The sequence below is a fragment of the Acomys russatus genome, chromosome 10, assembly GCF_903995435.1.
Source record: "Acomys russatus chromosome 10, mAcoRus1.1, whole genome shotgun sequence".
Classification (NCBI taxonomy): Eukaryota; Metazoa; Chordata; class Mammalia; order Rodentia; family Muridae; genus Acomys; species Acomys russatus.
The window spans coordinates 74,076,244-74,188,706 of NC_067146.1; the positions used below are offsets into that span (position 1 = coordinate 74,076,244).

The window sequence follows — 112,463 nt, forward strand, 5'->3', positions numbered from 1 at the left end:
ATGTCCCATGGATTAATTTTCTCTGACAATATACCACCTGACAAAATAAACGTAAGGCTGGATTATTGTGGCTCACACTTCACCATGGTGGGGGAGGCGTGGCAGCAGGAGCATGGGGCAGCTGGTCACATGGCAACCATAGTCAGGAAGCAGAGAGGGATGAGCACTGGTGCTCAGCTTGCTTTTTGCTTTATTCAGTTTGGGATCCCAGCCCATTAGAACAGGGCTATCCGTATTTAGGTGGGGGCCGTCCACCTCAATTAACCTGGTATAGACATGCCCAGAGATTTGTTTCCTAGGTGATTCTATGTCATGCTGACAGTGCTGTGTCACACCCTGCAAGGCAGTGCAATGACAGCAGGAAGCGTTAGCCCACTGCCCTTACCAGAGCCCCTGGGGCCCACATCTGTGAGTCTGGGTGCTGAGCCACACTTAGCCCCAGCTGTGCCATCTTTTCAGGATGCGGCCAGTGCCCAAAGAGGTCTTGCTGGGACCACAGGAAGAAGGAGATGCTGAAGGAAATTTACTGGTTTGCCCTGCTAATGAGATGCTGGCCGCACTGCCTTCTCACAGATCTTGACATCCATGTCAGAGAAGAGTCTAGATAATCAGGGGCAACTGACACCCCCTGATGATCTGTGGGTCAAAAAGCTCAAGGCCAAACTTGACTCTGGGTTCCTTGAGTCACTGGGACAGCTGGCCAGCCTGGGCCACTGTAATAAGAACTTCAAGAACTGCACAGACCTGACCACCAGAGCCCATCCCGGGAGAGAGGATCTTCTGTGTCTCCATGTGTCAGAGGCCTTCCACCTAATCCAAGGGGACCTCTGAAAGCACAGGAGGACCCTGCATGTAGCATGTACATACCAGAAACACAGGCAGTATCTCCTCTCCACCCAGCCCCATGGAGCCTAAACATGGACCAGGACCACAAGAAACATAAGCAAATTGCTGCTGGGAGATCTTTGTGCCCAGATGTGGCCAGTATTCCACCTATGGTAGATGCCCATTCCCTGCGGAGCCACGGGGCACAACGCACTTCTGTCTTTGTGTGTGTGTGTGTGTGTGTGTCGTTTGAGATAGGGTCTCTGCCGGCCTCAGCCTTCCGTGTCTCTAACAGGGGGCAGCTGAGCTCCGGGCAGAAGCACATCCCCACAGGGGCCCTGGCAGCTGTCTTTTCTATGGAAAAAGCTAAAAGATGAGTCCCTTTCAGGCATCCATTCTGAGGTGCAGAGGTGAATGTCCCTTTGGGTGCTGAGGGTGGCAAGAGTTAAGGACGGAGGCAGCATTCAAAGAGCCAAGTGAGAGGCTCAGCCTTGATACTGGCATGGGAAAGCCTTCTTGGCTCTTAAGATTTTGTTTACCCATGGGAAGACCCACACTGTGGAGGCTCTGTCTCAGAGTCCCTGGCAACAGAGGCTATGACACCTGGAAGGTGTGACGCATCACGTGGCTGCGTCTCATACTTGGGAGAAGGCAGAGGTACAAAAGGCCCCCAGGTCTCAGCTTACCACCCTCACCAGAGGTTACCTTGCTATCTGCCAGGTGCTACCTTCCCTGGGAGCTTGCTAAGAAAATGCAAGGCCCACCCCTGTGGAGACTGCCTGTGGCAAACTGTTCCTAGAGTACACCCACCTGCCCCCTTGAAGGCCAAGGAAGACTCCCCAGCACCACTGTGGGCTGCCTCTCCTAACTGTAGCTGCACAGCTCTGGCCCAGAAACAGTCACACGTGCTGCTGCTTCCAGTGGCTCTTTAGTACCGCTGAAACCTACCACATGTGTGCAGATGCGACACGGCTGAGTTTCCCGGCCAGAGGTTTGGTGGTATCCCAGCATCTGTGCCACTCTGCTCCATCCTGCCAGGAGAGCTGGTGGGGGACACCTGACCACTGAGCAGAGCTACAGAGGACACCCTGAAATGGTCCTTGGGAATTCTGTTGGGTGGTCACACGGCTTTGGCCCCACTGGCAGAAATGAGAGACTTGAAAGTCTGGCTTTGAGATGAAGTCCTTTGATAGCTATAGTGTGCTGAACAGTAGTGAGCATGGAACACACTTGATTCTAACCCTTAGGGTGAGCTTCACTCTCATCTCCATCTTCTCACACTCACGGGTAAAAACTTCTTGGCTCACTCAGGACTCAAAGGAGGAAACATAAAGACAGCAATAAAGTCAAACCTGCTTTATTCAAATAGCAAAAGTTAAGACTGGAATATGGTGGGGTTTTTTTCCTTCTTAAAATATTTATTTATTTATTTATTTATTTATTTATTCAGATTACATCTCAACTGTTATCCCGTCCCTTCTATCTACCCATTCCTTCCTCCCTCCCTTGGAATATGGTTTTTAACCTAATTTGTACATCCTTCAGACCAGGAGCCCGGGGCATCCTGGACCAGTCATCTTTGTTCCTGGCTACACGGATGCCAGTCTGAGGGAAATGGTGACCTCCATACTGTTCTGACCACACTTAGCACACCACACTTGCCCTTTGTAGTGGGTACAAGGTCTGGAGGTGGCTACACTCTGCTGTGGCCAGCTGGCCAGGGGCTGAGGTTTCTTACTCCCCCAAGTCTCTATGGCTACTGAAATCAAAGTGCTGAATACAATACTGGCTACTTGGAACAGCAGCCCAGCAGGCACCAGTTATCAGGGAAGGGGAGGGATAATTGTAGGAAACATACAAGGAGAACAGGTAGGAGTCAGAGGCGCATGGATCTCTATGAGTTCAAGGCCAGCCTTGCCTACACATTAAGTTGCAGGGCTGGTGAGGCTACATAGAGACAGGCAGGTGGAGTGAGGTGGAGGCGGGATGTGGGAGGTGTCAAGCATGTAAAAATGCTGGGAAGGAGAGAGGCCAAGGCTGAGGCCACAGTGGCAGTGCCTCCTACACCTCCCAAAGCTTTGTTTTCCTGAGGCAAAACCAGATGTGCCCAGTGAAATGCAGCCACCCCTAGGAGCACAGCAGGAGCCTGAGCACAAAGGTTGCCAGGTGACAGCAGTGCTCACCACGTGCCCACCTTGAGGGCCTAAACAAGAATGCTGCTTCCTTGTCTTGAGCTGGTAAAGGGGCGCTGGGGAGTACTTGCTCCAGTCAGAAACAAAAACAAAAACTCCTTGAGTAGGCAAACACCCAGGCTAAATAGCTTGCTCTGTGCATCACAACCACGCAGTGTTTCTGGGCAGACTTAGCCTAGAATACAGCCTGCTCCACATCAGGAGGTGTCATGGCGCTGGTGTGGGGAGGACAGGGTACTGCCCCACCTGGTAGCCACTTGAGCTCCCCAAACCTCATTCCAGAAACCATGCCTCCCTCACTCACAGGACTGGCATCTTGCTGAGGGGGTTTTGAAAGCTGCTGTGGGAGGCACTTGCTAGAGCCATGTGGATGGAGACTTATACCTCATCCCTGACCTGGCAAATCCGTGCACTCTAAGAAGACTGCCTGGGCCACCTCCTAGATCTGGAGCGAAACGCCTGTCTGCCCTTTTCCTGCAAGCCCCTAGGCTAGATGGGGGATTTTCTTGAGTGGGGGAAACAGTACAATCCACACCACGGCTAAATGCTGAGGCGAGAGCTGCGAGTCTGTGTAACACTGAGGCACCAGGATGCAGAATCTCCCGGTTTTCAGCACCTGCTGGAAGGACAGAAGCTGTGTGATTAGGGCACAGAGGAGGCGCCTGCAGCAGATGGGCAGCAACCAAGGTTCCTACCCTTTAAAACGAGCGGGAGACAGAGGCAAGGAGCCCTTCATAGGGCAATTCTCCAACCCAAAGCCAAAGAAGGCAGAACCTGGATAGGTCCTCCCAACCAAAGAGGCAACCACTGAGCCTGCAAGGCCAGGCTGCCCTGGAAGGGAGAGAGCTTCAAGTCACAAGGAAAGGGAAAGTGGGGAAGGCACAAGGACCTAGCTTTACTGGAGGGCCTTCTACAAGGACGGAAGTATCTGTGAAGCCAGAGGACACCCATGAAGGTCCTGGGGATGCTTCTGAGAAACTATAGCTGCTGTGGTCCAGGACCAGGAGCATTGAACAAGCCATGGTGCTTCTACGCAGTCTTCAGGGGGTTCTGCAGGACGGGCACACCTGTCCCGTGGCCATCGCATGAGGACAGCACCTCCACCTGCACCAGGACTCTAGTGGCAAAGCTGATAGGGTAGCTTTACCACTAAGGACAAGTGAAGGGTAGGAGCGGCTAAGTGCTCTAGACAAGCCCGTCTCTCCAGGCCTTCGAGGATCCCACTGAGTACCGCTATAGCTACAGGGAGCCAACAGCACTCGAATTCCCTGTGGCAAGCAATAAGGAGTGAAACTGAGGCTCAGAAAAGAAGGAGCCAGGCATGGTGGTGCACGCCTTTAATCCCAGTACTTGGGAGGCAGAGGCAGGTAGATCGCTGTGAGTTCAAGGGCAGCCTGGTCTACAAAGCGAGTCCAGGACAGCCAAGGCTACACATAGAAACCCTGTCTCAGAGAAAGAAAAAAAAAGAGAGGGAGGAAAGGAATTAACCATAGGCACACTGTGCAGAAGGCCTCAATGCCAGGCCTCCCTATTCCCACCTCTCATGCATGCCTCAAGAAACTGTTTCTGGTACCACAGCAGTTCAGGGGTGGGGAGGGAATACCAGGCTCCCTTCAGAGGAAGCTTGTCTCGCTTTCAAGTAGCTGTGATGAGACTACCTTTCTCAGATGCTCTGTGCAAAGGATGTTGGTCTGTTTCATGCTAAAGGCACTGACTTGAGTCTACTGCATGAGCCTTGGCAGTGGTCCCGAATGGCCAATTCTAGAAGCTTCTACAGCAGGCCAAAAGGCCTTCCTCTTGGGCCACCTCCCATTGTGCCAGGGATGCAGAGAGCTGGGGTGCTCCTTTTACCTGACACCCCCCACTCTCCCACTTCTGCAAAGTCCTCCGCCCCAAGAATGTGTGGGGTAAACAAACTCTCATGGCAGGATTCTTAGGGCGAAACGGACTTGAGCTAAGTGCCTTTCTGGCATGCTTTTGCTCTGGGAGGCACTGAAGCTCCCTCCTTGAGGGCCTTCCTCCTTGGGGATGTCTGCTCAACCCTTTGTCACCATCCACATTCTCAGCCCATAAGGTATCCCACCAGGGCAGCACAGGCTCTTCAGAGAGCCTCTCTCCATAATCAAGGGGCTCCCAAAGCCTTGTCCAGGCCACTTGTCTTCGGAATTACGGGACCTTTGAGATGGTGTGGGAACCTTCACCACGTGATCCTTCTAAGCCTCGCACCTCCCCAGACGGTGTGATGGATGTCTTCTGGGTCATAGAATCCTCCTTACAAAGTGCTGCCATCCCCTCCTTCCTGAGCCCTGTGTCTGTGGAGGAGAAAATGGTTAAGAACATTGAGTGGAGATGATGTGTCTTCCCTCACCCCATGTCTAGGTGTGGTAAAGGCAACATTCAGAACTGGCCAGGCTGGCCAGCCCTGGATCCTGCACTACTCATCTGCCTGTTCTGCTTGGTTGCCCCCTCCCAATCGCACCCCCCAGGATTGGGATGGGGGGGCCTTTGTCCTAGGTGGCATCTGGACAGTCTGGAGATCCCTTTGGTTGCCACGTACTGGTATTCCAGAAGGGAATTTATGAATTAGAGGCCAGGGACCTGCAAACATCCATTGCACAGGAGCCCACTGCAGAGAGTTATGGGGCTTTGAATGTCCATAGGCTGGGGTGGTGGCAACGTCACACACAGCCTGCTAGTGTTCCCATTTGCTTCCTTGCAGTGCGACTCTCATCAGCCCCATGGAAAGGACCGCTTGCCCCAAGCATTGCTGGCAGCTTTTCCTCCCTTACGCCTGTGCAGGGCTCAGACTCAGAGGTCCCCCTTGGCTATCACAGAGAAGTAGACACACCTACATCCTGTCCATTGTGGTGCCGGGGCCATCAAGGCCATAAGAGTGGGAGCAGTAGGAAGGTGACTGGCTGGAAAAGTGGCAAGGGACAAACCCTCTCTGTCCCTGCTGAGCAGTGTGGAGAACCCCCAGGAATGGCGGGCTTTGGTCTCCGTGGGGACTAGAGGAGAGGAGAGTTTCCCATTGGGCTGTCAGTGCTTTGCCACCACACCCCTCCGGCTGGCAGCTAACAGAAGGCTCCTCGTCTGTTTTCAGGCTCCCCATCTGTTTTCAGGCTCCCCTGCTCCAGGGACTCCCAGATGAGACACCTCTCCTCACCACTTTCTTCATAGCCACCCTGACCCTGACTGCTCTCTTCTCTCCAGAAACCCCCGCGCCTGGCTCAAAGTCAACCCACTCCAGCTTAGAACCCGATACCATCCCTGCCGGTCGTCTCCAGCCCTTGGATTTAATTTCCAGCAGCGGGCTTCATCTTCGCACCATGTGCCCTACTGCTCGGACTGCTGTGTGCTCACTCACTCCTAGATGAGAGTCACGGGACACTGACTGGCTGGCAGGGGTGCTAGACGGAGAACGGGGGTTGGGGGTGAGGGAATATGACAACTCCAGGGTTGCAGGTTCTACATGTGTGCCTGCTGTCCTGACCCTGCGCCAGGTCTAGCTGAGTCACATATTCTTCAGGGACAGATCTTCTGTCTCCAGTTCTTCCCCACAAGTGGCTCTGCAGGGAAGAACAGGGGACACACATCTGCTTCCCCTCTCCTCCAGTCCCCATGGAGACCAAAGCTCGCCACTCCTGAGAGTTCTCCACACTGCTCAGCAGGGACAGAGAGGGTTTGTCCCTTTCCCCTTTTCCAGCTGGTCACCTTCCTGCTGCTACTGTTTTTTTTTCCCCCTCTGAGCCTGTGGTCCTTGGCAGTGGCCCTGAATATCGGGATGACTGAGGCTCTGAGGGGAGAGTGATGGCCCCGGCAATACAATGAACAGAAGTAGGTGTGTCTCTGTCGAGCCCTCGGCAGTACTCCACAGGTCCCTCCTTCGACTTGCTCAGACTGGCTCAACTGCGGGACCGGGGACATAAGGGGTCCCTCTTGTTTCCCACACTAAGGATTTCCTGTACTTACTGGTGTGGGAGCTGGCAGAGGCATAGGTGTGGCTGAAGCGCCGTCCTGAAGAGGTCAGGTACCAGTGCAGGATGGCCGGCTGGGGGTTGTAGTCTGTCACCGCCACGCCGTTCACTGCTGTCATCATGAGTGTGTTCAGCACCTCACTGGACAGCTTGGTCCTCTCCTCGGTCCTTATCCTGTTCATGGCCTTAAATCCCCGTTTGCAGCAGGAGGCAGAGATGGGCACACTGACCACCACAGCTACCAGCTGGCTCAGCAGTGGGAACCGGCAACGCTGAGTCAGGGCGCTCTTACACAGCATGGAGAACGGAAGGTTCCGGGAGGCTGCTTTCAAGCTCAGCCACTCTTTTAGCAGCACTTCCTCGCTGTACCCCACAGGGAGGGAAAGCTCAAAATACCTGGCAAGGCTGAGAATGGCATCGTTCCCAAAGCAGGCCAGCTCGGTCTCGCTAGGCCAGGCTGTGGTGTCTAACACCTCCATGGCCTTGAGCTGCCCGGGGCGGTCTGTGTCAAACCTCTGCTGGAGGAACTCGACCCCGGTCAGGATCGTCCTCTCCCGGTCTGCCTGGAACTGCTGCTCTGCCATCTCCACTCTGTCCAGGAAGATGCCATGGAACCGCCCGTCCTGGAAGCCAGCGCTGAACTCTTCTTCTTTAGGCCCTGCCTGCTGCCGGAGACTCTCCAGTGCCACATAGGCATGCCGCAGGGTAGAATTCAGCTCTGTGACCAGCGCGAGCTCCTTCCGGCATACCTCAGACAGGGGCTTGTAGATGCTCAGGAAATCCAAAAGGAAGTGGCAGAACTTGACGAGATGGAAGGCCCTCATCAGTTTCAACATGCCTTTGGCCCTCTGCCCACTCTGGCCCCCGGCCTCCACCACACCCTGGAGGTGCCTAGCCAGGGCAGGCCAGCTCACAACGAACGCGTTCAGAGTGCGCCTTTTGCTGGCCACCCACCTGACAGCACTCAAGTCCTTTAGGCGAAGGATTTCCTGCTCCAGCGGGGCCTCAACAGCCTGCAGCTCGCTGAGCCTCTTGTTGGAGGACTGGTAAAACTTGAAGACGGTCCGGATGTGCCGGTCACACTTTCTCACCAGACCGATGCTCCCACAGGCGTCCACCACAGCCACGTGCAGCCGGTGGGCCACGCTGTGCACAGGCAGCAGCCGGGGGACGATCTCTTGGAACTTTTCCACGAGGCCTCCCTTGCAGCTCAGCATGGCAGACCCGTCAGTCCCCAGACCCACCACCCAGCCGGGCTTCCGGAAAGGGATATCCAGTTCATCCAGGGCGGCGATGACGGTCTCGAAGTACCCATCCACTGTCTCGCGGGAGAGCGGGGCCAGGGTGATGTATGACTCCTTCACCGCCATCTGCTTCAGGTAGCGCATGTAGATCCCCACGCAGGCCTGGTTGGAGGAGTCTGTGCAGCTGTCCAATAGCAGGCTCACACACGGGGAGTTCCGGACGTCTCTTAGGATCTCCCTCTTCAGAGTCTTGGAGATACACTTGATGAACTGGGTGCACGCGGTGCGATTCCGGTACTTGCCTAACAGTGTGGTGCCAGTGTTCTGGACGAGTCGCAAGACCTTCTTGAAGTCATTCAGAGGCCTGGAGTGGTAGGCGATGGAGTAGGCGGCGTTGAAGAAGTGCTCCATGCTGGCCATGAGGTCACTGGAAATCTCTGGGCTGAGGGTAGGCAGAGGGCTGTCGCCCCTGACCTCCACGGTGTTGACACACAGCTTGTGCGCCTTACTGACCTCATGGTATTTTAAAGTTTCCACTTTGAAGGGCCCAGAGTAACCTTGGACCAGGCGGGAGGCCTTGTCGTGGAGAGTTGGTCTTTCTTTGCAAACAGAGCAGAACAGCTTGGTCTCTTTGGAGTCCATGATCAGCCAGGAGAACTGCCCAAACCATGACCTCTGAATGGAACGGGGCCTGTACGTCCTCTTGATGTTCTCAGGTCCGTCCACTTCTCTCTCACGTGTGCTGGGAGGGCGGTGCGAGCTCCGTGTCTCCACAGAGGCTGGGTATGAGATGGACTCTGTGGCTGAGGCCTGGGTTTCGATGTTGGCTTCTCTTACTGCCACTGTCTTCTTTTTCCCTTTGAAGAAATTAAATTACACTTGGCTTTTCGGTTCCAAGCTCTGTGGTACCGGCTAAGACATCTGCATCAAGTAAGTGTGTCCCTTGTGCAAAGCAGAGAAGCTGAACACGCTCCCTCCTTGTGGAGATCGCGGCTGGCCTCTACGGGCCCTCCCCAGCGAGTGTGAAGGCCAGCCTGGCTCCCTGAAGAAGAGGCAGACCAACAACAGGCAACTTCAGCCTTCTCGTGAGGCTTCACAGACGAGTGAGGTTCAACCCAAGCACCTTCATTTTCTCGTGAGCCTCAGAAAGGATGTTAAGACTCACAGAGTGGGGGCTGGAGAGATGGCTCAGTGGTTAAGAGCACTGCCTGCTCTTCCAAAGGACCCGGGTTCAATTCCCAGCGCCCACATGGCAGCTCACAACTGTCTGTAACTCCAAGATCTGACACTTTCACACCAATGCACATAGATTAAACCTAAATAAAATATTAAAAATTAAAAAAAAAAAAAAGACTCACAGAGTGGCTCCTGGCCAGTGAGTTAGGCCTGGGGTGTGAAAACATGTAGTTCTCATGGTCCACAGAGCCGTCACTGCTCTCCAGGACAGAAGGGGAGGAGAGGAGCTCTCAGAGAGGCGGGGGGTGCCCCACTGCTTTTCTCCAGTGTCTCCTGGGTGTCTCCCTGCATCAACTCTGCCACGACCCCATCAGCAAATGCTTCTGCTCGGCAGAGGACCTTATTGCTTCTCTCCTGTTCCGGTGGCCTGGGACAGGTATAGCTAGTTCCTTACTCATCTTTGTCTGCCTGTGGCCTCGTAACACAAGAGGTCCAGCGTAAGTGTGGCTGCACTCAGGTTGTGTGGCTTCTCCTAGCTACATGTGTCCAGAACTTGATGGAGCTAGACTCACCTAGGGAGGGACTTTTCCCAGACGTTAGCCCATTGGGGTCCCTGATCCAAGGTGCAGCTCTCCGTTCCAGTTTTGCGATCAGGTCTGGCTTGGCAGCTGGAGGCTCTGTTGCAGAAATGAAGAGTCAGACTAACAGTGGGCTGGCAGAGCACGTGGCCCGCCCACAAGCTAGATCTGACCCTGCAGTGTACAGGCATGACTGGGTTCTGCCTTGGTAAAGGACTACTCCTGCAGCCAGGCATGGGAACCAAGAGCCAGTGAGATGCTTCTAGAAAGAGTCGGGGTTGGGGGTGTTGAAACAGAGAATACAAGAAAAGGAGGAAGATGCAGGGTTGCAATGCAAAGGCCTACGCAAGAGGCCAAAGTTGCCAAAGGCCCACCCCATATACCCTCAGCCGGCTTTCCTTCAGGGGCTGGCTGATAGATTTGACTGAAAAGCCTCTGTCGATGTCTACCATTTGCAATGGGGCCTGAGACACGACCATGAGCGTTGTACACTACTCCTTTCTTCAGTTTACAAACTGCTTTCTTCTTTAACGTAAAGTCCATTACTATCTCCTTGCATGCTTTTGCACGCCTGTGCGGGTGTGCAAACAAGGGTCAGCAAGGTAGATCAGCAGGTAAAGGCGCTTGCCACCACACTTGGTGACCTGAGTTCAAACTCCCCAGCAACCATAGGGTGGCAGAAGAGAAAATACTCCCACAAGTTGTTCTCTGACCTGTACATATATGCCATGGCATGCATGTGCCTTCACCCACCCACATACACACACACACACACACACACACACACATAAACACACATATATATACATATACACAAACACACATATACACATACAAACACACACACATACACACATACACAATGTTTAAAACACATAGAAGTAACTAGTGGCCCTGGCAAGGCGGATCTCTGTGAGTTCAAGGCCAGCCTGGTTTACAAAGTGGGTCCAGGACAGCCAAAGTTACACAGAGACAAAAATGAAATAAATAAACAAACAAACAAATAAGAAGTAACTAGTGGTTTTGCATGCTTCTGGGAGGAACTGAAGGGGTGTTTGTGTTTATCCTTTGGATCACTTGAGTATTCATATGCACAATATGGATATTTGTGTGTATCTACATGTTTACTTTTAATAAAAACTAAGTAGGTAAACAATTACAACGTGGCAGGCTAAGTGGGTGTCCTTGAAATGGCTTTAAAAAAAAGGTGAAGGAAAAAGAAAAGGCACAGGCTGTGCTAGACACAGCAGGAGACAGAAGATTCATAGGACGGCACCACAAGGGGAGGCCAGGGGGCCTGCAGCCCAGAACCCCAGGCTAACTCAGAATCACAGCCCTGGTGGGCAAGACTGGGCTGGGGTGTCAGGGGTCATCAGTGGGCAAGGCTGGGCTGGGGTGTCAGGGGTCATCAATGGGCAAGACTGGGCTGGGGTGTCAGGGGGTCATCAGTGGGCAAGACTGGGCTGGGGTGTCAGGGGGTCATCAGTGGGCAAGGCTAGGCTGGGGTGTCAGGAGGTCATCAGTGGGCAAGGCTAGGCTGGGGTGTCAGGAGGTCATCAGTGGGCCAGGAATAAACCACAGAGACATGACCAATGCTCGCTCACAGACCTAGAAGGTCCCTGTGGCTGGCTGTCCCAGGAACCCAGGAAACAGCCCCATCTCAGGGGAAGGAGAAGAGAGATTGAGTACACTGGAAAAGCTTCCAAGAGAAGCTCCAGACCCCAGGATCTGAAAAGCGAAGGAGAGTGGTGTTGAAAGCAAAGTTTTTTTCATTCATAGGCTCAGGGGTGAGCAGTTAGACATCGAGCACCCTGGCTGGGCTTGGACTTTCTATACCAGTGACTGAAAGGTATGGTAGGGTGTGTGTGTGTGTGTGTGTGTGTGTACACGCGTGCACCTACGCGCGTGCACAGAGCTGAAACTGTCCTCCCTTTCCCTCCAAACACTAATGTATACTGACTTTTTAGTCTCTTCTATGACACACTCAAGTTACAGCTGGTTCTTTTTTTCTTAAAGATTTATTTATTTTATTTATTGCATATGAGTGCTTTATCTACAGAAGAGGACATCAGATCACATTATAGATGGTTGTAAGCCACCATGTGGTTGCTGGGAATTGAACTCAGGACCTCTTGAAGAGCAGGCGGTGCTCTTAACCACTGAGCCATCTCTCCAGCTCCTACAGCTGGTTCTTACAGTGTCACCTGCCCTTCAATTATTCCAGTCTTGTAGAGTGTTTCCTGTTGGCTTTTAAGGCTTTGCTTTTCTTTTTATTTGATTTACTATTATTAGCTATTATTATTATTATTACTATTTATTTTGAAATAGGGTCTATATAGCCAGGGCTGTCCTGCAATTCACTATGTAGAAGACTAAGCTGGCCTCAAACTCACAGAGATCAGCCTGCCTCTGCCTCTTAGAGTGATCAGATTAAAGGTGTGTGCTGCCACACCCAGCGAGGTTTTATTTTTAAATAGGAATAAATTTAGAAAACAATAGTTTAAGAAAAACCTCCCATATGAAAACAGAAAGTACTAGAAAAATCTAGAAGTACTAAAAAAGTACTAGAAGGTCTAGAGACACCACAGGGAGCAAATGGAAGCGTAAACTGTGATAGGGCTCAACACTTAGGATCGCTCCCTGCTCCTCTAAAGGACCACATTCGGTTTCCAGAACCCACGCTGGCAGCTTACAACTGCCCCTAAGCCCAGCTCCCAGAGATGTGACCCTCTTCTGAGCTCTGTGAGTACCGCTGCACACATGGCACACATGCACAAACATACACATAAATCAAAGTTGTATGTGTAAGAGTGCTTTGTCTACATGCTTATGTGTACACCTGGTGTCCTCAGAGGCCTTAGGACTGCAGTTACAGAAATGTGAGCCATCACATGGGTGCGGGGAATCAAACCCAGCCCTCTGGAAGAGCAGCCAGTGTTCTTAATCCTGAGCCCTCTCTTCAGCCCCTCAATTTTTTCTTTTTTCTTTTTTTAAGTTATTTGTTTATTAATTATACAGTGCTCTGCCTGTACACCAGAAGAGGGCACAAGATCTCATTGTAGATGGTTATGAGCCACCATGTGGTTGCTGGGAATTGAACTCAGGACCTTTGGAAGAGCAGGTGGTACTCTTAACCTCTGAGCCATCTCTCCAGCCCACCAGTTTTTTTTTTTTTTTCCTTAAAGAAAGGACTTCAAGAAAAAGAATTAACACTGACGGTAAGAAAGCCATGATGGTGCTATAGGCAAGAAGAAAGCAGGCTCAGAAAAATTGCAAAAACAAACAGAAAAATCCAAAACAAAACAAAGCCCTGAATTGTTGGCAAATAAAATGAAGATATATGCCTGAAAGTTATTTAAAAAAAAAAAAAAAAAGCAGAAAGTGAGAAAAATAAACCAAACAGAGTCCAAGTCTAGGAAGCATGTGATTAACAAAAGAGTGTTGAGGGGGAAAAAAGAGAAGTAATCACTGAGGAAACTGCAGGACATTGTCCCCAGCTACAAAGGTGGCAGGGGAGCCGCAGACACATAGTAACAAGACCCACTGCAGGCATAGCATGAAATGCTTCAGTACACTGGACTACATTGTCAAAAGGAAGTTTTACTTTTCCTTATGTGCATGGCTGGGTTGGAATGTGAGTGCATGAGTGACCAGAGGTATCAGGTGCCGAGGCTGGAGCTACAGGCGGTTGTGAGCGCCAGATGTGAGGCCTCTGCAAGAGCAGCTGCGTCTCCAAAGTGCTGAGCCGTCTTTCCAGCCTCTGCTGGGACAGATTTTAAAAGCTCTCAGAGGAGAAAGAACACATCGCGGCCAAAGGCTTAGGAACGAGCCGAGTACTCTGCTTCTCAGCAGCACCACCAGACCAACGCTTTCAAGCCCAGCGTAGGACATGGTTTCCGTCTGGAATTCTGCACCCACCAAAGCATCACTCAATCATGTGGGTACCATGACGGCGCCTGCAAATCTGCAGTGTCCAGAGGCAGGCAGATCTCTGTGAGTTCGAGGCCAGCCTGGTCCACAAAGAGTCCAGGACAGCCAGGGCTGTGACACAGAGAAACCCTATCTCGAAAAAGAAAAAGAAAAGAACAGGGGAGCTTTTGCATCTACCATTTGTTAGGAAGCTACTAGAAGATGTGTCCACTAAAATGTCCACAGAAGGGACAGACCCAGGAAGCGGGAAGGTGACAAAGTGACGAAGGAGACTAAGCCACAGCTATGTGACAGGCCAAGTAACTAGTTTGGTAACTGGTTTAGATGGAGCAAGAAGGCCCAAGAGGAAAGTGCTCAGATGACGAATGAAGCCAACAGGCCTCAGGATGTTTGACCACAGGGAAAGACATCAGAGGAGTTTCTTAGCGCCACTGGAGAGTTTGGGACGAATTAAGAGAGTACAAAAAAACTACCCAAATTAAAAAAAAAAAAAAAGAAAGAAAGAAAAAATTCCACTGCCAGGATGAAATGATTCTACAGAGAAGGACACAGCACAATGTAGCTCTCAGCAGTAAATCACACACAAGCACATTTAGGCAAATGACTTACGTTGATATAACCATAAAAGCGTGCTCTACCTGTTCTGAGAGGATGTGAGGGAGAGGAGTGGGCGTAAGAGGCCATGTCTTCATCCTCCACAGTAGGAATCACTAGGGAACATCTAAAATTAAACCAGGAAGAGCAGTGAACACATGCAACACGGTGCTATTTGGACTGAAGTCACCAAATATGAGGCCCAGGGCCAGGAAGACGGCTCAGCAGATGCTTGCCCCCAAGCATGATAACCTGGGCTCGGTTCCTGAGACCTATACAAGTGGGATGAGAGAACCAAACTCCCACAAGCTGTCCTCTGACTGGCAGGCACACACCCGCATACATGCACACATAGAGAATAAATTCTAAATAAATAAAATAGAATTCTAAAGGGGTTGAAATGGAGTTGTGTTGCTTCTACCAAGGCAGCAAGGCCCCCACTAGACAACATAGGCTGACAGATAAAAACCCAGTGCTAGATTTGGGTTTCTTCTTTTGGAGTTAGCCAGTGAGGTACCATAGAGCCCCCAGCTATTACAGAACATTGCCAACAATCTGATTGCCCTCCAGAACGTGACAGTGAGACCCTACTGCTGAACACATCACATACTTGGGTCATCGAACATGGAGAAAACAAGCTGGTGCTGCTGACCCAGAAGCTGTATCCCTACTGGTTAGCACTCAGCACTGGAAGGTGCTATGTGTGGGTAATCACCAGTTGTACCCATTGTGAACCATGCAATGTACAGTAGCGACTAGCTTGGCAAGACATGCCCACTGGTGCAACAGCAAGATAAATAAATGTCGTGGGAGTAACCAACCACTTTCTGACTAGGTTTAACAGTAGTTCCATAAGACAGACTCTACACCTGACACCATTACTGAGGCCAGGAACCTGTAGCTAGATGCATTACAGGCCCTAGGGGAGAACAGAGTATTTAACAAACTGCTAATGACTTCTCAAAATGCCCATAGATTAGCGCATCTCTCAACACTCGTCAGAGCCTCTTTCCTCAGTAGATGGCGATACGGGAGACCCACAGCTGGTCAAGTGCAGAGACTACAGACTGTGGAGTGCTTAGCCCTAAATGGAACACACCTATAGCCCACACCCCCTCCCAGGGCTCAGGGATCAGTGCAGAAGAAGGGGAGGGAAGATCTGAAGAGCCACTGTTCTCCGGACACAACAGGGCAGCTGCACATATGAACTAAAGAATGCTTGTGACGGCACGCTCACAACCCGAGCAAGCTCAAGGCAGACAAAAAGCCAAGCACTGGGAGGTGAGGTGGACGCAATTGATGGCCACTGGAAAAAGAGGAGGTGTAGCCCCAGTAGGCTGACCGCACTCAAGCAAAAGACCATACATCTAAGAGCATAAATTAGACTCAGTGAGGTTTTCTTTTGTTTGATTTTTTTTTCTTTAACAACACAAAGTTGCTTGGGTAAGAAAGAGGGTGTCAATCTGGAAGAAGTTAGGGAGAAAGGTGAATATAATCAAAATGTAGTGTACAAAGTTATCAATTAACTAATTTTTAAAAACAAGGCACCGGTCACCTGCCATTCTGAAGCAGGGTCATGGCACAAACGCAGAAAGCCAACGGCGAAGGAGCCAAAGAGCTGACACCAAAAAGCTCAGGAAGCTAGGTGTTTGCTAAGAGATATTTAGGGGGGGGGTTAGTGGGGGGTGAGGGGGTGGGGGGCGAGGGGGGCGGTCAAATGACCATGAGCCCCTCCCCCTGCTACAGGGAAGATGAGAGCTGTCATACCACCCTTCTCCCTGTGGCTGCGGGGCTGGTCAGAGTAACAGCTGAGGGTGCTGCTTGGCTAATGGCCACCAAGAAAAACCAACTCCTCAGTTCCACACAAAGGACTCTGCCACCAGGGGAATGAGCCTGCGGCCCTTCCTCCTCCGGTCCTCTGAGGTGGAGCCTCCAGAGCCAGTTGAGCTCACATGGCCTTCTGGCCTGAAGAACCTCAGGACAATAAAGACTTCTGATCCTTTCTGGCTACTCTCACTGCCAAGGTGGCAGGGTCCACCCCAAATTCAGATCTAAAAGAAGTATTGTGGCCCTGGCTTGTTCTTTGCCCTCTAGCTCCAGGCTGCCCTACCCTGGAGGCACAGTCCTGTGAGCAGCTCTGGAGAGGCTGCCCTCTGGCTTCCCCGTGGTGACCCTAACATCCCTACTTACCTACTGGGCATAGCTTTCCCTTCCTACTTTTTTGGTTTCCACTTAGTAATACAACTTCTTCCTAGTGACAAGACAGACCTTTAATCCAGGTCTTAGAGGAGGCAGAGGCAGGCAGATCTGAGTTCGAGGCCAGAGTGAGTGCCAGGCCAGCCAGAGCTACACAGAAAAACTCTGTCTTGAAAAAACAAAAACAACAAAAACTTGTTCAGGGGTAGGCACTGCTCACCTGAAGTAAATGGCCTAACAGCTTATCACACATTACTTTCTTTACTAGTGAAAGTCCTAGGTTCGGCTAAGGGGCTGGGGACGCTGGGGAGTGCTTGTCCAGTATGCACAAAGTATTGGGTTCAATCACCTCCCCCCCCCCCCCCCCGCACGACACAAACCCGGTGTGGCGGGGCAAGCCTAGTCTTAGCACCTAGGAGGTAAGGCAGGAGGAGTGAAGTTCAATGTCATCTTCAGCTATACAGTGAAATTGGGGCCAGCCTGAAATACAGGAGACCCTGTCTCAAACAACCAAACCAACCAAACCAGACCAAAAGAAAACAAAAAGTCTAGGTCAGGTAAGAGAAAAGAGAGAGAAGGGAATGGGATGGATAGTTGTAACAGAAAGAGCCAGGCTGGGCTTTTTCTTTTTTCTTTTTTTTTTTTTTTTTTTTTTTTTTTTTTTTTTTTGAGACAGAGATTCTCTGTGTATCCCTGGCTGTTCTGGAACTCACTCTGTAGACCAGGCTAGCCTCAAATTCACAGAGATCCACCTACCTCTCATTCCCTGAGCACTGGGATTACAGGCATACACACACCACCGCACCTTCTTTCACAGCCTCGGGTTGGCCTTTCAAACCTTTTGTTTTGTTTCGTTTGTTTGTTTGTTTGTTGTTTTTTGAGACAGGGTTTCTTTGTGTAGCCTTGACTATCCTGGACTTGCTTTGTAGACCAAGCTGGCCTCGAACTCACAGCGATCTGCCTTGCCTCTGCCTCCTGAGTGCTGGGATTAGAGGTGTGCGCCACCACTGCCCGGCAGCCTCCTGAGTCCTAGGATTACAAGCATACACCACCATGCCCAATGACAAATTTTAGTTTCTTAACAGTTAAATGCAAATTAGGCTGGGCGGTGGTGGCACACATCGTTAATCCCAGCACTCGGGCGGCAGAGGCAGGCGGATCGCTGTGAGTTCGAGGCCAGCCTGGTCTACAAAATGAGTGCAGGACAGCCAAGGCTAACACAGAGAAACCCTGTCTGGAGAAAAAAAAAAGGGCGGGAGGGACTCTATCTCAAATGTAAATTAGATCTCTAGATGTTCTGTTGGCAGGAAGAGATGTCATCAAACATGATCAAAGTGAGAATGCAGAACATGGAAACACAGGGGCAGCTGGGTATTCTGCAGAGTGACAAACAAGACGGCTCTAAATGAGTGAATCCAAAATGAAAGACTAACAGGAAGTGCTGAAAGCAAAGCAGGCTGTAGGCAGAACTCAGCTAGAGTAACTGCCTAGCGTGCACCAGGCCCTGGGGTCCATCCCAAAGGCCATGAAGAACCAAACAGAACCGAGCCCTTTTCTCTATGGGAAGACAACTACCCTCTGTAGGCTCAGCACTGTTGGATCAGCCAGGTACTCGTGACAGGTGTGTACATGGGACTGTAACCAGATATATATATAAAAAACCTATGGCCTATACAAAAGGGTAGAATAGAAGGTGGGACATTAGGTAGGCAGAAAGGATTCTGGGATGGAGCCAGGCATGGAGATTTACCCGGGAAGATGTGAGGCGGACATACGCATGGCACCTGAGCAGAGGTAACCAGCCAGGTGGCAGAATGTAGATTAGTAGAAATGTATTATTTTAAGTTATGAGCTAGTCAGAGAAGAGCCTAGCTATATGGCCTAGGTATTTGCAAACACAGTTTGAGTCTCACAAGTCTTTATTCTGGGCTTAGGGCCAGGAGAAAAAAAAAAAATCACAACAGAAATTAGTATTAAACTTAATTGCACTAAAATGAGATGTCTGTTAGAAAACAGGTCAAGGGCTGGGGAGGTAGCTCAGTGGTTGTCCTGGCTAGTTTTATGTCAACTTGACACAAGCTGGAGTCATCAGAGGAGGGAGCCTCAGTTGAGAAGATGCCTCCATAAACTCGAGCTATAGGTAAGCCTGTAGGGCATTTTCTTAATTCGTGTTTGATGGGGGAGGGCCCAGAACATTGTGGGTGTTGCCATCTCTAGGCTGGTGGTCTTGGGTTTTATAAAAAATCAGGCTGAGCAAGCCATGGGGAGCAAGCCAGTAAGTAGCACCCCTCTATACCCTGTGCATCAGCTCCTGCCTCCAGGTTCCTGCCCTGTTTGAGTTCCTGTCCTGACTTCCCTTGATGATGGACTGTGTGTGGTAATATACTCAGATCCTTCCTCTCCCAGTTGCTTTGGTCATGGGGTTTCATCACAGCATGAGAGACCCTAAGACAACCACTGTCTTAGTTAGGGTTAGTATTGCTGTGATGAGAAACCATGATCAGCTCAACTCTTCTAAAGGAGAACATTCCACTGGGGCTGGCTTACAGTTCAGATATTTAGTCCAATAATTGTCACAGCAGGAAGCATGGCAGCACGCAGGCACTTAGGTGCTATAGAGGTAGCTGAAAGTTCTACAACCGGAACAAGAGGCAGCAAGAAGAGTGACACTGGCCCTCACTTGAGCACTTGCAACCTCAAAGCCCACCCTCAGTGACACACTTCCTCCAACAAGGCCATACACCTCCTAAGAGTACCACTCCCTGTGAGCCTAGGGGCGTGCCCATTTTCAGTCAAACCACCACGGTGGGAAAGCAACTGCTTGGATGAGTGGAGCCTCCAGTCTCATCCTTAGCATTACAAACCAAAATAAAAGCCAGATTCAAGATAACAAACTCTGAGATAACATTCTCCCCCATTTTAACTCTATAATTATCTTTCCCATTATAAACTCTGAGAAGAAGCAGTTGGGAAGGGGATAAACTAAAGAACAAACGGAAGTATGTGGCCCAAATGCACTGCAGAGGGACGTCCATTCACTCCTCACTAAGGTGACAGAATCAACAATGATCTATCTACAGGGAAGGTGTGACCCAGCCAGACCAACTATTAGCTACCTACAAAGGCTGTGGGGGTACAAAACGAAAAGACTGGAATCTTACACTCCTTGAACTTTTAAATGACCTTATCTTATGCATGGCATCATCATTTTAGTACCAACGTGATGAACACAAATGTGCCAACTCAAAGAAAGGGAGTCCAACTAGTTACCAACATACAAATTAAGGATTTTTATCTGAGCCCAATGTACACTCAGTAGACAAAACAGTAGGCCTCACTTTGGACATTTACCATATAAATTACTACAATCTGGGGGCTGTTCTCATACGGAAAATATTACTGCCTACTTGCAGAATTGGTTTAAATATGACATCAAACACACAGAAGGCTTTCAACATAGGGCCAGTCCTTGGCAGACATTCAGGCCACAGTAAAAACAACTGCTGTTACTTCCAGACATAAGAATTGAGGGGGAAAAAAACTTAATTAAAAAAAAAAAAACTAGGGCACACTCCCATGTATGAAGATCATACTACTTTGAGATAAGATATAAGGAACAGGTTTAAAAAATTAAAAGAACGCCCAGCATAGTGGCACACGCCTTTAATCCCAGCACTTCAGAGGCAGAAGCAGGCGTATCGCTGTGAGTTTGAGGCCAGCCTGGTCTACAAAGCGAGTCCAGGACAGCCAAGGCCACACAAAGAAACCCTGTCTCAAAAAACCAAATAAATAAATAAATAAATAAATAAATAAAAGATAGCTGGGCTCAGTGGCTTATGCATGTAATCCCAACCCTCTGGGAGGCCGAGGTGGGCAAAACTCTGTGAGTTCAAGGCCAGCCTGGTCTACAAAGTCCAGGACAGCCAGAGCTATACAGAGAAACCCTGTCTCAAACAAACAAAAACAAACAAACAAACAAAAAGATTATGCAAAACTCTAGAAGCAAATTGCTTTGCTACTGACGGCTACTTTAAAAAAAGGAAAAGCCAGAGCTGGAGAGATGGCTCAGGGGTTAAGAGCAGTGGCTGCTCTTCCAAAGGTCCTGACTTCAATTCCCAACAACCACATGGTGGCTCACGACCATCTACAATGAGATATGGTGCCCCCTCTGGTGTGCAGGTGTACACGCAGGCAAAACACTATGTATGTAAGAAATAAATAAATCTTAAGAAAGAAAGGCCAGCTGCTTAAAGTGAGTATGTAATTATTGTATTTCCTTGTCTGATACAAGGTCTTACTCTGTAACCCTGGCTGGCCTCAAACTTACAGTGAGTCTCCTGCCTCAGCCTCCTGCCCAGCTTACATACAATTCTTATAAATGAATTTCTCCTGGACCTTGCTTCCTGTGGTACAGCTGATGTTCTGAAAGCACAGCACATTCACAGGCACCCAGACCTCTGTCACCATAAGATGACGATTACTTAAGTAGCTTCCGAAATGTCTGGGGAGCCATTGAAGCACTGCGGGAGAACTGGATGGGTGTTCTGCAGTGGCAGAGCGGTTACCTAGCACACACAGGCCGTGGACCCAAACTCCAGTACCACACATTATGAATAATGATAAATGCAAGTATATAGAAGAAGACTGTCAGAAAGCGGAGCTAGAGAGATGACTTGGTGGTAAAGAGCACAGTCTGATCTTCAAGAGACCCCAGGTTCAATTTCCAGCACTCACATGGCAGCTCACAACCATCTGTAACTCCAGTTCCAGGGGATGTGACGCCCTCTTGTGGTCTCCACCAGCACTGCACACACATGGTGCACAGACACGCATGCAGACAAAACACTCATACACACTAAAAAGAAAGAAAGAAAGAAGAAATAAGGTCGGGGGGGACAGGGCAATATTAGAAAGTTATCCAGATTACAGCTGTAGTACAAACAAAGGGACAAGCCAATCAACGGAGCCATAGGTTATGGATTTTTCATTCTAAAGAAGTTATTCCACAAGCAGAAGTTACCAGAGGTGCTCGCTGTTGCTATTCCTGTGTGTACACAGTGGCCTGCTCTGCCAACTCCTGCTACGTGCACACTAGTAAAAACAGGAAATACCAGCTCTAGAACACAACAGCTATCTCCCGTCTGACAGTGGATGGCAAGCTGGGGTGTCTGTCACAAAGATGGAAAGTGAAGAATGAGACACAGATGCAGGGGAGGTCAGGACGGCTCTAGTACCCGCATAACTCTCCAAGGCCCGGGCTGTTCATACCCGGGGCGCTGTGCTAGCATCTGGAAAACAGCCGGAGGCTGTTCAGATGACGTGGGAGCCCGGAGAGGCCCACGTGTCTTCAGGCTCTGCTTGGGCTATTCCCATCCTTGGCCCTGTCTAGGTGCCCTTCCTCCATTTCAAGGGACCTGGATCTGTATCCCTCGTAACACGTCTCTGAAGACTTCCTGACTCCTCTCTCCCACACCCAGACTGCCCTATGCTACTCTTCCAGAACCCGCAGGTGGAACTCAGACGTTTCACCCAAAGGCCTGCTGATGCCCTGAGCACCCTGCATGACGCGGGCATTCGATGAATGGGAGTGGGGGATGGGTGGACGGATGGACAGGAAAATGAAGGAAGAGGTGAGACAGTGCACTGACCCCATGGAAGGCAGTGTTCTGAGGGACACAAGACAAGCTCACTCCCTGCCCATAAGGAAAGGCCGCAGCTGCTCCGAGATCCCCGGGCCCATGGCAGTGGGGTTTAAACGCCCACGGGAGGCCTTACCCAGGGAAGCCAGCAGTGTGTAGTTCATCTGCATCACATCTCTGTATAGCTCCCTCTGCTGCGTGCCCAGCAGGCCCCACTCCTCTCGAGTGAAATACACCGCCACATCCTCAAACGTTGCAGGCAGCTCCCCGGACTCCTTGGAAGCCTTCGGCTGCTCCTCCTCAGGAGGCTCCTGCAACACAGAGCAGTGCTGCTCAGCCCACGGCTAGAGTGCAACACAACGCTTTGGGAGACACCCTTCTCCTGGGAAGCCCACCAAGAGGCACAAGAATGAACTCCCCGTCGAACGGTATCAAATCCACAAGCCCCAGAGAGTAGGTAAACCAGACTGGCTCAGTCAGAAACTCCCAGGAGAACGGCACCTCTGACTGCACGCTGTCAGCGGAGACCCATGGTCACCCTGTCCCCACTGTGGCTGTGGAGGGGACTCCCCCACGGGACGTGAAGTAAGTAACAGTTAAAAAGAACTAGAGATGCTTATAACTAGGGCGGGCTTTACCCACACCGCACTCCTGGAGTCCTAGAGTCCCGAGGTTCCGGAGCTCAGACCAGTTACTACCTCCTAACACCAAAAAATAACAAGAAGATCAGGGAGAGAAGCTCTGCTGTTTCCCTGGACTCTGGAAAAACTGACCACCGTTGAAGGCTCCCTACAATGTTATCCTTGAGGAACATCTGAGTCGCACTCCTCTCCCAACATGGTGAATTTAGCAACTCTAGCCCTGTAACCTAAGAAACCTTAGACACAGCTCATCGCCTATGAAAACTCTGCGAGGTTAAAGAGTTACAGCACAGCTCTGTGGCTGTTCTGAACTCTGGATCCTTCTATAAGTTAGGATGCTCTGTGCCATGAATTAGGCTTTGCTGTCTCTGAAAACATAAGATAATCCAGTAGTTATCCCAGTTAAACGATGGAATGCCTGTAAAGCATTTACAGCAGTACCTGGTGATTTAAAACACTGTGAGCTGGGGCTGGAGAGATGGCTCAATGGTTAAGAGCACTTGCTGCTGCTCTTCCAGAGGACCCTGGTTCGGTTCCCAGCACCCATGTGGCAGCTCCCAACGTTTACAGGGCATCTGGTACCCACTTGTGGCTTCCACAGGTACTACACACCTGTGATGCACAAACACACAGGCAGACATTTGTACACATAAGATAAAAATAAGTATCAGACACTACAGAAGCACGCATGCACCAGTGACCCTATGACGTCAGTGCTGAGAACTGCTCTGCTTTTTTTCCATCGTCATCTTGCAATTTATGTCACTTTCAGTATGGAACCCTCTGTAAGGCACAACAAGCAGTAAACACGTTACCTGGCTGCAGAGTTCAGCGGGATCCTCACACAACGCGTTGTTATTTGAAGGACGGAGGGTGTCACTGTTAATTTCTTTTTGCCTCAGATCTGACATGGTACAGTCTAGGAACGACGCAGGGATGGCTCCCCTCCCTGAAGGGTCCTCTAGCTTAGCTCTTGGGATGGACAGGAGCTCAGCTATGCCATCAATGCCTCCCAGAGGGCCTGGAGGGAAGGGCGTGGGATAGTATGCACTGAGGAGCTGTTCAGGGTTGGCTGGGATATCTGCCGAACTCTCCCTGCGACTCTGAAGGTGGGCTGCCCGGATGGGGTCCCTGGCAGCCAGGGCATTGGCACAGAGTATGTGGGCCTTGCTCCTGGCGTGGTGTTTGAGAGTTTCCACCTTGAACGGTCCTGTGTAGCCTTCTATTAACCGTGACCGTTTGTCTCTGACAGCTGGGTATTCCCGGCAGACAGCACAACACAGAGCCGTCTGTTCCTCATTCATGATCAGCCACGGAAACTGTGTAAACCATGATTTCTGAATAGAATGGGGTTTTGGAAGCTTCACACTTCTTTCTGTCCAGTCTCCCTCGATGGTGCTGCTCTCTGTACTGATGTGGGCAAAGCAGGCTTTTTGCGGTGGCAGGTACCATCCTTTCTCTCTGGCAGAACTCTGCATATCTACTTCTTCCATGTAGTTCGTGTGGGTTTTTTCTTTTGAGGAAGGAGATAAATGAAAAATTTAAATCCTATGGTCTGAGAGCCATCAAGTAGGAGGACACACACTCAGTCCAAAGGGACAGGCACTCCTCTCTACTTGCTCTAAAGAATGTCGTAATTGAATTTTCGACTTTCACTCAGACTCCTCATACACACCATGCTTAAAGCAGACAGAAATCAAGCAGGTGTGCTTTAAGCAAGTGTTTCCTTTCAAAAAACGTAATGGGGAGATACACTGGGTCAAATGGCTGCACTTTGATCAAAGCCACCTCACACAGTGGCCCTGACCTCGGATCAGAGCTTACCTAGGATAAAACAGGAAACACAGGGTTTAGCGAGCTCAAAGAACCAGAGTGCAACTCTCACTCTGTAGAACTTCCTTCTGGGTGGGCCTGTCAGAGAAGCCCCTGCATTCCACTCTAGCACCTCAAGGTAAGACAGCCACCTATCCCTAGCCACAGCTGCAGTCTCAGGACAGACAGCATTTGGTAAACTGCAGTGCACCTCTGAGTACAATAGCCCCCCTTGTCTTCAGGGACTGGTGGGGCCCAGACTCTCTATACACTGTTTTTCCCATCTATACATAAAAGTGGTAACATTTCATTTATAAATTAGACATAACAAGCAAACAATAAATTAGACATAGCAGGCCAGGCATAGTGGCGTACACCTTTAATCCCAGCACTTGGGAGGCAGAGGCAGGCAGATCACTGTGAGTTCGAGGCCAGCCTGGTCTACAAAGTTAGTCCAAGACAGCCAAGGCTACACAGAGAAACCCTGTCTCAAAAACAAACAAACAAACAAAAAGTTATGGAAATACGGTCTCTCTCTCTTCTTCAAAATACCTTAGTGCATTACACAACTGTGCCTGACAGTTGGTTATGTGAAACTAAGGAGAGACAGCATGGATAAAGGGGTACACACGGCAGATAAATGGGGCTACCTCAGTTCAAGCTGGTGACGCAGATGGGATGCTCAGGGTCCAACTTCCCTCTGACACCTTTCAGAGTTCAAAATTCTCATGAAGAATCTCCTTCCTCAAACTAAACTACAAGTTTCTTTACAGGAAATGAAACAGACAGCTGTAACTCCCTGGAGCCACTTCTCGGCCGTCAACCTAAACTTCAGTGGCCAGTGGCCATGCCTCACGGTTTTTGTGCGGCCTACAAAACTGAGCACGAAGCTTCTAACAGTCATTAGGCCCCAGATGAAGAGCCACGCAAGGGGAGACAAATGGGCCTCTGTGTTTCTTTGCAGTTACAGCAGTCCAGAGATGCCTGTGGTCTCTCTGAGGAAACCGCAAGAGAGAGGGAACTCTGTGGCTATGACTCATAGCAGAGCGTGAGCCCCACTCCCTGTGTTCTCACAGGAGGGACTGGGTTAATCCTGTCACCCAAAACACAATTGTCAACCCTAGGGCTTAGCAAATAGCTGTTCATTCATTTCTTCATTTACTTGGTTACAATTTTACTACTGTTGTGTGCCAGGTACTGCTATGGGCACTGAAAATACAACAGGAGGTAAGATGGCCAAACTTCCTTGAAAATTTCAGTATAAACTGGTATATGCTATAGGGTAGAAGTCACAGGAAGGGGCTGAGAGGGCAGAGTACAAGGGCAGGGAAGGGCTAACATTACGATAAGGCAACATCTGTGGAAAGGGCAGAGTTCCTCTTGCGCATGGTGGAGAACAGGCAGGCATAGGATAGGGTGACGTTGGCTTCTAGTGTCCCCCCAGCCCTGCTCCTCGTCAGTAGGTACCTGCCTCCATGCACAGACCACACTCACCAGGATGATGGTACAGGAGGTTCCTCTGTCCCTGGATGTTGCCTAACTATGGCTCAATCTCTTGCCCAAACCCAAGGAACACCTCAGGATTGGTAGCAATTGGTCCTGAGTTGGGAACACAGAAAAGCCATGAGGGTTTGGCTCCAGGTCCTGACGTCAAAGAGCGGCTTCTGCTGGGATATCCTTGGGGTTGTGAGGATGTGGGCGGCATAAGAAAGAACCAAGTGGACTGGCATAGTGGGTTAGAAACTCTGCTATCTGTGAGACCTCTCCCCTAAGAGAATGGGGGAGCAGGCAAAACCAAGGAGGGGGCACAGGCAATGCTGAAATGAAGATAAATTGTCAGCTCATGGGGCTGAAGAGAAGGCTTGGTGGTTAAGGCCACTGGCTGAGCCAGAGGACCCTGGCTCACCTCCTAGCACCCACTTGGCAGTTCACAGCCATCCATAAGGCCAGGTTCAGGGGACCTAACACCCTCTTCTGGCCTCGGTGGGCACCTGGCACAAACATGGTAAACAGACATGCATGCAGACAAAACACTCATATGCATATATAATAAAAGTAAATAAAAGGCAATTATGTTGGACATGGACAACGTTGGCAACTGAAAACATGCTGAAGAAGCCAAACTAAAATGGTGAAAAGCCAAAACGACGAGAGAACGTGGAACAGAATTTCCACTGTGAGCCAAGCCGGCCTGTTAGCTACTGCTTTGCTGCTGGAAGTTTTAAGGACTCGGTGCTTTTCAGCTTTATTTAGCAGGTATGGAGACAGGACGCAGACTAGCTACAACCCACCACCCACAGAACGCTGAGGTCACAGCTCCCACACCATCATCCATCCTCTGTGGAATGAGAAAGGCAAAGGAAAGTCATAACAGCATCCAACAGACGCAAAGTCAGAGCCTCATCCCAAAGGCTCAGGACCATAGGGACCAGGGATGCAGTTCAGCTGACAAGAGGGCTTGCCTAGAAAGCACAGGGCGCTGGGTCCAATCTCAGCACTCGGGGAGGTGGATGCAGGAAGACTAGAAATTCAAGGTCATCCTTGGCTACGTGGGGAATTTGAGGCCAGCCTGAGCTACATGAAACTATCAGATTTTGGAATTTTTCAGCTGTTTAGGTATTTTTACTTTCTAGTAGAGCGCTCTAATCTAAAACACTCCAAAAATCAAAAACCTGTGAGTGCAGGTGACTCTTACTTCTGTCCTTGGCACCGAAGGTAACACAAAAGCAGAGAAAAGTATATTTAAAAACTAAAACAGCAGCTAAGCACCACAACATACACCTGTAACCCCAGCACTTGGGAGGCAGAGACAGGCGGATCTCTGTGGTCTACAAAGTGAGTCCAAGACAGAAAGGACTACACAGAGAAACTCTGTCTTGGAAAACAAACAAACAAACCTAAAACAGAAGGGATGAAAAACACCCTACATTTATTTGTACAAAGTTTCTGGGTTCATTTAATCTTATTAAATCACCTAAGAAAATCAAAGCCTAAAAGTCGAAAGCACCCCAGTATCAGTCTCTGGAGCTGGAGAGAGACAAGATTTGCAAAACCAAGGCTCTGGCAGCCACTATGGACTCCCTCCCAGTCCTGAGGACTCCACAGGGCCACAGGTGGCTTCCCACCTCCACCTCGCAAACAGCCCAACGCACTAGACAGCCTGGCTTTCCCTGTTAGTCCCCGCCAACTTAAAAAAAAGAAGAATGACTGGGATTGAGTAGAGGAGTAAAGATACCCAGAGAAAGCAAAGAATTGCAGAAAATCCTCCAGTACGTCCTGACCAGAGGAGGGGAGTAGGGGAGGGGGGACGGGGACTGGGACATCGATCTGGGCCGGCAGTGGTAGAGACCATCCATACCTACAGGCGCTGTCAGCTCATTGGAGGCAGAGAAGTCCTTCGGTGGCCCAGTCAGCAGCTGCATCCATTCCTCCTGCAGCAAGGACAGTGTGATGTCTTCGAAGGTCACAGGAACTTGTAAGGGCAATGGTCCCTGCTAAGTATCAAGTTCCTCTGAGCCGCATCGTCCACACTGGCAGCCAGAGCTCCTGCTCTACGCATTTACCAGCATGTGGGCCAGGGTGGGAGGCATTATCGAGGTGTACACACAGCCTGCAACCAATCTCTCTTGCTGTGTGAGTGCAAACCAATGGAATAAACTTAGCAAGTCCCAGTCTCTGGACTCAGTCAGAGCCTTCTTCAGGAAGGTGATCCAGGAAGTTGGTATTTTTACAATGCGTGTATGTTTGTGCGTGTGTGCCAGCACGCACACATTATATGTGTGACTGTATAGACCAGAGATCAGTGTCAGGTGTCTTTTTCAATTGCTCTTTATTTTAAAAAATAAAAAGTTCAGGGCTGGAGAGATGGCTCGGCTCAGCGGTTAAGAACATTGGCTGCTCTCCCAGAGGAAGCAGGTTCAATTCCCAGCACCCACGTGGCAGCTCACAACTGTCTGTAACTCAAATTCCAGTACATCCCTCACACAGACATATATGTAGGCCAAACACCAAATGTACATAAAAATAAATAATTTTTAAAAAATGTTTCTACAATATTTCTGTGTATGAGTGTTTTGCCTGCATGTATGTATGTGCACCATACATGTGCTGGTGCCTGGGAAAGTCAGGAGAGGGTGTCAGATCCCCTGGAACTGGAGTTATGGATGGCTGTGATTCATCATCTTCTTCAAGAGCAATATGTGTCGCCCACTGCATAGTCATCTATCTCTCCAAGGAAAAGCCTCATTATGACCATTCCCATCATGGAAGTAGAATTACTATTATTTGGTATATGACCTCCCAAAGTTTTGTCTACGAATACGTAAAAACTGAACAGTCGGGCTGGAGAGATGGGTCAGTGGTTAAGAGCACCGCCTGCTCTTCCAAAGGTCCTGAGTTCAATTCCCAGCACCCACATGGTACTTTATGACCATTTATAAGAGCATCTAATGCCCTCTTCTGGCACTGTATACATAATAATAAATAAATCTTTAAAAAAAAAAAAACAAAAAACTGAACAGTCTGAAAAGCAGCAGCAGGGGCCAAGGAAATGGCTTAGCCGGCAAAGGCACTTGCAGCCAAGCCTGATGACCTGAGTTAAGTCTCCAGAAGCCACCTGGTAGGATCAGAGCACTGACTCCTGCAAGTTCCTCTCTGACTTACCCACATACGTGCACACAACATAGTAATAAAGGGGGGAAAAAACAGTAGTGGAAGGATACTGCAAAGCATTCACTTAAAATAAGCTTACAGAGCCTTTCAAATGCTATTGCAAAGGGGATTCCACCACAAGGAAGCAGTCGCTTGCAAATGAGACTCATGCAAAGAGACCTGGGAGGCAGGGGATTGGTGTGGAGACGTGGGAGGGGGGCCAGGGGGGAGCGGGGAGAGTCTGATCACAGGGAAGGCAGATCCCTGGATGAATGCTGCACACCAGGACCAGATGGTAGTCTATTCCTATGGATGCAGGTCAAAACAAAACAAAACAAAACAAAAACCTGTGTCCAGAGGCTTTGTTTGGTAGAGCACACCAGCCAGCCCAGCAGTTGGGAGGCTGCTGCAGGATGAGAGTTCAAGGTCAGCCTGGCGTACAGAGTGAGACCTTATCTCTCAAAACCAACCAGCCAAGCAAATGGGGAAACTCAACTCTTGTGACCAGGGACACAGGCTTCCTTTTGTGCTGCTCACCCCTCCCCCGCACCCCCAGGGTTGAGAAGGTGCCACAGTGAAGGCTGACAGCCCCATCTCCTGAGCAGCACAATGAGGCAGAAACAGAATGCGGAAAGAAGCAAGCAAGCGACTTTTCACCCAGAGTAACCTGCAAGTACCCAGCACCCCTCTTTTAAGCTACACCATGGCGAACAGCTTCTGCTTCTGTAGTATAAAACCTCAAGTGTGCTTGAATAAGAGAAATTCCTAAACCGGGCGGTGGTGGCGCACGCCTTTAACCCCAGCACTCGGGAGGCGGAGGTAGGTGGATCCCTGTGAGTTCGAGGCCAGCCTGGTCTACAATGCAAGTCCAAGACAGGCTATAAAAGAGGCGGGGGGGGGGGGGGGGGAGGATTCCTTACTTGTGTAGGAGCAAAGTGTATCTGAATATTCTACTCTAGCAGATCCCTCTATTTGACACCAAAACCCTCTCACCATGAAACTCAACCCTTCTCACTCCCTCTCCTCCCACAGGAGTCCTCCTTCCTCCCAACATCACTCAAGCCACCTAGCAGCAGCCCTTCGTCTTTTCACTAGTTTAAGATGTACCTTTCCAGCCAGTTGCTTTCACAACTGTTCCTCTCTCTCTCCAGTGGTATGAATGAAAATACTCCCCCTCCCCCAAACAGGCTCATAGGGAGTGGCACTATTCGGAGGCATAGCCTTGTTGGAGGAAGTGTGCCCTTGGGAGTGGGCTTTGAGGTTTGAGATACCCAAGCCAGGCCCAGTGTCTCTGTCGTCCTGTGGCCTACGCACCCAGATGCAGAACTTTCTGCTCCTTCTCCAGCGCCACTGTCTGCTTGTGTACTGCCATGCTTCCGGCCATGACGACACCGGACTAAACTGTAAGCCAGCCCCAGTGAAATGTTTTCCTTTCTATGAGTTGCCCTGGTCATGGTGTCTCTTCATGGCAATTGAAACCCTAACTAGGACACTCTTGTTTTTCCTCATTTCTCAGGATAGCAAACATATGTGCTTGGGGAGGGCTAAGCCTTTTAGAGACACCCTGCAACCCAGACTAGAATCAAGAAAGAAATTGCTGAGATATGAGATTTTTAACTAGTGTTTGGATGTCAAAAAAGAAATCAAAGCCCTTAGATTTCTCTCTTTTCTTGTTAAAGGTTAAGGAAGACTACTGCGGAGCAGAAGAGCTTTAAGAATAACCTTGGATCGCTAATTCCAATCTTGATGCCATTTCTGAATACTCCCTGACGCGTTCCCTCATCTGAGTTCAGGTCCAGTCTACACCAATGTGAAGATATTACCCAAGAAAAAAACGGCCATTCCTTCTAGCGTGTGTGCCTGTGTGTTACTGCAAGCTGGCCAGACAGCTTTCAATCATTACGGGTCCCAGATAGTCCGCAGACTGCTATGGCCAGTGGACTGGAGGAAAGGGAGGGCAGAAGAGACGCTTTAAGCCTTTAATCCCAGCACTCGGGAGGCAGAGGCAGGCAGATCGCTGTGAGTTCGAGGCCAGCCTGGTCTACAAAGTGAGTCCAGGATGGCCAAGACTCCACAGAGAAACCCTGTCTCGAAAAACCAAAAAAAAAAACCAACTGCTTTTCTAAAGCAGAAACCTTTCCAGATAAAATTACAGCACCAAACCCCTCCTTATTTCCTCTCTCATGGGCCAACCTTTCCAGGCTCCGTCAAGTTACTGGCGTTACTCTGTGGGGCAAGGTTCCTACCTGTATATTCTCGTACTTACAATGTCATTTGCAATGAATAACACTGCGAATCTCAGAGTACAAATGCTTATTAAATGGACACCATGGGGGAGGGAGGGGGGAGAAAGAAAAGGTCTCATAGTTCTTGAAAACACGTGTTGAGAAAATTCCTCCCCCACCCCCCATCCCCCCAAAAAAAGAAACCTCTCAAGAAGGGCTGCTAAGAACTGAGGCTATAGCTCAGGGGTAGAACCCATGTCTGCTCCCTCTAAAGCCCAAAGTCTGGTGTCCAGCACTCCTTGCCCTACACAGGAGACCTGGCTGTAAAGAACATCGTAAAAGGCCACACTGCTAAGAGGATGTCTGCCTCTAGCCCAGTGTGCCCACAAGCTAGCAACCCTGACAATGCTCCCCCGCTCCTGATTACTTTCTGCCCTACGTATCTCCCACCTCAAAGCCCCTTCTTGCCCAAAGCCTTGAAGCAAGTTTATGGACTGTGTTTCCAAGCCATGTTCACATTCTTCATGGAGGAGCTGGGTAGCACCAGGCCCTTTGGCTCCCACTGGTGTACTACCTCCAGCTCCTGTGTCTCCTCAAAACGCCGAAAACGAGGAAGGGAAACCAGAAACACGTTGGCATCATTATGCTTGACGAGTCCTCACCTGGGACCACGGGCAGAGTGGCCACAAACAGGGGGTGGCTGACCCGCAGAAGAGGAGTTGGAAGGGATGCTCAGACCAGGAGGAGTAAGTGCCTCCTAGACGAGGCTGGTGGGAGAGCACTTCCCTGCAAGGCTAGCTCGCTCGCTAGCCCAGACCAGGATGCTTGACAGGAGGGAGAGTAACCCGGTGCCATTTCAGTCCTACCTTCCCCGATTCCCCAGGCTCCATGGACCACCACTGGGGGCAGTACAGACCCCCTCCCTCCAGGTCTATTCCGAGTCCACCGCGGTCCACTCGGGACTTGGGCTCCCGGAGTCGAGGCGCCAGAGTTGGGAGACTAAGCGGTAGCAAACTAATGTTCTACAGCGAGAAGCTGTACCGCAGTTGTTGGCTCAGGTAGTAGTGAGCTGGACTAGTGTCGTACTAGCGCAGCGATTTACAGCTGCCGCTTCACAGAGGCAGAGAGGCTCACGGGAAATGTAGTCCAGCTTGGAGAGTCCTGATTGGACCAGTTCCTTGATGAGGTCAACTCCAGCAGATACACAGACCAACAGATCAACAAGGCTAATCAGAAAAGGTGATACTTTTTCATACATTTCTTTGTTTCTTAAAAACAGAACAACAACAAAAAAGCATGCCACTTGATAGCCAGGCTGACTTCCTGATTCTCCTGCCTTAGCCTCTAGTGCTGTTGATTACAGGCTGGTCCATCGTTTGGGTTTACTGGTGTGTGTGTGTGTGTGTGTGTGTGTGTGTGTGTGTTTACTGGTGTGTGTGTGTGTGTGTGTGTGTGTACACACATACACATGTTACACATCTGTACAAGTGCCTCCCTGTCTCATTCCACACACTCTCTACATTGGATTTTGAGACACGGTCTCTCACTGAACCTGGAGCTGGCTTTTGCACAAGACTGGCCAAGAAGCTCCTCCCACTATCTTTATACCCCCAGTGCCGGGGTTATAGGTGAGCACTGCCCAACCCACCTTCTATGTGGGTTCTGGGGGTGTGAAAGATATAAAAGACACAAAGCTGTACAAAAATATTCATAATAATTTTATGCATAATAGAATAGGCAACAACAACAGAAATGTCTATCAACTGGAAAATAAGCAAAGTATAAGGAAATGTGCATCACCTTGCAGGTGACAGGCGCTTTGCAGATGGTCCATGCAATGGCTACTAATTTGCAGCCAAATGAATGAACTTCTGTTGCACGTTATAGTGCCAGCAAACCTCAGAATCGTAGGGTGAACTGAAAGACATTAAATGTCCAGAGAGGGCAGCTCTGCTGAGGCAAAAAGCAGTTCAGTGCTTGCCTGGGACTAGAAGTCAAAGTTGACTGTCAGCGGGCAGGGGACTATGAAAATGCTCTGGGCCTAGACGGAGGTGATGTGTGCACAACTTTATTTACTTTCTGCTAAAGTTGTTAACGCTTAAAGCTAACTTGCATAAATTTCAGCTAGGTGTGGGACCTCATACCAGTAATCCAAGCACTCAGGAGGCAGAGGAGGTAGATTTTTTTGTGTTTAAGGCCATCCTGGTCTATATAGTGAGTTCCAGGCTAGCCAGGGCTATACATGGAGACCATGTCTTGAAATCACACACACACACACACACACACACACACACACACACACACAGAGGTGGGGGAGTTTCTTAACCATATGAATTACAGTTCAATAAAACTGTTGTCAAGAGGAGGATAGCCGGAATGTTCCAGAATTCTGTGTTGTGATGAAGTAACACTGGCTTGAAGGATATGACCTGGGACACTCATGTCTGTCTAGTACAGGGGCTATTCAGGCTCTAGAGTCGGCCCTTTCCTACAGCTGAGGAAACTGAGGCACTGATGGGGAGTGACTTATTCAAGCCCACCAGAGCCACTGCTCAGGCCCCGGCTAAATGCTTCCTCCAACCCCCTGCTGGGACCAGGAATAGAGACCACACTATAGTCTGTCAGCATTAGTCGACAGCATTACTTTATTTGGAATAAGCTAATGCCAGAGCATGGTTCATAAGTCAGAAGCAGGTAAGTGGGGACTTAAGGAAGCAGGGAGCGAGCATCACAGGAGAGACAGCAGGGGATGCTTCCAACAGAGCCTGTCAGCGCTTTGAGAGATCACCACCTGCAGACAGAATTTTCAGATCGTCAAAGTGAGACTAAATGGCACAGGGCAGGGCAGTGGAAGGGGAGCCGGAGCTGCCTGAGGGAGAACTGCAGGGTAAAGCCACTCTCCACCTAGTTTGTGGTATTGTCTTCCCCACACTTGGCATATCATGTGACCTCAGTTAGTACACATCAAATATGTAACTAAACCTGCCGGGTACTTCGCAGGCTTGCCCCTCCAGAGTCCTCCCTGCAAGGTCATGTAGATGTCAAGCCCATTTAGGGGATGGTGTCATGGGTACTGAGGGCAGCACAAAAGTGAGATTTGAACCAGGTACAATTTAGTGCAAACACCCAAGCTTATGTGTAACTGGAAAGGAGAATGCTGAGGTGTGGAAAGGATGTGAATAGACTGGTAAAAACCCCTGAGAAAGAATGGGAGCCTGCGCTCGCAGGCATGTTCTTAAGGCCTCCTTAAGGAGAATTCTGACCTAGCCCTGGCTGGTCCTGCGGAGCCCCGCCCTCTCCTGGCTGGTCCTGCAGAGCCCCGCCCTCATCTCCCCAGCCAGCCCTACCCTGGCAGGCACTGCACTGGCAGCTATGGATCACTGGCAACACCACTGGCTCAGTGTGGCCATCAGGGCAATGGAGGTTCAGGATGCGAACGGGGCTGTCTGGATCCAGGCGGTAGCTACAGCAGTCACACTGGCTCTGCAGGTAGGGTTCCTGGGCAAGAGAGACGGGTTGAGTAGGAAGGGAGCCAAATGGAGTTTTCCTCCCTTCCCCTGGCTTTTCCCTTCCAGGGGAAGGGCCAAATTCCAATTGTCCTGGACTCCCAAGGTAGCCTGGGGGTGGGGGAGCATCACCACCAAGCGCCCTTCCTTGAGAAGCCCGTTCTCTTCACTCCAGCCCCAACACATCTCAACATTCAATGGATGGGTGCATCAGGGTAAGGATGGGTCTAGATGGAAATGGGCTAGTCACACATGAAACTGCCAAGAAACCCTAAGTACACAGTTGGGCTCCCAAGCACAGTGTGCAGCCCTTCTGGAGCAGAGCCTCCTGCGCCCACCAAACAGTGACTTAATTGTACCTGTCACCTTTGTCCGGCTTGTAACTCTTTCAGACATTCCTACAGTATCAAGCTCAAAAATGGCAAAGGCTATCATCTCCCGACTATTGCTTTTTTTTTCTCCTTTACTCTGTTTTAAAAGCTCCAAATGTGCCAGGCAGTGGTGGCGCACGCCTTTAATCCCAGCACTTGGGAGGCAGAGGCAGGTGGATCGCTGTGAGTTCGAAGCCAGCCTGGTCTACAAAGCGAGTCCAGGACAGGCAAGGCTACACAGAGAAACCATGCCTGAAAGAAAGAAAGAAAGAAAGAAAGAAAGAAAGAAAGAAAGAAAGAAAGAAAGAAAGAAAGAAAGAAGCTCCAAATGTGTTTTGGGAAAGCACCCCCTGAGGTCAGGGGCACTCAGGCCAGCAGCAGCACAGAACAGGGTTGAGAGGCAGCATCTTTGGGAACCACAGAGAAAGCACCACTGTCTTCGAGCACTACCTAACCTCATCTGGTAGAAACAGAAGGGAATGGCCTCAGGGTAGATGTGAAGTGCTGGATTCGGGTCTCCTCTCAAAGAGAATGCTGCCAGTAGCCTGAGTTACAACTTTCCAGGGTGGAAGCTAAGGAAGTCAGAGAGAGAGCTTGCTTCTGGGCTTCTCAGGGATTACGGATAGTACAGGGAAAGGCCAGGAGGACCTATCTATAAAAGGCCAACCCTGGGTACCTTCCTGCTGTGAGCGTGATAGGTCTCTGGCCTCAGCCACTTTCCCTCCCCAAGCCTTTCTTTGTGGGCGTCTCTGTTTGTTGGCTTAGAGAGACACAGTTGTCTGAGAGGCACACTCTGGGCATGTGTGTATACCACCGCCCTGGAGAAGGCCTCTGACATTCCTTAGCCCCAGTTCTGTCAGCTCTATAAGAATGGACTGTGTTCCTCCCAGGGTCCTCAGCTGGTGTCAAGCGCCCCCTCCCCCACCCCCTTCCCCACCCCACCCCACTGGCTAACCTGCCCCCATGGCCCTTTAAGACAGCCCCTGGCTCACCTCAGTCATGACGTTGGTACTAGACCTGCAGTGGCCACTGCAGTAGTTCACTTCTACCTGATCCAGGTGGCAGGGACCCTTGGTGAGGTTTCTGAGTTCTGTGAGGTGCCTGCAGGAGGCTGGCTCCTCCTCTGGAGGTGAGGGGGTAGCATCAAGACAAAGGAAGAGGTTATGACTAAGGGGTGGGGTGGGGTAAGGGGGGGACGCTTAAGTAAAGACATGTGAGGGCAGAGCCTGGCATGAGGAAGCCACTCTGATCCCCGTGCAGGCAAGCCTGGGGACAGTGGGAGCATGGCAGGCTGGGTGTGAGAGTGTGAGGCAGAAAAGGTGCAAGCCAGGGAAAGGCATCGGGCAGGCACTCATCCGCTCCATACCCCGTGTGTCCTGTTGGCAAGTGGGACAGCAGCGCCCTGGCTCCTGCACCATCACTTCACCCTACAGAGAGCCATGCACGATTCACACAGGAGGACATGCCATCACCCCACACTGCCTGCCCAGAGACCCCCCCAAGGCCAGCCATGAAGGGAAGGCACGAGGGGAGTTGCCAAGAAGGCTACAGGACCACAGAATACCTGAGCGCAGGTGAGGGCTGGGCAGTCTTGAGAGCAGACACTCCTCCCGCGGAAGCAGTGGCAGCTCTCACAGGCCTCCTGCCATTTAGATCCAGGCTGCAGGGGAGAAAAAAACCGTACTTGGTCTCTCTGTGTTTTCTTTTCTTTAAGATTTTTTGTTTTGTTTTGTTTTTGTTTTTTGAGACAGAGGGTTTCTCTGTATAGCCTTGGCTGTCCTGGACTCACTATGTAGACCTTTTTATTTTTAAACTCCGTCTGCCTGCGTGCATGCGCACAAGTGCTTAAGGACCCCAGAAGAGGGCTCAGACCCCCTGAGCTGAAGTTACAGGTGGTTGTGAGCCACCAGATGTGGATGCTGGGAACTAAGCTCAGATCCTCTGCAAGAGCAATGCATGCCCTTAGCACTTTCTCCTTAGCCCCCACCCCCACCCCCTATATCTAGTATAACACCTCAATTCTAAATCCAGCCTGGGATTTCCAGCCAGACAACCGGCCTAGGACTGGAGTCTATCTGGGAGAATTCAGTCAGGGGGATTTCAACCCAGGGCCAGTTGGGTCCTGAGAGGGCAGAGCCTGCCTGTCACTGCAGGACGGGAAATAGGGAGCCAAATGAAGAACAGCTAGAGATCAGTCATGGGGCGGACTTGGACAAAAAAAAGGAGCTGGTGTCTCACCAAGTGGAGACTCCCGTGGTGCCAACATTCGCAGTGGTCTTCGGGAACACAGAGACCCGTCTGGCTGCGGAAGTGCCCTGGCTGACACACACAGCCTGGATCGCGTGCCTTAGTGCAGTTGCTCCAAGCCAGCGTCAGGTTCATTTCCGGGCACGTCTTCTCGCAAGCGCCCAGCTCCCCAGGGGCGACATGCTGCCATATTTCCCCAGGGGGGCACTCTGCAGGAAGACCACCCACTTGCTGCCTCTGTCAACTCTGGATCCATCCTAGAGAGGCCGCCCCACTAGACACTCTTCAAGTTCTTCCCCTCCGACCCTATGCTGTCTCCTGGCTCTGGCAGCCATCTACTAGCCATGCCTCTCCCTCGGATCTACTCATCAAACACTGGGCCCAGACAGATCTCACCCTATAACCAACTCTGTCCACCTTACCTCTGCATCCCCAGTACCCTGTCACGTCCTAAGGGTGCTTGCCAGAAACTCAGAGTCAGTCTCCTGTCTTTACTTGTTCTGGTGACTATCCCACCTTTACTCCGCAGCCAGGCTCGGTGCTTCGGAACTTGCCAAGCCTACGTCTGAGTCCACAGATGCCAACGTGGCAAAGGTGGGCAACACCAGAAGTTGGATACTGAAGGTCTGGGGTTTCTCAAGCCAGATTCTTCCTTTCTGCTCTACCCCTGGATCTCAGGGGGAAGCACTCTTTCACTTCTGGGCCTCACTCATATAGCCTGGCTCAGCGTCCACATACTACTGGTAAATATTATCATGAATAGAAAAGACACACAGGGTGCTGGGAGATTGCAGAGTAGGTAGGGAAGGGGTCCGTGTGGACAAGAAGCAGGCATTTCCTGAAGCAAGAAGCTTAGCCTGAGTTGGAGGTAGGGCCCTGTTTCCCTGAGCAGTCTTGGCCTTGGAGGGACAAGGACGGCCATGTCTCACCCTGACAGTCGGTGAGGGAGCAGATGAAGGCTCCACCTTCACAGGTGCTGAGAAGACAGAAGCAACTGCTCAGAGGCCCCCTGGCCCTCCTCATTCTCAACAACCCTGCCCTCCACCCAGGCTCCAGGCCCTCACCAGTGTGTGCAGTTCCAGGTGAGCACAGTCCCTGGGGGCAGTTCCCGGGCCTGATCTTCCAAAGGTAGGGTGAGGCCCCAAGGCAGGGAAAGCTGGGTGCAGGGGCAGGCAGCAGGGGGGATGCACGTGCCGTTGTGTAGCAGCTGAGGCAGATAGTTTTAGTTACACTTGGATACAGCCCCATGCCTCCCCAACCGCCTCCCCACCGCCCTCACTCCTAGAAACTAGAACCCAGCGGTCAGACTCACCTGTCCCCCAGGGCAGCCACAGCCAAGCTGGCAGGGTTCCCGCACACAGATGGTGCCAGGCTGCAAGTGAGAGCAGAGGCTTGGGCACAAAGTGGCGCAGGTCCTGAGCACCTGCCCAGGTGGGCACTCTGGGAAACATATATACGCAGTCAGAAGGACACTTGCAGGTTACAGAGGGCCTCTTCTATCTGCTGCATGGGCCAGCAAAAATGGAAGGCTGTGCAACCCCAGGCCCAGGGCACTCACCAGGGCAGGCCTGCAGGTTACACTCTTGCCATTGCTGCATGTCCAGGGCGTGGCATGGTACACCCTCAGGACGTTCCTCGCAGGCCCTGTGGCGCACCATGGTGCCCCCACCACAGGCAGCTGAGCACTTGCTCCAGGATGACCAAGGTCCCAGGGCTGGACACTCAAGGTATGGACATAACAGGGACCCATTGATGCATGTGCTGTGGACGAAGTGTGTATGTGCCCCAGGGATCAGGCACCAAATTGTGACAGACAGCTCTAATTCTCCAGCAGTGCCCATCACCCACCCAAAGCCCTTGGCCTGGCAACATACCAGTTATGGCAGTCCATCTGGACCACCTGTGACGGGGCCAGCTCCCACGAGGCATTGGCACTGGGCAGGCCACAGCGGCAAGAGGAGATGGGCACACAGTGTCCATCCTGTACCAGCCGACCCGGGGGACATCGGCAGCCTGCAAAGGGCAAGCAAGAGTTAATGCTTCAAAAAGCCTTAAAAGTAGAAGGACAATTTACTATTAAGGAGGAGGAAGGGCCCAGGAGAAAAGGAGGGAGCATGGAGGAAAGGAATGAGGAGAAAATGGTGAAAATATAGCACACGCATGTGTGAAAATGTGACCCCATTAGCTTGTACAATCAATACATGCTAATAAAAAGTTATCAAATCCAGTGTTTGGGACAAGGTTTACATAGTGGGTCCCTCCAGCAGCTAGACTGGGTCCCAAGCTTGCTCTCGCGCCCTGGCCACTCATGGGAGACACCTCTGTGCTCTTCTATACAGCAGTTTGTTTTGAGACAGGATCTTGCTGTGTAACCTAGGCTGGGCTCGAACTCACTATATATCCCAGGCTAGCCTCAAACTCATGGCAATCCTCATGCCTCAGGCTCTCAAATGTTAGGATTTACACATGTGTGCCACCACAGCTGGCAACCCAGCAGGTTTTGCTGGAGCCCGCTAGGAAAAACTAAAAGTGGTTGCCGGAAGTAACCCAAGGACTTGCTTTCCTGCACTGTCATGATCTAACCTTTCCCCTACTCCACCCCTGCCCCTGTAGAGAAGAGGGGCCTGGACAACCGGATTCCCCAGGCCAGACTGTGGGAGGCCAAACCTGGGCTGCAGGGTCCCTGTAGACACTGAACACCATCCCAGAGATCAGCACAACTGCGAGGGCATTGGTTAGCGCAGTCACGGGTAAACACAGTGTCCCGGGTCTCACAGCTCTCTCCTGGGGTCCAGAAGTAAAAGTCTGTGCTAGAGGAACTCTTGCCCACCCCCTGCCCCTCCAGCAGACACTCTCTTCCACTGTAAGCCACCGGGGCCAAGGCAATGATTCCCATCAGGGGCCATTCCAACATTCTAGTCACCATAACCTTGGGATGCTGGGATACTGGCTACCTGGGCAAGATCCCGTATTGCAACTTTCTGTTTGAGCCCATGGTCCACGGCATGCTCCACCAGAGGTGTCTCTTGCCCCTCTCCAGCGCAGCTTGAATCCTCCACTGCAGGGCACTTGGCAGGGACTCCAAGAGCCCCAAGGGCTCCATTGGCATGTATCTGGGGACAGGAAAAATAAAAATGGAAATCAGTGACTCAGGCTTACCTGCCTCAGGCATTTACCCAGGCCTTGTCTTCTCCTCCCTCTGCAATAAAGCACCCAAGGCCTTGTAACTGCTACCAGGACCCCACCACCACCACCACCACCATGCCTCAAATCCAACAGGCCCCAGAGACAAGCAGGAGGCTTAGCAGGTTGCCTTGCACCTTACAAAGCAACTGAAACAAAGCCCCGCAGCCAGCATGCCAACCCCATCCTGTCTGCTGGCCTGTATCCCTCCTTTACCACTACAGGCTCCAGGGTGAGGGCAGAGGCGCTCCTGGCTGAGGGGCACAGTGCAAAATGCAGGGTCTCCGGCCCAGGGCCTCCCTGTCTCGGGGTCCAAGCAGAGGCGGTGCCGGTACTGCTCAGAAGCCAGCAGGGTGACTGAGGTTGGAGGGAGACCTGATGTGTTCAGAGGCCACCGCCTCTCTAGGGATGTCCTGGAGGCAGGGGCCAAGGCACTTCGGGGCAGACAGGGTCCACAAGGTGACCACTCTGACCATCCAGTTAGAGGCAGAAGACCTAGAAGGGCAAAGGGTTCCTGCTGGTCTCGGGGACTTTTTAACGCAGAGAGCCCATTGTGCCATCAGGAAGAGCTCAGAGCCATGACCAGAAGGAGCAGTGAGTAGGAAAGTCTAAGAAAGACGGCAGGGCAGGGCAGGGCAGGGCAGGGCAGGGCAGGGCAGGACACTATTTGTCTAGGACTGTCCCGGCTTTAGCAAACTCCAAGTCCCAAATGTCCCTAGGCCCGGGCTAACAGGGACAGTTCTCTCAAGCCAGGATTACCTTTGCACCCTTGGCTGGAACACCGCAGCTCTCCACTCTGACATACACTGTGGGAAGGGTGCATCAGGGCATCAGGGTGGGCTTTGGGAAATGGGAGTCTGCTGAACTGTGTATGGCTCATGAACTTGATCAAGAGCTGGGCGCTCTGGTGCAAGCTGACAGAGCTGTAAAGTTGGGCCTCTTGGGGCCACCTGCCCTCAGGTTGGACTGGTCCGAATAGGCTCAGCCTGCCTTCTGCTGAGTCAAAATGCCCTTGGCCCACCCCCATTTCTAGCCTTCTACCCTACCTTTTCCACTCTCACTCACCATTCCTTACAGCCTAACCGCAGGTGGTCCCCAGGGGCCAGCATCACCCTAGCTCCCTCTCCTGTGGTATGCCAGCAGTTACACTGCTCTGGGAGTATGCAGCCCCCAGCCTGCTCCAGCAGGCCCTGTGCAGAAGGGAAAAATCAGGACTATGAAAGGACCACTGTCTCCTATGTGTCCTGCACCGCGCTAGCTTCTAGCAGTGCACATGTGTATTGCTGAGCCCATGTGTGGGATGGTGACAAGGTGGGGGAGAGATTCCCAGCATGGAAGTGATGTGGTCCTAGAGAGAGGGGGATGGGGTGGAGAGTTGGGAAGAGCATCCACTTGTAGTCCCTATGGGTGTCCTAGAAAGGGGAATGGGGGGGGGGATGTGAGTAGACCATCCATTCCTGAGTGTCTCACCAGCTTCTGGAACCCACCTGGGGGCAGTAGCAGCCAGGCTGGCAAGGTGGCAGGTCCTGGCAGAGCCGACGGCTCAGATGTGTGGCACACAGCCCAGCACAGGGGGAGCCACATGACTGGAACTCAAAGGGAGGTGGGCAGCTGTCCTCTGAGGGGAGGAAGAGGAGTGGTGGTAGAGGAACAGCCCACAGACACATCTCCCCACACAACCAAGAACACACCACATGGTCCCAGTGACACCGTTAAGAGGTCAATTGGTGACAGATAGGACAAGACTGTCCTTCTGTTGCCTGTCAGAAAGACCAGCACCCCCAACCCTTCCTCCTGGCTCCAGCTTAGCTCATGTGCCCCCAGAAAGGACTGTGATGACTGAGCCCCAGGATCCAGGAAGCTGTATGGAAGAGGGACTGTGGGAGTCAGAATTGTGGTGGCTGTTCCAGGGATAGGTAGGTAGGGCACAAAGGGACAAGATGAGGGGCAGCTTTAACAAAAAATAGGCAAGATACTCTGCCTCTGAGGGAGTGACAAGGGGATAAAAAAACACAGTGGAGAATGCACTCTGGTGTCCCATATTTGACCACGTCCCCTTGGTGGGAATGCCTGGTGACACTCAGAGGAAGGATAAGCAGCCTACCAAGATGAGACTTCATAGCCTATGATCATATAGTGGAGGAGGAGGTCCTTCTCATTCACAGACATAGGGGAGGGGAATACGGTGAAGGCGGGAGGGAGGGAGGAATGGGAGGATACAAGGGATGGGATAATAGTTAAGATGTAATTTGAATAAATTAATTAAAATTTTTAATTAAAAACAAAACCACGGTGAAGCCAGCAGCTGTCAGGCAGGAAATCACAGATATTGTGAGGATTGTAGTTAGTGAGTGGGACAAAGGAAGCATGACTGAGAAAGAGTCAGTGCAAACCCTAGGCATTTGTACCGTGGTCTGCAGGAGGATGCATGTCATTGCCCCCCACTCATCTCCTTGACCTCTCATTCCTGGGCCTTACCTGAGCAGTTGCCAATGGCACATGGCCGGAAGTGGCCATCCAGACGTGTACAAGGGGAGCCCTCTCCAGCCCGGCCAGGTGCCGACACCTGGTGTCGGTAACGCTGCTGTACCAGGACCTTACAAGAGCAGCGTGTCCAGCTGCTCCAGTCACTCCATGTGCAGTCCTCTAGAGATGGGCAGGGATGTAGGCTGGGGGCTCCCACAGCCTGTGCCCACACCCACCTCTGCCTAGCTGGGACCTCCCACCTCATCCCCTGTGCCCACACCCATCCCTGCCTTAGCTGGGGACTCCCACCTCATCCCCTGTGCCCACACCCATCCCTGCCTAGCTGGAAAAGGGAAAGAGGAAGCCATGGGTTCTGAAAGGCCCTGCTGGGTGGATCCTCTCAAAGTAGGCAAAGAGAGCAAGATGACAAAGAGCGCGCTAAAGGGCATAAAGTAAGATGTTGTGGAGGGGATATAGGGACAGCTCAGAGAAAGAACCTGGCCCAAGCAAACATTTATTCCCTGAATTTTCCAAGGAAGAAACGCAGGGGAACAGCTCACCCTGGCAGGGCCCTGGGTAGCAGGCCTGGGTGTCCAGGCGTGAGAATGTGCCATTACATGTGGAGTCTTCTTTGGTTGGTAGACAGGTACAAGACCCAGATCGGGAGGCTAGGCCTGTGCCACAGCTGCGGGAACAGGGTCCCCATGGTCCCCAGGAGCAGGTCTCTAGCAGCTGCAGGCATAGCTGCTGCCCACAATGCTGGGTCTGGGTGTCGGGGCCCTGGCAAGGTAGGCTGCCGTGCTGAGAGGCCGATACGACACAAGATCGAGTGCGAACCTGACTTCCACCTCCACATGAGACAGAGCAGTGGGACCAGGAAGACCACAGTGTCCAGCCTCCGGGCACTGCAGGAGGCAAGGGGAGGTTAGAGTAGTGAGTGAGGGGTAGTAAAGAGCCAGAGGTTAGGTTGGGATCCCAGTGGCACAGAGGGTGCCATTGTGGGACAGGAGGGGGGGGGGGATAGAGAACATATAAGAGATGGCCTATAAGACATAAAGTCAGTAAAGGGGTGCTGAGGTGGGAGATGGGATAAAAACCAAACCTGCACACTCAATGTCTTTGCAGACCACTCCCTCTGGAGTGCAGGAGCTTAAAAAAAAAAAAAAAAAGAGCCTGGATTCAGGGTCTTGCTATCCAGCAAGACAGTGGGTCACCCCTTCCTGGACTGTGCTTACCACTTCTGGCACTCTCCTTGCAGCCAGTTGTCCCCCAGGGCACGGAGGCGGGCTTCGTGTAGACACAGGGGTGGGCAGGGTGCCTCAGGGCAAGGTTGGCTCTGTGACTGTTCCTTCTGACACTCCGGAGCCCAGGAGCCTGATGTGGAGGACCTGGGCATGGCCAGGGACAAAGGAGGGGACAGACAATGCATGCCCTACATGACCCTTCTGGCTTCGGGGGTGGGGGGGGAAGGTCCAGGGTAAACACAAGGGTGGCTCAGAAAAGGCCTAAGTGACCAGCAAAAACTAGGCAGGACACAGGATGGAGCAACATCACTGATGAAAGCAAGAAGATCCAGGAATTCTGTCCAGAGAAGGACATGCCAGGCAAGAGACCCTTTGTCACCCAGCTCCATACCTAAAGCGACTCCGTTGCCCTTGAGGTCCACATGAGTGACTACAGGGACTCCAGGCAGACCAGTGGCTCCAGGCACAGTGGGCAGGAGGTGGGCAGGGCTGAGCAGTGCAGGAGAGTTGCCCAGCCTGACAGGAACAGTTGTTGCAGGCATCCTGATGCTGGCTCCCTGGGGCCCACCTGCGGCCCTGGGCATCTGTGCATTCACAGTACCCAAACTGGCACACAGCCACCATCCTGCTCCAGAAACCCTGTGGGAGACGCAGCAGGTTGATGCTGGTATCTAGACCACACACCTCTTTTCCCACTGAGCTACCCTGAGGTGCCAGAAGGGTCTCTAGCATGTACCTTCAGAGCAGCGACAGCCCAACTGGCAGGCCTCGTCCTCCTTACAAATGACTCCCTCCTGCAGGTCTGAGCAGCTGTGGGGGCAGCGGTTGGCACAGCTCACCAGCTCCATGCCTGATGGGCAACCTTCCTCTGTTGGGGTGGGGTGGGGTGGGGTGGGGTGGGCGGGGAAAAGCTCAGTGTCAGGAGATCCTGGGTGCCCCAAGACCCCTGTGGTTTGAATAGATATGCATCCCATAGACTCATGTGTTTGAATCCTTGGCCTATGGGGAGGGACCTATGGGGAGGGGCGTGGCCTCGTTGGGGGAAGTGCATCACGATTGGGGCGGGCTTTGAGGTCTCCTATGCTCAGGCTCTGCTTGCTCAGTGTGTAGTCTCCTTCTGCTGCCTTCAGATCATCAAGAGGTAAAGCTCTCAGCTCCTCCAGCACAGTGTCTGCCTGGTTCCTGCAGTGCTTCTCACCATGATTATGATGGACTAAACCTTTGAAACTGTAAGCCAACCTCAATTAAATGTTTTTTCTTTCTTTATTTTTTTTTTAATGAAGTTCTTTCTTTTTTAGAGATTTATTTATTTATTTATTATACAGTATTCTGCCTGCATGTGCGCCGCACCCCGGAAAAGGGCACCAGATCTCATTGTAGATGGTTGTGAGCCACCATGTGGTTGCTGGGAATTGAACTCAGGACTTTTGGAAGAACAGACAGTGCTCTTAAGCTCTGAGCCATCTCTCCAGACCCATGTTTTTTCTTTATAAGAGCTGCCTTGGGGGGCTGGAGAGATGGCTCAGTGGTTAAGGGTACTGACTGCTCTTCCAGAGGTCCTGAGTTCAATTCACAGCAACCAAATGGTGGCTCACAACCATCTATATAATGTGATCTGGTGCCCTCTTCTAGCCTGAAAGTGTATATGCAGGGAAAGCACTGTATACATAATAATAAATAAATAAATCTTTTTTTTTTTTTTTAAATCTTAAAAAAAAAAAAAAAAAAGAGTTGCCTTGGTCATGGTGTCTCTTCAGAGCAATAAAACCCAAACTAAGACAACCCCTCTCTCTTTCCTATCAGTGATTCCTAGAGCCTCCAGGGTCCATCCTCCCCCACCCCATATTAGTATGAACTGAAACATTAGGGGCTTGGCAGAGCCCTGGAGTTAGGTTAGTCTAAGTACACAGAGAGCTCCTCTCACTTTGCATAAGTTCTCAGGACCTAGCTGGGCATCCAACACATGCTGGTGACGGTAGACTACATTTGTGCGGCTCAGAAGCTAACATTCTCAGCTGGTGGCTCATGGCCCTGGTCTGAAATGAGAGGCAGTGTGCAGTGTGAATGGCCATCTCCTGACAGAGATGAGTCCTGGAGTAACCAAGACCCTTAAGGCTGGGAGCACTGAAAAGACGGGCCGAAGCTAAGAGAGGAGGGAGGAAGGGTTCAATTATAGTCTCTGGTTCAGTTTACATCTGGGAGAACCATATACACCCTGTCACACTGCAGGCTCTCAGAAGCTTTGCCTGGGCTAGGTGGGTTCTCCAGCAGCTAAGAGGTCAGGAAAGACTGGGAAGATGTGCTATGGACGAGCCTGGTAGGTGGCAGATCTTTGCATCTCATCCTCAGCCACAAATGACCTAGATACTCATAGGATGTCCCTGCTTGGTACCCATACCCAGCCATCCCTTCCCTGAAGATTTCTGCTTTCCTAAGTAGCCCGCAAAGTAGCAGCCTGCCTCCCTCTCCATCCCATGGGTATAGTGTAAGGAAGTTAGAGGTGGGGGTGGAGAGAGCTTTGCAGGATTAAGCTCAGTAGGCAGGAAGTGGCTGTCACCACTGCAGTACCACACGGCATGGAATTGCAGGACCGGATGTGGTGCCTCTCCCCAACACAGGCTGCTCCCCCATTCTTGGGTGGTGGACTTGAGCAGCTTCTGCTTCTCAAGGATCGGCCCCCTCCACAGCTGCGGTCACACCAGGACCAGGGACTCCAGCGGGACCAGCCCCCAGGCACTGTAAAGACGAAAATAAGCTCCATCAGGGTTTGGCTCCAGCAGGGGGTCCCATGTACCCCATGAGCCAGGGGATGATCGTGTCCCCGATCAGGAAGGCTAAATGCAAAGCATCAGAGCTTCTCAGGGGTGTGGTGAGGCAGGAGCTTGAAGCATACCACTCTGTCCCTAGCTCCCCTCACCTGGACAAGCACGCAGGTTGCAGAAGCGGCGCTCCTGGTAGGCAGTCAGGATGTCAGGGCACCAGTGTCCACCAGGCCCAGGAGGGTGATACGCTCGTAGTCGGCGCTGCTGACCTACCCCACAGCTGCGGGAGCAAGATCCCCATGGGGCCCAGGATGTCCAGGAACAGTTCTCTGACACACAGTCAGGACCAGGGCACAGGGGCAGCCCTGCGGGATGAGAAAGATCTGGAGCCAGCAGAACCTGCCCCAGGCTCTTCTTCCTGCCCCCAGGCAATCCTTCCTGCCCCTGCTCAGGCTCAGGTTTCATCACCTGGGCCAGCTGTGGCCTCCTCCACACCCAGGGGCTCCTGTTCTGCATCAGATACTGATGGGTGTATGTGGTTTAGGCAGCTGAGTCAATGTGCCTTTTCCCACAGGGGACAGAAATCCCTGACTCATGGGGCTGCTGAGGGATGAGGAACAACACCACAGAAAGTGGTTTGCGCGCCCAATATGCATCAGGACTGAGGAGCCTGCTAGAACTTGGCAGAGCTCAGAGCAGCTATTAGGGCTGGTAAAGCAAACAGGAGGCCTAGGGTCGGTCAGACACTGATCTGAGATTAGATTAGGTCCCTAGATTGTCCCAGGGGGAATCAATGTTGAGCTCTAGGTGAGGGTTTGAATGAACTGGTTGAAGGCTGTGATTATAGCCTCAGGGTTGAGCCCCCGGAGTCATACCTGTACATGAGGGTAGGTTGCACGGACGCTCTTGTGAGGAGCGCCCCACTGTACAGTTAGCCAAGCAGAGGCGTGTGCGGCTACGCCATGCCGGGTGAGCAGGGTCTGTGCAGCTGTGGGAACAAGGAGACCATGGGGACCATAGGCCCCAGCCACCTGTGGGAAGGAGAAGTGGAAAAAAGAGTGTTGTGGCCTTTCCAATTAGTCAGCAAGGCTCTCCAGCCTCTCCAGGGAGTAGGGATGGGCAGGAAGGCTTGCTCTTTCCAGAGAAAGGCCATATAGGAGAGGTGCAGGGAGACTCAAGGCTACCTGCAGGACCTGTCACGGGCTCCACAGTGGCTCTTGCAGTCCCTGTGTAAAAGGAGACTCTGCTCAGAAGTGTTTTGGGGTTCTGCAATGTGCCCCACCAGCATTACACACACACAGTATAGAACATCTGGTAAGACCTCTGGGAGTGCTGGCTGAGAGGTATTGCATGAAAAGAAGGAAAATCCAGAGATACCAGCAGGAGAGGACAAAGGCAGGCTGAGCCATACCTGGCCAGGCAGGTGTCTGCCTAGCTCCTTCCTGTTTCCCTTACCAGGGCATTCCAGGCTGAAGCAGTATTCCAGGTCCTGAAGGGACCCACGGCAACCCAGTCCACCAGGAACAAGTGTGGGATGCACACATTGGCGGGTACGGGTGCGGGTACCCAGCCCACCACAAGAGTGGGAACATGGGCTCCACATGCCCCAGGGACCAAAGCTGCCGTTGAACCTGGAGCATCCCTCCAGAGAGCAAGACAGCTTCCCATGAACACAGGAGCTGGGAAAACACAAGCATGAGGTGCCAGGCAAAGTGGCTAAGAAGGTGCATCCAGGCAAGAGGACAGAACTCAGGGTTCCCTGTCTTCACCCACTGATCCCTCCTTTGGCTCCCCCCCCCCCACACACACATCCTAGCCCAGTCCCCACCTTGGAGGTTCCCTTACCAGTTTCCGCAGACTGTGTGGAGTATCTGGCCTGGCTGAAGCTCATCTCCAGGTCTAAGGGTCTGGCCCTCAGCTCCCAGGAGGGCTGGGTAGGACCCGGGGACATTGCTGGCCACCCCAAGCCCCTGCAGCAGCAAGACTGTCAACACACAGGGGCACTCCTGGATGGGTGAAGAGAAGGAGACAGTGACCTCTCCCAGAATGCTTCCTACCACTGGGTAGCTGTGTACAGCCTCTGATGAGACTTGGGGATAGCAGGAGAGAGGGCCTCAGCCTCAGGAGGCACTTCCTAGTACACATAGGACCAAGGGCCTGAGAGTCAGCCATCTTCTTATACAGAAAAGTTAGATGGACACAGGCAGGCATTGGCAGGGGCTCCGGTGAGGCAGAGAAAGTCCTGCCAGGAATCAGAGGAGCCTAGATGTGTCAGTGTGAGTCCAACGCTGGTGGTCAATGACCTCCTGACCTTGGAGCAGCCCTTCCTCCTTTGGACTCAGTGTCATCATCTCTTAGCAAATGGGGCCAGGAAGCATCTCAGGTTCTGGCTGGCGGAGGCCACCAGAATTAGGGATAGAATCCTGGAGCATCTATGTTGGGTTCGGTGGAGCAGAGGGAACACCTGCCTGCCATCTGTCCCCACAGCTGGAGACAGGGACCTGGGGCCAGGTAGTATGAAGGTGTGGGGGTCCTTTCCTCACCACGGCATGGCAGGGAAAAGAGGGGTCATGAAGATCCACAGCCCCTGACATAGAGGACAAGGTTGGTGGTCCATGTGCCATGGGCGGCTATGGGAGCCCAGCAGGAAACTGCCTTTCACTGCCAGGACGACTGAGTGCCATAGTCAGAGCGGTACAGGGCAGCATGTGATCATGGTGGGTTAAAACTCTCACAGGTGGCCTTGACCTAGGAGTTCAGCTTGGAATACGTCCCTAGGCAGCACGTGGCCCCTGGGAAACCAGGGACCCCCTGTGTAGTTGCCTCACTTCTACCTCCCTTTCTGGGCCCCTAATCTGATACCCTGTATCAAGCAGCAAAGCCCTCTAGGGTTTAAGCGCTGCTTAAGGTCCCAGATTCCTTGGTGGCAGTGAACTGCCAGATGCCGGGGACAGAGGGCACAGCCTCCGGCTCCTGGCCGGCTGAGTTCTCACCTTGACACAGGCCAAGTGGTGCTGAAAGGTGCCCTCGGGACAGTGGCATCCCTCCTCACAGCTCTCAGAGAAGCAGGCCACCTGTCCTGTGATGTGAGCGCAAGAGAAGGGGCACCCCTCGCCGGGCTGGCATTCACGGTATAATCGGCCCGCTGGACAGCCTGTCTCTGAGACAAGCACGGAGTCAGTGGCCTGTCTGACATCCTGTCCTCACTGCCTACCTCTGTGTCCACCTTCTTTATGGCCCAAAAGTCATAGTGTTCATCCCCTTTGCTGTGTCCCTTCCCCAAAGGCTCCTCCATGATCTGGCTGTTTCCTCCTTTGCTTGTTCATGGCTAACAAGGGAAGAGTGGGTAACAAAGAGAGAGGGAGGGAGAGAGGGAGAGAGGGAGGGAGGGAGGGAGGGAGGGAGGGAGGGAGGGAAGGAAGAGGGAAAGGGAGAGAGAACTCTACAGGCACTCAGAGCCAGGGTCAAGGGACCTGATAGGACTCAAGACTAAAGGATCATTGGGTAGAAGATGGCTGGACTCACCTCTGCAGACCTGGATGTGGCAAGCTCGGCTCTGTCGAGCCAGACCAGGGCAGGGGGGCCGGGCACAGTGCCTGGAACGTAGCTGCTCCCCTCCCCCACAGGAGACACTGCATTTCTCCCAGGGCCCCCAGGAGTTCCACATCCCAGGACCAGGGCAGCTGGGCACCTCATGGCACTGGAAGACACCTGCCACACAGGTGCTGGGGACAAGGAATGGGACTTCAGCCACAGGGCCTGGTCCACCTCCCTAAGGGCACACTCCCATCCCACTTACCAGTTGTCACAGGGCCCTGTCACCACCTCTCCAGGTTCAAGACTCTCCCAGGAGCTGAGTGTGGACCCTACTGACCGGCTCTGGTTCTCAGGAATCCCTGAAGGTCACAGGAGTAAGGGTGGAGACTACAGACAGCACAACACATCCCAACCGCCCCCCCAATCCTACACTCCTGCATTATAGAGCCCTCCCAACATTACCCACATCCTAAAAAAAGGAAATGGGAACTCTCTAACCTGGTGTAGCCCAGGGCATGGGAAATGCAGGACTTCCAATTCCCAACCTCTAGCCTGGACCTGGGCCCCACGGGTGAAGATGCAGAACCAGACAGAGCGGTGCTGCCGCTCAACACTCACCGGGCTGCTGGGGGAAGGGGGGACAGCAGGGAGGAGAGCAAGGGAGGGAGGTACCACTGACCCATGGCTCTAGGCTGGAAGTGGCAGTGACAGTCATCTGGGAGCATGCAGAGCCCATCCTGGGAGAGCTGGCCTGGGGGACACCCACAGCCAGACTGGCAGCTCGCTGAGCCTGGCTGGCATGTACTGCTGCGGGACAGGTCCTGGCAGGAGTGAGGACAGGGCTGCCCACAAGGTAAGAGTTCCTGGCCCCCTCCACAGTCTAGGGAGAGAGAGTGGGTGGGTGGGGGGAAGCATTAAGGAGCTACTCCAAGAGGTAAGAGCTTTGTTATGCCTACATTGACCTGACACCGCACCCAGAACTACAGGCAAGTAGCTTGAGGCTACCCTTTGAACAGTTCATGTGGTTGTCAGAGTCAACGTTAGCATTCCTCTAGACCCCTACCCAACGCCTCCCAAAGCCTTCACCTGTGCACAGGGCAGAACTGTTCCAACAAGGGCGACTCTGTTGGTGGCCCCCAGGACAAGGCCTGCCTCCATCAGAGACGGGTGGATGGCTGCACAGCCGATTCCGATGGGATCGCCCCAGGCATGCATCACAGGGGGACCATGGCCCCCAAGGGCTCCAGGCTCCATCCACTGCACCAAGGAGACAGAATCATGTCTCTTGGGAGCCCCAGGAGGCCTTAGGTTATCAGGATGAGAACATATATTTGGAGCTTCCAGGACAGGGGCACAGGCCTCGTGGGAGAGAACATCACACCTGGGCATGCAGTGAAGTTAGGGCAGGCCTCCATCTGATGCTGCACTCCTGTTTCCCCTGCCTCCTCAGGGCATGGGGCACCCCCATGCTGGGGAGCAGGGCAGACACAGGCCCTGGAGCGGGTCCTTGTTTGGCCCCTGCAGGGCTGGGAGCATGCTGTCCACTCTGACCATAGGCACCAGCCTCCAGGCACTGTGAATGGTAGGGTAGGCATTGGGTGTAGCTCATATAATCCTGAGGCCACTATCCTCTCCCACCCTGCAAGCTAGCACATACCTTGACAGGGCAGGTCTGTGCAGTTTAGTTTCCCTCCTATGCAGGTGCTGGGCAAGAGGAGAGCCAGGGGGGAAAGACGTCAGTTCAGAACGGCCTAGGCTACCACAAACTCATCTGGCTGCTGCTTCCTCCCACTCTATCTTTGCACCTTCATGGTGTGGCTCATGCTCTTCTTCCTACTATCTTATACTTCAGAAGCCTACCTGTCCCCTCAGCTGGCCTTCTGGGATAGCACAACAGGTGTGCTGTATTGGGCAATGACAGTAGGTAATTTGCAGGTACATAAGGGTGGGCAGCAGGAACAAACATCCTATCTGCTGCTTGTGCAGCTCAACTTCTCTCCTCCCCAGGAACAAATACTGAGCCCTCAGCAGACACATGGAAAGGGCTGCCTCAGTTTCCCCTCCCATTAAACAGATGTCATGGAGCTCTGCATCTTCTCTAGGACAGGGGGTACCGAGTGTAACACTGCCTGAGGCCCCCCGCCCCCAGGGTTTAGGTGCATAGACATCCAGCAAGCCTCTCCTGTCAGCATGCTGCCTCCTGCCCCAGGACTACATCAGGGCCTCTCACCAGTGGTTACAGCCATCAGGTCTCATCAGCTGAGTGCCTGGATAGTGGCGCTTCCCAGTCAGCAGGTCCAGGCAGCTGCAGTGACTGGGCTGCACGCAGATGGCCCCATCAGCACTCAGTACCTTGCCCAGAGGACAGTAGCAGCCTGGCTGGCAGTGCCACATACAGTGCTGGAGGGGGTGGGGGGAGTCAGAGAGCAAGCAGGGGCTGTAGTCAGCAGGTTGCAGGGCCTGAGATGGGGCATTAGGAAGAATTCCAGACCAAGTCGGAAGGGCATCGGGGTGGGTGTGATGGCTCATCTTGATTGCTAACTTGATTTACAATCACCATGGAAATGAAAAAAAAAAAAAGCACCACCTACGTGTGAGTGGTAGCATGCCATGGGTTGGGGGCCTGGACTGAGTAAGAGAAGAGAGCCTCATCCATCTGCCTCCTGACTATGGGTGTGCTGTGACCTGCTGCCTCAGGCTCTTTCCTCTAAACCTTATTTTTGTCAGGTATCTTGTCCCTGTAATGAGCAAGGAGCACCAAGAGAATGAAGGGTGCTCAGGGGGAGAGAAAAGTGTGACTTTACAATTACTTCCTGATGAAGGGAACCAGCATGCCACTGAGAAGAGGAGGGTGGGGAGCAGAGAGATCAATCCCCAACTCCCAAGGGATGGAGGCTGGGGCCCTGCAAATGTGAAACCCCAGACCCTTAGGGGTTGCAGACTCAGTGTGGGGCTGTACTGATTGTCTGGGAACTGCAGTGTGGCCAGACCTTCCCAGCACTCAGGGAGAAGGTGCCTCAGGACACTGGATGACAAGGGAAACTGTGTGGGAAAGACCTGGGAGCGGGCTTTGTAAAGCCTGTGATAACTGGCAGCGACTGTGGCACTCTAGGTGAGATCTCCTGTTCCCCCTCTTCCTTCTCCTCACCTGTCTGGAGCCATCCCTGGCCTCCTGTGTGTACAGGACCTTCCACACTCAGACCTTAAAGCACCATGTTCTTTTTCAGAGCTCTTATCATGTCAATCTTTCATTTATGTCTGTCTTCCTCCCCCCTCCCGCCCCCGGCCCAGACTGTGGGGATCACAGATTCAGAGACCTTTATCTGTGTTTGCTTCCATTGTGTCTACGGTGTCTGCATAGGTGCTCAGAACACACACACACACACACACACACACACACACACACACACACACACACAAGCTTTGTACACCAAAATGTTTACAGCACTTAAGATGACATAGTGGGATGATTTCCCCTCCCACGTGTTTGTGCTGAGTTTGTAATGGCCTTTTAATTTAGAAACATTAGCTGTACTGAAGCCAAGGGCTGCTGGATTAGGTTGGTTTTCTCATTAGCAAGAGGGAGCAAGGCTGCACTGTTGTAAACCTAAACCCAGGGCCTCACCCATCCCCACCAGGCTTTCTGCCCATTGTCAGCCAACATGATTGTCTGATCAGAGCCAAAGATCAGGTGGGAGTATCCAGGGGGCCAGGCTCACCACCAGGTCATCACAGGAGCGGGGACAAGGAGGGCCACAGGGGCTATACTCTGCCCCTTCGATGGTGCTGCAGTTGGTCACTGGGAGGATAGGATGGGCAGAGAGCACGTTGGAGACTATGGCCTGCCTCCCAAGACTACGTCCCAGCTTATTACTTTTTGCTCCTGGGCCCACCTCACCCTCAGCAGGTACCTGGGCATGGTTGAGTCTGGCAGGTCTCCCCCTGGGCCTGAGGTCCCTCACAGAAATCCCCCAGGCCTTGAGGAGGTGGCTGGTCACAGGCTCGGGTCCGGCTCCGCAGGCCTCCTCCACAGCTCCGACTACATCCAGACCAGGGGCCCCAAGGACTCCAGTGCCCTGCTTCTAAGGAACAGCAGAGGAAAGAGTACAGTAAGGATTGGAGGTGCTGGAGGGAGCTGGCACAAAGATGAGGTACCCCAGAGATGGCTCACCCAGCGTTTCAGGGCAAGCATCAGCCTAAAGGGCCACTTACGGTCACATCCTGGCAGGAGGCACGGCTCTTTCTCAGCTTCAGGGCCTGGGCAGAGGGTGGTGGGGGCAGCCACTGTGGTCAGCAGAGGCAGGCTGAGGGGCACCATACTGGGGGGCCTGGCACAGAAGCGGTGCCGGTGGCGGTGGGCAGGACTGCAGGAGGCTGAACACACACTCCATGGGGTCCAGGATGACCACGCAGGCTGGCCTTGGGGTGTATGGGGAACAGAGAGAACGTGAGAGGAGGAGGATGTAACGTGGGGAGGCACCATACCCCCTTCTGCCTCAGCTCTCCTGAGGCTTGCCCCCTACCCCAGCCCAGCCCCATGGCTGCCTGGCATGGGAAGTGAGGGCACATGAGGGGTGAAGACACCTTTCTCACCTTCCTCACAAGGCCAGGAGCTACAGTTGGTGATGAGGCCAGAGATGCAGGAGCTAGAGGGAAAAGCAGAGGCTTGTGTGCTCCCTGGGGCTACGTGGTACAGAGCCTATGCCCCATCTCTGTCCGCCCCCCAGACTTGCAAATGTGACCTTATTTAAAGATAAGATCCTTCCTAGCAGACTACCAAGAAGAGACTTGATACCCTATGAGCATATAAAGGGGGAGGAAGTCCCCCTCAGGCACAGTCATAGGGGAGGGGAGTAAGGGGAAAATGGGAGGGAGGGAAGAATGGGAGGATACAAGGGATGGGATAACCGTTGAGATGTAACAAGAATAAACTAATTAAAAAAAATAAAGATAAGATCCTTCCAGAGGTAAATTTGTTAGTAAGGTTGTTGGGGGAGGGGGATGGTGTCAATCTGGTGTGACCTCTGCTCTTTTAAGGAAAGGGTATTTAGATGGTGACATACACAGAGAGAAGATGAAGGACAAGGGGAGAAGACAGCTATCTGCAAGCTGGAAAATGCTAGATTGGTACCAAAAAGGAGAGTTGGGACAAATGTGCCCTCAGTGCCCAAGAAACACCAGGTCTACCAACACCTTGATCTAGGACGTCCGCAGCCATCAATGACTGGTTTTCAAGAACCCTACCTCAAGAACACATGCATGTTTGTGTGCATGTGTATGTACTTGTGCGCATGTGTGTATGTATGTGCATTGCTTGTGTACATGTATGTATGTATGTAGTGTTTGTGTTCCTGTGTGTACATGTGCATGTGTGTATATATATGCATGAATATAGGTATGATATATTTTGTTACAACAATCATAGATATTAACAGAGACATAGAAAAAGAAGACAGCTGATTGGTTTTTGTTTGTTTGTTTGTTTGTTTGTTTTCATTACTTGAGATTTGACTGAGGTAAGCCCTCTGCCCCTGAGTATGTTTCCAGCCCCTGAGAGAAGACAGACAAGGACAGGTGGCTGGAAGGGTGCAGGCAGGTTCAAGGGCAGGGTTGGTTGGGCATCTCTTTGGCCAACTGGAGCCAATATTGCCTGCTGCTGAAGAGAGACAGCTCAGTCTAATTGGGTCCTCGGGGACCACGGGGAGGGGGGGCGGTCCCTGCAGAACTGGGAGGTGGGGGGGTCTTACCAATTCTCGCATGGATGAACCACAACACTGCCTGGGGGATGAAGACGCCCCCTGTGGGCACAGGGGCAGTCCTGGGCAGGCACACACACATTGTTCTGGAATAGAAAGCCCTTTGTCATCCTGGCTCCAGCCTGCTGCATTGAAAGCCAGAACTCAGTCTCCTAGCCCATCTCAAGTGCCACCCAGACACATTCTATAGCATGCAACACGGGTCCCTCTCTCAGCAGGCAAGAGCAGAGCCTTAGCTGAGGGTCACATGAGGGCAGGGGCCCTCTCTTTCAGGAAGAAAATGACCTCCTCCCGTTGCAAGGCATGAGACTGAACTGTTCAGTGAAATCAACGGTGTGAGATATATACTTTTCATAGGGACCATGTGATTTATACAATTGCAGAACACCCTCCAGCACGCCCCGCAACCATTTTCAATAAGGAATGCAGCTGTGCCTCTAGCCAGACCCAGTAGACAGCCCTGAGCACATCTTACTTATCCATTCCACTCACCTGACAGCCCAGTCTAGGACTGAGCACTTAGTAGGTGTGTGCTCAGCACATGGCTGGTGGTGGGTAAGATGGCACACATTTGAGGGAGAAAAATGTGTAAATCCCTTTTTGGCCCACCACCACTTTAATAAACAAGAGAACAGCTGTCTAGGGTGTCTGACCAGCGGAGCCTTTCCCGGGCCACTGGCTATCTCTTCCCGGCAAACCATGGCCCCAAACCACAGGGCAGTCCCAGCTGTAGCCAGGCAGTCCAGCTGTAGCCAGGAAGCCCCAGCTGAAACAAGCAATCCAGCTGTAGGCAGGCAGCAGCAGGGTTACTCACTAGCAGGAGCATCCCAGAGGGGCAGGAGCAGCCAGGACGGCAGGTCTGATTAGGCTCTCTAGGGGTGCTGAGATGGGCACAGGAGGCCGGGCCCTGGACACACTCCAGCCATTGCTGGCCCTTAGGACACATACCCGGCACTGGTCCTGTGGACACATGTGGCAAAAGGGCAGCACAGTGCCTGCCCACTCAGCTTTCTCCCAGGATCCTAACATGGGAGAGATATCAGTTCTGGGTATTGCTGAGGTTGCCATGGAGGCTATACTGTTTTAAGGGACAGGCCTTGGGGACACGAGGGGTGGGGGTGAAGGCTGTTACAAGTCCTAGCTTGGTGGGAATGAGAGCTAGAGTGGCCCCACAGCATCCCTCACCTGCACAGGGCTGCAGGCTGCAGGTAGAGAACTCAACAGGGCTGTGCGGGCCACTGCCTTGAGTGCGGTTTCTGTAGCCACCACCACAGGGCACTGAGCATGGTGTCCAGGACCCCCACTGTGCACCAGGGCCTATGGGTATCATTCAGGTCACTAAAGGTCACCATACTCGCCATACTTCCATCCCAAACCCAGATGTGCAAAGACACCCCTTCCTTCTCACTCTGTCTCCCTTCACCTGCAGGATCGTCTCCGCCTTAGGAGACCTTGTGCCTTCAGAGAGGACGTCTCTCTTGGGGAATGGACTAGCAAAGCCCCTGGGGACCCAACTCTTAGTATCATCCCTTAGGGAGCCCCTTATATCACTCATGGGGTCCTGAGAAGTATTCCTGGCTTCTCTCTAGAAGGTTCTTTAAGGAACTCTCAGGCCCTAGGTTCCCATTCTCACCTCGGCATGGCCTCAAACTGCAGAATTCAGCATCTATGTTGGGACCTTGGCACTCGGCACCCCCATAGGCAGCAGGCGGGGCAGAGCCTGCTCTGAAGCGCCGTCGAATGCCCACATCACAGCTTTGGCTGCAGGGACTCCATGGAGTCCAGGGGCTCCAGCCACAGGCCACTGCCAGGGTAAGGGGACAGGTATCTGAAACCAGGTCAACTTGTCCTGGACCCTGGCTTTCCTGGGACATTACCAATACCCCAGGAGGCTATCTCCAAAGTGTTCTAAGTCTCCCATCGTCCCTGAACACTGACCACCACATGGAGGGAATACCTGGGCAGAGCTCTGAGGTGCACACCATTTCGCCAGAGACACAGGTGCTGCAAAGAGAGTGTCCAGTGAGCCCCAACCAGTCCACCCAGCCTTTGCCCTTGAAGCATCAGATACCTGCCTCCAGGGCCAGGGAGCTGGGCCACCAAATACACAACATGAAGTACTGTGACTTGGACTCTCGGACCTCCCTCCTAAGCTCACCCTCAGTGGGCTCTGTAACGACCTAGGTAGGGTACTGTCCCTTTGTCACGCCATTTTATTAAAAGATGCCTTTTCATGCTTTTGATTTCAGGTGCACTTACTAAACAGCATTTGTACATGACTCTAAGTGACAGAGCTAGGTAGCGGCAATTTAGAAAGAGCTAGAATTCTAAAAGTGGATATATTTTGTGCTCTTTCATTTTTCTCCAGTGCATGTTTATTTGTCAAACACTGGTGATTTAAAAAAAAAAAATCTAGCAGAAGAATCAAGAGAAAGGGGGAGGAAGTATAAGAAAGGAACTGGGAGAGGCACCAGGAAATAAAGAGGAAAAATAAAGAATGAAGAAATGTGAGAAAATGGAAAGGGAAAAGGGGTGGGGTTACTAGAGCACCCTCTGCTGGCAAAACGTGGTGCCCATTTTGAGAACTGGTTACTTCAAAGCAGAATCTGAGGGGGGCGGGTCTACGTAGGGAATTATACTCAAGAAAGAGAAACCCCTTCCAGAAGGGCTCACGAGCCTCTCAGTTGAGTAGCTATGACAACTGACAGGTGCTGTGTGAAGGTAAGTCCATTTCCTCTGAGGACATGGCCCCTGGTGGGCGGACCATTCTCCAGAGGACGGTTCCACACCCGTGAGCATCTGTACAATAATTTGAAGTTGGAGGGGTTTGGGACAGACCTGGAAGTCATGAGAGGCAGGAGTGAGGGTGAACAGGATCAAAATAATTACACGCATGTATGAACTTGTCAAGGAGTCAAAGTATATTCTTAAAAAAAAGAAGCTCCTCTTTAGTCTATAGTTCCATGCTACATAGCGCTTCCAACTACCTGAAACCCAGTCTTCCCACAGTCAGACCGGGTGAAGATCATATCTTGTAGATACCTGTGTTGTAGCCGGACAGCGTCTCCTTCCCTGCAGTCTTCGCAGGAACCATGCCCCGTATGCAGTCAGCATAGTCAGGCCCCTGCCCTCTGACCCCTCACACACTGATGAGTATGTGTGTGAGAGTCCACTTCTTCCTGACTCTGGAGAATAGCCCCTCCCTTCACACCACCTCTCCGTTGCCCTGTCGCCATCCCATCCTCCACTGGTAGCCTACCAGTTGTTGCAGTCCATGCGAGCCATTGCTCCTGGTACATAGAGCTGCCCGTGCAGCTGGCAGGGGCACTGGCTACGGGGCAGGCAGCTAGCATTATGCAGGAAGAGGCCAGGGGGGCAGGTGCAGCTAGGGACACAGGAGCCAGTGCACTCCACCCCAGGATCCTGTGCCAGGCACAGCTGAGGGCATGGACCCCCTTCCTCGTGGCACTGCTCTGCTGATCGGAACACCGTGTTCCCTGGGCACTGGGCTAGATGGAAAGACAGAGAGGGTCTGAGCCAAGAGAGAAGGGATGCTGGCAAGGAGGGAATGCCTGGATGTAGTGATTGACAGGGCAGAGGTGAGGAAGTCCCTCCCCTCCAGTCCTCTCCCATTCCCTCTCCTTGTTCCAAAGCTTGGCATCAGCTGGCTATGAATGCTCTTGAAAACAGGACGCTAGTGTCTGGGCCAGGAGGAATGCCCAGAGGATGAGGGAGCAAAGAAAATAGCTTTCTCTGGGCAGACACTGCTCCCCTGAGTTTTTGCCTGTGAATGGGCTCTGCCTCCAAGGTCACGTGACCTTATCAGGGGCAAGTAAAATGTCTGGCCCAGTGTCTGATTCCCAGCAAGTGGGAGGAGGAGGGGATCTGGAGGGACACCAGAAATCCTAAAGGCTCCCTCTCACCCCCCCACCCCCCTACCCCTCACCCCCCACTCCCCACCCCCCAGTGGCCTGTTCTGAAGCCAGATTTCGGCTGAGTGAGAAGAGAAGTCAGGGAAGGTCAACGCCCAGGGTGGGCGCAGCCATCTGGAGTGTGTGGAAGGAGTACGGCACCTGCGCATAGCTGCATGTTGCAGTCTCTGGTCTGAGTGTGGGGTCCTGGGCACGCAGGGTTCCCAGGAGCAAAGCCAGAGCAACTGCGCCCACGAGTCTGGATGCCACCATTGCAGGAGGCTGAGCAGGTGGACCAGGGGCCCCATAAACCCCAGGATCTTGGCACTGTCAGGAAGAACAGAGGCTGCAGTCACTGGTGGCAAGACACGGGCAGGGGAGGGAAGCATTTGGGATATTCCAAATAATGGCCACCAGAGTCTCCCGTTTGTAAGGAGACTTTGGATGGGGTGGGGTGGGATGGGGCGGGGTGAGGAGGGGGGTGGCTTAAGAACATTAACCAGGTTTACTCTTTCCTTTCTTTCCTGGGAGTTGGACAAGGTCAAGGGGTCATTCTCTCTTGTTCCTTTTCCTACTAAGGTTGCCAGCCACACAAGGACGGTAGGGCTGTACCTGGGCACACAGGGGGGCTGCAGGGTTCCTCCTGGGTAGCTTCCCCAGGACAGAGTGTGTCCCTGGAACCGGGGCACAGCCGAGAACGCTGCCGCCAGCCAGGGTCCCCCCCGGGGACAAGGCAGCTCTGGGAGCAGGAGGACCAGGACGTCCAAGGTGTCCAACCTGGTATCTCTGGAAGGGAAGACAGTTACAGACATATTGTACAGAGACTCGGGACAGGCTGGCCAGAAGACTGGGGTCTGGGTCAGGTCTGAAACACCAAAAGGCAGTGAAGGCCAGGGTTAGCCCTACGACTCACTCTGTTATGAGGGCCCTAATCTGAAGCTCCACTTCTCAGCTTTCCTTAAGGCAGAACTTTCCATGGGACCTGGCTGAGCTCAGGCCCATGCCTCCTCATGGTTCAGCCAACAGCCCATAGTACATTCCCCAACCTCAGTCTCTCAGCCCAACTCTTCTAGATTTCTTTATGTGGGCAACCCCGGCATTTCCTGTGATCTGTGACCACCTGTGTGAGATCGCCACTTCACTCTCCACTGACTCCAGGACTCAGTTTCCTCCACTCATCCCCTGCCACCCATTACTCATTCTGACTCATGCCCACAGGGATGAGCCTGCAGTGCGGCGGCCTCCCTTGATACCCACATCACCTGACGTGAAGGAACGAACTGGCACCTTTATCCTGCCTCCAAGAGTTCCTGTCTGCCCTGGGCACCTGAAGCACACTGCTAGGCCAGCATCTTCATTCTTCCAGCCCCTGCAGACCCCTGTCCCCATGAGATAGCCTTCCCAGGTACCCAGGTTGTCTGCATGAGAGCCTGCCTCTCCCACCTCCAAACCCATTAACGGGCTCGAGGACCATAGCTCAGCTATGTGGGCACGCCTCTTAGCTTCCACTTTCTGGCTATGTCTCACCTTCCACAGTACACACTGCAGTTTCTGTCGGCATTAGGGGCCAGGCAGGAAAGGGCACACTGGAACTCTAGTCTCGGCTGGTACGGCTTCACTCACTGGCCACCCAAGGTACCAGCCAGGAACATAGGTTTGGGGAAGAGGAAGGCAGTCTCCTGCCTTAGAGTACCTGTCCCACATGCTGTGTAGCAGGCCTGCAGCTCCTGCCTGTCACCTTCACACGGTGCACCTCCCAGTGCCACAGGAGGGTTGGAGGGGGACCTGAAGAGAGACTTGCCTGGGCAATCTGCCTCTCTCTGTCACCACCCAGCACTCCTGCCTTCTTCATCCTTTTGTCATCTCTTCACTGCCCTTCCAACCAGGGTGGCCCACTCTGGTCCTTTCTCCCCATCTCTTCCAGTCATGGCCCAGCTCCACACCTGAACCTGGCCCGCACTCCAGAGCCACAGGAGCGATCACAAGGAGTCCAGGGGGACCAGGCAGACCAGCCACAGGACTGGGAGCAGCCCCCTGGCTTACACAGCAGTGTCCCATTCTCACATGTGCTGCACAGAACAGAAGGGGCAGAGGATCCATCAGCACCAGGAGGCCCAGGCCAATACCCTCTCTCCACCCAGTACCATCTCCTGGTCCAGAGCCCTCCCCAGCCCAGCACCCTCTCTCGCCACAGTACTCACCCCTGGACTAGTACTGGCTCTTAGCCTAGCACACTCACCATTGGCTGCAGTTGTCCAGCAGGAAAGGCAACCTGGGCTGCCTCAGGTCTTGGCCTACCAGGCAGGGGCATTCAGAGAGGGGCAGGCAGTGAGAGTCCTGGAGCAGGAGCCCAGGAGGGCAGCGGCATCCTGGGAGCAAGGAGAAGTCACTTAGGGAGAGTGTTGGGCTTGGGTGGGCACCTCTTACTTCCACTTTCTGATCCTGCCTCACCTTCCACACAGTGGCCGCTGCAGCTTCTGTTGCCTTCAGGGTCCAGGCAGGAGGGTGGACACGGGGGCACTAGGCCCTTCTGACATAGCTCAGTGGTCACGTGTACGCGGCCTGGCTCACAGTCTGAGGGGAGAAGAGCACATGTAGGGTGGGTACCAGAAGAACCAGAGACAAACTCTGGGTCTCCACTGTCCCTCCGAGCCAGCTTCCTTTACCTGTGTCACCCGGGCAGAGCTGCAAGCTGCAGGGTGCTCTCTCATGAGAAGGCCCAGGGCAGGGGACACCACCATTCTTGGGTGGGGGATCCACACAGCTCCTCTGGCGACTCCGGTGGCCACCTCCACAGGAGACACTGCAGGGCTCCCAGGGTCCCCATTCTGCCCATGCCCCAGCCACTATAGAGGAAAAAGAGGGGGGGGTCCACCAGAATGACTCCAAGGAGGCAGGATGTGTGGAGAGGGAGGGTCCCTTAGGGGCCAGTGGCCTAGCAGCCAAGGGCAGCATCCTAGCAGTTCTAAAACCCCTTTTATTCTGGAAAACTGTAGGTGAGAGAACCAGGGGAAACCACGCAGTGACCCCAAGGGCAGAGTTAGAGCCCTGGCAGGGTTACAATGACAGAAGCCTGAAGTGGGGGCACACTTGGCAGCAGTGATACAAGGAAGCTACCAAAGCCAGGGTTGGGAGCTGTGTGTGTGTGTGTGTGTGCGTGCACGTGCGTGCGCGCGTGCGTGCAGGGTACCCTCTCAGCAGCATACAGAGCAGGCTGGGAGTCACTATATTGGAGTTACTGAACAAAAGGTCTACAAGGCCTTCAAGTATGGAGCCAGGGACAAACAAGCGGTACAACTAGTTGTCACTTAAAACACCCTCTTATGGTGTCTCTATCCTCACACATGGAAACATGGTGGATAGAGGTAGGAATGACCGTCACCAAGTTACAGCTTCAGAACCCTGAATGAAGGGATGAAGGGATTCCCTCTGGCCACCTAAGTGGGCAAGGAAGAAGAGTGGGGCCAGAGGAGTGGCTGTCCTGACAACCTTTTGTTTGTTGTTTGTTTGTTTGTTTTTCTGAGACAGGGTTTTTCTGTGTAGCCTTGGCTGTCCTGGACTCACTTTGTAGACCAGGCTGGCCTTGAACTCACAATGTTCTGCCTCCCTCTGCCTCCAGAGTGCTGGGATTAAAGGTGTGCACCACCACGCCCAGCTCCAACAACCTTTTTTTTTTTTTTTTGAAGTTATTTATTATTATGTATACAGTGCTCTGCCTGCATGCACACCTGCAGGTCACAAGAGGGCATCAGATTACATTATAGATGGTTGTGAGCCACCATGTGGTTGCTGGGAATTGAACTCTGAACCTCTGGAAGAGCAGTCAGTGCCCTTAACTGCTGAGCCATCTCTCCAGCCCCATCTGACAACCTTTTGAAGGCTCTAATCACTTGATACCATTGTGCTAGAGTCCCAAGAGACTGAACACAAGGAGAGCAGGTTACTTAGTGAGGGGTCTCTGATGTGAACCACCCCAGGTCTCTGACAGCATGCAGCAGACCTCTATCCAAGAAGGAATCTAGGGTGCTAGGCTACCTGGGCAGGCTTGCACAAAGCAGGACTGGCTACGGAGCTGGTGTAACAGACAGCTGCCTCCAGGCAGGGGAGGTCTCAGAAGCTCCCGGCGTTGGAAGCTGAGACCCAGGCCACAGCTGCGGCTGCAGTCACTCCAGCCAGACCAAGGTGCCAACACACAGTCCACTGCAAGGGACAGGACACCAGGGCTTAGAGAAGGGCTCCTGCAGGAAGAGGGCCCCTCAGGGCTGGACCTCAGGCCAGCACATACCACAGTCATCCTCATCAGAGCCATCCTGGCAGTTCAGCTGAAGGTCACAGCGCTGCTCGTAAGGCAGGCACTCCCCACTGCCACAGCTCAGCTGACTTGGGGAGCAGAGGGCCCTTGAGGCTGGCAACCCAGGGAGGGCAGTGGTGGGCACGGTGAAGGGTCCAGCCCTTGCTGCCAATTTGAGGAGAGAGTAGGGAGCCACATAAATGATTTCTGGCCAGATGAAAAATGGAGTCTCTTGAACCTGAGGCCGAGCTCGGGATAGTTTGATGAGGAGAGGCTCCCTGGCCTTCCCACTCCTCCCGTTGCCTCTGAGGTCCTCCACCCACGAGGAGCCCTCATAAGGTCTTTGTTCTACATAGTTGTCATAGTTTGTCTACTTGTAAGTGTCCAGAGAGAAGTCAGTGCGTGTAGGACAGCCCTTCCCTGTGGTTACCCACTTTTGGAATGGGTTCCCCCCTGGGCTCCGGTTTCATGGGTTCATTAACAGTTTTCCTTTAGATTCGATCAAGATGATCTACCTTGGGTGAATGGGTGGATGGAGATGGGTAGAGACTATATGGATAGATGGATGACTATGTGGGCATGTGGATAGATGGATGACTATGTGGGCATGTGGATAGATGGATGGGCAGAGAAATGAGTGTGTGAATGGGATAGCTAAGTAGGTGGTGAGTAAATAGATGGGTAGGCAGGTAAGTGGGCAGGCAGGCGGAAGGGCGAATATAAGTGGATAGATACAGGTAAGTTGGTATAGACAGCGTGGGTAGATGGATAGATAAATGGTCAGGGGATTAATGGACATATAAATAGAGAGAGGGATAGACAGAGTGAATACATGATCAAATGCATAGCTGTGTGGATGAAAAGATGAATGTGTGTGTGGATGGGTGTGGATGGGTAGATTTAAGAGAATGTGGCGGGGTGTGGAGGCTGGAGATACCTCAGTGGTTAAGAGCACTGCTTGCTCTTCCAGTTTGATTCCCAGCACCCACACAGTAGTTCACAACCATTTTAATTCCAATTCCACATCTGGTCACCGTGAGCACACACATGTGGTATACACTCACGCATACACACATGAAAATAAAAACAACCAAAAAAAAAAACAAAAACCAGGTAGATGATGGATACATAAAGAGGTAGATTGGGCAATGGATAAATGGGTGGACGGGCAGATGTATCAATAGGTACGTGGGAAGGTAGCCTGATGGATAGGCGAGTACCCTCAACAGCCAGATAGGTTTAACAAAACAGCCTGGGACCCAATGCCCATCCCATTATGCTCACCACCAACGTCTAAGACACTGGTGCTCCTGGTTGCTTTTACAATTTCTCAGCCTTCCCTGCTGCCCTATCCCCTCCCATATCCTCCCCATATGAGCTCCCCAGCCCTGAACCCTCCTGCCATCTCCAGTGCACGATGCAGCCCCTCCAGCTCACCACAGTGCTGCTCATCGGAGCCGTCAAGACAGTCCTCCCTCCCGTCACACAGTTGCTCCTGCTCCACACAGCCCAGCACTTCACAGGGCATCTGCCCGGGGCCACACCACATGGGTGGGAAGGGCCTGGGGGTGACACTTTGGCCTGCAACAGGACACCACCACAGGACACCAGCTGACTTGAGAACAAGCCACCTTTGTCCTCCCTCTTGGTCACTTCCTAGAAGTTCCTAGCTTTCCTCCTCTCAGCATCTAGGATACCCCTCTTTTTGCCTCTTTTGAGGTAATGAAAAAGAAGTGAGTTGGGTCAGGGAGCTCAGGTCCTAGGCCCATTCTACCAAAACTGACATGGAGCCATGTGACCTTGAACCTCCTGTGGCTTCTGGTCCTCACAGAGAAGCTGGGCTCACACAGGCTTTTCAGAAGCGTCTTACCAACAGGAGTTCCTGGAGTGACTGAGTGTGAGGGAAGCACCGTCACAGCTGCCATTCCTGGGTGCAGGCTGTTGGTGGCAGGAAAGAAGGTGGAGATCGTGGCCACTGTCTGCATGGATTGCCCTGAAACAGGAAGAGGAGCCTCAGCAGTGTGGGCGGGACCTGCTGTTTTCTCAGAGGCTGGAGGAGTCAGCTCCCCAGCCTATGAGAGGTAGTGAGACAGACCCTGAAGAGGATACCCCTGGCTCCCACATGGTGCAGGACAATCCCAGCCATCACAGGACACTCAGATCAAAAAAGGAAGTGGGACACTGTCACCCAAGGGGCACGAGAAGAGTGTTAAAGGAAAAGAGAGAGAGAGAGAGAAAAAAGCAGGTTTGATCTAATACGGTACTCTCGTTGCAAGAAGACACAGCAACGCCAGTACAAGTTCGTTGTACAATAAGGCATTTAGAGGCAAGAGAGAACTGAAGTCACATAAATGTAACAGCAGAAGGAGCCAGCATGGCTGAGCTGTGGGATGAGGACACTGCTACTGATGCAAAGATACAAGCTGATTCTGAGCTTCCTGACAGCTATGCTGAAAAGGAGAGCCAGATGCTCATTTTCTGCCAAAATATTCATCATCAAAGACAGAAAAGCAAAGATGGGGGGAGATGGTTTCTCAGCTTCTTCAGGGAGACTGGCCCGGGATCGGGTGTGGGGACAGCAGCCATCCTGCAGGACAATTGCACGGCCCTACAAACTATCTTTGTCCCCTCAGACCCCACATCCTGGGACTAGTAGGCTGAACAGGCTAGGACCTGGCCATGCACCTCATGACCAGTGTCTCTTAACCCTGTAGCTCCCTGGTATTGGGAGAATTAGGACAGCGGGATTCGGCCTCTGATTCGCCGCTGCCTTTGCTCTAGAAGGGCAGCTGATGGCAAAGGCGTGGCTTTGGGGAGGGGATTGGAGTCTGTGCACACACCTTCACTAGACATGGATGATTCCTGCTTCGGCTGCTGGTGCTCCTTGTCTGCCAGAACCTGAAGAGGGAGAAAGAAAGCTTAGCCACTCTGCTCAGGCCTCCAGGGCAGCTCCACACGGCCCATCCTCTTTGCAGCTTCCTCCTTCCCATCTCTATCTGTTTCCAGAAGCCCAGAGCTGAGGACAGAGGTGATACCCCAAGACACTGGCCCGCAGAGCTCATGAGCGAGCTAACGTCCCCTGCAAGGTGGAGAAGCTGGGCATCTTCAGGCACTGGCCTGAGGTACCCTCACTGCCCACCTGTGCAGCCACTTCAGCTCTTTCCCCCAAAGCCCTAGGCCTCTCAGTGGGAAGTGCCCTGCCTGCACCCTGTTGTCACAGATAACCTCATCCTTCAATCTTTGTCCCAGATGCCTCTGGGGACCCCAGGGCATAGATTCCAAAAGCAGATGCCCCAGTGCCTCCTCACTGGTGACAGAGCACTTGTCACCCAGACCGCAGAACATCAGCACCCCGCCCTGTACATCTCTGTGCCACTCTGTCCCATTTACTCCCGCCCCCAGCACTCAGCACCCTATCTAGCACCAAGCTGGCTCCCAGAGAGCTCCAGACTGAAGGCCTGACAGAACGGCATCAGGACACACAAGCCAGAGGGAAAGTCGCCGAGTGTGTAGAGCCGGAGGACAATGCAGGCGCAGGAAGTGCAGGGGTGAGGCAGTGACACATAGATTCCCACTCACCTCCCCGCGCTGCAATGGAAATGTTCCAGGCTGGGCAGAGGAGAGGGCTGGGGGCCTGGTTGTGGAATAGACTCTAGGAAGAAAAATCACCAAGAGGGCTCAGGGGATGGGGGGGTGTGTGTGATCTCTCAGTCCTGGAGCCCAACCATCCTAAAGGGACCAGGATTGGGCATTCAGGAGGGTCACTGCCCACTAAGGCTGGACAATGGTGAGCTCTAACAGTGGTCTCAGCCTGACCATGGCATGATTGCTGGAGGATGGGTAAAGCACTCCCACGGCCCATCTACAGAACCAGGTAGAACCGAGAGTCGCCCATCTGTCATGCTGTGGCGGGTGGAGGTGGTAGGGTGTGGTCTTAGCTTAGGGGACATTCTTTGAGAGTTGCTAAACTCTAGATATAGGAGAACGTAGAGAACATAAAGCTTTCATGATGGCAAGGACTCAGGGGCACCCGCATGTGACTCCTCAGCAGTCACAGTTTGTGAGGACAAGACAGGGCTCCCCTCCCATTCACATTTCCCATCCGGGGTCAGCCCCAGGCCAGGCCATACCTGCTGGTGGTGCCTGCACGAAGGGGCCCACAGGCCTCCTCATCAGAACCATCCTCACAGTCCACAGCACCATCACATGGCCCACCCTTCGGGGCACATTCACCACTCGCACATCGGTGCCCGGTCCCTGGACATGGAGTTGCCAATGGGGACACTGTGGAGAACACGCTACTTAGGGTTCCTGATATCACACTCCCCCCTCTTCTCCCTTCAGCACCCAAGCTGACCTGGACCTGGCTTACAGCCCAGTAGCTCCACCCACAGGAAGAGGTTGCGCTGGACATTGCCGCCGCCGCCGCCGCCACCGCCGCCGCCACCACCACCACCTTGGTGGTCCTCCTGTGGCCACACCCTGACATACCTGGCCTGTACCATCTGGTCGAATGTCCATACCTCAGGGGCCACATGGTCCAAGCTCCCAGGGTAAAGCTGTGGAAGGTATTACTTGCAGCCCGAGTCCCACCTCTTGCTCAAGCTGTCACAGTAACTCGGCTTTGGTGCCCCTCCCAAGTCCCCCAACCCTCATAACATGGACATTACTCCCACACAGAGCAGGGGGCTCTTTAAGAGGGTAAGAATGAAAACGTGTGTGGCCCTGGGTCCAGTGGCTGCAAGGGGCCTGTCTTCCTGAGAATGGCAACTCCTAAAGGAACAGTGCTGTGCTGAGGTTGCTACAGAGACCCATGCTTCTAAGGGTCTCTGTGAGCTGGGTGGGACACCACCCCGCTCCTTCACAAGCTGTCATAGAGAGTCACATGTCTGTCACATGTGCAGATTCTAAGCCACTTTCATGTTTTCAGATGTCCCTGGTCTCTCAGCTCCACAGAACATAGTCCCTGCTAGACAGTAGGTGTTCCACAGCTGTATAATGCCAGGACTGTCCCTTGGGGCAATGAAAGTCCCTTGGGGACTTGGCTGTGGTATCCACAAAGGGGTCTGTTGGGCCACCTGCCCCGGGGCACTGGAGTGCTCAGTACCATGGCTGGATGCAGGGTACTTGGCAGAGAGTTGAGATAGTCATGCCATTGTAGACCATCACTGCTGAACTGGAGTGACAAGCTGGTGACATAAGCAGCAGAGGAGCCAGCCCCCTGTACTATAATGCCTGAGAAGGGACCAGGGCAAGGCACAGGTCAGCATTGAAACAGCCACCCCACCCCTCATCCCCTGTCCGGTCCCCTCCTCCTCACTGACCAGTTAGGTTCCGGAGCCGCAGCAGGTCCAGCTGCAGGTAGAGTGGCTGGGTGTGCCACTTGGCATAAGCATCCTCTCTGGGGCCAGGCCCTGCAGCGGGAGCTCCCAGGGAGGCAGCCCAGGTAGGGTGTGCATGAGGCTGGGACGGTGCCCACATGGGCAGTCGGGTCAGGCCGAGGGGAGAATAGCAGGCATCTAGGGACAGGAGAAAGAGAGGTAGGCTTATGTAGGCCAAGACAGAGGATGGTAGGGACAATTAGGAAACCACAAGGGAAGCTGGGGGGTACAGAGGACAGAAAAATGGACCAAGGCAGGCAGAGCTGGGGAACGTAACTTGGGATGGGTGACTTCACCACCTGCAGTGTGTGGAAGGCAGGGGACTGAGCCACGGGCCCTGTTTTCCTAGAGGTCTGGCAATCGCTAGGGCAGTCCCTCTCAGCATCCAAAACAGCACATGACTCACCCCCCACAGGAGGCAGAACATAGGTGACCAGAGGGGTTCCGCTCTGAGGGCTGGGGCCAGGGGCAGGAGTGGTCATGGGGACCACTGTCTGGTTCTTTCCTGTGCAGAGACCCAATGGTCAGGGGACAGAGCGGGAGATGCTGCCTCCAGCCATCAACCCTCCACACTTCCTGGAACACGTTCCCTCTCATGGCTTATCAGGGACAAATGCCAGCTGGGAAGGGCCCCTCCTTCTCTGCATGTCCCTATTCTGTACCTGTTTTCACCTCCACCAACTATTTAGAAAACAGAATAAAACCCCCCACGTTTTTGGACGAGTACGGAACAGGTGCAGTTCCTAACCTATGTAGGCATTAGAAAGAGACTCATTGTGCATTGACCAGCCTATGAACTGTTCAGGCTGGGCGAGCTCCAGCTTCATAGATCTGCTCTGTTGCTCCCTGTCATAGTCTGCACTGGAGTCTTCTCCCCCTGAGGCCCTTCTGTTGCCCCTCAGACCCACTCACCAGGCAGCACACAGTGGCAACACGATTCTCCCTTTCCCTCCACGAGGACCCAGCCCTGTGGGAACATAGGCGTCAAGCCACTGGTCCATCCCTGACCACTCAATCAGTTTCCCCAAGCCTGGCTGGTCCATATCACCTCTGGCCAGGCTCTGCCCTCTCCACATTCCCAGACCCCTCACCTGGGGGCAGCGGCCCAGTGGGCAATAGGGGGAGCAGCGTGTGATACCCCCGTGCAGACACTCACACACCGTGCAGGGGCCCCCACGCCAGCGTTCCCCAACATGGTGCATGACGCCCCACTGTTCACAGCCCTCACAGGACTCTGTCTGGCACCTGGGAAGGGAGACACCGTTACAGCCTTCTGGAAGAAGGAGCTCGCTCAAAGCTGCTTCCACTGCCTGGACTAAGGGCGTTCCTAGACTTTTGACTGTCAGGAATAAAGCCGAGAAAGTCTTGGGTAAACGTTTGGTTGTAACGGAAGTTTTGGTTTCATTGTAAACTCAATTATGTTACATGAATATGTTTTTGTTTTAATCCCAAGTGTGGGATTTTAGTTTGCCCACAGCTGACAATTGTCTTGTGTGGGGCGTGGTCTTTGCCAGCCTTCTATAGCACCGAGAGGGGCGTGGTCTAGGACTCTTGAGGAAGATAAATAGGAGAGCGCAGAGAGACAAAGTGTGGCATGCAGTGGTAGCAGTGGCGGCGGCGTGTGGCGAGTAGCAGTTTGGAGAGACCAGCGACTGGTGTGGATCTAGAGAAACATTTCAACACAGAGGCTTGGAGGAGACTGCTTGCTGCATTTACCATTAACAGAGATTGGTATTGCCCCAAACTGACCCTTAACAACCGTGAGAAATAAAGGGGTCTGCTCCCCTTCTCTCCACTAACATGCTTCCTCCTTTCCGGGGTTGAGAGTTGGTGGGAGGGAGGTAGAAGCTTCAATACCCCCAAACAAAATAGAGTTTAAAAACAAGCATCAATAGTTTGGTCACACTATAACCCCACTCTACCCCTGCTCTTTTTTTTTTTCCCCCAAGATTTATTTATTTATTATGCATACAGTGTTCTGCCTGCATGTACACCTGCAGGCCAGAAGAGGGAGTCAGATCACATTGTAGATGGTTGTGAGCCATCATGTAGTTGTTGGGAATTGAACTCAGGACCTTTAGAGGAGCAGTGAGTGCCCTTAACCTCTGAGCCAGCTCTCCAGTTCTCTACCCCTGCTCTTAAAGGCCCAAAAGAATGAGGAGGGGAGCATTTTTGACCAGCACTGCAGGTTAACACAGCCTGCCCAAGAAAAGCTGAAATAACTTCAGCCCTACAAGCCTCACCAGAGGCACTCCCCACCCACTAGAGACCCAGAGACCCATTCTTGCCACTGGATTGGCCAAGCTCTATTCATAGGTTCTGTCTGCTGGCTCCTGGATCTAGCAGGTACAAAACTGAAGTAGGAAAAGACAGCTGAGGTGTCAGCTGGGGACTGCTAGTCTGGGGTCCCCCAGCAGATGTGAAACATCTATCTCAAAGAGGGACTCAGAGTTTATCTCATAAGCAGAAGTAGAAGATACACCATGTCCCCAATCTGTCTGTACCTGCGGGCTTTGCGGTGGATGCCACGGCATTGGCGACCGCGGCCAGAGAGGCGTGGGTTGTTGGGGCTCCGAAAAGACCACTGGAGGCTCTGGCTGCCGCAGGGACCCAGGCACTCTGCCCAGGGGGACCAGGAAGACCAGCCACAATCCACTGGAAGATGACAGGCATCAGGGCTCTGTGGTCTGGGGAGGGAGCAGGGCCTCCAGGGAAGGGTCTGGGTAGAGGCTTACCAGCACATTCTGGATTGGGCCGGCAGCGACGTGGCCGGCCATCCTGGCAGAAGCAGAGCTGGCAGTCCATCTTGATGCGTTGCCCAGGCCAGTAACGGGTACCATCCACCAGGCAGGGGCATTTACTAGGCCTCACACACCGCCCCTCAGTGGCCAGCACCTGCCCTTCTGGACACCAGCAACCTAGATAAAACCCAGTGTTAGGCATCATGCAAAGCAAGGCCTTCACAGGCCCAGTCCAGTTGCCCCTCACCTGGGCTGCTGCAGGCCCTGTCAAGCAAGCACATGGCCTGACCAGAAACGTCATCACAAGTCAGAGGACAGGGGGCACAAGGCCTGAATACCAACTCTCCAAAGCAAGTGGCATTGGGGCATCCCTCCTGAGGGCAGGGATCTGCAAGTGGGCAAGGACAAAAGTCAGAGCAGAGAGAGGCATCTGCAGCAGAAACCCAGTGTCCATCACACTCAGTGTCCACCACAAGCCCCCAATGTCCTCAGTGTCCCAAGTGGCGACTCCTATGCCCACAGCACCCCCCAGCAACCCTCTACTCCTGCTGTGTTCTCCCCCTCGGCCAGCATCCACCCAGAGGTCCCCTCCTCTACTGTCCCCCTCCCCTCTCAGTGTCTCGTCATGCCTCCTTGTGCCCTGACTTGTGTCCCCCTTCCCCCCTACTCACTGGTCTGGTGGGTGCTCTGAAGGCTCCCAGGCAGCAGGGCACAGTCCTGGCCCCCGTTCTTGGGTGGGTGGCACTGCCGATGCCGTGTCATGGTGCCCCCACAGGATTCAGAACATGGAGACCAGGAAGACCAGGAGCCCCATTCACCGTCCACTGTAAGGGATGGTCAAGATGTGTGTGTGTGTGTGTGTGTGTGTGTGTGTGTGTGTGTTGGGGTGTAGGCTTTAATGCAGGGCTAGGACTCAACAACATCTATTGTCCCCTCTGTCTCCATGACCTGCTGTCCGACTCCCCCTGCCAGATGACCCTTCCCTCACCTGGGCAGGCCTCTGTAAAGCAGGCCTGTGACTGGTGCTGTGGGCCCAGGCAGTTCTGTAACACTGGGAGCCTAGATGCGGAGCAGTGTCGATTCCGGCCCCGTATGCCAGGCCCGCAGGTCTGACTGCATGGCTCCCATGGACCCCAGGAGCCCCAGGCCCCACAACCCTGCTCATCCAGGGACTGCTGTGCTTCACCTGCCGATTCACAGTCTGGATTCCCATCACACACCTAGGAAAGCAACAGGCTCAGGCTTCGGCTTAATGGCACAAGGTCTGAGCCTACCCATGCCTGCTCGAGACTCTCACCAGCAGAAAATCAATGCAGGTGCCATTCTGGCAGGAGAATTCTGGGCAGGGAACTCCTGTCCTGTTGGGGCCTCCTGAAGCTGACAGCTCCTCTGGGGAAGAAAGACCAGTTAGCTAGGAATAAAAGCTGTTTCCTAGATGGCAAGAAAACAGTATGCATAGCACAGTGCAGCTTATCCCCGCCCTGAGGACAGTCAGGGATCCCATCACAGAGCTGCCTGGGATTCAGGTACAGCCAGGGAGCCAAGCCACAGGAAAAAAGGCCATGGCATGAGGGCAGCCGGGTGGAACCTACGGATAAGGAGTGTCCTACCAGCTGGATTGGTGGTGGCACACGCCTTCAATCCCAGCCCTCAGAGAGGCAAAGGCAGGTAGATTCCTGAGTTCGAGGCCAGCCTGGTCTACAGATCAAGTTCCATGACAGCCAGGGCTACACAGAGAAACCCTGTCTCAAAAAGCAAAGCAAACAAAAAGAAGTATCCTGTCATGCTCCTGTCCCTCATGCCCATCCTACCCCCACAGAAGGGCCATCAGGGAAGGCCAGGGCATTAGAGGAACACGGGTGGGGGGCACATCCCTGTCTCACATCAAAAGGGTTGAAGAAGAGTCCTGGAGAAAAGTCAGGGCCCGTGGACAGCTCGATACCTTCTCTTGTGAGGTAGCCAGAGCATGAAGTGCTGATTTGGTAGGGCACAAAGAATTCCATTCAGGTGAGGTGGGGAGAAACTATGGATGGGGGAGCCTCCAAACAGAGCCCCCCTCTTATGCCCTCTGCCACTACCCACTCTCTTGTTTCCTCTTGCCCACATATGAGGAGACCAGAGACTCCTTTCTACTCACCCTTGGGCCTATGGGAAAACAACCATAGCAACAAACCTTCTAAGGAAGATTTCATGGTAAAGATCAAAGAAACAAAACAAAAATAATCACTCGGTGTTGCTGGTCTTTGCTAGTTTGTGGGTTCATCATTTTCCCATCTGTTATCCCTGACCCTATTTCACTCCCTAAAACTGAATAGGAGAGAAACAAGGATAGAGGGAGAGAAGAAGTAGGAAAATCCCTGAATCTAATTTCTTTCCTTTTATTTCTTCTTTGACCGCAGCAAACCACAACCAACCTCCCTACATGACCAACCACCACCGACCCCGCCTCTTGGGGCCCTAGCATTTATACTCCCTCTGAAAAGTTCCCAGAATTCCAAATGTCACACAATCGCAGCTGGTAAAACCACACCTCTGCTGGAGTATGAGGCAAATCATCGTCAGCTGCTACAGACAGTCTAAAGCAGCCCCCTATCCCCATACCTGGGATTAAAACAAAAACACATTCTTATAATATTTCTGTGCTTTTAAAAGAAATCAAGAGGCCTCTTCAGCAGTGCACCTCATCTGCCCTGCAGTAGGGGAGAGGAGGTGGTCCTGGGACATACCCCCTTTTAAGACTTAAAAAAAAAGGGGGCAGGGCTGGAAAGATGGCTCAGAGGTTAAGAGCATTATCTGCTCTTCCGAAAGTCCTGAGTTCAATTCCCACAACCACATGGTGGCTCACAACCATTTATAATGAGATCTGGTGCCCTCTTCTGGCCTGTAGGTGTTACATAAATACATAAATAAATAAATCCTTTAAGAAAAATGTGTTTAAAAAAAAACCAAAATTCCAGAATTCTCACTACAGCTCAGCCTCTGACATCTCCAGTCGCGGTCTAGCTGTGTACAGCCTGACGTAGCAAGAGGCAATAGTGACAGGTACTCGGGAAGAGCCAGGCCTTAGTCTGCTAGGCTACCAGCAGAAGAGGCCTGTACAGAGCGAGGTATGTGACTCTTACCGCAAGCATTGGGGTCCTCATCTGAACCATCGGGGCACTGTGTCACACCATCACATAACTGTCCTGGGGACACGCAGTGCGGGCTGTGGGCACAGGGCACCTGGGACAGCAGGCAGGGCCACCCTCCACAGTCAAGCTCATCGCTGCCGTCTGTGCAGTCTTCCTCCTGGTCGCAGCGCCAGCCCCGTGGGGTGCATTCTCCACTACTGCACCGGAACTCAGAGAGGCCACAGAGGAACGCTGCGGGGGATATGTTGGTTAGACCAGCAGGGGTGGACTCTTGGCTCTGCAGGTCCAGCTCACCCATGCAGCCTCTCTGGGGCTGCCCTCTAGAGTCACTACCTCTGACTCTTACCTGAACATGCTCCTCCCCCAAGTCCCACCCTCTCTTGCATTCGGCAGCTGTTTTGTTTTCCACAAGCTTTCCCCTGGTCCCTGAATGTCTGTTAGGCCCTCCTTCTCTCATTCAGAGGGAGGCCCCTTAACACCAGGAAGTAACCCTGGGCATGCCATCTTTTCCAAACACCTACCGCGTCCTTCCAGAGCTCCCAGGCCCAGAGTTTGGCCTAAATGCTTCCCTCTGATATACTCACTGGTCCCCTTCCTGTGCAGCTCAGGAACCCAGCTTCCTCACCCTATTTATTCCCAGAGACTCACCAGGACTAGCACTACCCACAGGACTCGGTGCTGTATCTGGGGAGCTGGTGGAAGGGTTCTGCCCAATGTCAACAGGGGGAGTAGGCAGAGAAGGCGGAGGGCAGTGACCGGGCCCCTCATCAGCTCCATCTGGGCAGTCCCAAACTCCATTGCACAGCTGGATGGTCCTAATGCAAGTGCCGTCAACACAGGAGACCTCTCCAGCAATACACCTCACCTGCCCTGCAGTAGGGGAGAGGAGGTGGTCCTGGGATATACCCTCTTTTAAGACAAAAAAAAAGGGGGGCTGGAGAGATGGCTCAGTGGTTAAGAGCACTGACTGCTCTTCCAAAGATCCTCAGTTCAATTCCCAGCAACCACATGGTGGCTCACAATCATCTATAATGAGATCTGGTGTCCTCTTCTGGCCTGCAGGTATATATGCAGACAAAGCACTGTATACATAATTTTTAAAAATGTATGTGTCTATGTGTGTATGAATGTACACACATGTGCAGGTGCCTGTGGAGGTCAGAAGAGCATGTCAGAAGCCCTAAATCTGGAGTTATAGGTGGTTATATGAGCGGCCCAATGTGGGTGCTGTGAGCTGTTTTCAGGTCTTCTGGAAGAGTAGCAACTAGCTACTGAGCAAACCAGCCCTTAATAACCCCGTATTCTATCTCTTTTGGGGGTACCGCCACTCAGTCATTCACAGGTATCACCTTCACGAGTGGAGGCCTGGCATAGGAGGGGGTAGATACACAGGGGCCTTCAGAGACTGGACCCTTGTGTGTGTGGGTACCTAGTGGGCTCAAGGTAGGGCAGAGACTCCTCACCCAGGCAGGACTCTTCATCTGCAGCATCCAGACAGTCGGGATGCCCATTACACAGCAGGGCAGGGGGCAGGCAGCGACCATCAGCACAGGCCAGAGAGCCATGAGGACACGGGCACCCCTGCTCATCTGTGCCATCTCCACAGTCATCCTGCCCATCACAGAGCAGAGACAGGGGCAGGCAGCGGCCAGACTGGCAAGACATCTGCCCCTTCCCACAGCCTGAGGTGGCACAGCCTGGCGTGGGACAAGCGAGCAGGTTCAGGATGCTGTGGGGCTGGAGACCCCAAGCACCCTCCCCATCCCTCAGTTCCCACCCATCACCTGAGTCACAGCGCCTGGCAAGGGAAGCTTAGGGCACCACCCTGGGGACAGATGCTGCAGTTTCAGTAACCTTGGTTATCGTCCCTGTTACTGTCACATACACACACACACACACACACACACACACACACACACACACACACATGAAAACACACTCACCTTCCTCATCTGAGCCATCACTACAATCATCCTGGTTGTCACAAAGCCACTCAAGTGGCACACAGTGCCCGCTCTCTCTGCACAGAGCCTCTCCTTCTGTACAGCCAGGTTCCGTCTCCTCACATGGGACATCGTCACCTCCACAATGCCACTGACTTTCCTGACACGTGCTGAGCACATGGGGGTGTCTGGCATTAGTCACAGGTCAGCTTGTTCAGCCCACGAGCACAGGCTTCTCCTGGGCCTCCCACTCACTCACCAATTTCCACAGTCCTTTTGCAGCACAGTCCCTGGTGGGAAGAAGCTGCCCCCCAACTCACAGGGACAGGCAGCCAGCTCCACACAGACTCCACCTGAGAGCACAGAACGTGTGCGATTCAGAACAAAGGAGGGTCAGGCAGCACTGTGGCCTCCCGCCCAGTCTTACTGTCCTCTCCCCCAACAACACACCGTGCAGCAGTGTCCCCTCAGGGCAGAAGCAGCCTTCCACACAAGTAATGGCCTGGCAGTGCCATCTGGACTCAGGATGATGATCATGGCAGGTAGGGGGACATGCAGAGCCACAGGCTTCATATACTTGACCTCCTTCACACTGGAGGGCTGTGTGGGGGAGAGGCTCTGCTCACCGAGGCCCAGGAGCATCAGGAAGCAATGGCGCAGGTGAGCCAGCCTCAGTTGACACCCAAGGGAAGCACAGGATGCCATGCTGGAGACCTTGATCAAGACCCTCCCAAAGGAAGATGAAGGATGTATGTCGGCCATTCTCATGTTTGGTCCACGAAGGAAAGCATCTTAGCGACAGAGGGAGCACCCAGCTCTCGTTTGAACCTGAGTGACTAAATGGTCAGCTAGTGGGATAGGAGAGGCACTTTTCAAGGGGCCCGAACACATGGCAGGATTGAGAGAACGGGGCACACTCACGGCAGAGTTCCTGGCTGCGCCAACGCACAGGATGTCTGTTCCGGGCACACTCATCGGCATAGGTGGCAATGGCTGAGCAGAGGCACTCACAGTCACCCCCTGTATCACACCTGTGAAGTGGAGCCATCAGCTGATCATATGCCCCACCCCGCCTCCACACCTCAGCATGCCCATTGCATCCACTCCTTGCCTTCTTACCCGCAGGCGTCATACACACACCATTCGTAGTGCTGCTGCGGGGGCACCTCTGTGTGGCACGGGGCAAAGATTGGCTCCAATATCACCCCGCAGCGGGCCCGGGCCCAGTTTGCCCGATGGGCATTCGCCTGCAACACAGGGTGTTTCTGTGGGCCTCTCCTTCATTTTTCTCCTCCTCCTCCTCCCCCACACCCCCTCCTTCTCCTCCCCTTCCTCCTCATTCTCTCTCTCTCTCTCTCTCTCTCTCTCTCTCTCTCTCTCTGTCTCTGTGTGTCTCTTTCTCCATCTGTCTCTCCCTCTCCCTCTCCCTGTCTCTCTGTCTGTCTCTGTCTCTCTTTGTTTCTGTCTCTCTGCTTTTACATCCCTACTTTCCTTCGGGCTGCCCAGCCCTACTCACTGTACAGGGGTGTGGCAGGTCTCCTGGCTCAGGGCACAGGGGATTGAGGCGCCAGGAATGGGCAGTCAGCTCTGCTGTGGGCTCCAGGACTCCTTGGCGGCTCCGCAGGTCATTGCTGGCATCACCATCAAAGTTTCCACACAGCCCAGCCACACGACCATGGAAGTGGGGGGATAGCTGTACCAGGACCCGGGTGCCTGGTAGCAATTTTTTAAAAAGTGACTTCCAGGGCCCTCAGCCAGGCTGGGGCAGAAAAACTCATGGGGATAGGAGCTCCTGCATAGGTGCCCCCACCCAACAGAGGCTGATTCCCCTTTCTAGAGAGAACTGAAAAGACCAACATCTGGAAGCCACCTAGTTTCCTGACTAACACTAGGTTAAGAGACAGCAAAATTCCCCCTACAGGCCGCATTCAGGTGGGAATTGGCTTCAGGATGGACTGAGAGGCCCTTCTGTGGCAAGAAGCTCTCAACTAGCCCATAGGGACTAAGTCCACACAGGGTTGTTTTGGTTTCCCTCAATTCTCACTAACAGTTATAGTTCTAAACCGTGGACTGCTTATGTTTGGGTAGTGAGATGTCAGCTGGCCTATTGTCATCTTTTCCTAAAACTTGGTATTTTCTAACTGTTTCTTTGGTGGCATGGTCACGCTTGTAAAGTGAAGAAAAAAAAAAAACCAGCTATGAAAATACAATATGGACACTTCAGCCACTTTCGAGGGCTGTGAGACAGGGGTGGCCACTGGGCAGAGGTGGCCGTGTGGGAGACAGCAGAGACCGTGGCTGTGTGACTGGAAATCCGTCCAGTGGGCTGTCAAGGGTCAGCCTCGACCTCAGAGCTTGGCAGGTTCCAGGAAGAAGGGTCTGGGGGAATCTAGCCACCAGCGCAAAGGCCTGGTATGGGCTAAGGGGATGAGGACAAAGCCTGACCTCCGTCCCAGAGCAGCGTGAGACCCAAGCGTGTTGTCAGCAGCAGGAAGAGGCCAGCATGGTGCAGGCTCAGCCCGGGGCCTGTGTAGACTTTGGGGAGCTTTATGCTAGCTCCATTCACTGTGACTGCTTGACCTGAAGAAGAAGGAAGGGTATTAAACTTAGCCTGGTCCCAAAGCAATCCTCCTAGTCACTCTCCCCAAACTCTTTTGTTTGGGCGGGTCATTAGAAGATGTCTCTGGGTCTTGATTTTGCAGCCTTCCAGAGTTCTGGCTCCAACCAACCCCACCATAAGGACAACCAAATCCAGGACAGGAACCCTGGGCCCTGGCCATGCTGAGGAGCTGTGATGCGACACTGCTATGCTCCTTCCCCGTCCCCCCCCCCACCCCACGCCACACCCTCTGGCAGTATCACAACCATCCTTGATAGGTCACAGCTACCTCTGAGCATGCGCACAACAGTACTGTCCAGCCGCACAGCCAATGCCTTGGTACACGTGAGGCCACTGGACCCACAAGGCAGGTTCTGGATAGAGACACTGAAGCGGCCACCAGCCTCTCTCACCAGCAGGTACTCGCAGGCCCCAGGAAAGGTAAGGGTCAGCCCATCAAATGTCACATAATGGGGGGCGCCAGATGCCTGGCACCATCCGCTGCACCGCTGACCTGTGCAGTGCCACCGCTGGCCTTGGCACACACTGTGGGTAAGAGACAGGGCAGAGCCGTCAACAACAGGGATAGTCCTGAGTGTGAAGGATTCTGGAGGGTTCCCAGTGTCCAGGCCACTTTGGATGTCCTGCCTCATCTACCATTTCAACCGCTTCTAGTGAAAAGAGGCACGATGCCTGGGAGTCACGAGGCCACACAGTAACAGGTGACAGGGACTGGACATACCAAGTGTTGCAATCTTCCTGGATGGTGGCATTGGGTGGGTACCACTGCCCATTGTGACGGCAGGGACAAAGATGAGGAGGCACACAGCGCTGGTCCTGGGTGAAAGGTGAAAACACTGTTTTGGACAGCTAGAGAGCAGGGCAGGACCCCTGTGTATGGAGAGCCACTTTGTTGCCCCCACGGGTCCCCTTCCCTGCCTTACCAGCAGCACAGTGCCAGGGGGACAAACACAGCCATCCATGTTTCCAGCCAGACAGGAATAGTTGGCACTGGGGCTGTCACAGGTGAGAAGGCAGGCACCAGGGGCATAGATGAGTTCCTGGGGGCAAAGTGCCCGCTTTGGGGGACAGTGGAGAGCTGTGCAGTTCCAAAGGCCCCTTTCCTGGCAGACACTGTAGAGGGACAGAGATGGAAGAGCCAGGCCCAGCATGGGTTCATCTGGCTATCCTAGCCCATAGTCTGCCACAGTGACTTTCAGGAACACAGACACTGAGGACCCCTGCAGGACCCCCTAATGCCTGGTAGGCACCCAGCCCCAAGGTTAGAGACCTGAACAGCTCAAATTCCAACACCACAGCCTCCAGCATAGGAGGGCAAGCTGTTCAGGAAGCCCACATGCCTGGGATCTACAGTACCCCTTCTGTCTAGCTCTAGTGGGGGCTAGCCTTGGAACTCTAGAATGGGGTGTAGACACTGACTCCCCTAATGTGATGACTAATCTTGACGTCAATTTGATGAGATCTAGAATCACCTAGGAGACTAATCTCTGAGCCTATTCACCATGGACTTTTTTAGTTTGGGTTAACTGAGGCGTAAAGACCCACCCTGACTGTGGACAGCACCAGTCCATGGCCTGAGGCCCTGGCCTAATAGAAAAGAAGGAAGTGGTCCGAGCACCAGTGCTCATCTCTTCCTGCTTCCTGACGAAGGATGCAATATGACCAGTTACCTCCTGCTGCCATGACGCGCCTCTATCAGGATGGACAGTTACTCCCTTGCACCATGAGCTAAAATAATCATTTCCTCCCTTAAGTTGCCTCTTGTCCAAAGCAGCAGACGGGGCCCACAGAAATGCCCTGGAGCCTGCCCCTGCCTCCTGAGGAATAGATCTCATCTCGCCTTCTCAGTACCAAATAGTCTACCTAGCTGAGCCTTACTTTCCTCCTTGTCCACCAAGTAGGAATCAATACAGTAAGCAAAGCCGGGGGACAGGGATGGGGCAGGGGTGGGGGTGGGGGGAGGTGTGGTGTTGGCGGCACATTTAATCCCAGCACTCAGGAGGCAGAGGCAGGTGGATCGCTGTGAGTTCAAGACCAGCCTGGTCTACAGAGCGAGTCCAGGACAGTCAAGGCTACACAGAGAAACCCTGTCTCGAAAAACAAAAACAAAAAAACAAACAAAAACAAACAAACAAAAGCCAATACAATAAGCAGTGAACATGAAAGAGCTGAAGCTGACCGCTGACCGTGCCCCAGCACCCCGCCATGTCCCCCAAGAACCTCCTGTGACCATGCAGCAGCACAGCCAGCCGTTTCTCTCAAAAGCTCTCCTCTTTACTCAAGGGTGGCAGTTCTTACCAGCGGCTGCACTCTTTTGTAGTGGTACTGGTGCTGAAGGTGTAACGACGGCCTCCAAGTTGACAGTGACACATGCTGGGAGGGACACACTGGCCCTCAAGGTCCCACAGCAATCCCGGGGGACAATTACAACCAGCCACACAACGGCCAAGCTCTTTACACTCTTCTGGCTCCCCACAGTGGCGACCACACACTGGGGCACACTCCTGGTACTCCTGGCCACCGGGACACAGGACAGCTGGACACAGGAATAAATATGCAAGTCAGAAGCCTAGCCACCCTGTCTGGACCTCAAGTCCCTGTATCTCTCTACAGGAGAAAGAGCTCAGCGATAGTCCGGTAGGGAAGGAGCTGCTGACCCCTCCAGCTCCTCCTAATGGTGATGGTGGGCCACTAGGAAAGGAGAGGTGAGGGGCCTAGGGTAGGGTTGGCTGAGCGGGGAGACTCACGGCACAGGGTCTCGTTCCTCCATTGTAGCAGGACACCCTCCTGGGCACAGTGGCGAGCATATGCAGAGAGCACAGAGCATAGGCAGTCCCTGCCAGGGGCACAGCCACACACAGCTTCCAAGCACCGTAGCCGGAATGGTTCCCGCTCTACCAGTCCGTGACACTCCTTGGGGCAAAAAAGAAAAAGGGGCAGCTCTTTCTTCATGGATCCGATTCCCCCTGGGAGCCCACTGCTGCCTTCCTGTGCCCTTGAACTCTTTCTTGCATTTTTTTTTTTTTTTTTTTTGGATCCTTTGATCTTATGGGCAGAAGAGAAGGGCACCCTCGTACCCGAAAGGTGGGGCTATGAAGGACAGCACAGGCTGCCTCTGCGAAAGCGAGGCGCTGGGAGTAAGTGCTGCAGGAGAACAGTGGGCCGGTGTCCGCCAAGGGGCATCTTCCATCGCCTGGCACTTGGAACTTGTTGGCAAAAGCGGTGACACTGGTCTCTACGTCTCCAGCAGGCGTCAGAAAGTCATCCTGCTGCTTCCGGGTAAAGGTGCCACACAGACCCTGCACCTGAGCCACGGAAGACCCGTAAACGTAAAATGCCATCTCACTTAGCCTAGCCCAGATGCTCGCTGGCCTCCCAGCGTACCTGATAGGCATGACGGGGGTCCAGGGTGATGTATACTGCAGGGTCAGCCACTCCCCAGAGAACCCAGGCCCCAGGCCAACGCAATAGCAAGAATGTAGATGAGGCGCGGGAAACATTGGAGCCCTCAGCACCAATCCAGGGCAAGTCAACGTCTTGCCCGGCTACCAGCACAGCTCCTGGAAGAGAGGCCTGGCCATGTGGTGGGAAAGCCGTGGGAGGATGGGCTACAGGAGGGGAAACGACTTGGCAAGCAGATGGGAGGGCTTCTGGGATGTGGGATGTGTGAGCAACAAGAGCGATCCCTAGAGGCCACTTGTCCTACCAGAGGCCGCCCTTCCACAGCACAGGAACCCACATCATCATGCTTTTTTTTTTTTATATCCCTTTGTGTGGTCAGTACGTGGCAGGAGTTGGGTAAAGAGCCGGCAGCCGGCCTGGGCTTGGCAGAGCTGGAGGGACCGTTGCTGAGAGGAGCAGTTAGCCGTCTGCTCATGACCAAAGCCTGCTCAGAACTGTGTGACTTGTAGTTATGCCTGAAGACCAGCAGAAGATGTCTTGGAAAATATCCTTGAAATCGTTAGTGCGTCTGCTCCGGGGATGGGAGCATGAGACGCCGCCGCAGGCAGTACGTGCAGGTACAGGAATATAAAAGGGATGTTTATTGGAATGCGAAGACAGGAGTAAGGAGAGGTAAGGGCTAGGTACAGGGCAGGCTTGAGTTCACAGAGTAAGGACAGTGGACAACAGGCCCGCTCGGCACCCAAACAGGTAGACTGTAGAGATGTCTCCTCCTCTGCACTAGACAAGAGGTTACCTGAGGATCTGAGCTGAATGTGGGTGTTCCCCAGGAAGACAGAGAGGGCATGAAGGCAGCTTCCGGTGTCACAGGACCCATGTTCCAACACAACCAACTGCTGGCCTTTCACAGAGTCCTGGGAGACACAGGGTGGGAGGGGTGTGTGGAGGATCCCCAAGGAAGCCTCAGCTTCAGCCCCCACCCCGCACAGGGGCTAACTAGATGGATTCTGTTAGGCGAGGGAGGGGTTTAGCCTCACCAGGGTCTGACATGGGTGAATGGGTGTGAGTGCATATGGGGAGGTTTGTGTGACTCTGTGTGTGTGTGTGTGTGTGTGTGTGTGTGTGTGTGTGTGGTCTGTGCGCTGGCATCTACCCTCCATCTGTGTGTGTACACCTCATGCATCTTTGGCCAGGAAGAGTGGGGAGACAGCTGATCTGGATAAGACACCAGCTTGTTAACCCACCTCTCTCCTGATTTCCTCACCCCACTGCTACCCAGGCAAGGAGGGATAAGTAAAGAAATTGCAACGGTCCAACACTAACCAGACTAACCCATTGAGAGATCACCAATCAGTCCTTAGAAGGAGGGAAAAAAAAAAAAAAAAAAAAAAAACACAGTGTATGCTGAACTTGGGAAACCTCAACTTTATTGATGGCGGTCCCTTCTTTCTCCTGCCTGTGACAAGCCCAGTACGTTATATCTATAAAAGGGACTATGAAGATAGGTTTGGCTCTGTGGCTCTAGACTAGGGTGGCCAGTTAGGAGAGGTGGGGACTAGAAAGGATGGTGTGGGGGAAGGGCAGAGGCAGCCATTCTCCCGCCAGCGCTGCTGTCCACCTCTCCTCGCAAGGGGCTATATGTTCCTCTTACAACTTTAATGTCTTGTTTGCAGTCATCTCCCCTCAGGACTCCCCTGTGAGGGCCCCCGACTCTGACAAAACCCCCTTCCTGAAATACTATCTCTGCTCACCTGCACCAGGCTGTAGTGGCAGCCAGGACTGCCCCTGAAGGAGAAGCTCCGCCCATCAAAGGTGAAGTAATGCCCGTCACCGCCCACTGCACACTCAGCAGGGCACAGGGCCTGGGCACAGTGCCAGCGGCCATCCTGGCACACACTAAAGGCATAGGGGGTGGGAGCAGTGCACTGTGGCATCCGTGGAGCTGGATCTGACCCACTGCCAGCATATTGGTTCTTTCTCTCCCCCAGGCACCCCCACCACCATTGGAACTGGATAGTCATGCCAGAAAATGTCACAGGTCATTGGGTGGGAAGCCCCAGAATGGGCTGGTTATCTGGGAGGGGGAGAACTCAGGGGCAGCACAAAGAAAAATATCAGGGTATGGCCCAGCAGAGCCCAAAGACCCACCAAGGGTTGCACTGCTGGTTCACAGTGTCACCAGGGGCGTAGCGTTGGCGCCGGTGGTAGCAGGGACAACGGGCAGCAGGCACACAGAGGGCACCATCCCAGAAGAGGCCGGTTGGGCACTCACAGCCACTCATACATTCTTTCCCACAAGGCCCCTCCTCGCTCTGGGCTACTGCTGAACAGCTGGGTGGGCAGGAAGAGACACAATCAGAGTAGAGCTGACCCCCTGGACATGGGCGTTCTGTGAAAACAAACAAACAAACAAATGGTCTGTGAGGGGTTGGCCTTGCAAATCCAATAGGCCATAGGAGACAGCCCCTCAGTCCACTCAAGGATCTTGGTTAGCTTGGAGTAAGCAGACCCAGCATACCACAGAAGCCAGGTTTCCTCCAGTGCACATAGATGCCCTGCCTGGCACAGGCCTGGGCATAGTTGGCAAAGGTGGCACACACAGCTTCCAGTTGCCCCTCTGGGCCACTGCCTGCTGTGGCTCCAACACAGTAGGCAAAGAGGCAGGTCTCATGGTACTCATCTGGGGGAACCTGTAGGGAAGGGACATCCTCAGCCAGCAAGCCTTTCCTCACCAACATCTTTCTCCCCTTTCTTCACATCTCAATGTGAAACTAAACACCTCCATCCCACCCATACCTGTCCGTGACACTGCCAGAATGGATCCTCCAGCAGTTGGTGGCACATGTCCTGGGCTTGAGCGTGAAGCCTGCCAGCTTCCAAGCCGGTTTGTGTACTTTCCAGAAGGCCCTCACAGCCCTGGGCCACCTCCACTGCATCCAGACACCCAGGCTGAGGAGAGCGCCAGGCCAGGAAGCAATGATGAAGGACATTAGCCAGGAAAACAGGAAGGTGATTTCTGTCCTCATAGTTGCCTCAAGACCCAACTGTCATGCCCACTAGACCACATTCAGGGCTGCAGATGGCAGCAAAATAACAAGCCCGGCCCAGAAAAAAAGAAGATCCAGGGCCACAGCCAGCCCAGACAGAGCTGCTCAGTGGTCATATGAGGGAGGGCTGGGTAGTCATCCATCACACAGCAGTTTCCAGGCTCCCCGTGGGACCAGAACCAGTGCACTCTCCCTGAGGACCCCAGGAAAATAGTGGGTGTGGGTAGGCCAGAGGCAGTCTCACCTCATAACCAGGGATCCTCCATGAATTCCCAAAGGTAGCAGCTAGCATAGCCAGTCCCCCTCCTGGCTCCACAAAGTCATCTGAGGAAGGTTAGGGCCATTGCTAGACCTGGAGTCCTATGTCTCTTCCCTCCTTCCCTCCCTCCCTCCCTCCCTCCATCAGCCACACCAAGCTTCACCTCACATACCCTCTGGCCGGCCATTGTAAAGGCCACAGAGGCCCTGCGTCCGTCCCCAGAACTCATAGTCCACGGAGATGGAAATGGAACTGGACATGTCCAGGCTCACAACAACCCCCAGGCCCCCAGAGAGCACCAGCCAGTCCCCCTGCCACTGCAGGCTCATCCCTGGGAAGAGGATAGGGTCATTCAGTCTCAAGGGCCACACCCAACTCATCACAGCAGGCCTAAACTACCTAGGGAAAGAATTCACACCAATTTACAACCTGGGCACTGTGGTTTTCCTGCAGTGCCTGCTATCTTGAGAGTAAGCTACAACACACACACACACACACACACACACACACACACACACACACACACACACCACATTCCACCCATACTACATATAAACATATAACACACACCATATACACATTCCATGCACCACAACACACAACATAAACAGCATGCCTCACAGCATCCAGACACACATACCACACTTCCACACAGACAATGCATACACACGACACATCACACACTCTATCCACTCATCCATACCATACAGACACATGCACACTTGGACCCAACCTCCTATCCCAGCCATGATTGATTATACTCTCATGAGGCAGGTGGGGAAACTGAGGCTCAAGGCAGGTAAACAGAGTGACTTTTCCCAAGTCACAGCTGGAGGCATTAGGGAGTGGGTGAGCCAGGCTTATGCCTTCTTGAGTCCTAATTTTCAAAAGCTTTCCAACGGTACTCAGAGGGCTGCAGCAAGCCTGCTACTCTTCCCTCAGGAGTGGGCACACCATCCTCACCATGGAGCAGCAGAGGCTCCACTACAGGCACTGGGTGGCCCTTCACAGAGACCTCTCCATCTTTGATCAAAACCTCCTCAGGCCCCATCATCACTTGAACCTGAGAAAAAGCGCAATGGACCAGATGCGTAACTCTCCCCGCTGCACCCCACCCCCCAAGTCTAGACCTTCCCTGGGGTCATCCCTCTCTCCCTCACCAGCCAACAATGCCCAGGCTGGGGACAGTGGACCCTAGGCCTAAGGTAGATGGCCCAGGTGGAATCCACAGCACCAGCTAGCAAGTAGGTACATTGGCCCAGGAAGTGGTAGTGACGCCCGTCAAAGGTTTGGTAGTGGAAGCCGGACCAGGTGGCACAGGTGGCTGAGGGACGCTGGCGCTGGCTCCAGAGCTGGCCTACAGCCCCTCCCAGAGGCTGCAGGAGGGACTCAGAGGAAGCATTGCCTGAACAAGATAAGTCATGTATGAGCCTCTAAATGCAGGGACAGGAGAGGACACAGTTCCTGTCACAACAGGAGGTATGAGGGCAGGGCATGGTCCCTCTGGAGGGACCATAGGAGGAGGGTCTAAATAAGTCTCCAGGATTGAAGACTACAGACCCACCTGAGTGTTGCTGACCAGAACAGCTGAGACACATCTGGGAGCGGCTGTCCCACCAGCTGTGTCCCCAGGGTTGGGCACAGCATTCCTCTAGGCTTCCCGTCGAAGAATTAGCTGAGCCTGCTAGAGGTTGGCACTGCCATGTGACAAAGCAGTGGCCTTTAGGGCTGGCTCCGGCAAGGGCTGTAGTAGAAGAGATTGGGGCACACCCAGCTTGTTATTATTTGGATGGCCAAGGGAGCCCAACCAGACCTGCTGTGTCCTTGGGCAGTCTGTCACCTCTGCTACATCAGAAATGGGCTCCTTTTCACAGCCACTATCCCAGAACGTGCCACTCACCCATCCTGCTTGGAAACTTACCGTCTGTACAGTGAGCACCCCCCCATCCTGGACAGCAAGCCCTCACTGTCCGGTTCCAAGTAGCAGGCCGGGTTTCTGGAGGTCTGTCTCACCAGACCGGGGGTGGGGGCGGGGAGCAGGAAGAGATGTTAATATTCAGCCAAGACCTAGGACCTTAGGTCCCGTCACCTACTCCAAGGGCTTTTTATCAAGTAATTCTCCCTTCCTGACCTTCATTTCTTCAAGTGCAAAGTAAGAATAAATGCTGGGAAGCAGCCTGGAGCAGAAGGGACAAGTGTCCCGCCTCTCTCTCCCTGCCATACTGTGCCCAGCATGGTGCCCTCTCATCCACCCACACCATCTCTCTCCACCCTTCCTCGAATCCAGCCAGAACCTGTTTCCCCAATGCCTGCTGCATGCACCAGTTCCTCCCGGGTCCTCCCCCATTCTCAGGATATCCTGCCATGTCACTCTTTCCTTTCCTGCCCAGCAGACAGCCCAGGTTCTGACCCTCACTCACTTGTAGATGGCACAGAGCCCAAGTGCTGGGGGCCTGGTGAGCCCCATACGGCCACTCCAGGGGAGGTCCAGCCGCCAGCCTAGGCTGATATAATGATATAAGCTGGTGCAGGGTACTAGGTCCTCCTGACGAGGAGCTACTTCCTCTTCCACGTGGACAGTCTCTGTCTGCTCACACCAGTGCCTGTCCAGGAATAGGTGGGCACAGCTACCAGCATTGTGCCCTCTGTCACCAAGAAGCACCGTGCTATGAATCCAAGCCCCAATGACTGCTGGGAGAGGTACTTGAAAGGAGGAGGAAGTTAAGGGTGGATAGAAAAGGGCTGAAAGAAGAGTCTGGCATCCCAGAGGGTGCCCAGGCAGAGACAGGCAGGGGGATCCTATTGGGAGACCCCCCCAGGAGCTGCTTACCCATTAGCCAGAGCCCATAGCATCCCAAACAGAAAGGCAGGAAGAAGCATGGTGCCCTAGCCCAGGTCACCTTTGGGATGACCTGAGGCTTAGATTTGGGCAGTGCTGCTAGAGGAGACCAGAGAGAATAGCACTGCCTCACACTGAGGGCTGAATCCACCTGGAGGCCAATCTGTCCAAGGCTCTTCATGAGGGTAGATTTTATCCCCAGCCTCTTGCCCCTGGGTACCAGCTGCTCAGAACCAGATTGGGCCTACCTCCTGCATCCCTTCAGAGGCCAACTCTCCATGGAAACAGGCCCCATCACACCCCTCCCAGTATGCAGGTGCATGGTGTGTGTTTGTGTGTGTGTGTCTAATGGGACTACAGCTGGACATTTTGAGCCCCTGGCTTTTCTACACTTTCAAGCACTACCACAAGTCAAAAACACCTTCCCTTTCTGGGCATCTGTTTTCTTACCAGAAAAAAACTTTAGGGACTTCCCAGAGGTGCATAGATGGGACTCAGTAAGCATTTGGAATTTACAGGTGTGGGAGGGTCTTCCCAGCCTTCAGAAACTGCAGGCTGGAGAGATGGCTCCGTGGTTTAGAACCTTTGTTACTCTTGCAGAGGACATAGGTTTAAGCGTGGCTCACAACCATCTGTAACTCTAGTTCCAGGGGGATCTAAAGCCTTCTGACCTCAGCAGCACCAGGCACTCACGTAGCAAACATACATATATACAGGCAAAACATACATGAAATAAAATAAACCACTGCTTTTATTATGTTGTTCTCTGTGCTCTTTTCTTTGCCTGCTCCCTCTTAGGCCAACTGCACAGGAAGAGAGCAGAATGGTTGGAGCCCCCAAGCATGTGGAGACAATCTGAAAAAGTAAACCCTTCCCTCAGCAGGGTCAGTGTTTTGAGGGTGTTTGTATGAGGTACTTGGGGGCCATCTGGTCACCAATGGCGTTTCTGAGGCTCCCAAGGTATCTGAACACTGAAAGTCTCCTTGAAGATGGGAAGGGGAGAGGAAGGGTAGAATAGAACTGGGGGGGGTCTGTTCCCCCTGCCCAAGGGTGGAGCCAAGCCGGAACAGGATGGACTAATAATCCCAGTGTCCGGTTCAGAGGAGGCAGCTGCAGCCTCCACAGGCAAATCCTGGTTACATCCTGGTCACCAGGAGACCTCCAAGGCCACTGGGCTGGAGTGCAGCTGGACCTGAAACTCTGAACCCTTTCATTTCATAATGAAATGAGGTCCCACTGGGCATCCTGCATGATCACCCCTCTTTGGTACACATAGCTGGCCTGGGTGTTCCTTCTTCTGGGCCTACTATTGGGCCTGGAACTAAAATGGGCCCAGTATGAGTCCCTCCAGTTGCTTCCAGAAAGCTAGGGTTGTTGCCTGGGAGTTGAGACGCAGGAAAGGGTCATTACCTGTCATGGGCACAATGTCCCTCTAACTTCTCTCAAACTGTTACCTGGCCAACTGCTCCTGCATATTTCCTACCCATGTGGACAGCAGTTCTCAAAACTCCTTCTTAATACACACAGAGGGACACACTCTGCTCCTAGGCCGCCTGCAGCCAGAAACTCATCCAGGTATTAGAAGAGCCTTTTTGCACCTTGGGTCACAGGACCTCCTGGTCCTCCGGGTCTCCATTGCTCCAGACCTCCCTCACTCTATCTGCAAATGTTGAGGACACCCCTGCTGCATCTTATAAGGTCAGCCTTCGGCCGATTCCACAGGTGTCACCATCCTTGTGACAAGGTAGCATAGTCAGGGACCTTGACCTGTCCAGGAGGGCCGTTCACTAGCCTCCTCTTCCCAGACTCTCTCCCAACTGTTCTGCAACTTGGCTGACAAGGGAAGCTTGGACTGGGAGAAATGTAACTTGGATCTGCCCTTTCCCCTACAGGGGCAGGCAGGCGGAAATGGGAGCCCATGGGAGTTTGCAGAAAGTCACAGGGCATAGAATAGGCAGCCTAGATTTTAGGTCCAGGAAGGGGGCGAGGGTGTCTCAGGAGCGGAGATGGATGGGTAGCGCCCAGAAGTACGTGCACCCATGAACAGAAATGGTGGAAGTCTGGGGAGGGGTACGCACCTAACACCAGGAGGTTTTCTTGCCCACCGACCCCCTCCCTACCTGTCACCCCTGCCACCAGCCCAGCCTTACCGTCTGAAGATTCTACACCTGACCAGCCCTCTCGGTAGGGGACTTGGTTCAACTTTTCCCCAGTTTTTTGTTTGTTTTTTTGTTTTTTTTTGTTTTTTTTCACTACCCTCACTCAGCCCTCTCAGCCTGGCTCCTAGTACTCAGCCCGCTCACCCCCCACCGCCAGTGGGTCTCCAGTCTGGGTGGATCCTGGTGGAGTGTCCCTGACTGATTCTCCCAATCTCTGCTGGCCAGACAGTCTCCCACGGGACCACGGCGCTACCACATACTCGGGCGGCACTGGCGACTTTAAAGACAGCGGTACACACACAGCTCTCCTCTCCAAACACGCCCCCTCCTCTCTCTGCTCCCCCCCCCCCCAACTCTTCACCATTACCACCACCACCCCGTTCTGCGCTCCACCTTTCCCCAGCTCCTCCCTCCTAGGCTATGAGCACCCTCCCTCCTAGCCCGAGTGCCCTTCCTCCCTAGCCTCCTCTTTCCCCTTCCTCTCCTCTCTTCCCTTCCACGGTCTTAAGCTCCCACTTTCCATCTCCCCACTCCGGGCATCTTGCCTACAGACCGTCACCTGCACTCAGCCCATTAGTGCACCCTCCCGCGACGGGTCTCTCAAAGACCCTCCTCCTTAGCCTGGTGTCCCGGAGCAGTGCTCCCGCTTCCCGGGTTCCTCCCATCACCCGCAACGCTGCCCCGCACCCTCTTCCTCCGCGCCTTTCCTTCCCCTCCCCACGAAGTTTCAGGGCTGTCAGTCCCGGAGTCTTTCGGGCAGCCCGCACCCAAGCTGCAGGCAGCAGGCGCCATTGTGCAAGCGGCCGCCCGGGACCGGAGGCCCGAGCGCTTGGGTCCCCCGTACGCAGCCCGAGGAGCCCGCCAGGTAAGGACACCGGAGGTTCCTGGGCAGGGATCTCCGCCCGCCACCCAAACTGAGCTTTACAAGAGCTGCGGGCTCTCGGCAGGTGACAACCCCGAGGGAAGGGGCGCGCCGACTAGAGTGTGGGGGAGGGGCGGGGGTCAGAAGAGGGAGGGAGGAGAGGGAGGGTCTAGGAGCAGAGGGAGAAACTAGGAAACTGGGGGGTGGGGGGGGGTGGGCAAGGAGTGGGGGCAAGGCCCTGTGGGAGCAGGTGGGAAGAGGGCGGGAGGGGCCTGCGGGGAGGATCTCAAGGAGAGGGAGTAGGGTTCTTCGACCTAGAGTGTAGGAAGAAGGGTCCAGCTCAAAGGGGCAAGAAACCGGCAGCGGGGAATGAAACCGCTGGGGAAGCGAAGGACGCTGACAGGTGAGCCTTGAGCAGGACAGGGGGCCAGGACCCGGAGTGGTGACTCCCGTGCTCTTACGGGGGCGGGGATTAGGGATTGAGGGGGAGTCTGCTCAGGAGGAAAACTACGGAGAGGGTGTGAAGTCAGAGGGGAGCAGAAATGGGCTGGGGGCGCTGAGAGGGAGGTATGTTGGGAAGAAAGGGGGTTGGGGAGGGGCAGAGCCAGTGAGTAGGTCCGGAGACTGCGGGGTTAGCTTGGAGTCTCCCCGGGGTGGGGGGCGTGAGACCTGGGAGCTAGAGAGAGCGGACCAGGAGGGGGAGGGGAAGAACAAGACTGGGGACCCGGAGGGGAGGGAAGCGGAGCCTGAGCTAGTAGAGGGGGAAGGGAGGCGGGGGCCGCTGAGGGGAAGGAGAGCAGCAGGAGGGAGGGAAGCTGAGGGGAGGATGGTGTGGGGGAGGGGGAGGGAACCGAGGAGAGGAAAGAAGGAAAAGAAACCCGAGTGGGGGAGGAGAGGGGAGGGGCAAGCGGGAGGGGGAGAGCAGCTGAGAAAGGGGAGGGCGGGAGTTGTGGGGGGGGGGAGGGAGGAAGGAAAAGAGGAGGGGTAAGGAAGGGAGAGTGTGCTGCCCGGGAAGGGGGTGGCGCGCAGAGAACTAGGCGGGAGGGTACAGGAGGGAGGGGGAGGGGAGCGCTGCCCAAGACTGCTGGGAGAGGAGGGTCAGGAGAGGCAGTAGCGGCTGAGGACCGACTAGAAGGGGGCCCCTAGGGGTTGACCCAGCGGGTGTGCGCAGGGGGAGGAGCCAAAGGGGCGGGGCAGTAGGAGGGGCCCCAAAAGGATGCCAGATTTGGTGGGGAGAGAGGGCGGAAGGCTATGAGAGAGGGGAGGGGCAGAGGGAAGGCTGCCAGGGAAGGGGGAGGGGAGTCTGCTAAAGGAGGGGCAGAGAACCGGTTGGAGGAAGAGCTGGGAAGTGCAAAAATCGGGGAGTGTCCTGGCCTGGTGGTGGTGGTGGTGGGTTCCTTGTCGGGTTAGTCCTATGGGGGTTGTGTGGCTTTGAGGTAGGGGTTTAGGAAAAGGAAGTAAGAGTCATTTACTACCTCTGCAAGAACCCCTGTTCAACCCCCACCCCCACCCTTCTCAGTGTCTCTGAAGTGTCACTACTCCCCCTGAGCTGGCTCCTATTTCAGTAGCTCCTACCTCTGGGGCCCTGCAGGGTCCATGTGAAATTTTCCACTCCCCACCTTGGTCTCCCACCTTCTATCCAGAGAACTAAGTGTCCCTGTACTTCCCCAGGCAAAGACACAGGGGTGGTGAGTGACCTCTGATGGCCTTGGGGATGGCTTTAAAGACTGGGCAGGTGAAGACAAGGGCTCTAGCCAACCAGAGTTTGCAGAAGGCTCTATGTGATTGGCTACCCACCTTCAGAGGTCTCAGCTCCAAATCCAGTGTCCCCTGAGTTCCCTCACCTGTTCCAGGGATATCACTTGGGTGCTCTTGGGGACAGCAAAGACCTAGGTGGAGGCTGACAGGAAGAATCTGAACAGGGCTGTCTTTTTAGGGTCTGTGGCCTGATCGCCTAGGAAAGCCACTCCTGGTGGCCATGAGAGAGACCCTGGAGGCTCTGAACTCATTGGGTGAGTGGGGACAAAGGAACCAGGAGGGTGGGAGTTCCTAGGCATCCATAATGCAGCAGTGCTGTTCCCAGCCCTGAGTTCTGAGCCCACGGGGGCCCGGAAAGGCAGTAGGTCACCATCATGTGCCCCAGTGACCACACCAGTATGATTATTCTACACTGTATATGTGCATTCACAGAGAACTGGAAGCTAAAAACAACAAAGTGCTTTATTTATTTATTTATTTATTTATTTATTTATTTATTGTGTTTATCTCCATTACATGTACATGCACACGTATGAAGGTGAGAGAACAATTTCCTGAGTTATCTCCTACCATGTGGGTTTAGAAACCAAATGCAGATCATTAGGGGTGGTAGCAAGTACCTTTACCCACTGAGCTACCATCTCCTCTGCACAGCACTGGAATTCAGATTTTTTTTTTTTCTATTTCAAACTATTCAGTTTCTTTGCTTTCTTTCTTTTTTTTCTCCCTTCTATTAAAAGGGCTAAGCTTGCGATGGCGCAGGCCTTTAATCCCAGCACTCCCAGTACTCGGGAGGCAGAGGCAGGCGAATGACTGTGAGTTCAAGGCCAGCCTGGTCTACAAAGCGAAGCCAGGACAGTCAAGGCTATACAGAGAAACCCTGTCTCGGGGGTGGGGGTGGGGGGAAGGGCTAAGCTTAATAACTGACCAGACTGCTAGGGAGCTTGGGCAGTAGTCCTTTGTCCTTGTAGACAACCCAGCTGGGAAAGTGCCCCATCTCTGATATCAGCTCAATACTAGAAGCTTCCTTTGACCTCATCCCTCTGCCTGTAACAGGATTCTCGGTGGGACAGCCAGAGATGGCTCCCCAAAGTGAGCCCAGGGATGGGGTCAATAATGTACAGGAGAAGATGCCATCCTCTAGAGAACAGAGCACACTGCACTCTTGCTCAGGTAAGTGGGGACCATGGAGGGTGACTCAGGAGAGAGTGTTCCTTTTTCCACAAGCCATCTAGTAAACACCTTCACTGCTGGACGCTATTCTGGACATTTGGAGTTCCTTAGGCACTAAACAGACCTAGGTCCCTCCCTTCACACAATGTAATCTTAGAGTGAACAGCAGACAGCCAGCAGGAACTGTAAACATGGTAAAAGTTGTAAACCACCTAAGAAGACGGAAAGTGCAGTGGGAGGGGTAAAGCTTAGCCAGGGAGACCTAGACTGCTGCAGATGGGATGAAGCAGGAATGCCTAAGGCAAGAGATGGCCTGGCTTTTCACTATTATCTTCCTAACCTGGAGCTGACCTAATGCTCAGATCAAAGGTCTTTCCTTACTTCCACCTCCTCATAAAACACATAGTCCAGAAATTCCTCATAGTCGTGGCTCCAGTCCACCCTTAGCCCCTGCTTTAGCTACAGGGAATGTGCCAGTTGGAGATATGACATAGGAGAGAGATCTTTGCAGAGTTCAAGCTTGCTTCCTAGGACCAGTGGGCACTGTCTTCCATCTGCAGTGTTTCCAGAGTCCATGGGGGCATCCTCATCTCTTTCAGGGCCTGAGACCCCTGGCCAGAAAGAAGGTATTCACACAGAACAAGCTGAAGCTCCTTGCATGGGCAGCCAGGCCTGTGCCCCACAGAAGGCTGAGCCTGCGAGCTCTGTCCCAGGTGAGTCATGCTCAGGATGAGTGAAAGGGAACAGGGACCAAGCAGATTCCAGGGGTTCTCTCTGAGGAGATAGCTGTGCTCCAGGTCCTCCCAACCAAGGCCCTACCCCCCTTTGGAGTTTCACATCTGTGGACAGGGGAATGGGAGAGGAAAGTACCACAGAGAAGTGCATCTCACATTCACCCACTTGTGGATGTCCCAATTTCCCTCATCATCCCCCCCACCCCATTAGTACATGCTGTTGCTCTCTTGGATTATAATCGCCCCAAAGATACAGGCTGTTCATCAGCTTGCTCACTGCCTGTACCTGTATGTTCCTTTCCCCAAATCTCTGCTGATTTTCATGGTACCGAAATCCCCCCCCAAGTCTGTAGCAGCCCACCCCACATGCCACTCCCGACCCAGGCTGTAGTCACCAGCTCATCTCTCCCATTCCCCAGGCAATCACTCCAAGGCCCTACTCATCGAGTCTTGCAGTCATCACCACTTGCTTGAGTGGCGTCACTGAACTCAACAAGGATTCATTTAGTGCCTGCTGCACAAAGGTTTTGAGTGTAGCAGGACAAACCGGAGCATCTAGCTGCACAGACCTGCGTTGCACCGGTGTTCTGCACTGATCTGCTGAGTGCTCTGGGGAGGGTGCTGTGTTCCCCTAGGGGAGGCTTGTTTACCCATCATCGGGGTGACAGTAACATCACGGCTGGTATGATGCTTTGTGACAGGACATTCACACTGCCTCAATCATAGCTGGCCTCAAATAAATGGTCATAGAGCTGGTCTTAGAATTCAAGATGTCTCCCATCCAGAAGCTAAACCATAAATCAATAAAACATAACTACGGGACTTTAATTAAGCACAGAAGTTAATATCAATGGTAATTGCTATAGGGAGTTATGGTAAAGGGTCTTTATGTGCTGGGCATGTCAAAATGTTGCTTTTTGTACTGCATTGTGAGATAAGCATAGATTTCAGCTGTTGCAAGTGGAGTGGAGGAGGGGAAGGGGCGTGGTAGCGTTGGGGGGGGGGGAGACATTATTGTTGGAGAAAGGACTTCCAGGCAGGAAGCAGGAAAGGTGATGTATGACAGGTTGAAGAGCAGCATTGTGGAAGACAGAGCTTCACACCTCGAGGAGGAGGGAAGCCGGAATAGGGGTGTGGGAGCTCAGTGCAGAGGAGTGGCACGGAGGCTAAGCAGACAGTGATTGGGAACCAGTGAGTTAGAAGCAGGGAGCAAAATGTAATCTGTGTGTAATATGATCAAGGCTCGGGCTATGACAGGCTTTCAGGGCCAGGCAGCACTCAGATCATGTGGCTCAAGTGTTCTCAGACATGATTGGGGGTGGGGCTTAGAAGGAAGGAAGAGAACAGATTCTTTCAGCAGGCATGGATGCCTTTTGTGAGAGTTCCCTAGGAACTTGAATCTGCCCTTGGGCTGAGGCTTCCCTTGAGGCCTTTCTCTGCTTCTCCTAACAGCTGAACACTCACCAGCCCCTTGCCCCTCCCCCAGCCTGTAAACACCCCCCCGCCCAATCTGTCTTCTCTTCTTTAATTCTTCCCTTGATGCTATAAACTTCAGCTTCTTTCTTGCTTTTTTTCTTTTTGGTTTTTCCAGACAAGGTTTTTCTGTGTAGCCTTGGCTGTCGACTCACAGGCTGGCCTCGAACTCACAGTGATCCACCTGCCTCTGCCTCACAAGTGCTGGGAGTGCTGGGATTAAAAGCGTGTACCACCACACCCCGCCTCAGCTTCTTTCTTAATGGGACTTCCCAGTCCGGTAGAGCAGGAGAAAGGGAGCTTTAACTGCGGAGCCAAAGGGAGATGAAGCAGAGGAGGGAGCATTTGAGAACCCGGATGGAGCACAGGGTGGGGGGGGAGGGGGGTAGAGGGGGTGGGGGGAGAAGCTTCCTGGGGAAGCAAAGGGAGAGGTGCAAGGTTCTAAGGCCAACCTGCCTCCTAGTCCTGCCCCTTAGGGTTAAAGTTAGCTGGGGAGTGCCAAGATCAGGTTGACACTATAGCCAGTTTGAAGGACACTCAAGAGGGGCCAGAGTGAGTGATAGGGGACAGCCTCCAAAGGATGGACGCTCAGAGAAAGCTTGAGGACAGAAGTGGGCAGCTGATCTTTTGTGGAGGGAGGGAGCGAGCAGAGGGAAGAATTGTCTGCTAAGGATTCTGGGAAAGGCCCTGGGGTGGGGGGTGGGGGGAGCTGGCTAGCCAGGGAGAGAAGCCCCAAGAGGGGCGGTGCTTGCCAGCACTGTTTGGCTGCAAAGGGAACAGAAAGCGGAAAGGACTTTGGGGTTCGTTGATTCCCAGGAAGCTTGGAGTGGGGTACAGAAAGGAGGCGGACTGCAGCGATACTGTAAGTGAGGATGTGTCCATGGATGGGCTTTCACACAGTTTCTTTTTTCCTTTTTGACTATGTAGGGGAGGAATGGATGATACGGAAGGTGAAGGTTGAGGAAGAGGACCAGGAGGCAGAGGAGGAGGTGGAGTGGCCCCAGCATCTCTCCTTCCTTCCCAGCCCTTTTCCCACTCCCGACTTGGGTCACCTGGCTGTGGCGTACAAACTGGAGCCAGGGACTCCAGGGGCACTAGGTGGGCTCGCGCTGTCGGGATGGGCCCCGATCCCTGAGAAACCTTACGGCTGCGAGGAATGTGAGCGGCGTTTCCGAGATCAGCTAACCCTGCGACTGCACCAGAGGTTGCACCGAGGCGAGGGTCCCTGTGCCTGCCCGGACTGCGGCCGCAGCTTCACGCAGCGTGCCCATATGCTCCTGCACCAACGCAGCCACCGCGGAGAGCGGCCCTTCCCGTGCTCAGAGTGCGATAAGCGCTTTAGCAAGAAAGCCCACCTGACCCGCCATCTACGCACGCACACTGGCGAGCGGCCCTACCCGTGCGCCGAGTGCGGCAAACGCTTCAGCCAGAAGATTCACCTGGGCTCGCACCAGAAGACCCACACTGGAGAGCGACCCTTCCCCTGCACGGAATGCGAGAAGCGTTTCCGTAAGAAGACACATCTGATCCGTCACCAACGCATCCACACGGGCGAGAGGCCCTACCAATGCACTCAGTGTACACGTAGCTTCACCCACAAGCAACACCTGATACGGCACCAGAGGGTGCACGACGCTGCTAACCGCACCCGGTCCTCTCCCGATGCTCCCCCTTCTCCCCACTCCCCCACCGCATCCCTAACCCCGTCCCCTCCCGGGCCCAAGCCTTTCGCTTGTTCCCACTGCGGTCTGAGCTTTGGCTGGAAAAAGAACCTCGCCACGCACCAGAGTCTGCACTTCACCGAGGGTCGTCCTTTTGGGTGCGATGAGTGTGCACTGAGCGCCAACGTGGACCCCGCCGCAGCCGAGCCCTCGGCCTGCACTCCCCACGCGCCTGACTGTGGCCCGGGTTCGGGGCCCGCGGCATCTCAGCACACCACCTCCAGCGAGCGCTCCTTCTTCTGCCCGGACTGCGGGCGCGGCTTCGCGCACGGGCAGCACCTGGCCCGGCACCGGCGAGTGCACACGGGCGAAAGGCCCTTCGCCTGCGCGCAGTGCGGCCGCCGCTTCGGCTCACGGCCCAATCTAGTCGCCCACTCCCGGGCCCACAGCGGGGCTAGACCTTTCGCCTGTGCGCAGTGTGGTCGCCGCTTCAGTCGCAAATCTCACCTGGGCCGCCACCAGGCAGTGCACACAGGCAGCCGCCCCCACGCTTGCGCAGTCTGCGCTCGCTGCTTCAGCTCCAAAACCAACCTGGTCCGCCACCAGGCGATCCACACCGGCTCCCGCCCCTTTTCCTGCCCACAGTGCGCGAAGAGCTTCAGCCGTAAGACCCACCTGGTGCGGCACCAACGCATCCATGGGGAAGCGACCCTCCCAGCTTCAGCCTCAAACCTCACTGCTCCAGCCTGGCCCAATCCCTCCGAGGTGGTACCGCCTCCAATCTTCTTCTAAGAAGAATTCTGACTGGCATCTTTCCTTTCCTGACAGATTTGGGAGACTCATGCCTGGAGACATGGTGGGTTTTCATCACTCGCACCTAGGTTGTTACAGAAGCACCAGGACACCCGAGTCATTAGTTGAGAAGACGGAAAAGCGTACTCAGCTCATGGACAGTTGTGACAAAGAACACTCAGAGCCTTGCAGCCTTGCATCAGCCTTGCAGATACCACATTGAAAAACAGACGTTTCTGGGGGAATCAACCAGGTCAAGGCGAGACTGAGCAAGAAACCTCTAAATAGAGGGAAAGAATAGTTATTTATGTACTTGATGTTCATTAAAGTTCAGATCTGGAGTTCTGGGGGTGGCTCACTGAGCCAGAGAAGGAAAGTCTGACTCTTCCACTCACTGCCACCTCCAGCCACAGGAAAAGCCCTTTCCTGTCAGTCCAGGGAAGCTAAACTTAGCTAGCTGGTTGTTCTTCCCAAGCAAAGTGTAATATACACAAATGTGCAAAAAAAAAAAAAAAAAAAAAAAAAAAAGTACCATGCGCCCACGTGGTGTGTGTGTGTGTGCAGCTCAGACATTTGGCATGGAAAGAGGGGATGAGGACTAGAGAGTGCAGGCTACTGTTGGCTGTTCCCAAGGGACTAGCATGGGCTGGGGCACTATGTACCATCTGTTTGCAGCCCTTGGAGAGGCACCCTTACCCCCACCTGCTTGGGAAGGAAGGAAGCAACAAGCTGCACCATAAAGTTTCTCCTGGTGAGGAGCACTTGAGCCTGGAGGCACTGCAACTGCCCGCCCCGCCCAGCTGAGACAGATGGAAGCAGTGGGGCTGGTTGGCAGTGAGAGGAGTAGCAGAAGTGGGTGGGGACTGGACCTCTCTTCTGACTTGAGGGGGACATGTAGGGAATCCGTTACTACCCCAGAACTTCAACTTTTCATTAAAATGAGCATAGATACGAGCTGAGACCCATTTCTAGCCTATTAAGAGATGACTAACCACAAAAAACACCCCAGGCAACTGTTTCCTGGGTGCTAAGCCTGGAAAGGGTAGGGAGCCGATGAGGCAAGGACCCTCCCATCGTGGCACAAGTGAGCTCCCTGCTTTGCCTTACTGCTGCTGTCATAAAACACTGACCGATAAGCACCTTGGATAGGAAGGAGGGTTGCGTGTTTTACACTTTCAGGTTATCGCCCATGATCAGGGAAGTCGGCAGGAACTGAAGGGGAGACCATGGAGGAATACTGCTTACTTATTGGCCTGTTCTTATGACTTGTTCAGTTTGCTTTCTTTAAAAAAAAAAAGGCACAGGACCACCTGTGGGGGGGGGCGGCGGGGGTTGGGACACTGCTCACAACAACTATTACTCCTACAACAGCCATTAATCAAGAAAATGCCCCCACAGATTTGCCTATAGGCCAGTCTGGTGGATTTTATTAATTGAGGTTCCTTCTTCCCAAATGACTCTAGCTTGTGTTAGGCTGGCAACAAAACAGATAAAACCAAAACCTGGCCAGCCCAGTGGGCTCCTGGGGTGAACAGAAATGGAGCATAGTCAAGGGACGCTGGTAGGATGCCACTTCCTAGGCTTAAGAAGTCATGGGAAGCCTGGGTGGGGAGTTAGATGGAAATAAAAGATTAGATCCAAGCCAGGATCCAGAGAGCTGCAGTGTCCAATGACAGAGGAGGAGAAGCCGGAAGTAGCCGGAGAGCCCAAAAGCCCAGAGCCACCCCGTTGTACAGGAGGTCACGCGGCATCTCAGGGAGTGGGGACAGCAGGGTTTGGGCAGGGTGGCGGAAACATGGCTGGGTTTACATTCCTGCACTTTGGAAAGACTGGATGAAGTGATGAATTCAAGAAACACTAGGCAGATGGTACAGGACTCACTGAGGATGGTGGAACCACTGGGGCCTGACTTCTGCTTACCCAGCTAGCGGCCTCCCCACCCCACAACCCCACCTCACCCCCCTTGCCAGAAGGGTCCACAGGGATGGGAGAGCAGATTTATGCTGGGAGAGCAGCCTTGGGCCTCCTGAGTATGACTTGTAGAAAGTAGGCCATATTGTTACAGAGCTCAGGATATGGCAAGCTGAGCACGGGTGGTCGGAGAACTGTCAGATGCTATTAGGTATTAGATGTCCACCCTCCAAAGGAGTGAGTATGGGGTGAAAAAAGAGGAGGCCTTGGGGCCGGGCAGTGGTGGCGCATGCCTTTAATCCCAGCACTTGGGAGACAGAGGCAGGTGGATCTCTGTGAGTTCGAGGTCAGCCTGGTCTACAAGTTAGTTCAGGACAGACAGGGCTACACAGAGAAACCCTGTCTCAAAAAAAAAAAAAAAAAAAAAAAAAAGGAGGCCTTGGACTAAACACTGGTGTGATGCACCAATAATGAGGGAAGGGCACTTTGAGAAAGCTGCAAAGACTGGAGACATCAGAGAATAGAGAGGAGGACGGGGGTGGGGGTGGGGGTTAGTTAGCAGGGATGCCTGACTGTTTTCAGGAAGGAGGAAGCAGCTGAAGGCTCCAGGAGGAGAGCACAGGAACCCAGGGTCTTGCACCAGGGAGGAGGAGGAGGCGATGGTGCACAGCATCCCAGTAGGGTGAGTTCCAATTGCCAAAGTGAATCACAAAAGGAAAGTCCCTGAGCAGGTATTAAGAGAATGAGACCTGGACACAGGTGAAGGAGGGGCGGGAGGCCTTTTTCACTGTAAGGCCAAGAGCATGAATGTGTGCAAGGTTTTGTTTCCTAAGAATGAGTGAGTAGGTGACTGTGCTCAGTGTGAGTGTGAGCATTTTAGCTCTTGGAATCTCTACCACTCTCTTAGTCCAACACCCAGCTCAGCTTCTCTCTGAAGCTGCCCTCCCCCACCCCCCCCCCACCCAGCTCCCGCCCCTGCCCCCCCACCTCTGGATCTGCTGTTTCATGGACTCTTCTGTAAGGCTCACGCGTGTATGCAGTGGTATCCTGTCGCCTGTCCCTTCTCCACACACTCTGGAATTCTTGTGTAATGACAGTTTCTCGGTCCTTCAGTGTGTCTGGTGAGCGCTGCCACGTGCTAGGCATTTCTGGGCTCTCACATTCTCTGGAAGAGTCACCACCCAACAAATCGTCCTTTGAGCTTGTTTGCAAAAGTCGTTTAGTGTCAAGCCTGGTGGTTAAAACAAACAATAAGTGCTCAAAAACAACTGGGCGAGAGATCGGGTGGTGCAGGGCTGTCACACCCCAGCCACTCTGGAGGCTGAAGTGGGGGGTGTGGGGGGCGGAATCAGAAGGGCAAAGCTAACCTGGGCTACAGTGTGAGGTCAAGGCTAGCCCAGAGAGCCTAGTGAGACACGGGTGGAGGGGGAGAGAAGGGACTGGCAAGATGCCTTAGCAGGTAAAGATGCCTACTGCACACCTGCATCTGATCTTGGGACCACACAAGGTGGAAGGAGTGAACTGACTCCTACAAGTTGTCCTCTGACCCCCAGGTGTGTGTTGTGGTTTGCATATGTGTGTGCACACACTAAGTAAATAAAAAGAACTTTAAAAGGGATAGTTTTGGGCTTGGAGCTTGGTGGCAGGGCACTTGTCTGGCATATGTGAAACTCAGTGTTCAATTTCCATCCCTCGTCAGCCCAAGATCTTTGTGAAGAGCTGGGCCTTCTGATGACTGCCACAAGGAAGAGCTCTAGGTCCAGTCAGAGGGGCTCTTACTAAAATTAATACACATTCCTGTGCTTCTCCAGGTGGGGGGCCCAGGTGTGAGCCATCCCCGGTACTAGTACTCAAAAAATACTCTTAAGAAGTAAAGCACAAATCATATGTATTTATTTATGTACGAAATAATCTCTTGTGAAACGTTTCATTAATTAGCCAACATGTGTTTAGTTTCCTCTAAATCTTGTTCCACAGAGATTGTCTGTAGTAAACAGGTATGAAGCAGGCGGTCTGTAGTCCCAGTGTGGAATACACATGGATAGATCATGCCATCTGCCCGTGAGGAACTTACAGTCTGGCTGGGGAGGAAACGTCAGTGGCCACAAACAGAGGAGTAAGGCTTTGGGTGCTCCTGCTTTTGCCTTTGGAGAAGGAGGAGCGGGGGGGGGGGGGGGGGGGGGGGATCTAGTGTGTGGTGTTTTCAACAAACCACGCAGCGGCGGCCCTTGCATTGCTTTGCCTTGGCTGCCGTTCAGATGTCCAGAATGCTGTGTCTCATTCTCTTTTCTCGTTCTCTTCTTCGCTCACCAAGCTTGGGGGAACCAATCAGTGATCAAGAGACTGTTTGGCAAGGGCCGAGCAAAATGAGTGGACTTTAGCAGCAGCTAATCCAGGCTCTAGTGAAATCTGCCCGTTATGTGACCCAGGCGGCACAGGCATCTCGCTTGTGTCTGCTGTCTTCTCCCCTCTGTCTGCAGAGAGACACTGAGAGTGCTGGTCAGAAGGATCGGCCAAGCATGCCTGCTTATTCTCAAGTCAGAGAGAGTCTAGGTGTGTCCTCTGACCAGCTCAGACAAGCAGGTAGAGAGACTCTGGCATTTTAATCCCTCTGAGCTTGCAAATCCACCCGGCCCTGTGCAAACAGTGTAGGAAACAGAGCACGAGCCCTTGCTCTGGTGTGTTTGATTCTTCAGATGTAAGACAAGCTATGTCCTGCGGATGGCCCTTCATGCTCCTTAATGCTGAGTGCTCTGGGAGATGGTAAAGAAATGAGAGGCATAGCTCCCCACTCACAAACCTGAACTCCACAACATACCCATCACGCGTGGCTGGGCAAGCACAGGTATTGTATCCTATCCTATTCGAGACCAACGGGCAGAGAAAGGTCAGGGTATAGGCTGGAGAAGTCAGGGGTGTTTCTGGAGGGGAGTGTGCCCTGGGCCAAGAAGAGGGCTAGCAAGCAGGAGGCAGAGGCCTTAGGATCAACCTCAAGGACATTGTTTTTATTTTAAATATGTATTTATTATGTTTACAGTGTTTTGATTGCATGTACCTCCGCATGCCAGAAGAGGACACCAGATCTCATTATAGATGGTTGTGAGCCACCATGTGGGTGCTGGGACTTGAACTCATGACCTTTAGAAGAATAAGCAGTGCTCTTAACCTCTGAGCCATCTCTCCAGCCCCTTTAAGGCCATTGTAAGGGGGCTTTATGTAACTCTGGGGCAGTGATGAGAACTGGTTATCTGTCTCGGGGGAGGTTTAGAGAAATCCCACTTCTGCTGAAACGGTTGATGTTCAAGCAGAGGGATATTGTCTTAATTAGGGTTTCTGTTGCTGTGATGAAACCAACAGCATGACCACAGTGAATTAGGGGAGAAAAGGGTTCATTCGGCTATGCTTCCACATCACTGTTCATCAGCAAAGGAAGCCAGGACAGGAACTGAAACAGGGCAGGAACTTAGAGGCGGGAGCTGATGCAGAGGCCATGGAGGGGTGCTGCTTACTGGCTTGCTTCCCATGGTTTGCTCAGCCTGCTTTTTCACAGAACCCATGACCCCCTGTTCAAGGCATGGCACCCACAATGGGCTGGGCCCTCCCCCATTGATCACTAATTAAGAAAATGCCTTACAGTTGGATCTTATAGAGGCATTTTCTGTTCAGTGGAGGCTCACTGCTCTGCGATGACTCTGGCTTGTGTCAAGTTGACGTAGAACTAGACAGTACAGGTTAGTAACCACATCATTATAGAAACGTCATTATCATCCTCCACATGCATGCAGGCCCCAGTGTCAGCTGAGAAGACAGGGGCTCTGCCCATGGAACAATGGCTCCCTAGTCTCCCCATCTGGCAGCCTCTGCCAACGAACATTCTACTTTCTCTATGAACTTGACCATTAGGACTCTTCCGTAAGTTGGATCGTATAATATTTGCCTGGCTTATTTCACTCAGTTAAAAAAAAAAAAATCTTCAAGGTCCATCCGTATGGTAGCACATACCAGCATTTCCTTTATAGATTCCTTTTCTTAAAAAAGTAAATGCAGTGTGTGTGTCTGTGTGTGCGCATGTGTGTGTCATGTGTGTGTCTGTGTCTTTGTACCACAATATGCATGTGGAGATCAGAGGACAACTTGAGTGAGTCTGTTCTCTCCTTCTGCCATGTGATCTTGGGCATCACACATGAAGTACTTGAACCCACTGGGCCATCTTACAGGCATAGCATTCCCTTAATTTTTATTTTAGTATTTTAATACAGGTTTGAGCCCAGTTTTCTTCCCTTTAAAGCTGAATAATATTCCACTGTGTCTCTATAGTTTTGTTTGTTTGTTTCTCTATTCATTTCAATGATAGGTTGGCTTTGTCCAGTAGCTATTGTGAATGACGTTGTACCCCCTTGCAGAGAGCACCCTCACATTCCTGGAGTCTATAAGCTTAGATTCATCAATGGACCTGGCCTGTGAATACGGAAGACAAGCACAAGTGCAAAGTGTCTGAGGAAAAGAATAAAAAGGCATGGATTCTGCCTGGATGGTCAGGAGGCATCTAAGAGAAGATGAATCAAATTGGCAGGGAGGTCAGTGTTATGGTCTGGGCCCCGGCCATCCGGGCAGCATGGTCCCACACATCCAGGGTCCTCCATGTCTATCTCCTGGGAAAGAAGAGGAAAGCATCATCCTCCTGTGCCCAGGACTATGAAAACAGTGTCGGACATAGTAAGGAAAAGTGTGAAGTGTCTGGGTCTCAGTGACAAATTGTCAGTTTCAGAGACATGCTAAGACACAGGCCTGCAGTCTATGATGAGGTGTGAAGGACACAATTTTAAACACTTAGAAACACCAGGCATTGGGGCTGGAGAGGTGGCTCAGAGGTTAAGAGCACTGTCTGCTCTTCCAGAGGTCCTGAGTTCAATTCCCATCAACCACATGTGGCTTATAGCCATCTATGCTGGGATCTAATGCCCTCTTCTGGTGGGCAGGCGCACATTCAGGCAGATGTTGTATACATAATAAATAAATAAATCTTTTTTAAAAAAATTTTTATTATTAATTTATTCTTGTTACATCTCAATGGTTATCCCATCCCTTGTGTCCTCCCATTCTTCCCTCCCTCCCCTTTAAATAAATCTTAAAAAAGAAAGAAAGAAAGAAAGAAAGAAAGAAAGAAAGAAAGAAAGAAAGAAACACCGGGCGTGGTGGCACACACCTTTAATCCCAGCACTAGGGAGACAGAGGCAGGTGGATCTCTGCGAGTTTGAGGCCAGCCTGGTCTACAGAGTGAATTCCAGGACAGCTAGGGGATACACAGAGAAACCCTGTCTTGAAAAACAAAAATAAAATAAAATAAAAATAAATAAAACAACTAGAAATGAACAGGCTGGGTAAAGCCCAGTTTTCGTGGAAAGTGTATTCTGCAACAAGCTGGATAAAGGCCCTTGGGATGGGAAACAAGTGTCCTAGAAGATGATGCAAAGGGGAGGCCAGCTGTGCAACAGACAAGCCTCAGGGAACACGTGGGGGCGGGGAGCGGAGGACAGGAAGGTCTCAGGATCTTGACATGTGCTCCCAGAACAGGTGGTGAAGACCCCCAGGAAAAGATGCTTTGCATCGCCGACAGGTGACACTATCCAGGCCCAGCCTCTCACCTGGCCTGGGTATCTGAGACCTGCCTGGGAGTTTCCCTGTCTCTTAATGATGCCTTCTTTCTCCACTACCATCCATACCAACCTTCACACACAAAAAGAAGGGGAGGATGGTCTGTACCCAATGCTCCTTCACTAAAGGCTCCATATTCCTTTTCTGAAGTCTTCTTAGCAGAGTACCAGCGTCTGGAAGGCTCAAAATGGCAAAGCAGCTCCTGCTTTGTCCTTGGATTGGAGGTTGCAAGACTGAAGCCCACGTGCTGGCAGGACCTCAAGCCCTTGCTTGGGAGTGGGGGGATGGGGATGCCTCCATTCTATCTGACCCATCACTGATGGATGCTTCTCCATCTCCCCTTCTGACCTCATATGACTTCCAGAGCCATTGTTCTGTGGGCATCTGTGTCTTCTCTTCTTAAGGACACAGGTCCTATTGGATTATACCCAACCTAATGACTTCATCTTAATTTGATTACCTTTGCAAAGCCACTATTTCCAGATACATGGCCTCAGAGCTGTAGGAGAGCCTGAAAGGAAAGCTCTGGGTACCCGGAGGTTGGGAGCTGGCTCTGGAGGACTCGAAACAGCTACTGCAAGACAGAATTACATTTTTACCCATACAGGTGAATTTGGTTGCCTTTTTTTTTTTTAGAGACAGGGTCTCACCATGTAGACCAGGATGTCATCCTGTCTCAGGAAAATCCACCTGCCTCTGCCTCTACCTCCTAGATGCTGGATGGAACTAACGGTGTGTGCCACCATATCTAGCCTTTGCTGACATTTTTATGGACTCCATGGTCCTCAGACAGTCTCTTACTCTATCCTTTAGGGGAACTCATAATTTACTTCCTTTTTGACTGTTGGGACTTAGCTGGAGACAAAGCAGGGTTGGAGATACTTACACAGGATGAACAGCACCCTGTGCTTTCTGGGGCAGCTGTTGTGGGAGGGGCTGGAAGAGTGTCTCTGGGGAAGGGCTGTGGGACGCTCCATGGAGAGAGGTGGGAGTGTATGACAAGAGCTAGAAAGGTGGAAGAGTGGCTTGATGCAGATGGTGGAGGTCCCAAGATGCTAAAGATGGGAACAGCTAGATCTATGCAGGCTGCACTGGAGACAGAGGGAGGCGATTAAACCAACTGCCCACAGAAAACAGAGCCTTCAGGTTTAGGATTAGGTCAGCCTCAGGGCAGGGGACCTTCCTGGTCAATGACAGGACACTGATTTATGTAACGGGTTTATGTAATACCGTTATGTAATGTCATTAGAGGCATCACAAATTGAATTCTACTGGAGGCTCTGCAGAAGCCAGACCAGGAATCCCATTCCAACCCTGCAAGACAGCTCCTGGGGGTCAGAGCCCTCTTTCTCTACCAGGGTTTCTGTCCAGGACTCAGGGGCCTCACTGCCTATTGCTCTTCAGGGTCTTCCCACAGGATCTGGATTTTAGAGGGATGGGACCAGCTCCATCCTTGGGATCTCTGAGATCCACTGCAGAACAACCCACAGGCCTGTTCAGATGCCTCTCTGCCTACACCTGTCCTTCCAGTGCTGTCACCTCAGTCAGGCCTGGGGATGTTCTCGAACATCAGTCTCTAAAGCTCTGTGGACCACTAAATAGTTTAAAGTGTCTTGTTAACACACGTTAATTGTACATATTGCTTGCACACACAAGTACAGTGGACACAGTTTATCTACACACACCCATGCCCCTTCCGAGCTTTGTTGTTCACTGTTCTGCACTGAGGCCCGTCTAGCTCAGCTCCCTCCCATGAGAGAGGACGTGCAGCACTGCCCTTCTGTTTCTGTTCATGTCACTTGAAGCCAAAATCCAGCACTTCTCATGTCAATGTATTAGGGCTGACTAATGCTTTCTGTGGACATAGATTACATTTTCCTTACCCATTGTTCAGTCAGTGTGCACCTAGTCCCTTGTAAATGGTGCCACACTAAGCATGGATGATGCTCTCAAAATAGCACGTGTTGAAGTAAGTTTGCATATAAACTCAGAGTCCATGATCTGCTCTTAAACCTGGGCATGGGCTCCTACGAGTTCTCAGGGATGTTGAAAGAATCTCTGTTCTCATCCTACATACAAGGCAAGTCGGGCCTAGAGAAGGAGAGATGAGTCCATAGGGCTGCAGGTGGGAGGGATGGATGATGAACCCATGGTGTGGTAGGGCAGGTCCTGCTTACAGATGTCTGGCTCCCAGTGTGGCCTGTGCCTACCACAGCAGAGCCTAAAAGACATTCTGGAACAGGTGGGTGTGCACAAGAAACAGCCCTGCCTCTGGATCCCCCTTCCTCTTCTTGAGGCAGAGGAAGGTGGGGTATGAAACACAAACTGAGGGGGACCTGGGGCTGAGGCTGGACCGAGCTTCTAGCAAGACGCCTGCTATGAGCTAGTGAGATGGATGGGTGGGTAAAGGTGTTTGCTGCCAAGCCTGCTGATCAGGGTTAGATCCCTATGACCTCATGCTTTAAGGAGAAAAGCATTTCCCATGAGTTATCCATTGATTTCCACACCGATACATGACATGAGAATGCGTGAGAGGTTACTTACAAAGAACACATGTGACTCAAAGGCAGCTGTATCACTGAAAAGCCTTCCCAGAAGGAGTGGCAACTCAGGAAAGGTGTGTTCCATGAGCTCTTTTTATAACTCAGCTATTCAGACTCCTCTGCCCAGCAATTGTTACTGTTTATATAACCTTTGGAAGGGAGGCTTTAAATCTTGTAAGTTTCCGGAGCTTTCTGAGACTTGTGAGTTTTGTTCTATTCCTGAGCCTTTAAAGTTTCATCCTTACCTCCACTTCTGTTTCTAGTCAATGTCACAGCTGGGAGCTGCAAAGGTTCTGTGGGTGATGTCCCCAGAGAAGTGCAGCTGACTAGGGCAAAGGAGAGTCACCAGAACAATCAGGTAGGTACTTAGGCATCAGAGACTATGGACAAGGGGTGCATCTAGACTCTATATAGCATCATTGCATTATCTGCCTTTTGCCCATGTAGTTACTTAAATGAATTGTGCTCAGTAGATGTCAAACAGGAGGTAAATATTTCTCCCACCACCACCACCTTCCAACTTATACCATTGGATCTCTTTCTCTACCACACCAGTTCTCTGTAGCTGGGCACACCAATCCCAAATCAAGTGGGAAGTGACAAGCCTTTATTTGTTTTGATTTTATGACCTATTAGCTACTTTTCTACATTCTGTGACCTTAAGAAAGGAAGGCTTGCTTTGGCTCATGGTTGAAGGAGGGCACAGTCCATCATGGCAGGCGAGGCATAGTAGTGGGAGCATTAGTCTCCCCAGTTCCCGCAAGAATGTAGATCTCTGATTCAGCCTTGGGAATACCAAGGACCTGTGGATCATTTAATCCTGAGCTTCCCTCTTAACCGGTTTTATTCCTGGTCTCATTGAAGACCAGCCTTCTTCATGCGAGCCGGGCGTTGGTGGCACACGCCTTTAATCCCAGCACTCAGGAGGCAGAGGCAGGTGGATTGCTGTGAGTTCGAGGTCAGCCTGGTCTACAAAATGAGCCCAGGACAGCCAAGGCTACACAGAGAAACCCTGTCTCGAAAATTAAAAAAAAAAAAAAAAAAGTGAAGAAGAGATAAAGCTGTTTTTTAGGATTCCAAGTGTGGGATCAGAAAGGTCTTGTGAGAGAACAGGTGAGGTTAATTCACTAGAAGAGCAACCACCTCATGCAGGAGCTTAATTGTTGCCAGCTGAAAAGATCCCGTGAACAGACTCTGAGAGGAGATAATATAAATGAGCCCAGAACTGGCAGGCAGTGGGGGCTTTTTGGAGACTTGGGATGGTTTTGGCTGTTCATCGCTGCACTTCAAGACGCTCCTAGAGAGAAGCACTCGAGGGAAGGCTTCAGGGCTCTGGCTCCTGCTGAGGTTCTGGGTTCTGGTTACTCTAGGTTCCAGCAGAAGAAATCCTGCGGCTCACACGTGGAGAATCATTCCTCGGAAGTGA

At 52.9% G+C, this 112,463-nt stretch overlaps 2 protein-coding genes across 2 annotated transcripts; one reads left to right on the plus strand and one right to left on the minus strand.

The window, feature by feature from the left end:
- Positions 1-34,327: 34,327 nt before the first annotated feature.
- On the minus strand, positions 34,328-93,267 carry LOC127194187 (SCO-spondin-like). Its single transcript, XM_051151510.1, is given in 104 exon segments — positions 34,328-34,470; positions 35,027-35,177; positions 36,549-36,679; positions 36,923-36,983; positions 37,121-37,216; positions 37,795-38,012; positions 38,733-38,779; positions 38,868-39,010; positions 39,116-39,243; positions 39,362-39,564; positions 39,678-39,816; positions 40,471-40,587; positions 40,758-40,916; positions 41,203-41,481; positions 41,746-41,792; positions 42,052-42,176; positions 42,474-42,604; positions 43,465-43,632; positions 44,013-44,357; positions 44,555-44,601; positions 44,688-44,840; positions 45,088-45,299; positions 45,301-45,335; positions 45,433-45,564; positions 47,265-47,432; positions 47,614-47,823; positions 48,334-48,489; positions 48,643-48,684; positions 48,914-49,137; positions 49,304-49,464; positions 50,452-50,618; positions 50,984-51,183; positions 51,258-51,354; positions 51,675-51,875; positions 52,082-52,252; positions 52,377-52,568; positions 52,653-52,699; positions 53,226-53,395; positions 54,715-54,794; positions 54,907-55,077; positions 55,208-55,414; positions 55,589-55,641; positions 56,743-56,837; positions 57,566-57,711; positions 57,937-58,068; positions 58,385-58,555; positions 58,709-58,755; positions 60,011-60,260; positions 60,825-60,989; positions 61,275-61,448; positions 62,356-62,447; positions 62,606-62,731; positions 62,902-63,031; positions 63,114-63,236; positions 63,329-63,508; positions 64,698-64,862; positions 64,948-65,118; positions 66,391-66,534; positions 66,824-66,988; positions 67,788-67,851; positions 68,533-68,605; positions 69,084-69,237; positions 69,326-69,512; positions 70,061-70,188; positions 70,278-70,472; positions 70,741-70,839; positions 71,247-71,301; positions 71,426-71,579; positions 72,839-72,989; positions 73,070-73,252; positions 73,323-73,463; positions 73,747-73,899; positions 74,064-74,295; positions 74,373-74,464; positions 76,198-76,437; positions 76,855-77,076; positions 77,670-77,903; positions 78,150-78,319; positions 78,409-78,502; positions 78,600-78,749; positions 79,071-79,180; positions 79,269-79,396; positions 79,666-79,862; positions 80,595-80,729; positions 81,038-81,294; positions 81,491-81,585; positions 81,693-81,882; positions 83,068-83,305; positions 83,517-83,682; positions 83,847-84,074; positions 84,154-84,329; positions 84,968-85,085; positions 85,923-86,067; positions 86,320-86,560; positions 86,690-86,861; positions 86,968-87,120; positions 87,463-87,542; positions 87,650-87,808; positions 88,441-88,540; positions 88,638-88,882; positions 89,042-89,221; positions 89,399-89,481; positions 89,898-90,180; positions 93,144-93,267. Coding segments are annotated over 104 exon segments (15,657 nt in total). The 3' UTR covers positions 34,328-34,447.
- Znf467 (zinc finger protein 467) lies at positions 92,915-101,024 on the plus strand. Its single transcript, XM_051152432.1, has 5 exons — positions 92,915-93,340; positions 95,274-95,349; positions 96,152-96,268; positions 96,868-96,981; positions 99,403-101,024. The coding sequence occupies exons 2-5, from the start codon at positions 95,316-95,318 to the stop codon at positions 100,926-100,928; spliced, it is 1,791 nt and encodes a 596-aa protein (XP_051008389.1). The 5' UTR covers positions 92,915-93,340; positions 95,274-95,315; the 3' UTR covers positions 100,929-101,024.
- Positions 101,025-112,463: the final 11,439 nt, after the last annotated feature.

Excerpts from the sequence above, each read along its gene's own strand:
- Znf467 (XM_051152432.1), top strand. The coding sequence starts at position 95,316 with ATGAGAGAGACCCTGGAGGCTCTGAACTCATTGG. Across the intron at positions 96,269-96,867 it reads CACACTGCACTCTTGCTCAG|GGCCTGAGACCCCTGGCCAG; the intron begins GTAAGTGGGGAC and ends CATCTCTTTCAG. Across the intron at positions 96,982-99,402 it reads GCCTGCGAGCTCTGTCCCAG|GGGAGGAATGGATGATACGG; the intron begins GTGAGTCATGCT and ends TTGACTATGTAG.